This window comes from Kryptolebias marmoratus, linkage group LG5 (assembly GCF_001649575.2).
Source record: "Kryptolebias marmoratus isolate JLee-2015 linkage group LG5, ASM164957v2, whole genome shotgun sequence".
NCBI lineage: Eukaryota > Metazoa > Chordata > Actinopteri > Cyprinodontiformes > Rivulidae > Kryptolebias > Kryptolebias marmoratus.
Genome location: NC_051434.1, coordinates 7,888,795 through 8,020,265, shown reverse-complemented (window position 1 = coordinate 8,020,265; position 131,471 = coordinate 7,888,795). Strand labels below are relative to the sequence as shown.

Sequence of the window (131,471 nt, the reverse complement as noted above, 5' to 3'; positions counted from 1 at the left end):
AGTCCAAAGAAGTATCAGGCAAGGAGCAGGCAAAAGTCGGTGGTCAAAAAACAGGCAAGGGTCGAGATCAGGCATGAACGCTGGACATTTACTCGCTGTGAGGCTTTCAATAATCTGGCGAAGAGTACTGGGAGCTGTGGGTAGTTATGGGGACCAGAACAGGTGAAACAGATGACTGTGATTACTTGGGCATGATAATATGGGCGTGGCTTGAACTGTGGATGAATGGAAAGTTAAGTGGCTGTGGCAAGAGGCGTGGCAGGAACAGATGGAGCTGTGACACTACATGGGAAAGTCTTGCATATTTCAGCGAGACAGTGTTAAACCACAAACTGCATCCGTTACTACAACATGGGTTTGTTGTAAAGGAGTCCAGGTGCTGAACTGACCTGCCTGCAGTGCAGACCTCTCACCGACTGAAAACTTTTGTTGCATCATGAAACAAAAACATCTGTCAAAGAAGGCCCAGGTCTGTTGAACAGCTACAATCCTCCATCAGACCAGAATGGGACAACATTTTCCTCCAAAACCTCCAGCAGCTGCTCTCCTCAGGTCCTAGATGTTTACAGACTGTTGCTGAAAGAAGGGGGGATGCTGCATGGTGGTAAACTTGGCCTTGTCTCATCTTTTATTGCTATCTGTTGCTGCATTATAATTCTAAAATACCTTATTTTTTCCTAATAGTTGCACAGTCGTTTTTCAGTTTAAACATTTATCTCTACTATATTACATTTTGAATAAAATCTAGGTTCATGAAATTTGTAAATCATTGCATTCTGTTTTACACAACGTCCCAACTTTGTTGGAATCGGGGTTATAACTATTCTGGGACCAAATTGGATTAATAGGAAGCCAAATTAATGTGTGACAATATGTGACTTTGTGTGAATCTTGTTGTGCAAACACAAGCAGACAAGATGGTGGAAAAAAATAAACAAATATAGACTGAGAAGGAGAGATTTTTGAAGGAACAGCAAAAGGAAAACGCAAAAAAGAAAAAAAGAAAACCCTGCAGGGGGAGAAGAGAAAAGACATCTCTCTCTTCTATCCCAGTCTGCAAGTAATTGGTCCAGGATTAGAAGAGATTATAAATAAAAAGCACGCAAAATTATACAAAGCCCACCACAGATCTGGTTTCCATAGCAATAGTGTGCTGTGCAACAGTGCAAAAGCAACAGGGACAAAAACATAAAACCAGTTGCTGTCTTCATCACCAGATTGTGACAGCACCAAACCGAGTGTGTACATTTGGAGGAACAATAAAGCTCATTAAAGCCAAACAGGTAGAAAACTGGCGGCTTCAAGACTGTAGAGTTAAAATGATAGTTCAGGTTCAGATCTTTTGAATAGTGTTTGAGTGGAAAGGTTATGAAGAATTAATGTCTTACCTGTTGCAGATAGCTCTTTGAAAAGTCTCACCTCAGAGAAATAAAGTGACATATAAAAGAAAATGCAAAAATAAATTTTTAAAAAGCTGGTAATGCATGCTTATCAAGATCCAATGTTTTGCTGTCTGAAATAAATAAGTATAAACACTGAATGCCTGGCAGTGTTTTTTAGATGAATTGCTGCCATAAAAATCAGGCTTAATTGGTTTGCCTTAATCACTAAAACAGTCAGCAGTGGAAGAACCCTGATTTTTTTTTTTTTTTTTGCAACTGAGTGCACACAGCAGCAGACAGAAATATGTCAACGTGACCCTGTTCAAACTCAAGAAAAAAGTCATGAAACACTCTGAAGGCAGCAGACACACTGAACAAGAACAACTTTGTTCACCTTCAGTTATGCGTTGAGACGTCTTCTTGTTTAATTAAAATAAATAAATAAATACATCGGCTGTTAATTAAAAACAGGGTTCCACTTTTCAATGCAGCTGATGTTCTGTCCAATCAAGGACAAAGACATGGGTTGACTAAAGGCTTCCGTTCCTAAGCATTAACGTATTTTTCTGAGAACTGTGAAAGTTTGATTTTCTGTCAATCCTCCAGGTTGATCAGACCGTCGTCACTTTTCTCGACTCCTCATTATTCTCTACAGAAGACGCTGAACACCAGCCTTTCCTTTAAAGAACAGATAAACATTTTTCCTCCAAATCAACGAGAATCTTTTGTTAATTGGTTGGGAAATTACACTGTTACGTTTTATCCCGTTCATTTCTAATCAGCTTACTATAAACTATTTTATGATTTCAGGCTTTACTTTATACTGTAGCTGCTGACCACTAATTGGCCCAGTGAGCAATGTTTTAATGAGTTATTATCCATAGCCGATCAGAAAACACACTTCTGTGGTCAGTTTTACTTTGTTCAGATGATCAACATTTAGTGGTGTAACACTGCACCAGCAAAGGCAGCAGCAAGGAAATTATAACAGTGCCCAGTAGGTATCAGTGCAAATCTGGTGATTTTGTGCTTTCAAATCATAAATAATTTGCTTCAAAATGGGTCAGTAACTATGTAATATCAATAAAAGTGACAGCATTGTTTATTTTAAATTGTCTTTGAGGAAAAAAATGTATTCAATGCATTTGATAAAAGTCAATGACATTTGCAGTAAATTTGTGGTAAAGTGGAAAATAATGGTCACAAGAATAAAATGCAGCTTCCAGAGAGGAAAAAAACAACATGAAACACAAATAAATGCAAGTTGGTTAGAAATAAAACAAATGTTTGGACATATTTAAAATAAAAAACCTTGTAGTTCTTAAAGGAATGCAAACTGCCTGCTGCCTCTTAGACCAGAGTTTATACCAAGATAATCTTATCATGAAAAACAAAGTTTTTAGCTTTTTAGGTCAAATTTTGAATGCTATGTGGAATTGCAAGTAATATCTAAATAAGTGTTCCCAAAAACTTATTTTGTTTAGGTGTCTATTTTAGTTGTGCACTTTCTGTTTTGTTCTATAAATCTTGGATTTTATGTATTTCCTACAGTTCTTGAGCTGCAGGTTTTACATTCAGTCACAATACTTTATATAACCCTTTTTGTTGTTGTTTATTTGTAGTTTTTGTTGTACTGTGATTACATAACCAAAGGACTGCTGATTCAACCCAACGCAGATCATTTTATTCTCACACACACACACATCAACACACACACACACACACATCTGGTCTTTATTCCCCTTCGCTCAGCCAGATGTTCATACTAACATCTGAATGTAAAATCAAGTGAGAGAAATGTTTTTAATTATGCAGCCACCTGGACAGGGTTGCTGTAAGCACTCACACATACACACACACACATATTTGCATACAACCATTCCATTTTTGCCAGTTAATTTATAAAAGAAACTTGTAAACTTTTATAGCTTCAAATGAGCACAATGTTTTCACAATAAATGTTATCACTCCAACTAATTTTGTGATTTGTGAGAATGAAGGGTGCTTCATTCACACACATTGTTATCAGGAAACAGATGTTGTCCTTCTTTTAATTATAGACCAAAAATTAAAACATTGTACCTGCTTTTTGAAACGACAGGCACACACACACACACACACACACACACACACACAGTGTTGTAATCACTGAATTATTCTGTAATCGCCTGTAGGTGAATATTACAGGTTGTTTAAAAAAGTTGTTCAATCTCAGATTTGCCTCGCAGCAGATTCTGATTTCAGGTTTTACAGAGACCCTCTAAAATCTGCAGCTTTACAGCAGATCTATCTGTTTGAACTTTATCCAAGTAAACTTCAGTTTCTTGTCATTTTAGTATGGCAATGAAGAGATGTTAAAATTTCAAATTCCAGCTAAGAAAATCTGAAAATAAAAGAAAGGTGCAAAGGAATGCATGTTTCATTTTGAGAAATGAGATGTAGCTGTTTCAGTCGAACCCTGAAAATAACTTTATGCCCAATATCATGTGAGCTCACATTCAGAGTATGGCAACGATTACTTTCTAAAAGTTCCTTAAAAATCTCTTAAATAGTTCAATATATTTTGCTAACAAACAGATGCTAATTTTCTGAAAAAATTTACAGATTCTACCTTATCACTGGTATTTGATCGCCATAATGTAAATTTCTTTTGTACTTAAAATTGAAAAAGGCTCATTGTTTGTCATTTAAACCTCATGTATTAACCTACAAATTAGCGTGTAACAAGATTCTTCTCCTCACTACTGAAACAGCTTTGTAGTCAGCTCAAACAGCAAAATAACTTCACAGCATCACAACATAATCAATAAGGACTGGTAGGAATCTGAGAGGTTAGCTGCGCAAAGATGAGAGAAAATTAAAAAGAAAGAGTCAAATAATGGTAAAGAAAAACAAAATATAACAAGAAAGCTTATGGTTTCAGAGAATAGCAGCGAGTTTTGTGTCGATACATACTGCAGAGCGTGAAGAAGGAAGCTGTGAGCTGGAAATCTGTTATTGCTGCAAGATTTGCTCTAAAAGTTCGACAGGTTCTCATATCTCTGTCCATCAGCGGGGTGAGGGAGTCAGCACATTTCCACTAAGACAAAATGAATCTGTGTGAACTCTGCTGGACACCTGGAGAGAAAAAAACAAGAAACAACACAGACTGACGGCGAACTCTTTTTGTAAAAGGTCCAGCTTTTCTTCAAGAAATGCATATCGCCGGCCGCCGCCTTTCATGGCGGAGGTTTAAACGAAGATCTTCTCATGATGAGTTTTGGCCGGTTTGGCTTAAACCTTGAAAATGACATTTAGCACAATCTAATACCACAGATCTGTTTGAGCTCAGAGTATGTGTTGGACTCCCAGCTTCTGCTACAACAAATGTTAGCTCAATATTTCTAATTTTGACTAAATTACAGCTATTTATTTTTGTGCTTGCCAAGTTTGATTGACTGTGGCAACCATCTTGAATTAGGTTGACACCAAAAGTTTCTTGGTTGGAGACAAATATCCAGTAATTATTTCCAGAAAGTTTCAATAAAAAGCGCTTCATGAGCGATTTTGCTAATGGACATGCAAAAACACACACACACACACACACACACACACACACACTCAGACAGATAATAATTAATTAAAGAAATAACATTTTGCTCTTTGCATATATCTGTAAATTATAAGTATATCTGTTTAATTGAACATAAATGATTGAAAAAATCTTTTATATTACCATGAAATAAAAAGAATTATATAGAAATCATTGTGTCTGTTTTCAATTATCATAATTAAGAACTTTATTCAAACAGGATGGTTTGGATTCAAGGTTTTGTGTGAAGAAAGTACACACAAAAGCATATTTTTATGAATGAATGAATGTAAACATGCTTGAATCAAAATTTTTGGAGACGTGAACATTTGCGCAAAGTGCTTTTAATTTGAGTATTTTATTGTGGTGTTCAAATGGAGACAAAAACTGATGCAATAAAATCAAATTAAAGATTTGTCTGACAATAACTGTTCCTGAGATTAAACTGACAGAACCCCCTGACAATAAAGTTTTAAATCTATCCGAAACAAATTTTCCCATGCCGTGTCGTTCTGTAAAAACTGCCTAGAGAGCAGCTTTTCTATTATGAAATTTTCCCCCTGTAAAATGACTCAACCTCCCACCGCTGGCAGCGCTCACACAGTTTTTATGTCAATAAACATTAAATCAGGACTGAAACCTTCCTTCAGGTGTTCTGAGTTTTATATTTCCACATTTTTACTTCCTGCTCTGTCTTACTGCTGCTCGTTGTAACTTCAGAAGTTGGATGATGGTGTGAAATCGTGATTCGGAAACATCTGATTTGATAAAAAAACATTAAATTTGAGTTCATGTTGGAGTTTTTCTTGTCTAACTGACTAATTTATGCTCTTTTCTGAACATGGTCAGCTGTGCTTTTTGATAATAAGACTTTTGTATCAACATTTGTCACATAAGAACTTTGAAAAATACGTCACCTGGATGGGAGCATATGCTGTTCTAAAACCTGTATATACTTTTCTGCGCTGACGCCACTCAAACCTGAGCAAGCGGTGGAGGTGTTTTTACTTGATGCTTACATTGGTGCAGTATTCTCCGAAAAGACAGGTGGCAGTACACTGCATAATCAGTGGAATTGTAGTAAAAAAAGAGAACAAACGGTTGAAATAACACCAACAAATGGTTGTGCACAGTACCAGAAAAAGACAATTACAGTGGGAAGTATTTGATTTTCATATGTGGCTTTTTCTTTGTATGATAGAGCTTTAACCAGCATTTGAAGATGGTTCAGAGAACTGTGTTTACAGACAATGATTTGTGGAAGTGTTCCTGACTCCATGCAAGGTTGTCCAGAACAGAATCAGACCTGATTTAATCCATCGACACTTGAGGGCTTCAAGAAAGTTTTCCCATTTTTCTGTAAAAAAACAATTCTGAAACCGTTTCATTATTTTTCTGCAGCCTGGTGAACCTCTGCCCATCTTTACGTCTGAGAGATTTAGCCTCTCTAAAATGCTCTTTTTATACCCAGTCCTCTTACCGACCTGTTGAAAATTAACCTAATTAGCTGCAAAATGCTGCTCCAGCTATTTCTTATTTGCACGACTTACATTTACGGCCTTTCTTGCCCCTGTCCCAGGTTTTTTGAGATGTGTTACTGCAACCAAAATCAAACCTTATTTGTTTTCTAAAAATAGTACAATTTTGTAGTTTAACATTTGATGTGTTTGCTGTGTTAATAAAATATGGATTATGAGATTTGTAAATAATTACAGCCAGTTTTTATTTAAGTTTTCCACATCATGCTTACTTTTTTGAAATTATGGTTGTAATATTAGCTCATAATAAACATTAGCAAAGTTTTCAAAGTTCTCATTTTGTTGTAAAAGCCACACTTTTGACGTAAATCCATACATCATATCTTTTCTTTTGTTTATTACCTTTTGTCTTCCACTGTCCCTTTCTTCGTCTGTTTCTTTGTTCTCCTCACACACTCTGTGTCTTCAGTCTGCCTCCATTTCTTTTTGTCTTTCTCTCATTTCCCAGTCGGCTGATTTAAATATTGGAAAACCAAACCTATCAGGCCATGACATGATTATTATTTTTAAGTCTTTCCTTTTCTCTCGTTTTCTCTCCATCTCTCAGTCTGTATTTCTCATTACTATTCTTCCTCTTCCTCCATCTCTTTATTGCACTCTTTCAGTCATTATTCTTTCCATCTGCAAGGTTGAAGAATTTCAACACCAACAAATTTAAGAAATCATTAACATTTGACCGGTGTGGGTGGGTGTGCAGCCCAGCCTCTCTCTCTAATAGTTTCTCTACATACTAAAAGCGTATTGGTATCACAATAAAAGCGCTGAAAACAATTGTTTCCCATTGTTTGGTGTAAAGCAGGGCCTAGACGTGATTCGGAGCCCTAATTATTTAGTTTTAATTTTTAAAACTCACAGTCTGGTGTTTAGATCAACCTGTAGCCTTGATGTTACTTCTGCTTTATTAAAAAGTTGGTTTAATGTGATTGTATATTAATTTTTAGCTCCAAAAACAGTAGGAATTTTCATTTGAACTGGGGATGAACTCATTTTCAATTGTTTTCTGTATTTAAAAGTTATTTATCTCCTCTGACTTTACTGCAATTTTCTTAAATGCCTTTGACAAGAAATAAAATTGTCAGGACCGGTGGAGACGATGGCGAACCCAGAACGCAGACTCATAATTAGAAGGACAAAAAACTAATTTATTAAACTAAAGAAACAAAATGAAAACAAACAGCTGACGAGGCAGCAACTTAAAAGAACAAAAAATCAAACAACGGTGGGCAGAACAACAAGGAGACAAGGTACGGAGCATGGCAGCTAACGGCAAACAAAAAACAATGAACCAGCGACTAGTGGAAGAAATGACCGGGTANATCAGGTAAGTGGAGACAGGTGACAAGATTAACAGGCTTTGACAGGTGTGAGTGGGCGTGACAGGAATGCAGAGGGAGAAATAGACTGAGGAGGAATGAGGAAGTGAAAAAACACGAGAACAGAAACTAAAACACAAACCAATAAACTAAAACAGAAGTAAAACAAAACACAGGAAAAAACCCAAATCACCACAAAAATGCGTTTTTTGATCATTTTTGGCCGTCTGCAATTGTGGAGTTGTTGCCGCATGAGATCCACCTACACTGAGAAAGTAAGTGAGGACATTCACTTATATGCACGGATCCCTTAGGATAACGGTTTTCAACCTGTGCGGTCATTTCAGGACCCTGACAATTAGTTGGTGTAACTACCCTTTAATTAGATGTAGGAATAAATTGTGCCCTCATTAAGAACACAATTAACTCAATCAATGAACAAGAAAGAACATGAAAATACCAATTAAAGTTCACCTAAAGGGTTACATGTGAGTGATCTTCTGAGAATTTAAGACTCTAAAATTAAAAAATATCTAGAAGACAGGGAGAAACAAATTATCAGTGATGGTATAAACACCTCAATATGTTCATGTGTTTATGTAATTTGTGTCTTTGACTTTTAGATTTTCTCTTGTTTTACTCTTAATTTCATTGTTCCTTCAGATGTAAACACCCCAGCAAATGTTATCTGCAACAAACTTTTTAGATTAATGCCTGAAACATGCCGTCGTAAACATCATCAGGGTTATCATAAATACTTCCTACTCTGTTTTGTTTTTATCTTATTTTATTTATTTTTTGAGCAGATTGTTTCAGCTGTACAGTTTCAGCAGGATTCATCCGTATTCACATATTAACCTTTCAAAAGTAATTTGCACAGCCAAGAATGCAGTTATGCAACCAGTGCACACAAAAACAAGATGGGATTTTTAAAAAACTGGTCGCCCCAAAGGTGGTCGTTGCAAACGTTCAGAGTTTAGTGAAAACTGAACCTACGGCCGTGCCCAGTGAAATACCACCTTAAGAGACAGATTGTTGTCCCCACACCAGCTGAGTGTTTCAGGTCAAATAGGCCTATTATGTATTAATGACAAGACTGCACTTCTAATGCATCAAAACCTGAAACTAAAACACGCCTAAGGTGAAGTACAAGGAGAGAGAATGTGGGAAGGTTCACAATATCAGAAAATATTCTTACCGTTTTCATTCTGTTGCCTCGTTGCACCCTCTGTTGTCACACCGCAGGAAGGGTGTACAGCGCTGCGGGGAATTGTCTCGGGAGATTACAATAGTTTGTGTGTGTGTGTGTGCGTGTGTGCGTGTGTGTGTTTATTTCCAGAACTCCAAAATGAAAAAAAGCTGTGTTTGACTCTTTTCACAACATGAGGTCTCACTTCAATCACATGCCCCCTTGTGTGTGTGTGTGTTTTAGTTGTGTGTGTGTGTCTCCAGTGATGTCTGTGTGCTCAGATTTGTCCACTTCTTTGTGTGTGTGTGTGTAATTACTTGCCACAATATGGATGGTTTTAACCAGGTTTGTGCCTGCATATTAGTTTGTGTGGGTGGCTGTGTGCTTGTTTTTGTAAGATATATGCATTCAAGTGTGTGCACGTGTCCGTGTGTGTGTGTGTGTGTGGGTGTTTGTGTTGTCCAGGGAACATGTAACTGGATTAAGCGTCATGCTTTTATTTCTGTAATAGAAACATCAGCCTCGGAGAGAAAGTAGGGCTGCCTGAGAAAGGGGACATGGGGCTGTAGTGTTACACTGAGAGGAAATTTGATTTAATACACAAAGTGAAGCATCTTTACAATCACTGAAACGTTGTCATGGTTTGGATCTTTGTGCTGGTTTTTGGTTCTTCTTTGTGTTATCTTTTTTTGTTTTTCATCTGTTTTATTACAAGTTTAACCAGTTTGGGCTGTAGAGTCGAGCCATTCCCTGTTCTCATTATGGTTTTACCATTCGATGCCCTCCTTGCTTTCCACCTTCTCGTGTACCACATGTATTCTGTTAGTAATCAGCACACCTGTGGTTACTTATTGATCAGCTTCCCTGAGGATAAACGCCTTAGTCTTTCCCGCTGGTCTTTATCAGATCCTCCTGTTGACTCCAGTTAACTTTGGTTTGTTCTGTTCCTGCCATGTCTTGTTATCCTGCCCGTGGTTTCTGACTTTTGAGTTTGTTTGATTTGTTGACTCTTCCACCTGCTTTCCTACGTCCAACAAACGCACCACTAGTGTCAGACATTTCTCTACAAGGACATAAAAGACCAGAAACAGTGCTTTTCTTGAAATTTTATGCTCTCCTAATGTTGTTTTTTTTGTTAATATATATCTTTTGATTTGGTTGGGAAACACTTGACTTTTACTGTTTTGATTTCTTTAGGTTTAAATATTGTAAAACAGCATTTTTAAGAGGTTGACACACAAGTTGATGAACACCTTCACCGCACATTTTTGGTCACTGTTTTCTTTTTTATGTTACTTGACTTTTTGCAGGAAAACATTTCAAACTGAACAGATGAGAAAATTTAATCAACATACATTGAATTTAATGGAAAGTGTTTTATGATCCGCCTGTGATTGAGAATTTTGATATTTCTTCATTCCTAAAAACGGTCATAATTATAAAGTTAGAGCTAGTAATATACAGTATATATTGTTGCTTTGATGATGAATTTAACGTCTGTGTGTGTCAGCCCCTAAAAGTAAAAAAAAAAAAAAGTATTTTATACTGCCTCATAAACACTGAGACACTGTGCTGCCTCATGAGGTGATGTAAAACCAGCTGTTTTCTTAAGAGACACTGTTGAACTTGACTAATGGATGTTGAGAACATCTACAGGTTTATCTGACAGACAGCATGACCTGAATTGACGACAACACGCCGTTATGAAAGCAGGTCACTGGACAATCAGTGTTTTGTCTCTGAGAGGTGTGTGTGTGTAAATCAGGAGCAGATGTCCGGGGTCCCACACCACAAGCACGCTTGTCTTCCCGTGTGTGTTGCTGTCCATCCATGACTTTAAAGCAATGTGCAGCCAATCAATTCAATATCTGTGCCTGAAGTGATCTGTGAGACTGACAGCGAGTGACTCCTGAAGTGATTTCTGCTCTTCTTTCAGACTTAAAGCAACAGCATAAATCATTTTCACAAATAATAAATCTGTTGGTTAGATTTTGTAAAGGATTATTGGACAAGAAATTGTTTTTTTGTTCTTTCCTCACTGCAATTTGAATGAAACAAATTTTCACAAGAGGCAACATTTCAGAAAATACAAAAATATTACGAAAAAGAAAGCAAAGTCAGTAAATACTTCATGCAATAGAAAAATACAAACAGCCGAAAAATACACAAAAATATTTCACAATGCTGAATGAAATCAGAAAATGCACTGAAACATTTAAAGGAGCTCTATTCTGCTTTGTAACTTGTTTTTGTTTTATGAAACTTTGTTGTGTTGAATGATTTGCAGTATTTTGCACCACAGTCATTACATGTTGACCTTTTCTCCAGCAGAAAAGAAGTATGCATTGTGTAGAGTGTCAGAGAAAGTAAGTAAAATAAATTTCCTGCATGAAATCAACACATTTTTGAATCAACTGTGACTTAGAGACATACTAAAATGTCAGTTTTGCTAAACAATCAATCAGACAAAATGGTACAACTACTGACAAGTAACTGAGGAACATGGCTATATTTTGTTAGATTTAGAAGAAAGAAAATTGCATCTTTAATGTTATATTGACTTTTACCTTAGACTTAAACATCTGTGCAGGCTAATATGTTCACTTTCTGATGATCTGTGTGAGAAGCTGTGTGAGACCCCACTCCACAGGCTGAAATGGTATTTTAAAGTATTTGTTTCTTGTAAATACTGTTTGATTTTATGTTTTATTGTTTGGCTTATTCTTGGTTTTCTTTCTTAGTTGTAATGTACTAGTCTTAAAGTTAGTTTCTGTCTTAATTTGGTGTTTTCTCTGCCTGATTGTCATATCCTCCGCTCTGCTCCTGTAATTATCTTCATTGTTTCCACCAGTGTCTCGTCAGCTCCAGTGTATATTTATGGTCTGTGTTTTCATGTCTTCACTGTTCGTTCTGTTTATTTGCGTCCCTGTCATGTTATATGAAGCATGTTTTTTTTTTAAAGTTTGTTGCTGTTAGGATGCTCAATAGCTTATCTTTCTCGTGCACTCATTAGTCTTTTTCTTGCCATTTCAGTCCTGCAGTCGAGTCTTCATCCAATCACCACTTCACAACATAAACGCTCTAACCTTAACATCTTTCCAAGACCTTCCAGTACACCGTTTGACCAGAACCTGCACAGGTTCTGGAGGGAAAGACCTTTTCATGATTAGGAAAGATGGCCATAATGTTATGGCTGAACAGTACTGAATTATATATGAAAACAAATGCTTTTTAAAAAAAATTATAGACCCTATTTTTTTTCCCAAAAAAACTTTTCCTACAAAATATAATATTCCTACTTTTAAAGGCATCTTCAGACAGTTTGGTGATGTTACACAGAGCAGCAGCGCCATCTTGTGGTCGAAAAATAAACATGTTTTCATGATTAAAGTCTTTTTTGTGTGTGTGTCAGTTTTAGATTCATGTTCTGACAGGCTGTTTTTGGCAGAAACATGTTTATATTTATCACCCGCCACTAAAAGGCGAAGGCAGACGATAGTATTTTTGTCCTGTCTGTGTGTTCATGTGTCTGTTAGCAAAATAACTCATAAACCACAATTCAAGATGGCTGCCAACTCACAGTTTTACAGATATTGACTTAAATATTAGAGTAGTAGTAGTGGAGTCTGATCCCTGACACATATTCTGAGCTCTAATAGATTGTGTTTAAAATGTTACCAGTAAGCATTGTCTGTTAGCGAAATATCTCATGGAACACTGGATGGATTTTAATCAACTCTTCAGGAATTAATCACTGCATGGACCTCTACAGCTGGTTAACTTTTGGAGTCACCTCAACTCAAGATGACCGCCATAACCAACTGATCTTGGAAAATACAGAAAAGGCTGTACCTCAGCCAATTTTACAGATACTGAGTTAAAATTCAGTGTGGTAGTAGCAGGTAGTCATCCTCAACGTGCACACTGAGTGCTAACGCAGCCTGCAAGACCCCAGATTATCAGGCAGTGGCGGCAGGTGATATGCATTCTTTAAATCCCTTTAATTGCCAGTTTTAGATTCCTGATTTATTGTTTTAGTGACACAGTTATTTTGTCTAACTTATCAGGGGGGATGTTTATTTGTTTGTTTGTTCCTCATTAGATAAGATGCAAAGGATGAAACAAATTGCAGATAAAGGGATTTTATTGAGGTCATTTGTGGTGGAGTGATGCCATGCAGGAAAGAATAAACATAATTGTATATATACGTAATAAATCTTCTAGCACTGCACTCGTCTGTGAGGAAGGGAAGAAAATGAATGTCTAAAAACACTTCACCTCACTAATGGCTCATGCTGGTGTTACAGACTGTGTTTTGCTCGGTTCAGATCATAACTAAACATTGTTGAGGACAAAACACCTACAGCATATTAACTTGAGTTAGCACATTTTGGGATGTTTTAATTGCTGTACTTGCTTTGTTTACTATTGTGAGTCAGTTAATCACTGTTTTGCTGTTTATTCTTAGCCTTGAACAGATTGTTCAGTTTTTCTCTGATTTAAAAACAAGAAAAATGTGTCTTCTAGGATGAAAACATAAAAGTCAAGTCAAACATAATCGAAGAAATACATTCCTGAACAGTAGCAGGTATCAGCAGTTTATAGGTTCCCCTTCATTTGCTTGAATATGTAAAATATGAACTAGCCTTTTGTTATTTGTAGCTTCTAGCTAGCCTTTAGCTGCCATTTTGATACTTTTAACTGTTAGTTCGCCTTTGCTGCTTTTTTATATTATCAACTTTTTTAAAGTTTTTTTTTTTACATACAACTTTTAGCTAAAGTTCTGCTCTTTTTAGTTAGCCTTGTGCTACTTTTAGCTTTCAGCTAATATTTTGTTGCTTTTAGCTAACCTTTTGCTGCTAGCTTTTAGCTAGTGCTTTGCTACTTTTAGACTCATGCTACTTTTAGCTTACACTTTGTTACTTTTAGCTTTTAGCTAGTGTTTTGCTGCTTTTGGATTTTAGCTAAATCTCTGCTTCCTTTAGCTTTACCAACTACAAGTTTTTGCTTCTTCAGCAACTTTCAGCTGTCTTTCAGCCCTCAGCGTTCACACCACAGATAATTTCTTTAGCTTCTCTTTTTAATTGTTGGAAAATATCAGAAAATTTTCTGCTCATCTAAATATCAAAAATAAAGCTTTTCTCTCATTAATATTTTTGTCAGCCAGTAAATAAACTCGTGTTGAAGATTTTGAAGCTGTTTTGTTAAGTTGATCAGTTGCTATGGAAACATCTTCGTCTGCCCCGTTGGCTGCAGGTGTTTTAATTACCAGGTACTGCAAAGCGCGAGCCACGTCTCAGCCAATCACAACCCAGAGTCCAGATCCGGTGATTCTGACTGATTATATCTCCGAGCCGAGCTTTAAACGCCTCAAAGTGTCTGCGAGAATAACCCGGGACCGTCTCTGCCCTTTTCTCCCGTTTAACCTCTTTCTGTCAGATAAACTGTTAGTTGTTTGTTTTTTCAAATATGTTCTCCTCCGTGCTGCTCCTCCTGTTGCTGTCCTCCAGCCTGGGTCGGCTCGGTTCCGCCGGGGCGTCGTCCCCCGCCGTGGAGGAGGTGTACAGCGCCGTGGTGAGCGTCGTGTCCCCAGGGCAGCTCCGTCTGACCCAGGAGTCCCTCGGCTCCCTCTTTAATACCCTGCAGAACCGTGTGCAGTGTGGCGAAGTGCCGTGTGAAAAGGTGAGTTTTATTAGGTTACCTGTGCAGCCAGGTAACAGGTGAGACAGCCAGGTGCCGAGCGGCGGGCGAGGTCCAGCACCTATTAACTAACTATTCCTGTTCACTTTAACTGGAAAGAATTCAAAGTTTTAGTTTATTTATTTAAAATAAAACCATTTTTATGCATATTAAATGTATAAAAATGGCTGAATGAAAAGACACAAGTAAAAGTTACAAGTTGCGTGTTTTTAATATTTAATTTGGTCTTCACTAAGTTTTAATTAGAGGGAAATGCAAATTAAGATGATTTTAAAAATCCCTTTTTTTAGTTTATTTATAGTTTATTTATTTATATTGTTCATTTAACTAAATCTATGAGTAAAAATTAGAAATCTGAGCTGCTTTGTTGTAAGAATAGGAAAGTATTTAGCAGCAAACCGTCCCATTTAGAAGAACCTCATGAATTTACCATGTTTCTGACATGTGGAATATCGCAAGATCACATGAATGTTGTTCTAAATTTTCCAAAATTGCACAGTAAATGTGCTATTTTGTAAATAATGTAAATGATTGAAAACATGAGATTTCCACATGTGATCGACATGTTTTTCCGCATAAGGCTTTTAATGAAGTAGAAAACATTTCCTAGGATAAAAACATAAGGAATGACTTTAGGGAATAACTGTTGTTGTTTATTAATATGTGAAGGCTTTTAAAATCCCAAACTATCTGGAGTTTATCACTTCACAGTGAGAGCGATTATTCTTCAATGGAAACCATTTAATCTTGTAATCAGGACTGAACATCCTAAGTTCAACCCGAGTTCAGATTGTGCAAACCTCTGAGAACAAATAAAACTCGTTTTGAGAGGCACCAGGCGAAGTAACGTGGCTTGAGTTTGAAAAGCTGCATCTGAAGAAAGGATGCATGCAGGAACTTCTGGAGCAATGTTTGCCTGAGAAGCGACGTTTTGAACTGAACACTGCACATCGGCACAAACTCTTCAAACGTACTGCAGTGCTCAGTGTGTGCAGTTCTACTGATGAGTCCATTTATTTATTTAATCATTGTGTGCGACCTGATTCTTTCAGCCTCTCGCAGGCTGGCTGTATTCTTTACAAGCACAAGTTGGTTTGGTTTGGGCGGTAATTTAATCCTGATTCATACTCGGATGTCAGTAGTTATTTACTATTTTGGGTAGTTAAATAAGGAAAATTACTCCTAAATGTGATAACAAAAGGCTGTTTATCCTCTACTGGTCAGAGCGCTAGAATGAAAGCACAGCAGTGGAGGGATAATGATTTGGGCTTGTGTTGCGATCTCTAAGTCAACCTCTGTAAGGCGACCTCTTCAAGTCCATTTCTTTCTATAGGAAATTTAAAAACAACCCCAGTTTACCAAAATGTTGTATAAAATATAAGATCTATAGTTGCTAAATTAGGAATAAATTTTAGTGTCAAATGTGAGGTCACTGCTGAGGCTCTTAATCTGATTTCAAGAGAGTTGGCAAATCCCCGTGAAATAAAATAACACTTAAAGTGTATTTATACAGTGACGCACAGGACTGGAAAGGTGATACAGATGATGATTAGTTCTACAAGCTGTTAGATTATAGGGCAGAGCTGTTTTTCTTGATACCTAAAACCTTAGAAGTGAGAGAGTTTGCTTACTTTTCTGAATTTCTCTGCCGTCATTTCTCCTTAAAGCTCGGGTTAAATACTGAATAATCTGTTGATTATTTCTTCTTATATTTTTCCAGCTTGTGTCCTGTTAGTTTTAGTCACTAGATCCTAAATTGCCATTGATGGACAGTGTAAAATTAGGGGGAAAAAACCCATTATTAATAAGAAAAGCATGTAATGTATGTGATGAACCAGGCTGCGCAAAGTGTAAACCAGAACTATGTAAAGTTTACATACATGTGAGGCCAAAACCTATGTAATAAAATCACTTAAGTAGGTTTTTGTTTGAACTTATAGGAAGGTTAGATTTTTAGGTTTTTAAAGAGATTAAATGACCTTTTCCTAACTTCACTCATAATATATGTTCACACTGATATCAGTCTTTATTAGCTGTGGCGTAACCGGCAGCTCAGAATATACCACTTTATCAGTAAGTGAGAGCAAAGTCCTTGAGTTTCTTGGGTGCTGGCTGTAAAATGTATGAGCTCACACCGTGTGACTGAGGAATATCTGCTATAAGGGGCTGATAGGAGGCGGAAATGGACAAAGACCCATATTTGATTGAGTAAATTGTATGTAAATTTGGTAAATAAAAGCTGAAATCAAATAGTCAGGACAAAGATCTGTGATTTCAATCACTCACAGTTTATATTAGTGTTATAATAGTGAAAATGTTATAGGCTCAAAAAGTCTTTAATAGATGTCAGGTGTTATTTTGTGATGTTTGCCCCTGTGAGTCTGCAGCTACAGCTTTTTTAAATGTTAATTTAAATCAGACTAAAATGTACAAAAAGGCAAATACTTTGCAAACATCATGTAATCGAGTATCAGGCTTGCACTGATTGCTTTATACGTCCTTCCTCACTTTATCTTCTTCACAACACAGCTGAGCTGGATAAAATGGAAACTTTGCCATGCTCTATGGACAAAACGTCCAAAGAACATTGAATTTAGCTTTCGTAGAGACTTTAAACTCCTGGGAACATCATCTCAGATAAAAAGAAAAACTAAAATTAAGATAAAGATTGGCAGGCATGTCTTCAAAATAAATTTAAATAAACTCAATTGAATTTGGAGTGGAGGCAAACATACAGAAACTTCTAAAATTGTTTATATGAATATAAACATATGAATTTAAAAGCAGTTCTCTATCTATTTATTCGTTGAAACAAACTTTAATATAAACCCTGTCCTGCTTCTTTTACCTTCCTGTCAGGGTCAGGATAGATGCTTGTCAGCATTTTGAGGTGATTTTCTACATTTATATTGCATCCTACTTTCTGTGGTCCTTATCTGAAACTGCACCAATTTAAATACAATAAATATGCTTTTATTCATGAGATTATAGATTAGATTATGAGTTTTTTTTAGTTTTTGCTATCATAACAAGAAAGTGATAGTGAATGACAATTGTGCTGAGCTGATGTGAAAAAAATAAAACATAGACTTGAATGAATTATTTAATTTGTGTCACTCGGCGCCTCTGCAGGAGTCAGGTTAATCCTGTTAATTAATATAGTTTCTGCTTCTTATAACTGATCTGTCACCTCTCTGTCTGTTTGAATGTTTTCCTCATGGATGCGCAGTGTGACCTGGCAGGGGCCGTTCCTCAGATCACCGGCAGGCCCTCGGTTTACGGGAAGGATGCAGACGAGAAGCTCAGAGGAAACCTAACAGTCAGTGTGTCGCAGCTCCCTGCCCTGGCTGCCGCCAGCCTCCTGTTCCTCTCCTCTCCCCTCCTGGCCTGCGTTGCAATACAAAATGAGATGTGGGCAGAGGAGAGCGAGCACTTATTACAAAAGTTCACGTCCTATGAGCACCACGAACACCACGAGGACCACGAGATCGAGCCGCACCACGAACACTCGCATGACTACATGGACAGTCATGGATTAGAAGGTGTGCTTCAAGAGCTGCAGCACCACTATGAGCCCTCAGACCACAAGGTAAGCTGTTAGTACAGAAAGTATTTATCGTATTAAAGCATTTATTGTCACCTGCCGACTGTAAGGTTTTTGCTTGTCTGTGTGCGTGTGTTAGTTTTAATGAAACTCAGGAGGTAATCACTGGATCATTAACTTTTAGGGTCAGCCTCATTCAAGATGGGCGCCACAGCTAATCAACCTTAGCCAACACAAAGAGTAACTCAGACGGATTTACAAATATTAAGCTAAAATCTAGTTTGATAGAAGCTGAGAGTCATCTTCAACACATAATTTGAGCACTAACAGGTCACACAAGAACTCATATCGTGTGAGATCAAGCGTTAGTCTTTTACAGGGTTTGACAAAAACAGCTGTAACTTGATCCCCTCTCATCTTAAAATTATCTTAGATTAAAACTCTGGCTTGAAAAGCAGAAGGTGACCTGCATTCTTTCAATTAATTCTAGGGCTATGTTCTACTATATGAATAAACCACAAAATCCTAAAAGTGCAACATCAGATTTAGGTGAGATAATTTGTTGCAGGTTTCTATCCACCTGAGGGCAATATGTTTGGCTTGAAAGCAGGGGTTCACAAAGTTTAGGTTGGGTCATAAAACACCAGATGATCTCCAAAAATCTAATTAACTAGAATGTCATATTTTTGCCATAATTGTTACAAGAGTCTAAACGCAGCACTTATAAATGCATAAAAAAAACTGTAAATGTTGTTCAAGTTGTTTGTGTTGTCAGTTAGTCTAATTGGGTTATTTGGAAACTTCGTTCACGTCAAACAACAGTCAGAGTTGCAGCTTTCTGCCACGGTATTTTGCAAATTAGATGCTGACAAGGATGAAAAGTGGGGAAAAAAGCTCTGGTAATGAGGGAATTAAATTATGCAGGGAATTGTTTTGCTGGGAAATTAACATTTTTAGTGTTGAAGCATTCAGTTTATATAATTCATTATCTTTTAGCTTAGTTTATCATTTTTGTGTATGTTTTTCTAAGTATTGAATGCAGTTAGCATTGGGCTAAACATTTTCTTTCTTTTTTTTTTGTCTTTTTTATATATGCTTTGTGTTTTTAAGCCCATGAAGTTGCTGTTTGGTCTACTAAAGCCAAACATACTGCCAATTCAAATATTTAAAAAAAGCATCTTGTGGAAAATATAAAACAAGTTCGATAACTTGAGATAATTAGGAAGTAAGCTTGATCTTCAAATATTTAATAAGTCAGCAGTAAGTAATTTTTCCCAGACCCAGTATTACATTTATTTTTGAACATTTCAGTACTTTTTTGACTATCAAACTGAAACTTCTGCTTAAAGGCAACAATCAGAAAATCTGTAAATTCCTTTTTTCCTTCACCCTCATTTCCTTCCATGTGTCGAGCAGAACTGTGTGACGGCCAGCAGCATCATGATGGAGATCAACGCATCATCGGCAGACCAGAGACAGGAAGTGGGCGCGGTTTTGGGCTGGGTCTTGTATCACGCCTTAGAAGGACACTGCTTCAGGAGTCAGTTCCTGCCCGAGGAGAGCTTCTTCCTGGACTACATCATGCACCAACTGGGCTCAGAAAATTTCACTGTTCAGGGTAAATAACAACAGAAAGACCTCAGAGTTCTGATTCTGCAAACCACCTAAAACTGAAACTAATGCTCGCTCACACTTTGTATACAAACGTTTGACTATGAAGGAGGATTTCTGTATTCAGAAAGCTACTTTCAAGTCTTGCAGCTGATTTTCTCAGTTGTAGTGTGCATTTATGTTCTGCAGATTTGGAGGTTTTGATGAAGAGGTTGGACCTTGGACCACTTGAAGAACAAAAGCACAAACATCACCACCACGACCATGCTGGTCACTATTTGAAGAAGAGGAGCACCTATGAACATCAGGAGGGACGTGAAAATAACACTGGGGAACAGGTATGAAATTAAAATAAAAAAATTTAATTTGTAAATACGTCCATATGTTCAATCACTGTACTTTTTGTTGTATTTGTTTTTCTCTAATCGTACGAAGAAAAGAATACCTGATAAAGTTTTTGTAAGATTTGTTTTTCCTCCTCTTCTCACAGAGCTGCTTCTCAGCTAAAGATCTGGTTCAGATCTTTGGTCTGTCTGGCGGGGGCTCTGCCTCCACTGTGATGGGTCGGTCTGAAATGGCCCGGCTCAGTACCGCCCTCGTCCAGCAGATCCTGAGCAGAGCCTGCACAAACAGCACCGAATCAGTGATCCCGGATAAGCTCTCCAGGACCGACAGTAAGTCTGTTGAGTTATTTTTTTGTTTGTTTGTTTGTGTTGTTTTAAACCTGACCTCCTCCACCTTCTTTTCCTTCCACAGGATACCTCTATGCGACCCTCGCCAACGTGATCATAACCCTGTCATCCATGTGTGGCATCGTGGTGCTGCTGTGTACCTCATGCACCAGCGTTTTCCAGTTGTGTGTCCAGTTTTGCATTAGCATGGCTGTAGGTTCACTGACCGGAGACGCCCTGCTGCACTTGATACCGATGGTGAGTGATGTCATCAAGTAAAAGGTTGCAGTAAACCTGAAGGATAGTTGTCAGTTATGCAAACTTACTTTTTGTTGACGTTACCAGACTATTTTCTTCTCTCTCTCTCTCTCTCTCTATCTATCTATCTATCTATCTATCTATCTATCTATCTATCTATCTATCTATCTATCTATCTATCTATCTATATATATATATATATATATATATATATATATATATATATATATATATATATATATATATATATATATATATATGATAGCATATGCAATACTTGCACTTGTGGAAAATTTTATTTTTTATAATATATGCCTCGAGAACATTGGTTTACCGCTTTTCTTCCTGTTTTTTCTCTAGTTTCTGGGTTTACATGTGCACTCAGATGGTGATACCAGCCACCAACATTCAGGACAAAACCAACAGGAAGAAACTCCAATGTACACATACAAAATGTTGGCTGTAGTTGGTGCGATCTACGCCTTTTACCTGATGGAAGTCATCTTCTCTATGATCACACAAGGAAACGATCATCATCATCATCATCATCATCATGGGGTAAGATAAAACACCAAAGCAAAACGTTCAAATTTTCTGCTTTGATTGTGAATCTCTTTACAGTTTCGGTCATGTTCAACACACTGCCATCAGTCTGCCATTTAGTCTGTATTTATGAATTATTTTGCCATCTTTGTAGGATGAATCCAAGCCTCACCACTGCGACCATGTTGGCGTTTTAGAGATGTATCAACAGGAGAAGAAAGAGAAAGACAAGTCAAAGTCTGCATCAAAAGCAGAACTGGTGAGACATTAACAGCCGCCACTGAAGGCAAAAGAGCGCTAATGCTTTTGTTGTTTCTGTGTGTGCATTTGTCTGTCGTGTTAGCAAAATATCTGATTAAGCACTGGACAGATTTGAATGAAAGTCTTAGAAAATAACCATTGGATCTTCATCTACAACTGATTAACTTTTAGAGTCAACCCAATTCAAGATGGCTGCTACAGCTAATCGACCCTACCCAACACATAATTAGCTAAAACGCAAATTTTATTCCTTCGAGGAATGTTAGACCTTTGATTTATTGAAAGTACAGAATATAAATTGATAAAGATAAAGAGATTTTAATTCACCTGCAAACAAAAACAACCACTCTGTATGTGACCATTGGCAAAATGTTTGTAAATTCATCAAAAATGTTTATTTTGTAGCAAAGAAATCTCACAGATATGACACAGAAGTACAGTATTTAATTTAATGACTAAAAAATTATTTGTGAAAAAAAATACTTTAAAATAATAAATAGAATTGGTCCACTGAATGTCATGAGGATATCAATGAAAATGAGTTTCATGTGCAAAACGTTTTAATATTTTTAAGACTTGTTTCTGACTTTTTATGCATTTACATTTAGTGGTTCCTGTTTGTTTTTTGTTTATTTTTATGAGGGTTGATTTTATTGCAATTAATATTTGAACTTGTTTGCTCTTGTGGCAAATCAACTTCCCTCAGTAAATCAATAAAGACTAATAAAGTATCTCATTATTCTATTTCAGGTCGACGATGAAGACAAAGAGCAGCCAGAGGTCAAAAGGCGCACAAGAGGTGAGAACCAATTCCCAACAAAAAGCACAAGCATGATGTCATCACAATGGGATAATTACTGCGGCTACTTCAGCACAAACTATAATTTTGTGTCTCGCTGCGTTTACAGAACAACGTCTGCTTCCGTACATGATAACTATTGGAGACGGGATCCACAATTTTGCAGACGGATTAGCAATGGGTGCTGCTTTCTCCTTGTCGTGGAAGTCTGGTCTGGCCACATCAGTGGCTATTCTCTGCCACGAACTACCTCATGAGCTCGGTAACTATCACACGCAGCATTGGCTTTCATGCGGTTTAAGATGAACACTCAATAACATAAATATTATTTCTCTGTAGGGGATTTTGCCATTTTGCTCCATAGCGGCTTGTCTGTCCGCAAGGCGTTGCTTTTAAATGTGGCAAGTGCCTTGACCTCATTTATTGGCCTGTATATTGCTCTGTCTGTAGCTACAGACCTTGCAACCCAGCAGTGGATTGCTGCTGTAGCTGCAGGACTCTTTTTGTATGTGGGGCTGGCTGATATGGTGAGTATTGTAGTGAACCAGACAATGTATTTGTCATTAATACAGCTGAAATAACAACTATCTTTCCTTGTTGTCCTTTTAGCTGCCCACATTGACCCATGGCAGCAGCAAGAATAAGTGGATGAACTTTATCCTGCAGAATGCTGGCATTCTGACCGGGTGGACTGTCCTTCTGTTGCTGTCCCTTTTTGAAGAGAAAATCCACTTTTAACAGTTTTAATTTTAAGAGATCAAGCTGCCCAGGGAGTTCATTTTGTTTCTGGAAGCCAAACAGAAAACTGGGAGTTTTTGGATATTTCACTCATTGTGGTCACAAGGGGACTACAAGAACAGATGTAAACCAAATACAGCCAGATGCTCCAATTCACAATTAAGGCCCCGACCGCGCCACTCTAGATATTTTTAAATAGATTTATTTGTTTGAAAAAAACCAGAAGCAGAAATTCCAACAAGTAGGTTGCAATAAAGTCAATACTGACCCATCAAAAATGAAAAGCAGCCTAAACTAGAAGCACTTTGAAAGGGCAAACCTCCACCAAGGCCAAAGGGTCTCTCTTCTTAGATCACTACTGACTAAAGGGATCTTCATTATGTCAGTTCCAGCTCACTACCAAAATCTAATCACTTGTTCCTTGTACCATGTTTGGTGTTTCCTAAAGATTTCATGAAAATCTGTTCATAACGTTTTGTGTAATCTTCTGCACCAACAAACAAAAAATGCTAATGCAAACATAACCTCCTTGGCGGAAGTTAAACATCTTAAGTTTCTACCCCAAAAATTGTAGCTTGAGTTTCCTTCAACACTGTTGACCCATCTGCGATAAAGTTGAGACAGAAGTAGCCGGATGGTAGAAAAACGGGTAAAAATGGTGCCATTGTTGAGGTTTCTAACAAAAAGCACAAGTGGGTCAGTTCAAAGTAGGCCTCTGCATGATCTTTACCTTCATATCTCTGTTCTTCAAGCACAAATGAATACAGTGTTTTTTAAAACCCTTTGTTTCAAAAATGTGTTTTTAAAGATAAAAAATGCTGCTTACAGCTGATGGCTGTTTCTATTTACATGTGCAAACGGAGCAGAAAAGTTGTTTTTCTTTTTGCAAAATGTGAGGCCCTAACTACACTACTCTGCATATTTTAATATGAATATTTTTGTTTTATTTAAAAATATGTATTTACACCCAGGTAAGAATGCAGAACTTTGTTTGATCCAGAGAGTAGCTCGTGATTCTCCCAAAACAACTGCAGCTTATTTCTTACTGTCTGCTTTTCCTCTCAGTAAATAAGCTTTTTAGCACACAAAGATAATTATTACCAAAGGAGCCATAACAAGTCTTGCCAGATGTGTAAAAAAAACAGTAAAATGGCTCAGTTGTTGTGTTGCTTTCTGGAAAGCGATTATAAACATCCCAAAACTGGACGATGTTCTGTTCTTGCCTCTCTTCTCATTCGAGGAGCTTTCTTCAGTCGAACTGCAGAGCTCCAAGCTTTAAAACTGGACTGAGTTGCTCCATTTGTGCAAACTGAGAGGGGGATGAAGGACGAAGGAAGGCGTCTTTATAGTAAACCTGAAAAACCACTGAGCAGAGGAGGCGGTGTCAGATTCCAACCCTCCAGAACTCTCAGTGCAGTTTCACACCCGTCTGCCCCTTCATGCATGTGACCAAAACATCCTTCATGTGAACCAGACCAACATAGACTTCATGAACTGCAGGGGGGGGGAGAGAAGGGAGACTGATTTGCATGTGAGTTCAGTTTTTCGTAACTGTAGTGACTTTGTGCAGTTTTAAAGCATGGAGCGCCGCACTTCATCTCCAGCTGAACCGATGAAGCTCCTCAGATGAGAAGAGAAACAGGAAAAGAAGTCACCTTTTCTTTTCTTTTTAAACTTTTCAAATCACCATGTCCTTAATGACTAAGAACCTTTGCCAACAAGCAAGTCGTGCACAAAGTGGGCTGCAGTGTCACTGCCTCCCTAAAGTCTGCTGAGTTTAGTAAAGTTTGTGTGTTAATGTGGACAGGGCTACATCAGGGGTACTGTAGCAAAGACTGTCGTAGACCGTCAACCTGAAGAGTTTATGAATGTTTAAATTAACTTGAATGAATGTTAAATGATGTCTTTATAGAAACACATTGCTTTTGTTTGTCTTCACTGCTCAAATCACATTTTATGTATGTTTTACTGCACATTTTGAAGCACTGAATAATTGTATTTTACGTCTTATGACAAAAACAGTCATCAGAAATGCTGCTCCAGTCAGTGCCAATAGAGATTTAGGTCCAAATGATTCAACACTATAGTATGTTAAATGTGTTTTTAAAAAAGAAAGAGCTTTATCGAATCAAACTTGCACTATATCTTTTAACTTTGTCCGTAAAGAGCTCTGAATTGGTGCTATATAAAGAAACGAAATTGAACTGTTTATGAAATTAATGAGCACTTTATCCTGAACGACCTGCTGTAACTCTACATGAGCTGAATATAACGGCGCTGTGGGAGTGGACTGTATAGCCTGGATGAGGATTTTTCCCATTCCAATCATTCTAATTTGCTCAATTATTAACCAGTTTTCAAAGAGAAAAGTCATCCCAGGCACATGTTTATGATACTGAACTCTTGGTTAAACAAAAGGCAGGTTTTCATATTTTTATCAGTGTATATCAGAGAGAATATACCGTCTGATAAACCAGAACCAGATGACAGATTGTGTTCGTGTTATCAGGACAAACTGTAGCCTAGATCTGTCAGCTTTGAACATTACTTGTTCCTTTTGTTCATTTTGATAAAGATGTTTTTGTGTCATTCAATCTCTTTAACATGTAAGATAAACATAATCCAAGTGTACATTTGTTTTGGTATTTAAACACACAATTTTAAATGTTGCTCGCCTGCAGAAGCTTTCATTTTTGTGTCATCTGTACTCATAAATGAAACAAATTTGTTTTTAAATTTTGTTTCTATCATAATAAATCTGAGTTAAGTGATGAAAATGTTTGTCTTTTTTTCTTCTCTTTTTAAACAGCCCTGGCAGATATAAAAAACATGTCAGAAACTAGTTTTCAGAGCTCTGTCTATACATATTTGAAAATAAAGCTTTAATAGAAACAAAATAAATTGTAGTTCAGATTTTTTGAAGTTGGGTTTTGTGGAAAGTTGTGAACAGTTAATATCTTACCTGTTGTAAATAGCTTTTAACCTCAGCTTGGAGAAAGAAATCTCTATTTCTCAAAAAGCTACCTACAACAGGTAAGATATTAATTGTTCATAACCTTTTCACTAATCCCCACTGTTAAAAGTGCAATTATTCTGCCATTTAAAACCAGACATACAGTGCAAAGTTAGAGTTATGTCTCTTCTAATCTAATAGATTTACGACTTACATGAACATTTTCATGCGGGACAGAGTCTGGTGACAAATCATTGCAATCACAAGCAGGCAGACGTTTATCTCTCTGCGTAAGATTACACATTCATGGGAGGAGAGTGCGCAGAAGTGATGAGCGGGCTGTAACTCAGACAGAACAGTCCATTAAATCAGAACAATTGGGTTGTGTGCTGGACGCAAGACAAGATGAAAGCATACAGCTGCTGATGGAAGAAATTTAGCTGACAGATATCAAAACTCACATCTTTAATTGGGCCTCGAGAGCCAGTTGGCCTTCTGTACCAATAAAACAATAAAAGGAAAGCCTTCTAAAATTAGACCTTTGAGCTTCTCGTTCATTAAACTGAACCATTTGACTTTTTACAGAAGTGTTTATTAGAGAGCAGGTGGTTTTGCAGTGTGATATGGTGTGCGATAAACCAAGAGGAGCCGATAAAAAACAGCTGAATTCATGGTGCAGTTAAAGTGCAAACTGGTGTTATGTGACATACGTGCACTAAAACAAACGCAGTGTGGTAAAAAAAAAAAAAGCCATTTCCAGCAACAACCAGTCTAGTTTATGGCACAGAGAACTCTTGGACGTGACATTACATTTATGTGTTTAACTAAATGACTGTTTTTGGGCAGAGATAATGATGGTTGGTCTGCGGAAAACACTTAAACGGTTCGGTAATCACATGAGCAACATGTAGGGAAGATGTCAGTGTTTAATCATTATACTGATCGTAGCCCACATTCAGATGTCTTATCTGTGCTTCTGTGCACATTTTCCAGCTTCAAATTAAATTAGGTCATCCTCAGAGGAGGATGTTGCTTTGCACGTAGCATGAAAGAGCTTTAAATTGATCAAAAAAGAAGGTATTTTTATTCAACGTGATCTCTGGATCGTCAAAATTTTGTTATGGATGGTAAAAAAAATAAAATGCATAGAGAAAGAAAGAACAAGCGGTTACTTTCTGAGGGTCGCATTAAAATCAGTCAAGTGTTTAATGAGATATTTTGCTAACAAACAAACAGAGTTGGCTCCAGTAGTTAACACCAACATTTTAAGCAAAGATGTTGCTCAGTGTATAACCCTTGAAGTATGTGTTGTATGTGGCTCTCAGCTACTACCACACTAAACTTTAGCTCAATATCTGTAAAACTGGCTGAATTATAGCCGTTTTTGTGTTTCTGAAGGTCAGCTGGCTGTGGCGACCATCTTGAATTGGGTTGAAATCCAAAAGTCAGTTATCTGCAGATGTACATCCAGAGATTAATTTCTGAAAGTTTCAGTGAAATTCTTCCAGTGGTTCATGAGATATTTTGCTAACAGACAGATGAACGCTGCAAAATAAAACACATTTGACGTGTCTGCTCCCGTCCAAATAATTAACTTCACTTTTAGAGGCCCGCAGTCCCAGATCACTGACTTGTTGACTCGTTGTCTTATTAGATGCATGATGTTAAACTGAATTACTCTTTGTGAATAATTTTTAAACTAACCTGGGTTTCAGTCAGACAAAGATCAAACATCATTTAAAGCAGCTTTGGCTTCTGATTTATTACATTTTAGTGAAGGAAGTCTGGCATTTAAGAATACATGAACAATTCTTCACCTGTAAATCATACGATATTAATCCAATGTTTGTTTTCAGCGTTACAGCAAAGCCTGCTTTCAGTCTGGTTATAATAATATAATATGAAAATATTTATCCAGCTCTTTTGATAATTAACTTAAACCATTTCTTACCAGAACAACCCTCCCTGCGCCTTTTTGTTTTTTGTTTAAACAAATCTACAGTCTCAAGACAAATAAGATGTAATCATTGTGATGATTAATATACACAGCATACATGATAAGAGTGATTTATTTACTTATTTAAGATTCCATTGATGTTTTAATTTATCAAAATGTTTGTAATCCACAGGGTTCACTTGTACCTGCTAAGGCTACATTAAAAAAAAAAAAAAAACAAGTGATAGAAACTGAAAATCTCTAAAACAAATCCATAAAATGACTTTCTTTGTACAACTTAATACTGGTCAGTAAAAGTTAATATTTGTTTCTCAGTTTTCTGAGTCAACAGTTAAACTCAGATGAAGGCAGGTTCAGGACACTTTATGGCCAGTTTTTATTCTGGTTTTATTTCCGTGAATAAAGGTGCAGCTTTCCTCTGAGAGGCTCAAGTATTTGAGTTATTGCACATGTAGATAGTGTTTTTTTATCTACATTCTTTTTGAGAATAACTTCAAGTTAACACGTTTCATTTTTCTAACTAAATATTTTTAAACAAATGTCAACAAAAGACTAAACTAGAAAAATAAGTTTTTTTTATTGAAGTAAAAGTCAACACAATGAAACAAACACATAAAACAAAATAAATATGATGGGAAAACACGATAAAATAATCTAAAAATTAGAGAAATTAGAGTCTGTGTGCAGATCTGCTGAGGGGTTTTCAGGTTGGATGGGTCACTTGAAGTGAAGGATCTCCTGGGTGGCGATTCTGATGAGTTGGTTGAAGTCAAACTGGATGTATTTCCTCCAAAAACGTCGATCTTTGCCATAGATTTGAGCAGGATAACAAGGACTCCCTGCAACACAAACCTTTAATTAGCTCATAAATGCACGTTAGAGACACAGCTTAAACAGAAAGCTTTTTGTTTTGTTTTATTGAGTCTCTCAGTAAGAAAGTCACGAGTCAAGTATCCTGAAGTAATAAGAAAACCTGAATTTTCAAACTTAAAACATTTTCTATTGTAATAAAAACAGAATAATACTGACAAGGAGCTGCTGCCAGTGGAAATACTAAAATAGTTCAGATGAGCCAACTGATCAATGCGTCACTACAAAACTTTAGTTTAGAGATAAAAACAGATTTATTGGAGTTTAAATGGTGACCCAGGTTCTACACTCCAATGATGCCATCATGACATTCCCAACTATTCATTTATTTAAAATAAGAAAAAAAAAAAAAATCAAAGCATAATCTGAAAAATATATACTTTAAAAAATAGTGGCAATTCTTATAAACCCCATTTTGACATCAATTTACCCAAAACATGTTTAAATGTATGAAACTCTAAGAGAAATGTTATTAAAAAGTAATTTTCTAACATTCGGCCGATTTTATCTGTAAACTGAGAGAAAACCAAATCAGTGGTTCTCTGATGACCTCTTGTGGTTCACAGGTTCAGTTTTTGTTTTTCTTTTATTTTTTGTGCCGTTGGATAGTCCAGCAGCTGATATATAAAAACAGAAGGTGGCAAACTGGCAATCAGTAATCAAAGTAGACTGGATTCAGCGTTTTTACATCAACACTAAAGGGTCAACGTGATGCTTGAAAAGAGAAATCAGCAGCTGAAATAAAAAAGTGGAACCTATAACAGTTTAATATACTCAGAATGTGATAGGAGCACGCTCAGATAGGTGTGTGTGTGTGTGTCCTCACCAATCCCGTGAAAGACTCTAGCAACGGCTCGTCCAGAAAACCTCTCGTCACTTCGGCAGGAGAGAAAACTTCGGATGTCGGCTCTGATCTGATCCTCCCAGTCCAACAGCTGCACAACACAAAGGAGTAAGCCCCGATGTTCTCACGTAAAATAATAAATAAACCTCTAAAAAAAAAACCCGCAGGCTTAACCTTATATTTGTTGAGCTCCTCGAGGTCCAGAGGTTCCAGAGTGTGATCTCGGTCCCTCCTCTGGTCGAAGTACTCAGACAGAAGGTTTTTCAGCTGCAAACTGCGACTCTCGTCCAAATCATCCACACAGGAAGTCACACTTTTGAAGGCAACACTGGAGCACAAGACAATTGCACAAATGAGGAGCAAAGGCAGAAAATCTAAATGCATGAATGCAAGTAGTTAAAGGTTGAAACATAAATCCCTACACATTTAACCGAGATCGCGTCATTAGAGAACTGCCTTCATGTTTGTGCTTCAAATGTCTGGAACAGCTAACAAAGTTCAGAACGGAGTAAATGTTGAGGGACATTTACAGAATCATAATAATTTAAGCAAACCATAAAACACAGAATGAACTTCTGACCATCTGAGTAGGTGAAATACGTCTCCTCAGCTGCAGCCGTGCTTTCAGTGCGACCCGTTTATCTGGAGGAGTGTTTCCCGGTCCGACTGTACCTCTTAAAGGCCTTGAAACACGCCGTAAGCTGGAAGAGCTGCGTTCTCTCTTGCTCCTGCACTCGATCGTGGAGGAACTGACAAACTCTGTCCATCTCCTCGTCGCTCAGATCGCCATAGGAACGGAAGTGGAAGGAAGGGGAGGAGAATTCAACGTGGATGCCGCTTCTTCCGCCTCCTGAAACACAAGCAAGCAGCCGCTTCACTAAGTTCCCAGTGAGTGAAGAGACATAAAGCCCCAGAATTAAATTTAAACTGCGGGACGTCAACACAGCTTTGTCCAAGAGGTACTTACACTGCTAAAACTGTGCATTTCTCACACTATTACAACAAATATGTTAAGACATTTGACAATATTAATAGGAAACAAGGACGTGCAAAACCATGTTTACTGAAATTCCAGTTGACGCAATCAACAAACCTCTGTCGGTGCTCCACTGCAGCTGTCTGAGTCCTCTCTTTACAACAGGAAGCTGCCATCCCATCGTGTCCGCTACCTTGACAACGTCAAACTCCAGCTGATTAGAACTCAACACTCGCTCACCGGCCATCCTCCTCCAGACCAACGCCACAGCGACCGGAGGGCAGCTGTGGAGAAACAAGAAGAAGCGTTCCTCCAGAGCTCCTGTATGTTTCTGCAGATATTATGTATCAAAGGTTTTAATGCATTTCCTACATTTTAGTGATTTTCTGCAGCTGTCTGGGTCCTTCGTAGCATTTGACCGTACACACAGACAGCGTGGGGTGAAGAAGCTCAACAAACCGCTGTGGATGCAGCTCCAGATAGCAGAGCAGCGTTTCCACACCTGAAACACACACAGACATCAAACGAATCGTTATTTTACAGCTTTTATTTTATCTTTTTCGTTTTTTTTTTTCTTTTCTTTGTGGCAAATAGAAGCATGCTTTAAAAATACTTTGAATTCCACTTCCACGAATAATTCAGCCTATTAGTTGTTGAAACTTACCTTCCTCTGTGATGTCCAGAGCCTCGACAGTCTCCTGGATGGGAATCGCTTGTTCATGAGTGTGACACACTCGCTCTTTCGGCCAATCAGCTTCCTCCTCTTTACCCGCCGCAGCTGTTTTCGACTCATCCTCCTCTTTCTTTTCCTTTTCTTCATCAATAACCTCACGGAGGACTCGCTCGCCTGAGTTTTGATCCAGCATCTTGCAGGAAAAACAAGCTCATGTCATTTTTATTTAGCCTAATAACGCCTTTAACGATCAGCTGCAAAAAAAGAAAAAAAAAATGTTTTGCCCCGCTGCCTCATTTATAACAATCTTCCTCTTTAATCACCTGTAAAACAGTCGATTCCTTATTCTCTGTTTGTCCGGTGTCTTGCTGAGCGGGCTGGTGGACGTGTCTCTCCTGGTCACACACATCCATCACCTCCAGCAGCTCAGAGTCTTCCATGTCCTGCTCACACAGACACAGCCTTTCTCATTTTGCAGGAAGGCGTAACAGCATGTAGGCTGCAGACACAGACAGGAAGTGGCTTACCTCCCAGAGTTCTTGTTGTTTTTGGTGGATCTTTTTACATTTGCATGCAGGAAAAACTCTCTGGACCAGTTTTTTGACTGTATAGTAGTCGACGGTGTCTGCATAGATGTGGCGACGGAGCTCGTGGAGGTCACCACCCTTTAATCCCACACATACAATATAAATGACATCAAAAACAGATTCATCAAAAACATCAAATGACAGATTCAAGGGGTCCTGAAGGTGGACTTGTGGCATCTTCATATAGAAATATTTATGTTAAAATAAAAAAAAACTCAACTATATTTACTTTTCTGCAATTTCACATTATTAATACCAGATTACAAAATGTTTAAAAGACTATATAACTATATAACTCAAGTTTCCTATATGAACAGTTTAAGATTCACCTCAGGGTCCAGGAAGAGGTGGCAATGAGCCGGTTCTCCATCTCTCCCTGCTCTCCCAATTTCCTGAACATAACTCTCAAAGCTCTGAAAAAAAAAAAAAGGTAAAGGAAAATTGATAACCGACACATTTTGGTTATCTCGACACATTAAAATGTTTTCCAGAAAGCCTGAGTTCAAAAACATGGAGGAAAAGTAAAAATATTTCATCGTGAGATCTGCTGCTCCGGATGAATCCCTTCCTACCTTTGGCATGTTGTAGTGGATGATACCTCGGACGTCGGACTTATCCAGGCCCATACCAAACGCCACGGTGGCCACGACGATTCTGAGCTCCCCGCACATGAAGTTGTTTTGGACGCGGCGACGCTCGGCCCCCGACAGGCCAGCGTGGTACGCCTCCGCCTGCCATTTCAGGGGTTTACGAATCTTCTTCCGTGCTGAACATAAAAACAAAAACAAGATGTTGAAAAACCAGAGAAAACAAGACTGCTTTTCAGAAATATATGAGGGAAAAGTAAAAGGTCTAACCCAGTTCTTTTTTTCTTTGGTCAACTGAGTTGTTCTGCGTTTTGCTTTCGCTGCTTGTTTGGGTGTTTTCTTTCAGCAGCACCCCCTGCAGGCAGGTCCTGAGCAGTGCAGCCACACGAACAGTCTCCTCTCGTCTGGTGCAGTAAACAATGACAGAGTCCAAACAACCAAAACGATCCCCTTTCAGCAAGGAAACTAGAGCCTTGGGGAAAAAACAACAACATGAGAGACGAAAGAGAGAAGATAAAATAACTGCAAGATTTTAAGAAAGATGAACAGAAAGTCAGGGAGTGAAATGTTTGCATTGCAGGAACCCTTCATCAGACCTGATCCTTTTCCTTATGCGTGGACACAGACAGATTCAGGTTCGGAGGCACAGCTGCAGATCTCACAGCGATGCCGTCCTGATCACTGATGTCCAAATGATGAGCGATGTCCAGAGCAGTAGACAGAGTGGCTGTAGCTGTGAGTCCCAGCAAGCACCGCACCCCCAGGCGCTCCCGCAGGACCTACACACAAACACTGCATGAGGGGAGGGTTGGTTTTCTGAAAGAAATATTTTACGTTTTGCTCTTTTCAGTGAAAAAACATGACTCTGAACATGCAGGAGAAATCGTGAGGCAATGTTTCCCAGCAGGGGGTAAAAGATCACAGGAGCTGCATGAGGGGTTTTTATTCCAAAGATGTCAAAGTTAGGCATGAATATGAACAAAGCAAAAACTAATTGGTTTATTCTTATTCTTGTTTTCATACACTTTTACACTGATCACATCATAGATATAAATACTATGTTGCATGTTGCAAATAAACCCAAATCCAACAAACTGAATTTAGACAGACTTGTTCTAAAAAATAAACTAAGCAAGCAGATTAAACAAAAGCAGGAAAAATAGGAAGAATCAAATAACCTTATTTAATAAATATGTAATTTTTTTTACACTTCCATGTTGTTTTAGGATTAAATAAAACATCTTTTTCTGCAAAAAGACATTGTCTGTAATGAGATTTATCAACATTTGAATCTTTTAATGCCACTCTCCTCACCTTTTGAACCCCACGATTACACTGCTTATACTTTAGTTTCATTTAAAGCTCTGTGCCCTCGTGTCGGTCTGATTGAAACAACAGCTGTACGAACATCCCTCACAGTGTGATTTTATCATCAGCCCACCTTACAAAGCCTTAGGTAGCAGGGTCTGAAGTTGTGTGACCACTCTGAAACGCAATGAGCCTCATCTATACAAGCGAAGGCCACCGGAGGGAGCTCCTGAGCCGAGGGCAGACATCCTGCGCCTGAACCTCCTCCACCAACCAAAGCCTCTGGAGAGAGGAGCAACACACACACCTGGCCGGACTTCACCTAGAAAAACAGAGGAGGAAGAGCGTAAAATCTGCTTTAAATGTATTCTAATCGTGTTTTATCTCACATCTGAGCAAATTCCTGCGTGCGTGCGTGTTTACCTTTTCTATCACGGCTTCTCTCTGTTTCATCGTCATGTTTGAGTGGATGCAGGCAGCTTTTAGCTTGGTGGGAATACCTGACAGCTACACATGCAAGGTATTCAAAAGTGCATCGTTATTCTGAGAATATTGTTTTTATGCACCTCAAAGGATCAGGATGTTTACCTGGTCGTCCATTAGAGAAACTAGAGGTGAAATGACCAAAGTGATGCATTTTGATCGCTGAGCGTAAAGGTAAGCTGGCAGCTGATAGCACAACGATTTACCCATTCCAGTAGATAACACCACCAGGGTGGAGAGGCCTAAAGATGAAGATGGGAGGATGCATTCAAAGCTTGTAGATATACAGGTGTGTGCAGAATGTGTTCAGAAACTCCAGATACCTGACAGGATCCTCATGATGGCCTTCTCCTGTCCCGGTCTGAACGACTGATATCCAAGGGCTCTTAAAGCTGAGCAGACCTCATCAGGTGTTTCTGGACAGAAACATGTAAACACACAGGTGAAAGGTTAATTTCATATCCACTTTTACTCACAGATAGGCTTAAACACGGTTTGCAGCGTTTACCCTGAACTCTCCCATCTTCTGTAAGATGATAAAGTGGTTGTACGGGAGGTGGAGGAGCAGGCCGCTCGTAGTCGGGACGAATCAGGTTCAGCAACACGTCATCTTCACAGCTGCTGTTCTCTTCCTTTTCCTGTCGCTCGTTACCGACACAGGGGGATGCCACTGCAACACGCACAACAAAAAAAAAGGTACAACAAATGTCTGCGGAAAAAACTGTAAGACCTCATCAAAAGAATACCTTTTATTATATAAAATCAACAGTGATTTATTTAATTTTATTTACCCAGTGGGTGCGGTCGCAGCGTTCCCGTTGCCCTGGCAACATCCTCCAGGGTGGGCAGTTCGAATGGCTCTTCTTCTGCAGACTGCTCCTCAGAAACAGGAGGCGGAGGGGCTGCGGAACAACGATAAGGGGGGAAAACAGAAATTATGCCAAACTGTGACATGTAGATTTTCTCTGTGGTGCTGATGTTTTCAGGCAATTTGACTTTTTGAGTGTTTGTTTTTATATATATTTGATCAGCCAGTTGTTGACACAATGTTGTCTATTTAGGGAATAATGAACAATTATCTGTGCCTGACTTTCTTCTTTATGACAGTCAGGTTAGTGCAGGACACGTGTTGGTTTTATTTAAAGCAAATCAGTCATTTTATGTGAGTGCTGCTGTGTCACCTGGTCCCCTGCAGTCCATAGCCCAGTGTCCCGTCCCTCCACATTTAAAGCAGGTGTCGCCCTGCCGACTGAGCCCCCCTCTGAAGCCCCCCCTTCGTCCTCTGCCAAAATGTCCACCACCTCCACCAAAACGCTCGCCTTTCAGCTGGAACTTCTGCATGTACAGCTGCAAGAAGCACACAAACAGGCGGATTCTGAGACAAAGCTGGAATTGTTAAATACGTATTTTCTCAACATGACTTGTGTGCCACTTTTACAAGAACATGAATGAATGAAAATGAAAAATGAACATGAATTTTGCGTGCACGCCATCACAGATACAGGCACCAATTCAGAAAAGGTACCTGTTTCCTTAAAGCCATCCCTCTTAGCGCGTATCCTTTGACATGAGATTTCTTTTTCAGGTTTATCTTCACAAAGTTACCCTCTGCACCTTTTACTCTGTTAAAATGGGAAAGTAATCCTTTAAAACAATGACTCTGAGCTCCACACAGTAATGTTTTGTGCCGCTCTGAGGTGCAGGGCTGTATTAAATCCTACCTGGCTCTGACAGGTTGTGTTTGACACGTTCTGTTTGTTCTGAACTCGTCCTCCATTTCTCCAAACAGATTCTCCTGGGGAACCTTATTGGAGATGACAGAATATTAAATAATCAACCTTTAATGCACAAAACCAGCACATACATATATATAAAGTAACAAAACATTATTCCATTCCCCACCTTTGTTGGAACCTTGGTTTCTTTCTCCTCATCCTCCTCTTCATGATCTTTTTCTTTTCTCTTGGCTCTCCTTTTCTTCTGTCCTCCTCCATCATTTGAGTTTACAGAGTTCTCCTCTTTCATTTTACGATTCCTTCTCTTCTTTTTCACTCCTTCCTCGACTGGACTGCTACCCTCCGTGTTGTCCCCCTCTCTCTGCCTCTTCCTGGATCTTTTCTTTGCACTTTGGGATTTGGGACGACTCTCACCGTCGCCTCCTGGTGCAGCAAGCTCTGCCTCTCCTCTTTCCATCTCCTCATCTTTGTTCCGTTTCCCTTTTCTTTCTCCCTCTCCTTTGCTTTTTCCAGTATGTTGTCGTGCAGATTTAGGAACATCATTAGCAAACCTTTCCTCTGTTTCAAAGTCTTTTAACTCTCTTCTTTCTCCGTCTTCATCTTTCTCGTCTTTTCCCGCCCGTCCAGCTTCTGTTTCTTGCTCTTTTTTCTCTCTTGTCTCCATTTTTATTTCCTGGTTGCCTCCTCCGGGCCTCTCCTCAGCTTCCATCTCTCCGAACACCTGACATCTTTCCAGCCACTTCCTGTCAACGAAGCTCAGCCTGTTAGCGAGAGAGGGACGTTTAACCAACCCCCCGCTGAAACTAGCTGAAGGACCAGGGTCAGGACTCCTGTGTGGACTTTCCAACATGTGAGAACCATCTTCTCTGTCTCCTGCGCTTTTAATTAACTTCTCTGTGCTTTCAAACTTATGTTGGGGAGACAAAGACAACAAGAGGGCAGAGGATGTGGTTGGAGGAGATGTTGTAGAGGTGGGTTTTAACTTGGAGCTAATGTCTTTACTATCACCGTCAGAATTAGTGTTGCTGCAGCTACTGACAGCATCAGGTACAGGTTCAAATGGTTTAAATTTCTCCTCAGGCTCTCCTGAACGGAGCAATTTGGAAGGCAGTAAACCCTGGCATGGCTTCATTCCTCTGGAAGAAAAACAACAACAAAGACGGCACAAACAAACCAATTCATTACTCTGTTCAAGGTTTTAAGTAGCTGTTTGATTCTAATCATAGCAGTAAACTGATAGAGACTAAAACAAATGGTATGAGTGCAAATACAAGATGCTTTGAGACACATAAGTGCTGTATTATTTTGTGTTATTAAGAATACAAGGTCACTAATGTTTGATAATGACTTATAAAACAGATTAATAACAAAACTACTGAAGTTATATGAACATTTAACATTTCAGTTTTCAGATATGGGGAAAATCACCACACCACTTTGGATTTTAATTCCTACAATCCACATTAAACCACTTACAACAGAATTATTATAAAATAAACAAGAGCATCTTGAGTATACATTATAACAAAAATAAAAGGTCCAGAAACTTGTGTGGTGTTTATATAACAACTACAATTAACCAACATAATTATTTATTGGAGAATCTTGCTGATAATATGCAGGTAACGTGACAGAATTAGTCTTTTTAGTTACCTTGGAGAGAAGAGGCCGAGGTCTCGATCAACAGCTGGGGTCTTTTCTGTCTCAGTGGATGAACTCGGGCTGCTTGGTGTCTGACAATCTGTCAAAGAATTGAGAGGAACTCGACCCGTTCGGTGTGGTTTCTTCAGTGAAGCCAGCCTCTCCTGCAGTCATAAAAGAAAACAGCAATAATGTTCTCTTTATCGGTTTGTTACCAATCTTTTCCCTCCTATTATAGTGACTGAACTCAGATGTTTTAAAAGTTATCCTCACCTTACTGAGTGCAACAAGGTTGCTTTTAAGTTTTAGCCCATAATATTGAGAAGAAGCCATCAGATTGTCTCGGTCCTGGGAAGTCAGCTTTGGAGCGGACACCGGCATCGCTTTACGATTCAAATGGGCGCCCCAACAATCCGACTCCTAAACCATCACAAAGGAAAAGGCAGAAAGTAAAGTGAACAAATTCACTTTCCAACGATGGACGGCAAAAGACTGTTTATATACGGCAGAGAATAACTCAAATGATAAAAGAGACTATATTAAAAATGATAAATATTAAATCTCAAGACCTTATAAGTTGAGCTGAGCTGAGTTGTGTTTTTAGTTTGATTGCTGGATGCATCAGTGCTGCTGTTCTCTTTCGCTTGTTTTAAGCTCTTGTACTCCTTATACAGATCTGAAAAGAATAAAATAAAACTTGTTTTAGTGTCAAAGTTCATTTTTGTGCTACAAGATGTGTAGGAGTTAAAAATCTAAGGTCTGTACTCACTTCTCGTCTCCTCTGGAGCTCGATCAATGTCCTCCTGCAAATGACAAAGCTTTGTTTACTTTTATGAGAAGGTAAAAAAAAAATTGACAGCTGCAATGTAAACATTTAAATCACCTTGTTGGGTTTCCTCTGGTGCTGTCTGACAAACCCCTGCTCCCAACCTTTCAGCAGAGTCTTAACCTCGTTGTAGCGATCCATAGTGACCACAGAAAGGGTCAATTAACTACTCCAATAATCAGATTAGGTCAAGGATTCACAATATGAAAAGACAAACCTGTTAAATTAATGCTAAAAACGCAACGTTACATTTTCCGAAGATAAACACTGAGAAACTGAGTGTTTCCGGATGTAATCTGTCTATTTAGCTTTACGTGTCTCTAATAAACACATCTCTAATTTGAACAAAAGAACAGCATCATTTTTCTAAGGTTTTACGACGTTCAAGAAGCAAAGCGGAAGTGCTGTTGATTTTCCCGCGCCCGTGTTGCCAGGTTTCTTCCTGTATCCCCGAATCTGAACTTTTAAATGGAAAATTGTTCGCGAATTGTTAAAAACAAAATAAAAATGATATTACTTATCAAATGTATAGATAGTTTGAAAAAAGAAATCGTTGTGAAATTTGTGATACAGTTCATTTTTCAAAACAAACCCGAGGTCTTTAAAAACATGTACTTCCGGGTCGGATTTAAAGGGACAGTTACATTTTAATTAGCGGCATAAATAGAAATTTTAAATAAAAATTGTGGGTGCGTGAAATGTGTTATTTTTCACACTTGACTGCATCATTTTTTAAATTATACGTTCATATTCTGGTTATGTATGAGTGTTGAGGTTGGTGAGACAGTTTTATGCATTTTGTAATTCAGGAAATCAACTGTAGATGGAGTCAAGATCCAATTTTTAGTGGCTGACCAGGATTATAAAGACTCTTGAAACATTACTGTCCATTTAGTTATTATAAAAACAGTTGTTCTTTAATTGGAAGTGAGTTTCACTAGCTAGTACTCTAATAAGTGTTATAGCCTTCAGCCTTTTTGAACTGGACTGAATCTCAAAGCTCTTTTTATTCAATTTTAATCAAATCTTTTCTATGTAAAAGTGGCTTCCAGTTATCAGAAACCTGCATATCCGTCACACATATTAAATATGGTTCTATATTGGTCTGGATGTACTGGAGTTTACATGCAGAATAAGCTGGCCAGAATGACTCAGAATAAAAAATTTGATCTCAGATCATATAGATCATCTTATTATCACTGACATCTTAAATACACCAGGAAGCTGCTTAACAGAGTCACTCATTTTATAAAGTTTTATTACTGTAAACTCCTTAAGCAGCGTGTTTTTTAGCTCTTTAGGCAACAATCAAACAGGACAACAGAGAATAACAAATGAAACCACTTTATTATAAGTAGTGTCTATAAAAGTCTTCCAGGAGGAATGATTACTGATTTGTTAATAAGGATGGAAATTTTTCATGATTTCAACGTCATCAGTTCATTCCAGCTGTGAAACCTCATGGAAGTACGCAGCCAGCATCTTGGTTCCTTGAATGTAGTTTGATCTGAAAAATGGAGATACAGAACCGGGTTTTGTGACTGAAATTCTCAACAAAATGATAAATGTACTTTAATTACCAACTAAGAGCAACGCGAAGATGATAAAAAAACATTTCTTATTTTGATTTTTACAGGGATGCGAAACTACAGAGTGAAAAACCTGTTAATCTTTTCATTCTGGGAGTGGGCGCCATCATCACAGGATCCTACAGGGAGCAGCATGACGTTCCGACCCGTGGCCTCCTGGAAGGTCAGGGTGACGGGGATGCTGCCGCCCTCACGAGTCAGGTCCGGCTCCACACCAAAGACTAGAAAACACCAAAGAGGAAAGAAACAGGACAACAATTAATAACAAAGAAAAAATAATACATTTTGCACAATTTAAAATTGTAATTTTATTCAATTATTAGATTTTTTTTTTCTCCCTGTATTTATCATCTGATTGTTGCTGATTGTTTTAGGATTACAGCTTAATTTTGCATAAAAGACCAAACAGCTGAACCTGATGCTGTAAGTAGTTTTTGCAAATACATATTTTTAAACAGATCCATTCAGCCTCAGTACCTGTCTTCATGGCCTTTCTACCAGCCATGTAGTGTGGGTGGTTGAAGTCGCACACCCAGGCTTTGGCTCCGTGGCCCATGTACACTTTCATTTTGTTGGGGGTTCCCAGCTCTGCGAAAGTCTTCTGCACATGATCAACCACCTTAAAAAGGAAAGCGAAACTATCAGCAAAAGCACCAACAAGTTTCTCTTTAAGCAAAATCTAAACAAGACTCTGCCTAAAACAAGTTTTTTGTTATGTTTGAACGGTTCAAAATGGTGTCAAAAAGAGATTGATTGTCTGTAACAAGTCAATGGAAATGTCAAATTCTGAGTTATTGTCAAAAATGTCAAACTTTTGGAAGCTTTGTTGTTACCATATGTAGATGCTTTTGATAAATAAGCACGAGGCAAAGTTTACCTGCTTCTCCACAATTTTGGGGTCCATGTCAGGGACGAGGCGGATGGAGAACTTGCCAATGACTTTGCGAGGTATAACAGTCTTAGCTCCTGCTTCAGAGAAGGCCCCTTCAATGCCGTGAAGAGAAAGAGACGGGTATCTCCAGCGGTGCATTAGGATTTGCTCCTTCAATATCATAAAAAAAAAATCCAGAATAAGGCAACACATTTCACCTCCGGGTAAAGGAAGTTTCACAAATCTCTTCCTTGCCTTGGTATCGTGCAGCAGCTTCCCAGCTCCGACATCTTTGCAGTACTCATCCAAGTCAAAATCAATCTTCTCATACAGCTTTTTCTCCTCATCTGTCAGAGGAGCCACGTCGTTGTACATCCCAGGAACTAAAATCTTGCCCTTTTTGTCAACCAGGCATCCTGTGAAGAAATAAACAACCTAAAGACTAAAATTCCAGACAGCGGACACATTTGAGATGAAAATATTTGATTATGTAAATGAACTTATGGCATAAAGATTGGTTTTACTTACCCATGAGTGCAATCAGATCAGTCATTGCTTCATGGACTGAGCCACCAAAAACACCTGAGTGCAGGTCTTTATCACAGCACTCAACCTTAAAGTAAAAAAAATACAAACAGAATTCAAACATGCTGCATTATTATGCATCATTATCACATTTTAGCCTATTATTAGGCTAAAATGTGAAGATGTCTGCGATAAGACTTCACCTCGATGAAGAAATAGCAGATTCCTCTGAGACCGTAGGTGATGCAGGGTTTGGTCTTGCCCAGCCAGTAGTTGTCAGAGATGCAGACATAATCCACATCTTTGAAAAACGAGTCTTTTCTTGCAAACACCAGGTCGTCCAGCCCTTCAGAGCCAGATTCCTCCATCCCCTCGAAGCAGAATTTGATGTTGATGGGAAGCTTCTGTAAGAAAAAGACAGACAAAGAATTAACAACATTTGGAAATACTGTAAACTCACTTTCTGGGGCTGAAGCAGCTTCATCAGCTGTTCTCATATGGAAAATAACTTCCTAAGTCTGTAAACGGCAGCTCTTTAATTAGGCTCCCATAGCCTGTAATAGTGAGTTTTATCAAAAGATGACTGAAATAACCTGCCTTGGTTTAATCATTAGGTGATGGCTGGATAAGCATGTAGCATTATTGCCAATTTTATTCCAAGACCTTTAAACTTTAGTCCAGAAAGCTCTAAAGTTATCAACAAGCAAAGAGCAGATGAGTGGTGCACTTTAACATTGAGATAACCCATTTCTCAGAATTTTAGAAACCAAGTTCACGTATTTTAGCAGCTCCTCCATTTCTGACTGTGTCACGTTATTGTCTCTGTAATATACAGAAAGTGTGCCTGACAAAAACAGGCTCCAACAAACACATCCAAACATGTAAAGACATGTTAGCCCCCATATCGAAAGCAATGCTATAGAGTAGGTATTCATCTACTCACAAAATTGATATGATTACTGGGAAAATTACTTTTGTTTTTGACTAAAAAAAACCCCAGAAACTAAAAATGGTGTGACAGAATCTGCAGCAATCAGCTTCCTCCAAACCACTTGAGAGGAAGGTCTTGGAAATTTGATTACACACCCACCACCTACAAGCAGCATAAACATGTAAAAAAAAAAAATCACTTTTGATTCAAACAAAACATTTACAAGATCTGTACCTGCTGGGTCTTTTCATAGGCCTCAATGCAGTTAAACCAGGCCAACACTGGACCTTTGTCATCAGTGGATCCTCTCCCATAGAGTTTACCTACAAAGAGACGAGCCAGTTTTACACACAGACCATCTTTAAATATATTAACAGGCTTTTGTGCATTTGATTGTCACTATTCCAAAAATGAAACCATGTTGTTGACAAGATCACTGTTACTCTTGTTGAAATGTTCTTTTCCCTCATTGGGTATTTCTAAGACAGGAAGCCGTTCACAGAGCAAACTCAGAGGCAGAACTGAGCTGAGCTGAGCAAACAGGAAAAAGACAGAAGGAAGCGGTTGATGAGTTATTTTCTGTCAGATGACTGTCTCCACACACCACACAATATCATTTAGGTGTCAGCACTGCTTGCTCCAAGAAAATAATTCAAATGTTGTTGATAACAGACCTACTTTAATAGACAGGTTCAGCAATGAAAAAGCATGTCCTTTGAAGATAACTGACTTGCACCGATGCATTAAGTCACATTAAGCATATTTTAACCTGAAGAGTTAATCTTGCTGCAGATAAAGTAATGCAAATAGACCTTGTATAACAACTGCCATCATGCAGTTCATTCAATTAAACGCTTCACATGAGCTGAATTCTTAAAAGTGGTTTGACCTGAGCTTTGCAGTTTGCAGATAAGAAATGCATCTCTGCCCTGGGAAACGGTGATTGGGGTGGACTTTGGAAATAAGGAGCAAACTATGATATGATGGCAAGCATAAGTCTGGTAAAAGCACAAAGGTCATCCAAGTACAAGGATAAGTTTACGCAACTATGAGGAAAACAGTAGCACCATTCCTTACAGACCATATGTTGCAAGTGTTACCATGACTTACCATGATATATTTGTTTGTAATCTAATATGACTTTGGTTTTTGCTAAAACTGTCATATGTTCTCATCATTAAGACTTGTGTCTTATATCCGTGAGATATGATATTATAAGTTTTAAAGTTCAACAAAGAGGTAGTGAAAGTATTACACAGATGACTGAACATCCTAAAACTCATCTTGTCAGGTTTTGTTTAACGTTTCCAAGCAGAGCTCCAGACTATTCATATGACTGCCAAAAGGAACCGGTTTCATTTTTAGCTGTTTAACTTTCCAGGTCAAGTTACTGATCATCGCCAAACCAGGGGGTAAAAGCTGCTCCCGCTCTTACCATCCTTCTCCACAAGCGTGAAAGGCTCTGTGTCCCAGCCATCCTCGATCTGAGCCGGTTGCACATCGAGGTGACCGTAAATACACACCGTCTTCTTGCTTGGGTCTGACCCCAGCTGCCCCAGAACGATGGGAGGGAGGGGGATCTCTTCTCCAGATGGGAGCTGCATGAATAAAATGTCATTTAAGAGAAGATTTGGATGATGTGGAGCTAAATAACTATGGAATGCAAGCTTATAAAAAGTGAAAACAAGAATAGCCAAACACCATTTTTACCTTTTGTTTACCGACGTCCACCAGTTCCACCGTCCCCCCCAGCCTCTCGATGTCTTTGGCTGCCATCTCCATCATCTTTTTGATCTCCCCACGTTTCTCTGGCCAGGCAGACACACTCTGGACACCGACCCATTCTGCAAGGCGCTGGGAAGTAAAAGAGTTAATCTATTCAAATATCTTTAACAAAAACAGTTATGCTCTTTTATTTTGCCACACCTAATATTTAGGCTAGGACTTAGGCTCCAACAAAGTTTAACTACAGCAACAGTTAACGTGCCACTAAAGCAGAAATCATTATGTCGACTGGTTTTGCATATATGACAAACATATTTTTACTTTCGCTCACTCAAACTGAACGACAGTAAGCACCATGTGATCAACTTACATGAGAGATTTCTGTAAAATAAACAACCATAAAAGTTGGACGCCCACATTAGTAAGACAACGAAACAGAAGTGAAGCCGAATTGTCTTTCAGAATGATCATACCTTCACGTAAAGGTCCTGGTTTTTGTCCACGTAGTTAAAAAGTGCTGGAAGATGAGCCATTTTTGCCAACGACAGGAGCTGAGGGGTTCAACAAGCAGAACGGTGTGAGTCTACCTCTAACCCAGTGCTGTCTTATGACAGTCCAAAAAAAAAAAAAGAGGGAGTAAAAGACCACACCTTCCTACAAACTTGCTGACTGCCGCTGTCTTTGTACAGCCTTAGTCATGGACACGTGGACAGAGTGCCAGACACGTATGTTTTAAAGCAATATGCTGAATCTATTATATTTTTGCAGAAATTATCTGTCCTTATGTGATGAGTGAAGATAAAGGTCATACAAAAAAGCTGCGTCATATAATTCCTGCTCTATCAGGGGTGTGAAACATTTATTAAAGAAAAAACAAGACATGTTTAATCATTTACTTAATTACAGAACTGGTGCTGCGGTTTATGCAGCTGAAGGAAACTTAAATGTGCAAGAAAAAAACGCCTTTATATTATCATTTATGTTTGTTTTATATGCTTTTTTGTACCTTTAAATTTGTACACAACACAGCTAAACAATCAAATCATCAAAAGAACGAACATTTAAAAAGGTAGTTAAAATAAATAAAATTTGTTTCCCTTGTATTTGGACCAAGCGGACCACCGTAGGGAAATTAATAAAGCGATGAAGTTCTGATTTTTGTTATCTGACAGACTTCACACAGGCCTGTTGCTTTTATACCGACAGAAGAGAAAGTAAAAAGTTCCAGAGCTGTGAAATTTACAGAATGCCCGTAAACGTAGCATAACTGGCTGGTTAGTCAGCAGACCGTGTAGTGAGCACAGCTGTCACGCGCAGAGCCGACTAGCATGGCAGATAGCACGTGAGCTTCAAACCAACCTGTTCAGGGTAAATGTCCTTTCCTTCGTGCGTCCTCGTCCAGCTGATGTCCACATACAACTCCTTGAACCTGACAGACACTTCCTGTTTGCAAACTCTGCCTCCGCGTGCGTGTGTACACGTCACGCTTTCAGGGCTGCTCAATGGGTTGTTGTCTAGTAGCTCGCGCAAAGCATTGTGGGTCATCTGCAGCTCCTTTGACGTCCATCTGGTCCACCTGACCTCTTTCCCAACTTGAAAAGTCACTGCCTCCGGTTATCTTATCTGAAATTTGATTTTTCGTGTAAAAAAGGAGCTTTATGAGATTTTATTTCACAAGTTATACGTTTATTAACATCATAATTGGACATTCAATTAAGTATTTAGTTTATTTGTTGAGTTTAATTTAATGTCATGATGCTTCAAGACGTTTTGAATTTCCATCTGGAATCATTAAAAGCATTACTATACATATCATACATCATATTACTCATTTCAAAATTCAAAGTTGCTTAAAAATTTGCATTTTTTCATGTTTGTTTTGAAACAAACACTTAATTGTAAAGTGTTTGAGACATGCTGCATATGTCCTTCAACTATAATATTTATAATCAAAGCAACCCAGTGGGTTGCAAAAACACCCATCCCTTGTGGCAATCTTTCTGTTCTGTTGCCTTACAACTTTGAATTAACTTATCTTGGTAAAAACAAATTTTACAAAATATAATTCAGATTAAAGCTGAACCTCAAAGCAATTTTATACACAATAATGAAATCACTTCTCAAACGTATGCACAAAAGTTGTATAAAAAGTTGCATTTATTTTTGCAGTTCAAAATTCTAATCCACTTGCTTATAGGACCTAGAAGGAAAAAAAAAATAGATTATTTTTTTAGAAAGTTATAAAATCTTTGCAAATATTAGACTCACATTTCCATCAAAACACCGCTCTTCACAAGGCTTTTCTGACGGAATACAAACTTCTGCAGAGCACATGAAGTAGATCTGTAGAACATAATCCCCATGTAGAGAGAGAGAAAAAAAAAAGCATTCTTCATTACAACACATCATTTAAGTCTTAATGTTCATTTACTTTAAACACAGATCAGAAATCACTCGAAATACAAAAAGAGCTCAAAAGATTCCTCTTAAATAATCTGATTATGTGTCACTAAGGCAGCGTCAGCAGTTTTAACAAAACAGAAACATTCTGACTCACTTCTTCGTCCAGGTACTTGTTTGTTTTTTGATCCATAAACTGGAAGGCTTCCACTTTAAACCGTCTCTGATGACGACTGGTAGGAAGGTCGCCGACTTTAAGGAGAGACACGGTTGGATCGTTGGGATTGGCGCACCTGCAAACACAAACGTTAAAGCTGAACCTGAATAGCAGGAAGCACTGATTCCCCCCCCCCCCCCCCCCCCCCCCATGTCCACGCTTACCCTTCATGAATGAGCACCAACGCATTCTTTGCAGTGCGAGGGTAAGCCAAGCAGTAGTTGACAAGAATCACTGCGTCTGGTTTATAAGACTTCAGATTCAATTCGAGATGCACGGGATGGCCAAGGAGCACCTGCAAGGGCTGATGGTACGTTGGGTAGTAACTTGAATACGTGTGATCTGTTGAGGATTACACAGAGAAAATTCAATCATTAAATAAAAAAGTAACATTTGAAGCAATTTATGCATGTCATCCAATTAAAATACAATTTAGCTTAAAAATAAAGCATAAACTCTTAACCTTTAGCAATCTTCAACTCTACTTCATACAAGCCACTGGAGATGATGGATGACGGTAAATCGGAGGTTGAGGTCTTGACCATGTAGCCCACACTGGCCACAGACGGATCAGCAACAGCACTTTCATGTTTGCTGTAGCGACACTCAATTATGAACCTAGAAGAGTTACAAGACAGAATTTAAATCTTCACCAGAACTAGAGCTCACCTTTGGGCCACAAAGATGGTTAATTCTACATAAAATTGTGCTTTTATAGTTGTGACGCCAACCTGACTGGATCAGTTCTCGAAATTATTCCATACTTGAGGTTGAGAGAATCGACAGCAGTGTGCACTTCCATCAGGTAGATCTTCATGCCACCAACCTCCTGCCCAGATTCAAAAATAAAATAAAATGCACTTGCCTGAGAGTGGACAGAAAACTGTAAAGCAATAACAATGACACTGACAAGTTAAAGCCAAGTTTACTCAGAACCAATGAGCACATCTTTGACAGAGGTAAGCCATGTTGTAGAAATAGGAATCCACAGAGTGGCGCTTCAGATTAAATTAAACTACAGAGTTTTCCTTTAAAATAACAGATGATTGCTTGAGGTGTGGTCAACAAATTAAAGCAAACTCGGACCCAACTCAAAGCATGTATAGGGGTTTCCGTCCATCCATCCATTTTTTTACCTGCTTCTCCTTTCCGGATCGTGGGGAGCTGGTGTCCATCTCCAGCAGTTATTGTGTGAGAGGTGGGGGACAGGCTGGACAGGTTGCAAGTCCATCACAGGGACACATGGAGACAAACAACCATTCATGCTCTCACTCACACCTAGGGACAATTTTAGATTTACCAATTAAGCCAACTGCAGAAACCTTTTCTATAACTATCACCCCTTTTGCCTCCTCTGCAGGAGCTCCGCCCCCACCTTGGAGTTTTTTTTATTTCCCCCCACTTGGTAGAAATCATCTGAAGAAACCACGAAAGCAGAATTGCAGCCCCAATAATTACCAAAGAATAAGCCTAAAATCTAAATCACCACTGAAGCTTAAAGGACAGATTCTAAGCTCATTACAGAAACAGCAAAAAGGGAACAACTTACGTAAGAATGAACTCCACAGTCTCCGAGTTTGATCTTAAAGATGGCAACCTCATTATTCACAATGACTGGTTTACAACGAGGACTCCCAGGAACAACGAGCTTTCTGGGGTCCACGGGGATGACGGCACAGTCATGGCGAATTGCAAAAACAAAATGTCGGTCTGCAGTGCACTCTACAGGGAGCAGGATAAAAACGTCACCGACGATGTGAAGTGTTCTTCCAGTAGAAGATTTCTCCCAAAACTAAAACCTCACCATCAAGCGGGTAGTAGCAGTTCTTTTTATACATATCCATACAGCATCCGTTCTTCTCACAGTCTGACAGCGATATTCCTGAGTGACCACAAGAAATCTGCTCCCCAGCATCGACAGCACAGTCTGAGAAAACAGAATCCCACGGATCAGTTCACAGTTAAAAACGGCCATAATTCAGGCATACAGGAGTTCAAGCTCACTGTGAGGCTTTGGCGGCCACAGCATTCCGTTTCTGTAATTCAGCTTCACGGGCACGGCTGTTGTCGTCGGTGGCACAGATGTTCTTCTAAACCACTTTCCGAGTGCGACAGCCGCTGGGTTTTTAGTTGTCGCCGGCGATGCGGTGCTTCTGTGAATGCACCTCAAGAGTCTGGGGTCGACTGCATTTGGAGGAGCGACGGCTGGTTTACTGCACTTTGTGCGTTTGTCAAATGTTGGAGGAAAGTGGCCAGAGGCAAATTTTCTATCGTCGACACAAAACGCACGAAACACTTGGGTCTGACCGGAGACGATGACGGACAACTGTAGACTGTAAACCTGTGGTTGTGTGTATAGAAAAATACATTCGTTAACCAGAATAAAGTCATCAGTGACATGTTTCATATAAAGACAACTACTTTTCAGTAACCTACATCTTCCACATTTCTCACATTGCACCCAGAGAAGTGAACAGCCAAGATGTTCTTGTTGCGGATCAAGTGATAACCACAATACTCCGGAGCATCCTCCACAGAAATGTTCGTATAGCCTGCAAAGAGGGGGGACAAATAAATCATAGAAATGTGGCTTATAGAAATTAAATATTCAAGAATTATCAAGAGTTTAAGTTCGTACCCAGAACTTTGATCCCACTTAATCGACCTGTAGGCAGAGTAATTTGGAAGCCATCTTCACTGCAAACCACCTTTATCCCTTCAGAATTTGTGCAGCCAACCCAGCTCCTCGGAGGGGCATCTACAAACTCCACATGAAACTCACTTTGTTTCACGTCAGGCTGATTGCTTACGTCGGTACTTTTCCCGTCTTCGTGGCCAGTGAAAGGGTCCAGCATTTCAATGGTAGCCAAACCCTCAACTTCATCAAGAGCCTCATCTTTGTCGTTGTCGTAGTCGTCGTCTGGAGGAGAGGGCTGGTTGTTAGCCAGTGTGATAAACAAGAGGCAAACACTCACACTCAGAATAGATGTGGACAGTCAAAGAACCTTCAGCTTCCTGAAGTGCCTCCTCGGGAGACGCAGAAACACCTGCAACGTCCAGAATTGCTTCCTCTGTTGGAGATGGTTCATTCACGGCAACGCTTTCTGATTCCTCGAGAATTTTCCCTTTGTGGTTGTTAAAGTCATAGCTGTCATCCTCATCTGCAAGAGAGTTGGTTGTTACCAGATAACATTTGGACCTGTAGTCACAACTCACCCAACTGCTTGACTAAAACTGCTCGGATCACCTGTCAAATCACTGATGTTGATGCCAAACTTCCCTGAGTTTTGTTTCTAAAGTTACGTTAGGTGCTTTTGTTTATCGTTTTAATTTTGCACTGTTTAATATCAAGCTACAGTAAATGTGGTATTTGTTAAAAAGAAAAACTACTGACACATTTTTACATCGATAGAGCAGCAGATTATCTGTCTCTCTAGTATCCTCCATTACATTCATGAACCTTCTCTATGGTTCCTCTTGTTTCCTCCTCTCTAACAGCTCCATACTCAACATCCTTGGTCCAATATATCCACCACCCCTCTGCACACATCCAAACTATCTCAGCCTCACCCGTCTCCACACCGTGTAACCTTAGCTGTCCCTGGGATTTAAATCATTTTCAATTCTGTCCAATTTTGGTCTTAACATCTTCACCTCTGCCTCCAGCTCCACTTCCTTCTGTATTTTTATTATTTAAAATAATAAATCATACATCATAGCAAGTCTTCCCACTCTTTTTCTGTCACAAATCAGGGGGGGGTTCCTGCTTGATCTCATTTGTCAACCTGTCCATCACTAATACAAACAACATTTACATTTCATTTGTGGCCATCTTGTTTTGACAGCTGGCTGCTTAAAAATAGGAGTAAACTTATTATACCAGAACTCAGTCCTGCAACAAACCAGCTAGTTGGCTTTTGTTGGCCAATTAATGCAGCTTTTCTTGTTTTAAACGCACTTCTTATAACTTTCCCTGGCAACACAAAGTTATTTTTGATGTTGTAATTTAAAGCACACCTGGACTCTCACCTGGAGTCATTTTATCATTGGTTTTACCTGCTGTAAAGCTGAATGGTTCACTCCACACACCAGTCTCGTAGAACTTGAGAAGCTCACTGTTGCTGATCCGTCCCCATCCCTGAACCGACACCAGCAGCATGGTGCCAGTCAGAACCAGCAGCAGGTCGACCCGCAGCCAAGCCATATGGATCCAAATGAGAGCCGTCCAGCTGCCGGACGAAGATTAAAGACGGAACTTCCGGTTGTGCTCCTGATTTCACGCTAATTGGTTGAACCTGGTAGCTGCTAATTTGGTTCAATAATGCTCCAAAAAAAAAATAAATAAAAAGCCAAAACCCCGCCTACGGTCGAGAAAATAAATTATAATTTTAGTTTTTAATTGCAAATTCTGAGCACTTTAACGTTTTTTGTAAAGAAATGTAATACTTAATGAGAATTAGCCACATAAATTAGATTAGCAAATTAGCCCAGGAAGTTAATTTAGTGGCAAAATAAAAAAATTGTGAGAAAAATATTTTATTTTAATTTAAAAGCTGTAAAAATATATATATATTTTTTACATTTTTTTTCAAATATATGTATTTATTACATTTAGCACAGTTTGCTTTTTTATAATTGTTAATTATAATTAATTTTTGTATTGATTTGATGTTACAAAAAAGTTGTAAAAGTAATTTTGCACACATCTGCAATAAAAACACTTTGTTACACAGAATTTTTATTGTTTGTTTTTTTTTTTCTTCTTTAAGGTATTGTGTTATTTTATGTTCCAATAAAGTTTTTTCATTCTAAAATAAAGTCAAAAACGCACTCATTTAATAAATCAATTAATCATTCTTTACATCAGCTGACCAAAAACACAGCACAGCAATGTATTCATGTGGCAAATCAAAATATCTTCCTTGCTTGATATTGGGTTCTATAGACAACTTAAAAAAATAAAAATAAAAAATAAAAAAAGCACACAGACACACAAAAGCCTGGATTCGTCTCAGAAGTCTCTGCAAAAAAAAATACATCACTTGTAGGCATTTGCCTTATGTTTAGGTAAAAAGTTGAAATTCTTCGGTACAGGACCAAGCAGCATTTCACTGAAAAAATAAAATAAAATACAGACGTTATCATAAAAGGCATTAATTTAATTTACTGAATTTCTTGTGAGACTTGATGGTTTTCAGCTCACCTGATCCTGATCCAGTCTCCAACATTCTGACTGGCCATCAGTGTCTCCAAGTAGTTCCTGCCCATGTAGTACGGAGGTCTCTCATTGATCCTCTGAGGAACTCGCTCCAACAGGCCCACAGGAATATATCTGAGAGGAGCAGACAAGGGAAGGAAAAAGCTCTCACACTCTCACCAAGTAGCTTTTATTGTTTAAAAAACTCCAAATTCATGCCTCAAACAAATATTAGTGGTTCAAAGAACACAATATTTTCCTGTCACAGACCTGCACATGAAGGAGAGCCACTCCAGCATGAATGTGCGGGTTTTCTCCACACCCTGAGCGTCAGAGCCCCAGTGCTCCAGGCCGAAGTTGGTGAAATCCTTCAGGATATCCAGCCGCTCGCTGGACGAGATGTCCCAGTGTCTGCTCTCCTTTATCTCGGTGAAGATCCAAGGCTTGATGAGAGCGCCTCTGGAGAGAGCAAAACACAACATCAAACTTAAAGGCCTGATTTTGTTTTTTGCCCTACAGTAAAATTCAGCGAATGTTTTAAAATTACACCTCAATGATTTTATATAAGCCAAATGAGAATAATGGGACCCTTTGAACTTAATCCACTGGTAATAAATAGTAGACTCAAAAATGCCCTTGGAGGGCTCTTATGATGTCTGTGTAAGAATTTCAAAACATTTTAATGATTTGTTGCACTTTTAATGTTGAATTAATAAAGAAAAAGTAGAAGTTACACATGTAATGCAGATGAATGGGTACAGTGACTTTTAGGTGGAAAAAACATGAATCAAAGTCCACACACATCCTGCAGCAAAGAATATTTAATAATTGACATTACTTTAATCCAACTCTGATCTTCATCAGCTATAATAAAATTAATGTTTTCAGTGTGTGTAAACATTTCCAACCTTGCAATCATGATGCCAGAAACGCCGGTCTCTCTCGCTTTTATGGCGTCTTCGTAAGACAGAATGTCTCCATTACCTGGGCCAACAAAAACAAGCCACTTTACTTCACCACATCTACAGAAACTCCAAAACTGCAGTTATGTTTGCTTTCTGTTTTGTTTTACATATATAGGTGCTTAGGTCTACAAATCTACATGCCAAACAAAGGGACGGGGCTCGCCAGCTTGGCGCACGTGTCGATATAATCCCAGTCAGCTAACTTTGTGTAGCGCTGCTCCCTGGATCTGCCGTGCAACTGGAAGGAAACAGCAGCATTATGACTCACATTTACAGTACGTCTATTAATATAACACACAAGGGAGGTGAGAAAAATCTTCATGCATGACTGAAAAATGTGCCTGTAAAAGCATTTTATGGATGAGTCACTGCACGGCTCCAGATCCGGACTAACATCTTTACTGAGCTTCTACATAATAAAAGTCTCACAGTGATCATGGAGACGCCCCAATCCTTCATCTCTGGGATGAGTTTGTGCGCTATGTTGGTCTTCTCCTGAACACCAGTTCGGATCTTGACCGTCAAAGGAACATCAAGGACCTTCAGGGGAAAATATACAACTTATTACTCAACCTTTATTTTTCCAAAGTATCCCAGTTCAGCTAAAACAATTTATTATTTTTAGTCGGACAGTTAGTTTTAAATCACTACTTGCTCGATTTCTTTCAAACAGATACAAACTTCTCAGTCAACACCATAAAGCAGCCTTCACACTGAAAGGTTTCTCCATTATATGAAAGTCATGCTTACGTAATTCATTCCTTTGACTATTTGTTCAAATTTTCTGGTCCTGGTCATCAAGCCACATCCTCCTCCCTGATGGTGGAAAACAAACAAAAAACAGCTGTCAACGCTTCGTTAAAGGCACCTTTACTAGTTCCTGTTGTTTGCTGGTGTCGGTCCATTGTGTTGTAATAAACATTAAATTACATTCGACAGCAACATTTATTGTACAATTAGTTCATCTTAAGTTGCTTTCTTTATGTACATATAAATGCAGCTTGTCAAATGAACTGTAAAAACAATTTTATTGTGTTTAATGTTACCCTCCCAAGTTCTTAAACTTCCAATTTGAGTTAAAAAACATGATGCAAATTTTGAGCTTTAAGGAAGATAAAACCGTAGCAACCAAGATCACTGAAAGAGGTAAAATTAGAATTAATGTAACTTTATATTAAGAAAAATGTACAGAACGCAGAAGGTTGGAAAAGATTTAGTACAAAGACAGAAAAACTGAGATGAGATTTGACCTTTTTGTAAACGAGGTCAATGGGGCACCCGGAGTTGATGTCCACAAAGTCAACATCGGTATAGTTGTTGATGAGCTCTGCACACCTCGTCATGGTGTCAGGAAAACAACCTTCAACCTGGAGGAACAATTCAGTCTCAAAATGGACTCCGGTCTCAGTCTCACACCAGAAACAAACAACAATCTCATCAGTGACTCTGAACAAGCGGATTAATAACTACAATCATCACCTGCACACCAAAAAGATCTTCGCTCTCGTGTCTTTTGAGAAGGGCCCACTCCGACTGATGCCCCTGCAGCAGATTTGTGCACATGGCCATCTCCCCACAGGTGATGTCGACTCCGAAGCGTTTACAGATGCGACGGAAAGGCAAGTTTCCACACTGAAGCGACAAAAAGGACACGTAACAAGATCTAAAGCACGTTTACAGCTCAGGGTTTAGTCACCTGCTATGTTATTGGTTCTACAGAGGAACTAAATAATAAATTACATCAAAACATGCTTTTTTATATAATAAATACTGATCCTCTGTTATTACTTACTGTTGTTAAAGGAGCAAGGTACAGCTTGTCTTGGAATTCCACCTGAAACACACAAAAAATACCTTTTATAAGTGAGAACACACAAACTGGCAGAGATTACATAATCAAGCTTTTTACATATATAACAGTATTAAATGGTTTCTGCTAATTAGTACTTTTTGATCCATATATGAGTAAAATAAAAGAGTTTTAGAGGAAAGAGTTTGGCTGATATGAACCTGCTTCTTTTCACCGGGGCGCAGTTTGATGATGTCTGCATCAGTAAGCGGACCTACAGTCTTCACAGGAGGTTTGTCAGGGCAGGTGTGCAGCTAGGCACAGAGAAAACACTTTAAAATACTTAAAGATACGCTGTTCAAACAAAAACATACATGTTTTACTGAGGCTAGACATGGATGAGTAGTTTTAAACAAAGTCGTACTTGTGTTTCAGTAGAAATAAGCTTGTTTTCTTCTTTTAGGTCTGCGGACACTTCAGCAGCACAAGCATCACCTGGGTAAATTGGACAATTACATTTCATCAAATAAAATCAGCCCAAAGTTTTCTTTAATGTGTGGACGTTTCTCTCAAAATATGATGGCGACAGAAAAAAAAAACTAACTTTAGAACCGTAACGAGAACATAAAAGCTGATACATGTCGTGATGAATTGTTGCAAGTTAGGGGTTGCTGATTTCTTTACACTCAGGTTTGTGCATTTGGCCACAAATCAGACTGAACACAGCAAAATTATTTTAGATTTTGGGTCAGAAAGTCGTGCGTCAGATTGCGCAGCGGAACTGAAATCTGCACACTGCCTGTCTTTTCTGCAGCCACTGGAATTCTGTTTCTGAAAGTTTGTACCTTTTAAAACTAATCTGCAACCTTAGGAAAAAAAAAAAAAAAAAAACAGGGTTTACTTGTTTAGCAAGCTGAATTCAAAACCAAGTGAGCAAAAACTGCATGTTAAAATCAATAAAAACCTTTTACATCTCAAACTATCCCTGGCTCAAAATTCACAGATCTACTGTTTCACAGCAACAAATGCTGCTTAAATCTGAGAAAAGCCTGAAGTGACATCTGAAGCTGCCCAGCTGCAGCTACACTCTTTCATATTGTTACCTAAACTGTTGACGGTTGAGTTTATTTGCAGGTAATACGGACACAGGTTTTTAATAAGGACTTTAACTGACAGTACTTTTAATAAAATCTAAATGATCAGATCCTTTTCTCTTACTATTCCCATGCTGTTTCTTTTTGTCTTTGTTTGAAAGCATTTTGAGGTACTCCTCTGACTTTTTGAAGGCGACTGAACGCTTCCTCAGACGGAACTGCAGGTCTTTACTCAAGCTGTTCTTCACCATAACCCTGCCCTCATACGCCTTCACCAGGTCTGCCTTCTGCATGGTTTTAAAGTCAGGTGTATTGTGCGCCTTAGAAAAGCGGCAGGTGGGTCCGTAGCCACACTTTCCAAATGTGTCGTAGACGTAACAATGCTCCCCGATGTCAGCAGGTTTAGAGGCCATGTATTCTGCAACGTCATGGAGAAAGTAGCATTTGTCTCCAAAGGTGCATTGTCTGTCCTGAATGGATGAAAAAGTTATAAAATTAAATCAGTTCACACCAATTATAAAGTATTGGAGGCAGCTTTTTTTGGATAATCAGAGGTTTATACCTGAAGGACAGACAAGCACAGTCGTTTTTCTTCATAGGTGGTGGGCTTTGTGTGGGGTCTTGACTTATTCTGTCCCCGAAATCTTTTTTTATCTGGTTTCTCTGCATTCTTCCCCTCTTCAGGATCCAACTTGAGTTTTTTAGGTTGGATTTCCTCCACAGATGTCTCTTCAGGTGTGGCATTATCATCACTTGTCTTCTCTCCTTCAGAGTCCTGCCACTCCGAGTCTATGAACCCATGAAACTTCTCCTTCTTGGTAAGAAATCTGAAAAATCAAGATGGACAATTGTGATCCTTTTGTAAGGAGGTAGAGTGTTTTCTTTTTTAGATGTTTTTAGTATAAACTGTATCAAAAAATGACTCAAAATCTATTAATGTAACAAATTTATGACTTTGAACATTTTGATGTCATCTCTGTGACTGAAAATCAATCCAATCTGTAACAAATAGTAATTTACTTACTCTGGTTTGATGGCAGCTTCGCCTTTCACAGCTACGTCTCTCCCTCTTTCTGTGGTTTCCGCCATCGCTGCTTCCATCACACCATCAGACTTTCTTCTAATCTTTATTCTAAAACATTTCAATAAATCTATTTTCACTCAAACTAAAAATTACAGTAGAAGAACATAGCATTTTACACACAGTAAAAACATTAAAATGTCAGTGTTTCCTGCCAATTACATGGTTGGTTTCACCATTTCTCACAAAAAAAAAGTATTTTTTTTTCTTTACTGCAATAACGTGACAACTTAAATGAAACATTGTTTTCATATAGAAAGCATACTTAAAGCTTATTGGATGTTCTGGTATAAAATAAACAGTTAACAAGTTAAACTAAAATGACAATTGGGCATTTGGTCAGTACAGTAGATCAAACTATCTTCATTTTTTTTTTCCAAAACAAATCATTTACCAAAAAAATACCAACTTCAAAGTCAGCTTCTCCCCAGTCAATATAAAGTTAAAAACTGCAGGAACAAAGCTACATTTTTCTTCGACAACTTTTACGTTTAAGTGCATTTTTGTCATTTATACATAAAAAGTACTTTTAAACGCTTCCTAGGCTACAGCATACCAGCAGAAGTCTTCTAAATTTGAGTTTGTATGCATGCAACTACAGTATTTTAATACATTCTAGCCTACTCAATATAAAAAATATCTATTTGTTAACTTACCCGTTTCTTTGTAAGCTGTCAAAATGTGCAGCTAACCTAACATGTTTTAAAGTTAACTTAAAAATGTCTAACCTGCTAACAAGCTAACAAGCAGCATAAAGCGCCTTTACCCGCTGGCTGGTTCCCTCATTTAACTTATTTATAGATAAGTAAAGTTTCATTAAAAGTCACAACTGCAGCAAATACAATAAACGTGAACAAAATGTAGTTTTACACCTTAGTTAGAACAGTCAGTCCAGTTAAACATCATGCGGCAGCGAATGTGCAACTGCCAAACTATCCCCACGTCGAACATCTGAGCAAAAGATTGGTTCCGCATGAGACGCATAAAAGAGGCGGATCACTACGTCTCTGTATTAACTTTATTCAAGGGTATACGAAAGCTCAAATATGTTTTAACAAGACTCTTATGTTTTCTCAACACACACAACATTGCCCTTTTGTACAATAAGAACACATACTGTATATTTATTGCTTCAAGACAAATAAATCATATTCAGAAATTTCACTTTTACATTAATAAACAAAACAACTGAAAGAGAGAAAGTCAAATTTAAAGTCTTTTTTGGAATGTCACTTTTATTTCAAAATTACATTGTCACATAACACCTGTAAACAGTTCATGAATATGTCATACATAAGACTTTTGACTAGGGACAGTTTAATTTATTTCTTATTTTTTGTTTGTTTGCAATGCCTACACATATTAGGAAGTTCAGCAGTGTTAAAATGTAAAATATTCATTTGCTTCAGTGCCTAAATTGTGTAAAAGTGATGTTTTAATTGTCTTATGTTGCAATTAACTGAATATTCAAGGGCTTTGACTATTGGTTGGACAAATTATCTAGAGTATTCTGCTTTGACTATAAAAAAAAAAGACAAAAAAAAAAAACCATTACCTGCTCTGCTGATAATTTTGAAATATTTAAAAACAAGACACTAAAAGATGGTAGTTTGTCAATACACAAAGAAATAAGGCACACAGAGACCGAAGCGTGAATATCTTACAGTCAAAATCAAGGAAAACATCATTTGGCTTTATCTTTTGTCACAGCAAATTTTTCAATCTTTGCATCAAACCGCTTTTGACTAGTGTCCAGGATGTGGATACCATTTTCTTCGAAGTCATATCCCACTGTCTGCAGCTGCTCCAGCCGCTTTGTAAGATTCTGTGTGCTGAGCTCCAAAACTCTAGGCTTTTCCAGTATCTGCTTTATCGTTATGCCTCCATTAAGGAGGCAGTCTACTTTGGTGTTCAGTGTTGTGTCCCCGGAGTAGAGAATCCTTGGGTATTTAATTATCAGTTTTTTAATTTCATCTTTCTGACAGCCAAGTGAAGACATCTTGTGCACAAGGTTGTGAAAAGTCTTCTTCACATACACGTTGGAGAGGTCCAGGAGGTTTGCTCCCTGGCCTCCAAGAAAATCCAGAAGTGCAGAATTGCTCAACTGAAGTGAGTCTCTCAGGAAATTTATGTTTGACTTCATTCTTCTATCACTTACAATGAGAATATATATGTTTCTACATATTATATTTTTAGCTAACTGCTCTGGATTGGTTCCACCAAGCTGTCCACAGATGTCTTTTAGAAACTCTACTTTCTGCACGTTTAGCGCCACACTGTTGGAGAATACCCGTGGTGCTTTGGTCATGAGCCGGAGAAAGATTTTGGAGCTCAATCTCAGAGAGATCAAAAAAGCTATATTCTTCTCCAGGTTTTCATTATCGCTGGAGCGGAAGAAAGATTCAGGTGAGCGATCCAGGATGTCCACGATTTCTGCATCTGTGCTGAAGACATGTCGCAAAAGCTGCCAGCGCTGCTCTAAGTTTTCTAAGGAGCGGGTGATGGAGCGAGGGTAACGGGACACAATGCTAGCAATGACTTCGCTGCTTGCACCTTTTTCTTGCAGAAACTGAGCAAGGACTTTCTCATTAGTGACGGTTTTCCGAAACACCCCAGGCTGGCGATTGCGTGCCTTCCTTACGTCCACTCCCATCAGATTTAGGTTCTCAAGCAGAGACTCGTTCTCTGGGTTCAGTGGCCGCTTTGGTTCATTAGTGGAACTGCAAAGCCTCCGTGAAAGGCAGCCTGATGTCAGCTGAAGTGAAACAAGCCTAAAACTCTGCTGCAACACGAGAGGTTGGCGGAAAGCAATGAGGACCCTCGCTGCAGGAACTGCTGCCATGTTTACTGAAGAGGGCCACAAATCTATATAAAGAAAAATTTGTGTTATTACATTCACTTGGTTATAAGTGGTGCACAATAATCTCCTCAATGAATTGTACTGAGGACATTTTTGACATTTCATTCACTATTCATCAGTGTTGCAGTGAAACTAATAGTAAAAATTTAAACAATACATTTACTACATTAAATAAAAGTCATGTGAACAAATGCCTAACATTATTTATTTTCTCTTCATACCCTCTCTTGCTCTCTCTTACTGGGAAGCTGCACAGAATTAGAACAGATCCCAGTTTTTGTCCTGCTCAGAGTATGGTGTCCCAAATTCAGTCCAGATTATTCCAATGACTCATTGGGATTGAAACATATAAAGGCTACTTTTCCTAGAACACAAGCTTATCGGAAACGCAACGCAATACAATATGTATTACATTTTTGCCTGACTTTCAATTAATTCAAGTGGTATATTAACAGAGACACTGTCTATAATATCCCTAATCTGTAATGCTGTAATGGTTTATTAAAAAAAATATTAAGTGAAATTACTAGATGCTTGTTTTTTCCTCTGGGACCAATAAGGTATCTAACTATCTATCTATGACATGTCTAAAGCTTGTTAAAGTACTAGAAATTTAAAATTCGTGGTTTAAAACACATGTAATGCAGTAAGGGTAGGAAATTACTTCCTAAAAACGATACACAACACCTACCCAGTAATAACATAAATATTCAAACTCACTTTTTACTCAATTATCTTTATTTTCACCTTGCTGTTTATTGTCATTGCAATGGTGGGTGGTGATAATTATCCCAACTTGAGTAAAGTTAAAAGAAAAAAGTAACTTAAAATAAGTAAAATTATCTAATATGAAAGTAAAACATCTGAAGCATTGTTGTGTACAGTACAAAAACACAAACCTATCGTGAGGTCATCTTATATTTAAAATTACTTAATTGGCATTTTAATATGTGATTTAAATATGTATGTAATAACTATGTTATCTAATTGTAAACATATAAAATTCACACAACCGTACTTTTTACCTTACCCGCTCTGAACCGGACACTTCCTCTGAACGTACACGGAACAGAAACGTGCACTTGCAGGAAATCTCGCGAGATTTACCTTTAACTAAAACGACATTTTGAAGCTACCGCCACCTAGCGTTTAGGAGGTTAAAACTGGTTACTCGATGTTTCATTTCAACCACCAGGTGGAAGCAAAAACCCAGAAAAGCACTATATATATATATATATATATATATATATATATATATATATATATATATATATATATATATATTAGGCCAAATGAACAAATGAATGCTTTAATCTCACATATTAATTTGTTTGATAGTTTTATTTAAAGTTTTTCCTCAAGTTTTACTTCTTATAGTCCCTCTTCATCTTTTTCCATAGCAAGGCCTACAATAATTTTTATCCTAACCTAATCATTTGGTGACATATTTTGAATTAAATCTGTCTTTAATATTATTTATGTACTTTGTGAGCATCAGTCTAATTTGTTGGCTGTTTGTTGAAAAGAAACATTTCTGATGAAGGACATGGCCTAGATCACTTGGAATATGTGTTTTTACATTACATTTTACACACTAAACAAGCACTTAAGCACTCAGAACCTGATGCAATTTCAAAAACGTGCAACTTTATTTTTAAAAAAAGCTTTTTGTTGCACAAGATTTCTGAGCATTGGATTTACATTTACAGGTATTAATAGTTTATTTATTGTCCATTTTAGCCAATGTTCTTGTACAAGAGAGCATTTACCATAAAAACCTATTGACCCGTTGCTGATGAGTCCCACCACTTATGAATATTTTAGCAGTGCAGTGATATAAAGCCTTATTATGCAGATTAGCTTTCACTTTGCTGCTTTGATACTGAAGTCACCAGTGTTTTAGTTTCAACCTCTAACATCATCTAACATCAGGCACTTCGACTGTGGTGTTGCAGTTCAAATGTAAATGTCCATTTATACTTATAGTTCTGGTTCATTTGTTTTACTCAGAATTTGTAGTTGAACAAGTAACCCTTATAAGTAAAATGAAGCTGCGACTATTTGGACTTATGGTTCTATTTACTCCAATTCATCCTGGTTTCTGATTCACTGTATTTTATAAACCGATTAGTTAGACTATTTATTATCCAAAAAATACAATATATATTGATTTGTAAGACAAAAAACAAAACTTACTTGTCCTTCCTCCCAGGTATCCTCTTATGTTATAGAGATTTTTATAAAATATTTATAATCTATTTTTCTTGTTTCCTCTGAAGCTCTTCAGACTTTTTGGTCAGTTTGTATCTTAGTTCTTGAATAAATGTCTACACTGTTGTGCTTTAAATTTTACATGGACCCCAGTCTTGGTCTACCGGTTGTGGTCTTCTCCGCAAAGTTGCTTGGGTAACTGGAGACACATATCCTCCCCGAGTAAATGAATAATTCAGAAACTGACGAAACTTTCAGACGCTCGCGTAGTTTCTTTTAGATGCTGTTGTGCGAGCAGTAGGTGTTCCCAGGTTGGTGAAAAATGTCCAAAAGACGAAGGGTGGAATTCAAGATCTGCCAGACCATAAGCTGCTCAGCGCCGGTCAGCCGAAGACGCAGAACATCTTCTCCTGCTGCTGCTGCTGCTGCAGGTACGTTTCAAAACAGGGATTTAAAAAGCAGAATAAATAGGTTCAATATGCAGTGGTAGTGTTATTCTGGGAGTAAAATTAAAGGCATAAATTTAGTGTTTTTATTTGGTTGTTTAAAACAAAATAAAGAAGTTAAATAATAAAAAAGACTAATATAATCGAGAAGTAAGGTATTTTTCTATTAAATTATGTTAAATATTTCTCAAACTGCTCAATATTTCTGATGAAGTGAAAAACAAAACATAAAAACACAATAAAGTACAAAGAACAAGTAGAGGACTCAAAATATTTTTTAAGTATTTCATGACTCGCCAAGTAGATTTGACCGATTTACTAAAGAAAAAAACACAATTAATAGGCTTATAAATAAATTACCCATTACACAATTAGTCCTCAAAAAAATCCTTGGAAAAAATCGGATTATTACTTCCACAAAATTTCAAATTAAACTCAAATTGAACACTTCTTTTAAAAGGATAGTAAATTAAAGTGATCTTAGCAGCTTTTACCTTTTTCTTTATCCCCTCCAGTCTTATATTCAGCCAAAAACGCTCAAATGTTTCCTCTTTAGTGAAGAATGTATCACGTTTAGCCTCAGCACAGTCCAGTCAAACAGCTCACTGCAAAAGGTGAAACTCTGGGCCTTTTATCAGCAGGAATCAGCTTTGAAATGAAAACATTTAGTATTAGAAAGAAAAATCAACTGGGACAGCTTAGGCAGCCTCTCCTCCCGTTACCATGGAAACTGGGCAACCTAAACAGACTGCAGGTTTTTTACAAGCAAATTTTACCAGATTATAGCTTTTATATGTTTATGATATTATTAAAGATCATCTAGGCAGCTCACATAACTGTACAACGATACCCTCAGTGATATTGTAATGTCTGTACTGTTCTTTATGTTTACTTTTTTCCATGCAACATTTATTATTATTCAGTAACAATTCACGTTAGAAATAGCTCTTTGTTATCTTTGAAAGAAAAACTACTTAAAAGCATTCTGTTTCTGTAAATCAGTGATCTTATTTTATTAGATTTGAAGTTGTAATTTTAGTAAACATAGGATTTTTAGCAGATTAATACAATGTTAGTTTGAATCTTGCCATTTTACCAAGCTCTATTGCAGAGAAAGAAAGAAAGCCTAAGATATGGTGGCTGAATTTCCATCTGAATTATGTGGCAGTGATGATGAAAGGCAACCAGAAAACAAAGAGGTAAAAGATAACAATTGAAACACAGGGAAATAGGGATATAAATAAGAAGTTGTGGCTGAACTCAAAGAAAGGTAACAAGTACAAATGTGTAGAGACCCAAAGACAACCATGTAAGGAATATTTCCTTTCTTTGAGAAAACAACGCCATTTGGTGTCTTTATGATTTTTTTTTTCTGATAAAAGATATTATAGATAAAATTGGATACATTACAACTCTTTATGTGTGTTTAAAGAAAAAAATATAGCCATGGTCTTTCCTCTGCTAAGCTGGTTTATGAAAGGATATATACTGAAGAAGATTGTAAGAAGATATTTGACAGATGTAAAAAGTAGAAATAGGATTTTGCATTGAAAATATAGTTACTACAAGAAGTTCTTTTCCCCCTGTAAATTTATATCCATGTTGCTAATCCAAAAGAAAATGCCAAAAAAAGTAGATGCACTGGAATACACTAACCATGTCTGAATTTATTATTATTTTTTAGTAAATTGGTTGCATGGTGTCCAAGGTACTAGTGGGTACATCAGGAACTAGCTAAAAAATATGAATATTAATATAAATTAAAAATCAATATAAATTAGCGTGCTCTTATAACTTACAGTCTACGTGAAAATAAAACTGGACAGTTTTATAATCTTTTATGACTGAAATAGGCAAGAAAAATCCCTAAATACACAATCAAAACAGCCGATTTCTTCGTTTTGAGAAAAAAAACGCGATATTTCCGATGGCAAGTGAAGCCGCCTCCAGTGAACTGCCAGTGGGCGTGGCTTTGAATGCACCTACTCGACGTCATCACAGTTGGGTCTCATGTTTACGTGGAAAACATGGCGGCGGACTACAATCAAGGAGATAGCCAGTGACTTCAAGCCGAGCCGTGCGAGACACATTTTAGCCTTTAGCTCTGAGGGTTTATTTTTTTTCTCGGGGAATATTTCGCATGAGGCAGTTTCCATCTTGTTTCAGCCACGGACACAGCGGGAATGGAGAACGAGGAGAGGCAAAAGAAGCTCGAGGCCGGCAAAGCTAAGGTATGATTAAATGTAACACTGCTCCCACTGCTTTAAAGTTGTACCCATTTGTTGTTGAGAACTTGTTTTTTTATTTGTTGTTCGTGTGGTTGTGTCTGTCAGCTGTTTTTAGGTCCCCCTCCCTCCTCTCTCTCAGCTGTCATGCGCCCTGCTCCTGACAGCTGAGGAGGGTTAGCATTGCTGCTAGCCCCTTTGTCATGCTGCATTTCTGATATTCCCCCACCCGTACCCAGCGTTTACATTTCCGAAACTGCAGAGTCGGAGTATTCAGGCACGAGTTGAGCCGTCACCTGGTTATTTCAGGCTCCTGAACGCCACCTGAAGTGACTGACAGGCTGGTGTAACAGGATTTACAGGGCATATCCTCACACCAGCTAGAAAAAGCACTGCTTCACTCGCCAAACTTGTGTTTCATGGGCTTTAACAACCAGAGCTACTGACAGACATGGCAGGATAGCTCATCTGCACAGCAGCTCATTTAATAAAAGAAGATACTATAACTTCTCACATTCCCTACACTGTCCAAGTAGTAAACAGCACACACCAGCTCCATATGCATTTGTGTTGTAGATTTCTGCAACCAAACATGATCTCCTGTTATCCCAGTTTGCAGAGACCGTATGAAAGACCATCTCCCTGGGTATGACTCTGGTATTTTGGCTAATAAAAGGCCTCTTGTTGCTACAGGCTTGTCTGACTGCTGTTTTCTTACACACCTCTATGTCACCATGTCCTCACATGCAGTAAATAAAATCCAGGGCATGGTTATTTTTGATAATAGTCAGATGAGACCTTGCAAGTTTAGACTGAATCTGAGCTGATAAATTTGAAGGCGGCGATTTCTCTAAACTAACAACGAAAATATTAGAGCAAGTTTTCCCAAATAAAATGAGTCTGCCCAGTCTTTTGTGTCAAAATTTGTAATTTATTTAGTTGGTAATGATGAAAAAAGTGACACATTGAGTGCAAGCAGTTCTGGTTTTCCTTATAAAAAATAAATAAAAATTCAGAAGCAAAAAGCGGTGACGCTGAATGAGGTGAGTCAAGTAAGCGACAGGGTTTTTGTTGATGCCAGACTGAAGAGTAAACTGTCAGTCATCTTTTGTGCAGCACCAGACGTGCTTTTTGAGTCACACCAGACAAAAAGCAAAGTGGAAACTGTGGGCTGATGTTGCCTGACTATTGTTTCAAGCCATGAGCAGCAGATGTATCGTAGCCTTTTATGTTTGCCTTCAAAATCGAGCATAATTGACAAGCGTGTTACAGTCAACAATGAATTCATTTTTTCGAGATGTTGCTTAGATCCCCCCCCTTCAGGAGCTTAATTTCTCTTTTGAAAAGCACCCAGAAGAAGCTCAAGACTGTAAAATTTTCCTTTTCTGTAGAGATTCAGTCAGCTGTGGCATCTTTTACATTCACCAGAGATTATCTGTGATTTGACACCTTAGTTTCATGAAACTTGCAGATAAGTCAACTCTAATCTTGTTTCCCTTCTACCTTTTCTCTTTTTTTTGTCTATAGCTTCAAAGTGGTCTGGCCAAACATCAGCAGCTAATGGTTCTTCTAAACAATAATTGTAACCGTAAACACAAAATAGCATTGCAGTAGGCTTTGTCGGGTTTCAAGTGGCCTAAAAGGTCGGTTTTCCTGTCAGGTGCTCTTGCAGGTTCTGAGGACAGGTGATCTTCTTAACTTGAATAGTTAATCACTCAGCTGAAGGAGCAGAGTATTCCTCTGTGTGATGAACAAACTGTAACAGATTACACGGTTCATTAATTGGCTTAATTGACTCTGAAGGCTTTTCCTTTCGGGCTGCAGTAGTTATCGCATGTTGCATTATCACAAAATAAACATTTGTCTTCTATCATTCAGTGCTGATTCAGAGAAAACTGATTGGATACGCTGATCTATCTGATGACTAACCTGGACACCAACAAAAACCGAAAGAGAAGCAATTAAAGTGATAATTTGGCGTTGCAGTTTCACGCCACAGAGAACACAACTAATGCATTCATATCATACCAGTCATCAAGCTGTGTGGATTTAATTGTATGAAACAATCTACCTGTTTGGGTTTGTTTGAGAAACTGGTTTGTATCGAATAACAAACGTGTTGCGTTGGAGTTGATTTCCTGGTTTTGTAAAACATAAATATTATACAACAGTTTCAGCAAACAGACGTAGATCTGAAGGACAAACCTGACAAAATTAGTACATGTCATTGTTGGTGTTTAATCAGCTGTTTTATAATAAAACAATACAGTTTTCACAGAAAATATGTTTAATTTGAAAGCCAAATATTGCACCTTTGTTAAACACATCTTAAACTTCTTTAAGTAAAAGCTAAAATGTTCAGCTTTAGTAGGAATGGAGTTGTTCTATATTCATATTTGCAATTTTTTATGTCAACAAAATTAAATCAGTTGAATGAATATTGTTCAGGAACTCCATAATCTTTTTAAAAATGTATTTACGTTTATTTGTTCCCATATTGAAACAAGACAAAGCCACTAAAACTCAATACATTTTACCTGCACTTCAGCTGGTTAAAATGCAGCACGCAGATGAATCTATTGACCTTAATTTCAAAGAATTTGTAAAATAATATTGAGGAATCATCGTGTTAAACAAAGTTAATGAAGCGTCAGTTTTTCTTCTTTCTCTCGTGGTGAAGGTGGTGTGGTGCTCTGCATTGATCTCTTTGGTTTGGCTCATTTGAAGATCATGTAAAAACATTTCTGTGTTGCTCTCAGCTGTTTCTGGGACAATGAGGAACTCTGTAGCCACAGATTTTCTGCAGGATAAAATGCCTCAGTTGTCTTTTCTTACTGAATCATCCAGCTTTAGATTCCCGCTCCATTTTGCTCTGCTGGTTGTGTTTTCTTGCGCAGATGATGTGTTGTATGTCTTTGTGGTGTGTTTAAGCCCAGTTATTTGGTTCTTAGTGTATGTTGTTGTGCAAGAACCATTAGAGTTTAGACTAACACATATTTCTTGTTGCGTGGAAGAATGTTTTGTGGATTTTATTTTTGGCTTGTTGCAATAAACGAACATGTTCTGTCATTAAAATGTTCACCACACTCTTCATGTGTCAGTTAGAGGAGTGGGGGTCCATCTGATTGCCAAATTTATGATATTTTTTTACATTTTTATTGATATTGTGCAAACTAAAATTGCAGTATCAATAGATTTTCATTCAATTGTGCAGCTCTAGAGCAGATCATTAAAAATTTTGTGAACTTAATAATTTTTTATTTAATAACTTGTCAACCTATGTTGTTTAGATGAATTTGTAAAACAGTCATTTGTGTTACTTTTATAATTGTTAATGTTCACTGACTGTTCTTACTCCCAGTACATCTTTGTAGAGACAGAGCAAACAATTACTCCAAAAATAGTCCCAGACCAGAGTAATGTCAGCATTTCTCTGCCGTACAGCCAGAAGGTAACATCACCTGCTGACCTGATGACAAATCGGGTAGCTTTTGTTGTTGTTGCGTTATTTTTACTGTTAACAGAAATGTGTGCGAAGCAGGAGATTGTAAGACAAAATGCTGCTGATGCTCTCATCTGCAGATGATGTGAGGATGTGGGGTTCCTTTTGCACTGCGAGAATCTGCTGTTGTCTTTAACGTTCAGTGTTTTTGTTTTAGCAGTGTATGCCACAAAAATAAGTTAACCCACAGGGCTCCATGAATTTAATTTAATGTTAATACATGATGTAAACATGAAACCTCTTTTTCTTGATTTATTTAGCCTGAAACCTTTTTTTTTGTTGTTGTTGCCTAAATTATTTAAAATATCATTAAAATTTAAAAGTTGTTGCTTGTTAGGTTGGCATGGAAACTAACAGCTGTAATTTTTTCCCAAATTAAATAAATCCAGAGAAATGCAATTGTTTGACTAATTCAACAAACTGAATCTGAAGCATTTTATCATCAGGTTTCATCATTTATGAAACAAGTATGAGCATCATTTTAGACAATCAATATGTCAATATATTCCACCTCATGCTAGACAGCTATAATCTGCATTCATTTAGAGGGTCACATCTTCCAAAAAGGATCAAACAGAGTCCATTTGATGAGCTCTTTTTTTCGATCAGCCACTTTTGGAGGCAGATATGCAAAAAGATGCACGTAAATGCCCGTGTAGATGCTATCAGACGGCAGATGGTAATACACCTACGTAGTTTCTGTTTACCCAGATGGTGATACAGCTACGCAGGCTTCACTCCTCCATATGCTCAGCCAATGGCCCACTCTGCCCTGCCAAAAAGGGCAGCTTGCGATGATAAGCAGCTCAGCGAAAGGCAAAACTCTGGGTGATTCCTCCTGGCAGGCCCGCTGCTGCTCGTGTGTTACTCTGATTGAGTCAGAATGAAAGGTTTGACTGTTTTGTCGTTGTGACTGGTGAAGCGCCTGTCCTATAAGATTGCCAGGAGCATTTTTTTTCTTGTGGTTTTAGGTAGATGAAGCTCCACTTGAAACACAGATAAGTGGGTATGTTTGGACAAGGGTCGGGTGATGTGAGGAGGTGCGGAGGCTCAGATGAAGAGCCCTTTGTGCTTTTAAGCTGTGAATAGTAGGTGGGAACATGACCACAGCACCTACTCTCAGCTTTGTCGTGACAACCTTTAATTTATTTATTTTTATTTTTTACAGTTGTACCATACTGCAAACTTTTTAGTGATTAAAGTCTATGTATAACTTGAGTTTGCCAGGTGGTGCGAATAACTGGCAACCTATTTAAGTGCAAAGTTACTCGTCTGTAAACTGTTTCACAAATTAAGCATTTTAGTTCTGGGGCCTTTTTCTTTAACTCTTTAAATTCAGCCCATCTGCACTCACCAGCCACTTTATTACGTGCACCTTTGTAGTATCAGGTTGGAGCCCTTTTTGCCTTGCTTAATTCTTTGTGGCATAGATTCAACAAGGTATTGAAAACATTTCTCAGAGATTTTGGTCGATATTGACATGACAGCATCTCACAGTTGCTGCAGATTTGTCATCTACATGTCCATTAGTCCAGTGGATTGAAACTCATCACACCAAGCAGTGATTTTTCAGTCTGTTATTGTCTAGTTTTGGTGAGTCTGTGTGAATCGTAGCCTCCCTTGTGCCTCTCTCATCCTCTAGTTCAAGAGTGTCAAACTCCAGGCCTCAAGGGACACTGTCCTCGAAGTTTTAGGTTTTTCTGCTCCAACACACCTGATTCAAATGGTTTAATTACCTCCTCACCAAATCATCAAGTTCTCCAGAAGCACGTCCACAAGTCAGTCATTTAAATCAGGTGTTTTTAAAGCAAGAACACATCTAAAACCTGCAGGAGAGCGGCCTCCATTTGACACGTGCTCTTGTTGGGTTCAGGATTTTATTTGGCAGCTTACATACTGGGAAGATATGGGAAGAAATGGCCCAAATATGCATCCCAAAAGCAAAATATTATGGTTTCTACAGAGATTGATGTTATTAGAAACCCTGTCTGGATGTAAATATGAAAGGGTAGATGAGAAACGCATTGTAAAGCATTTTGTTGAACGTGGATGAGGTTTAAGGTGTCATTAGTGACCGTTTTAGTCTGATTAGACACTTTCTACAGAAGGGCAGAAAAATCACGTTAGACGGCAGCAGTTCTTGTATCTTATAATAGTCTTAAAATCCTGTAAGACCTAAAAAGGTCTAAAAATCTAAATTAAATTAGCATAAGGTGGAATGTTTTTTCCGTATGATCTGTTGATGCAGTCAGTTTAATGGGCACCTGTTCCTGCCTTAGCTACCATTAACCATCTGCTCCCCGGAACAGACAAAAGCGGTATGGGTACACCTGTCTGCTAAGGTGTGCTTTCATCTGGGATGTCTGTCAGCTGGTGCAGGGTGCATTTTGCACACAGGAGATAGGGCATTAGTTTGGTATCCTTGGCAACAGCATATCTAAAAAAGGCCTGCAGCAGACGGTCCATGCAGCCACCTGTGGCCCCTGCTGTCAGCGCCGCTCAGGTGACTCTCCTGCTAATTTGCTGATGTTCAGGTATACGCCAGGTGAACTGACCTTACAGGCTGAGATATTAGTATGATGGTTTCCTTGATGATGATTAAGTAGAAGATGGCCTGTAAAAAATAAAGCCGGAGTGTAAAACTGTGAGAAAGTACAAATGAAATCAGTACAGTGCGGCTCTTTATATATCAGAGACGATGTGTACTTCAATCACTGGATCAGCTGGTTAGTTGCACTACACAAATATTATTTTTTCTTGAAAAGTAATAATTTCTGTTTAATTAGTTTAATAAATAAAGCTCTGATGGATAATATTAAAGCCTTACTTTTCTCACAAGTAAATACATCATTGTTCTTTTAAAAAATAGCACAATATTTCAGTATTGCACTGGAAAAAAAAGCAGCTTCTAGGGAAGCACATTGACAAAAGAGCATAATGTCAAAAATAACAACACTGTGCTGATGTGTCTAACGTGGTGCTGTCGGATGGATTAAAATGAGCCAAATGTGAAGCAAAAGCTGCTGATTTAACCAACCAAAGTAGAAGTTAGTTTTTCACAAATCCAAGTATGTTCAATTTAAAACAAATGGCAGGAGACAACCTAATGTTGCTGTTTATGCAGAATAATAAAGACAAGCAGTTTAAAATAATATTAAAAAAAGCACGATTGTCTGATTTAACAGTTAATAGACGTGCAGTAGTTCGAAAAGCAATCCCTTTAGTCAGGATTAGCAGCTGTCACAGTAAGAAGCATGTGTTGGGTCGTATGGCCACAGGGAGGGACAAATCATTCCAAACAGGCACAACGCCTGCTTGGGACATAAAATGTTTCGCTTGACTATCACCAAGCTGTGTCAGTTCAGAGTAAGTCTGTCAGTTTTTGTCTTCTTTGTTAAAGATTTTAAGCTGAATCTTGAATAAGGTTTAAAGTAGGTGGATCTTGACTTTCCAGTGATGCTAATGAGCTACATAAACAAAGTTAAAGGAATGACTGTGCCTGTAAAATCTTTTAAATGTTCTCCTTTATTTGCAGAAAGTGTAATTTATTTATTTTTGGGGGGCTGGGGCTGTAACACCACCTGTTAAACCTCTTCTCTCTCCAGCTTGCTGAGTACCGCCAGAGAAAAGCTTATGCGGACTCCCAGAAGAAACAGAAAAAGAAGAAGAAAAAGAAGTCGGCTGAGGACTCGGAGGGCGATTCGCAGGAAAGAGTGGAGGTCGCGCCGGATCAGTCTGTGGGAGGAGAGGAGGTCTCAGGTGGAGGACGAGATGAATCACAAGGAGGAAATGAGGAACCGCCCACCACGGAGTTCACCTTCACCAAGACGCTGAAGAGCGGAGAAACCGTCAGGCATGGCCAGACCTACAAGATAGAGGTAAATCTTGAGTTTGGGAGAGTTCAGAAGTTAATCAGTTGTAGATTTCCAACCTAATGAGAGTTTCATTAAGACCTGTCTAGGGGTTTGAGTTATTTTGCTAACAGGGGTGAAAGCCAACACAAGTGGTAAAGTTTATAAACAGATCTGATGCGATCAGTTTCAGGTTGACTCCTAGATCTGCACATAGGTGATTATTTCCTGAAAGTTTCATTAAAATCTGCCCAGTGGTTGATGAGATATTTTGCTAACAGACAAATGAGCATATGCACACAGAGCGGTAACAACATTATTGCCCTTTTGCCCTTTGAGGCAGGCAAAAACTGTTTAAAAACTTGTGAAGATTAGCTTCAGTCGTAATTCAGATGTGGTTTATATGCGCCTTGTCAAGTTTAGAATAATTTTTAGCACAGATTTTAAATATTGGAGATTGAAAAATTGTTATTCCCTAGAAAAAAACTATTGACATCTGAAATATTGGTCCTTTTAATGGACAAACATTTTAACATATTTTGGTATGTGCTTGAAATATTCTTGTTTTTCATGGAAGGAATCATAAAAACCATGCAAATTTAATTTCTACTAATCCTTTGATACTCTGCAAGACGTTCTTTTTTTCCCTTTCCCCCCCCCTGAAAAAAATATGTCATGAATAATAAAGCGTGCAGTCTAAATGCTTTGAAGCGTTACTGAAAAAACAAGTGAGTAATTTCCTCTGCATCAAGTTTTTAATGTCTAGTGACAGACAAATTGAAAAAAAACCACAAAACGTTACTGCAGCAACTCTGTTAATAAGGTTTTTATTGCTGTGCTATTGAAGCATTTCTTATTAATACAATCCAATTTAGAGTGAATTAATATCTGCTATAAGTTACTGATTTGATTGCCTGAGTATTAGAAATCAATAATTAGGTGTTTTAGGATCAAAAATAACACAGTATGGAGCTGAGAAAGAAAGCCCAGAGGGGCTGAATATGAGCACAACCAGGAAATGCTAGAAACAACTGCAAAAAACCCAATTTATCTTTATGGAAAATCTAAATTTATTACACAGACATAGCTGTTAGAAGCCCTGATGTCTGTTTTCCAAATAAAACAAGAGCACAATTATACAGGACATAGGCCTATTAATCTGCAATACATTTCTATAATTTATTATTTGTAGAAAAGCTGTCACCTGAGCATTTAGTCTGACCATTTCCAACAGAAAACTATTTCATCCACTTGCATTATTTTCGAAGAAATTCAGTGTCAAATATATTTTCTCTTTATTGTGATTATTATGCAGACCTGAGGGCTCTTGTACATTTTGTTCCATCGTCTCTGTCTCTTTTGCATGACCGTGTTCTGCCGCTCTTTTTTCCCTGAACCCACCACGTACCCGCAAAAACTACCTGGTTGCCATGGAGACAGACAATTGCTTTTAAACAGGTTTGGATGTGTCGGTCTGCGTGACCAATTCCTCCGGCCTTGCGAAGCATTTCAGAAGACTTAAAGGCTGGCTGAATGCATCATTACGCTCCCTGGTACACAATGTTTTATTTTTATTTTATCACCCTGAGAGGAACCAGCGTCCACTCTGTTACGAAACGCTGCGGGACAAACAGTGAATTACTGGAGCTGCTGTTTATCCCTAACAAATTAAACTTATTTGATTTTAGTTAGGGAACCGCAGAGACTGGTCTGTTGTAATTTAATTAAAGTTAAAATAAAAAATCCTTGTGTTTCTTCCATTCATCTTGCAACAATTTCTGTCCTTTTTCCAGATTTAACTGGTCACAAGGCCTCAGCCTGTGGTGATGCTGCTCACAGGGAGCAGGAGGGAAACACAACAGCATCAGTGTTTACAAAAATAAAAAAAAAAAGTCTAAATTATACCTCTTGAGCTGTTATCACACTTGCTCTGGAGTCCTGAAAGGCTTTAGGTTGGATCCAGAGGGCAAAAATGTCTTCAACACTTACTTCAGACAAAAGATTTCCATCCGTCCAAAGAATATGTCCAGAAAGTAGTGAGACATTGTCCAAATATAGTTTGTGTATCAGTAAGAGCACCGTCTTCATGCTGACCTGTGTTAGTTTGTAACCACTTGTTAAAAATGTGGGTAAATTTGAATGCATGTCATACGTATTTGACATCCATATTTGTCTCGTCCTTTATTATAAAAGTATAAAAATTTGGGTCATATGATCATTTTTTTGTGTTATGAATCATTTCTCATTTTTGTGTTGCAGCTAGAGAGCGAAGTGTCCACCACGGCTGAAGATTATTCCTCAGAGGTGAGTCAACACGTCTCAAAACATTTTACTGTAGAATCAGTGTGCCTATGTTTTTGGGCATTTATGACCATAAATAGACTTTGATTTTAATTTAAAAGCATAAATAGAAACGTATTTACTGACACACAACGACTGAGATTAACCTCCTTATTAGTAAAACATTAACTAGGGCTTTAGAAATTTCTCCATGTTAGATATTGTCCCATTTTCTTTTTTGCTTTTTAATACATAAAAATAACGTTTGTTGTTGGTGAGAGTCAATTTAAAATAAATCAAGATTGTGAAAATAAGTAAGCAGATGATTTAAATGGGAGCAGTGTAAGCGATATACAGTATATTTTTAATGTTTTTAATACGAGTAAATTATAATAATCGTCACACTGACTCATTTTTGATGCACAAAGCTGCTCAAAGAGATATTTTTCCATAGCATCTCCCCGTTCTTCGTGTTGGTTTTTACTCAGAACGTTGTGAATTAACAGGTAAATGGGTGCCATGATGAGATGACAGAGAGCCTAATGATGTCTCCAAAGGATTTTATCTGGGTACAGTAATCCAATCCAGCAGCTCTTCTGGCTCTGCTTTGCTAACAAACCTGCTGGCTGAAACCTTCTGCAGGATTTCCACTAACCACGTCTGCTTTAGGCTGTTCTCTGTGTGGAAAAGAAAACGACCGGCGCTAAAATGACCCGAAAGTTGAGGACAGAACAGGGCTTTTTGACATTGTAGAGGTGTAAATTATCTGTGAAAGCTGCAGAACGGAGGGAGGGAAGGGGATGATGGGAGAGCAGCGACTGCTTCGAGGAAAGAAAACAAAATGCTACAAAAACATCTGTTCTCCCAAGATTTAACTCGAACAGAAAACACTGCTGAGACTGAACTAAGAAACATCTTTGGGTCACAACAAGAACTAAATGAATGAATCTAAAATTAAATCAAAGATTATGTATGAGGCTAAAGATTGCTAGAACTGTTCCAAAGCTAAATCTTTTTCTGAGTAGTAATAAAAGGAATAATTTACAAACACAGCAAATTATCTGGCAAATGAAAGCTTGCTGTGATCATTTGATGCCTCTTTTAATTTATGCAGTGTTTTTACACAAAAACATCATTTATTTATCTGATAAACAACTTTCTCAGCTGTTTTTATTTTCTTAATTTGTTTGCAATGAGAGGAAAATGAAAGATTGTCATATTTATTCCTTTAAACAAAAAGCCTTTTGTTTCACGTAAAACAAACCATCAATACACTCAGCCTTTAATACTTTAAGATTTCTGCTTTGAATCTGCAGAGCACCATCAACAAAGCAGAGGTTGGTCCCCTTCTTATGTTGTTGAAAGCGACAGAAAAGGAATAAATTATTCTGTCATAAGAGTTGTTTCAAATTTATGCCACAAAAGAAACAAGCTTAAATTTTAAGCTTTCAACAACTGCTGGGGTGAGACTTTACATCCTCTGGGCATTGAGCATTATAAGGTCTGTTTTTAAGCTCTATTAATTGCTGAAAGATAGGGAAAAATAATAAATCAAAGTGTGTCTCTAATATTTTTTATCCAGTTTTGTTGTGAATGTGTCTTTTTAATTCCTAATATGTGAGCAGTTTGGTAAGCAACTGTCTGTGTCGTATTGTCGTAGTGTCGCTGTCCTTTTAATCATTTTCTGGCCAATAACTACCATCTCTCTTGCTTATGAGCCTTTGTCTTAAAGAATGTCAGCATATTTATTGCTTTCTCTTTCTTTGGGCTCCTCTAAGCAAAATGGCGTTTGCTCTTTGGTGATGAAGTTAGTTTTCGCAGCTTTTCTGAATCTTATAAAATTCGTGTTGGCTCTTGCTTGTATTCTCCTGCTCAGGAGGAGGTGGAGCCCCTGCAGCAGATCACAAAGGGACGTACAGCGCATGATATGGAGGAGGCGTTAGCAGCTCGGACCCAAACTGTGGAGGAGCTGAGTCAGGAGCTCGAGGAAGTCGGGTCTAACTTTGGCACAGAAACGGTGCAGCAGGTAAAGGCTTTATGACTTTAATATGTCATTCTTCAGGTGATTTTTAACGTCTTATTACACCTCTTGATTTATATACTGTATACTTTTTAAATTAATTAATACTGACTGAACTGGAAATGAGCAAAAAGACAAGTATTTCTCAAGTTTACTTTAAAAAATTTACAATAAAGTCTGACCCTTGAAAATTAAATATAAAGAAATTTAAGACTTTAGCACAATATTGTACTTAGTTACTTTATTGGACTTTGAAGTAATAGGTGTGTGATTGTTATGTATTTTTAACTTCATTTTTAATCTTACAGCCAAACTTTTTATGTCATTTCTTGTAATTTTTTCCTTTTTTACCTTGTATTAAATGTCTTAGAAAATTGCTCCTTTCTCACAGTTCTGTCTCAGCATGGATGCTTTAAGTGTTTATCGTAGAGGTAACTGCTTTGAAATTCATTTTGAATTCATAGCTGCAGGACTTTGAAGCGGCTCTGAAGCAGCGAGATGGCATCATCACCCAGCTCACATCCAACCTTCAGCAGGCTCGTGAGGAGAAAGACGAGATCATGAAAGAGTTCCTGGCGCTGACAGAACAAAGCCAGAAACTGCAAATTCAGTTCCAGCAGGTTTGAAATGTTTTTTATTCCAGTTCTAGTTATCTTGTCTCTTTCATTTGCATTTTTTTTTTTTGCCACATAAGTTGTTTTTTTTTAGCAATATAGGACATGCAGCATTGATCTAATATGAAAAAAAGACTGTAGCTCTTTTTTAATTCTATATTCACAGCTGCAGGCAGGCGAGACGCTAAGGAATACCAGCCACAGTAGCACTGCAGCTGATCTCCTGCAGGCGAGACAGCAGCTTGTTCAGTACCAGCAGCAGCTGGAGGAGATGAACGTTGAGGCTAGAAAGCACCAAGAGAAGAGCGGTGAACAGCTGGAGCACATCAGTCAGCTCCAACACAAGCTCACCGAGATGGAGATGGTGAGGAGTAGCCTTGTGTGTTCACAGCATATTACCAAATCTGTTCAAGTGGTTTGTCTTTGTGAATCTAAACCTAAATGTCTCTGTAGTCAGGGAGAAGATCAGAGGAGTTGTTCACACAAAGGATAAATGAAAAGGACTTGCTGATTGCTGAACGAGATAAAGTTATTTTGAGTCAAGAGCAGTCGCTGAGATCAGCCGAGGAGGCTTTTGCACAAACAATAAAAGATAACAATCAGTTAATTTCAGAACAAACTGCAATAATCAAAGAACATGAGTGGTCATTGACCCTGCTCAGAGAGGAACTCGCTCTTGCAGGAAGGACTTTAGATGACAGTATTATGCAACAGTCTGATGATAAAGACCTTATTCTAGCAGAGAAAGAGAGCGTCATTTCAGAACGTGACTCTTCCCTTGTCCAGTTAACAGACGAGCTGGAGACCTCAGAAAAACGCCTGCGTGAACTCCAGCAGCAAGTGGCTGCAAAGGAATCGGAGCTTGAAAAATGCCTGGATGAGCTGGAAAGCACGAAATCCGAATTAGTAAGTTGTAAAAGTGAAATGGAGAGCTGTAGATCACAGTTGGAGAAAGAACAAATGGAGTTAGAAAGCTGTAAGGGAGAACTTGCTGCCTCCAGACAGAAAGAGCGAATGTCGTCTAATGAAGTCATGCAACTTATGGGCACGGTAGAAGATCTGCAGAAACGTTGTTACCAGGGCAATGTGTCCGAGAGTGACACCATCCAGAAAATGCAGGAAGACACTGCAAGGAAACTGGAAGTTCTCAGGGCAGAGTTAGATGAGATGTATGGTCAGCAGATAGTCCAAATGAAACAAGAGGTGAATCTGCAGCACGCAGCAAGAGTGCAACAAATGACCGAGCAACACCAGGCTGAGATTGAGCTTCTAAAAGCAAAACAGATTTCAACTGGCAGAGCCGGAGAGGTGGAAGCTCTCACTGTTAGGATAAAGAAGCTACAGGACACTTTAGAGCAGTCTCAAGCAATGTACGATAAAGCCCAACACGAGTTAAATCAAGTCATCCAAGAGAAGTTGAAGCTGCAGGCCAAGGTGGAGGATCTCCTTCGAGACCTCAGTGCCGCTAAGGAAGAAGTGGAGCAGGTCTCTACTAGTTTGATCTCTCAGGATAGTAACCAGGATGAACTGCAGCGGCTCCAGGAGACCATTGGCACCCTGAGGAGTGAGCTGTCTGTGGCTCAGGAAGCTGCGCAAGAAGCAGAAACCAAACACGAGTCTGAAATAACCAACTACAAGATCAAGCTGGAAATGCTGGAGAGGGAGAAAGACGCAGTTCTGGACCGAATGGCAGAGTCTCAGGAGGCAGAACTGGAACGACTGAGGACCCAGCTTCTGTTTAGCCACGAGGAAGAACTGACAAATCTTAGGGAGGATCTGCAGAGGGAGAACTTTCTGAACACAGAGAACCTTCTCAACGAAGCTGCTGTTCGACACCAGAAGGCTTTGGATGAGCTGCGCATTAGCTATTCAGAGCAACTGGATTTGTTACAAATAGAGAAGGCAAGTTTTGCTACGGAGCGAGATGAACTTTTGCACCAAATTCTTGGGCTCAAAGAAGATCTGAAGCTGGCATTGCACAGCCCCAAAGCAGATGAGCTTGTGCGGCAGCTCCAAGAGCTCCAGGTTGAACTGGAGGAACTTCGAAAAGGAGCCCAAGAACAAGCTAAAATGCAGGAGGAAATTCAGTCGTTGATGAAAAAAACTGAAGTCCTGGAAAACCAGAAAAAAGAAAAAGAACACTACTGGGAGGAGAAATTGAAGGAGCACAAACTAGAAAAGGAGACTCTGATTGAGTCGAATAACACTTTGGGAAAAGAGTTGGAATCAAAAAATATGAGAATTGAGACACTGACAGCGGAGAACAATCAAATCCAGCAACAAGTGGCTGAGCTTCGTGAGGAAATTGAAAAGCAGCGGACGACTTTCTCTTTTGCAGAAAAGAATTTTGAGGTAAACTATCAAGAGCTGAAGGAAGAGTACACTTGTCTCATCGAGGCAAAGACACAGCTGGAGGAGAGGACACGGAGGGAAACACTTGAATTTGAGGCGAAAATTGCACATCTTCAATCACAGACCCGAGAGCTCGAGGAGGGAAGCAGAGATATCAAAATGGAGGAGGCGAAAATCGAAGACAAAGCTGTGACAGAAAAAGATGCTAAGGAGCTAATGGAGAAGCTTGATGTTACACTGAGTGAGAAGAAGAGCCTGGCTGAAAGGCTTTCCGAAGTTACAGGGCAGTTGAACTTTACAGAAAGCAAAGTGGGACAGCTGGAAGATGAGTTAGTACAAGTGAGACAAGAAAACTTGAAGGTCATCGCTGACAATGAAAGCCTCAGGAAGAAATTGGAAAAGAAGCAGGAGATTAAGAGGGAGCAAATAGGAGAGAAGGAAGCTCAGAAAGAAAGACAAACTGTTGAGCCAGTTTGTTCTTTAGAGGATCATCGCCTTCAGATTCAATCTCTGCAAAAGGAAATAAAGGCTCTTCAGTCCCTCTTACGTGCAGCTGAAGCAGAAAGAAACAGCATCCGTCAGACTCTGGAGCTCCACCGGCTCTCACAGACCCCGTCTCCAGCGGGGGTGCGCTCCTCGGGGGAGGGACCTGTTGAAGGACAATCCTCCCCGCACAAGTCGGCAGCCTCGGGGTCAAACAGACGCAAGAGACGGCAGAGGTCGAAGCAGGAGCGCAAAGCTGGCAGCGCTTTTCCAGACCACAGGGAAGAAAAGCAAAGGGAGGAGGAAGAGAGAGCTAAAAGTACTGCAGAGGAGGAGATGCTGCCTCAGATGCAGAGCCAGGTTATGTCATGTTCACCAGAGAGGGCCGGTAAGGAGGACTCCGCTGACGGGTACCAGGGAGACAGAGGCTACAGCAACAGAGCGGTAAGCACTCCCAAGTATCTGCTGCAGCACACAACAGCTCTGCTGCCTTTTATTTTTTCTCTCTCTCTCTTTTAAGTCTGAATAAATAACATTTTTTCAAGCCCTGTGCATGTCATAACATAAATGAAATCCCATGCAATACTTACAGAATTAATGTTTGGGTATTTAAGACTGTTTGCAGCTTTCCTAGAAATCCCTGGACTAAATTTACAACCAGATCAGACTGAGCTTTTTGAAGAAAATATGACTGAAGCATTTTAGCACCGACATGTTTTCTCTAGTGAGTAACGGTCCTGATTGTAAATTGCCTGAGAGTCTGCAGGCTTGCTTTGAAAGGTAGCATTTTGCAGGCAGAATCAGACTGCAGTGTTCAAAGATACATTTTTAAATTTCTGCAGACGTTCACAAGGGCTGTTGTGGAAATATTGATACAAAATGACAAACAGTATGCATGTAAAATTCATGTGTGAGGACTCGGTGTAATATTCAGCTAATATAAACATGAAAAGGAACACTCTGCTGTATTTGAAATTTCTCGCCCTCATACTGAATTGGTTTTCAAAGAGCTGAGAATAAAACTAAATCAATCTTCAGATAGCTTTGAATCGTTGCCATTGTGTTGAAATGTGTACATTCTAGTTTCTTTCCGTCCCGCAGGGAGTGAAGGGTTTGAGGTGAGAAGCCATTTTAACCCTTTGTGTGTGTCGCAAATACACAAGGCAAAAAAATTGTTTACATTGTTTGTTTTTTTTTTTCATTTCACATCTGCGCTTCATAATGCTTTTGGCACCTCCTGAGCTGGAAAGCTATACCTGCTGTAAGGTCTCGTTTTCAGGGCCATTTGGATTCTTAATGGCACTGAAAAGTTAGGTTTTTTACAATCTTATTACTTTTTTTAAATTGTGTTTTGTCTAAATTTACTCAGATGATTTTGAATATAACTAATAATCAGTATTTATGATCAGTTCTTTAAAGATAAAATGAAATTATAGTGGTACAGACAATATTCAGAATCACTTTATTAGTTTCTTCTCTGCTCCCTCTCAGGAAGTGATTCATAATGGTGCATTTGATTCATTTTGTTCATCATTGTCTTATTTTGTCTGCATTAGTACTGGGTCAACATTTGAGATGGGGTTTTTTTGTTGTTGTTGTTGTTGTACGAAAGTTGTTTTTGTTTTGTTTGCTTTTTTAGGTGAACAGACAGGGGATGGTCTGCCACACAGAGCGTGTCGTGTGTCAGAAAGCCGAAGAGGAGGAGGAGGAGACCCCTGAGCATGTAAATGTCACTTAACCTCACATCCTGCCTTTTGCTTTTAAGTTGCTTTGATACATCATTCAGTGGGGTGTAAAGGTTGCTAGATGGGAGCTCAAAGAGCCGCAAACTTTCTGATCCTTGAACTTTTTTGTGATGTTTAGTGAAATCAATCTCCCAGATTGGACTCTAATGGACTCTGAACTATTAGCATACTGTATCTAGTTTTAAGATTTGATAATTAAATTTGTTGAAACACCTCAGATGGTCGTTTAAGGCCGTGAATGAGGTTCTTTCAGATTTTTTTTTTATCTGAGAGTGAAAATGTAACTTTAGAGCTTCAGGTTCCACCATTTGGCTGACCCCAATTCAGCAGCATCCGAAGTGGCATCAGACGGCTCAGAGAAATTTGTAAATAGAAGTGCAATCAGAGCAGAGCAGCACTGTGGAGGAAATAAAGAGGGAACAGAGTGACACAAAGTTGGAGGCTTGACGTGGGCTCTTAAGATGAGGTGCAGCAGGAGATGATCCCTGATAGATCCCAAAGGCAGACTTTTTCTTACAGCTGCTGAACTATATTATAAGCTGAAAAAACACTAATAAATCTAAATATGTGTTTGAACCCTTTGGTTTAATGTCAACAAGACCAAAAACTTCAAAATTAAGTCTTTTTTTAATTCCAACAGCATTGAAGTATGACAGAAATAGTGTAATCTGGTGTTTTAAAAAAATCTACATTAGTTTAAGGACCTTGTATTTAAAAGATCAAATTTAATTTTGTGCTACCTTCAGAGTCCAACTCCAAACAAGCCGCACAATGAAGTCCAAACAGTCCAAATCAAAGAGCTGGAGATGTTCGGTTACAAAGTAAAATCTCTTTTAGAGAGCCATTTGATTTATCATTGAAAATGAAAAAAAATATGACATTCCAACAAACCTTCTAAGTAAGGATAAACCACAATGGACCAAGAAAACGGGCAACTCATCAGAGAGTTACCAAAAAGGCTTAAGGCTAAACCCAAAGGATGTGCAGAGCTTCACAACAGAATCAGACACACTGTGAGCCAAAATTTCAACCAGAATGGCCAATATAATCAGGACGAAAACAGAAAAGACATTGGAGAATCCTGTTTAAGTTGGCAGTCAAACTAAAAACAAACTATTTGATCACTGGGAGGAATCATAAACATGTAGCTTAAATCTATTAAATGCTGCTGATACACATCAATAAAATCAACAAGATCCAAGAAACTGATCAGGAGAATCCAAAGATTGATGGATCCTGTTAATTGAAGACAATGTCTTGTTTGTCTTCCTGAGAACTGATGCTCTCTAGTATATTGCAGAGGGGCATTACCAACAAAAAATATATGAAATACCCACAATTCAGCCAAAACACAAGGCGTTGTACTTCCTTTTTAATAGATGTTATATTTCTTTTAAATTTGTTCCCTTTTTTTAATCAAAGTGATTCAGTTTTTGGTGGATGTAGCAGCAGAGCATCACAACGCAGCTGCCATCGTTTTGTTCGACGGTGACCTTCTCTCCTCTGCCTGTTTCAAGTCTGAAAAGAGCCTCTCCGGCAGATGCAGTGCGGGCTGGAGTGATTGTATTGCAACAAAGCGTTTTAAATGCAGCCTAATTAAGATGTAGAGTGCACTCTAAAGCCTGTGATATCAAAGGTTGCAGATTCACAATTTCATGATTGTGCAAGCCTTAGAAATTAGTGCTAATGCGTCATGCATCATAAGAGAAGGAAGCCTCATGTTGCGCTTTTTGTTGTCTGTTACTGAAGTAATAATAGCGAAGCTCTCATCCTGAACACTTGGTTTGTGCTGCCACTCTGTTGGAGGACGAGGATTGATGGAATTATATTACTTAATCATGTATATCCTCTGATTAGTAAATGGATGCTGCATAATTGAATTTGTGGTCAGTTAAATGAGATATAATACATTTTACAGCTCTTTTGGTTTCGACAGTTTAGTATTTGTGCAATAGATCAAAAAATCATTGCCATTGCAATCTGTTTGACTGTTTTTGATTGTGCTAATGCACCTCTAAGTAGTATATATTAACTATATATATATATATATATATATATATTATGGGTGTAACGGTACAAGTATTCGTACTGAGATGGTTTAGTAGGTTTTGGATGGGTACAGTGAACTGACAACAAATGCGTCATTCACAGGTGGTCGCCGCTCCCAGAGTGGGCACACGCTTAATTTAACTGCTTTTTACTAACAGCCAAAAAAAAAAAATAAGCAGAGAAAGATGCAGTCTAAATGCTCTACATTAAAAAAATAAAATAAAATAACAAAAACCACGGCTGGTTCAGAAGCTCTGCGAGAGACTAGAGATCCAGGTATGGCAGGCAGTTCAATCATTTAAGTGATGCTTAGAAAAATACTGCAGTCAGTAGTATTTTTATTTAATATCCTTTAAGCACCATTTTCTCACACAAGTACTCAGGTGGCTGAGAAATATGATTGTTTTAAATTTTATTTATTTTTTATTTTCACATTGGGTGATGTTGTTCAGTTCTGTGTTTTCTAAGCTTTTTTTATTTTGCATGAACTTTAACTGAAAAAAACACTCCATGTTTGGTTGTTTGGTTGTTTTTTTGGAATATTTTCTTAAGCGATGCCTTTTTAGAGTTTATCAAACTTTGACACATGGCCTGTGGGTCACTCTTTACATATAAGGCTGAATAAAAAAAGACAGTAAAATATTTTATAATGAATAAACCAGTTGACAAATCCTGCATTGCTGTACATGACCTGCAACCTTACAGCATGTTTTTTTTTTTTGTTTTGTTCTTATCTTTGCTTCTGGAATAGTTATTGTCTGTTTTAAAAAAAACAAAACAACCGTACCGTTACATCCCTACTATATATGTATGAAGGGCATGTTCCAGTGTGGATTAATTTGTTTTATTGGGCTGATGCCTTTGTTTTTTGTTTGGATTAAGGATGAGTTCAGGCTACAGATGGAAGCTCAGCGCCTCAGCCTGACTCAGATCCATGCTGCTCAACTGGAGCTGCTTCAGGAGGAGACGGACGCCTGCACGCGCTCACTGGAGCTGAATCTGCAGCACCTGAGAGACCAAAGTGACCGGGGTAAAGCAGACATGTGGTTTGACGAACTTTAGTGGGTCTGTGGCTGTGATAAAACAGTGATCGTCATCAATTTCCACTTTTAACAGATGAACAAAAGATTTTCAAATACCAGAACGTGATGGAAGCTGTGTCAGAAGAATGCACTGAGATCATTCAGGTAATTTTTGACAAAAAATATTGTCAAACAAATTTTGCCACATTATCACTACTCGTAATCCTTTTGCCGTTTGTTCTGCTTTCAGTCTTTTCAGAAGATTTTTGGTGAAATGCTTTTGGAGCGTGTTGATGCAGCGAGTCCATCGCTCATTTCAGAGGAAAGACCAGCAACGAGTGAATCTGCCTCTGTTGTCCTGCAGGCCAGAGGTACACGTTATAAAGTCTTATCATGCAATATTAAACATATATTACACTAATAAAACATGTCTTTATTGAATGTGATGTTGTGGGGAAGTCTGAATCAAGTTTGGAACTTTATAATCATCTTGCTCTTTGTTTGCATTTTATATATTCTGGTTACATTTTTAAGAAATCTAATCTATTTTTTGCGTTTGTTCCCTTGTAGAGTTATACACAAATCTTCAGCAGGTGAGGGAGAGGATTGAACAGGAGCATCATCGACTTTCTCGTCTCCAGACTCTGCTGAGAGCTGATGGAAACGAGGTAAAACTGGGCAGATCTGTCAGCATTTATCTGTCTCTCAGCTCCACACTACATGTGAATACCAAGCATGGTTTAGTTTTTTTCCCACTTTTTTTATGGAAATGTTGCAAAAAGAAATATTTCTTTAAAAAACCAGCATTCTGCTTTGACACAGTATGCTTCAGAAAGGAATTCTAGTTGAAATGACTGTGTCCTTGAGGGGAAGGTTTTCTATTTGTGAAGTTTTATTGGCAGTGAAATGGAAAAGTTTTAGTTTGGTCTGCATATAAAACCATGTTTAAGGTAAATATTAAATACTGGGCAATTTCTTTATAAAAACATTGATAAAAAATAACATGCTGCATGCAAAGTAGACACTTTTCTTAAGAACAGCCGCAAAAACAACCAAATCTTTTGGATTCCTAGATAACTGAACTGCAGAAGGCGTATGATGAACTGAAGATCAGCAGCGAGAGGCAGATCTCTGACCTGCAGATGCAGCTTGACTCGATAGGTCTGTCCTCAAACAGAGGTAAGTCTTTCGTGAAGAGTTAAACTCATCAATGTCAGGTCAACAGATTCAAACAAGAAGGTGTGCGATGTCTGGAATGTGAGATTCTGCATTTTTGCAGTGAAAGCTTTCAAGTTTTTCAGTTGTGTCACAGTTTTTTTGTCATAACAAAGATATGTGCTGCAGACCTTGAGCTGCCATGTTGGTATTTTTTTTATTCTTTGTTAGAAAAGAAAAATCAAACTGTAGACTCAGTTGGTTTCAGCCACTCTCTCAATTAAGCTTTGCAGATTCGCAATTTGGTTTCCAGTTTTACGTTTCTACGTATTTATTATGATTACTTTTAATCCCCTCTTCTCATTTGTTTCCTACTACTAATAAATGCATTCCTTTGAAATACATAGTTTTTATAGAACAAGCAACAAGATTTTATTTTCTCCAGTTCTGCATGTTTGAGTTTCAGATTTTACGTTTGTGTCATTAGATGCGGAGGAGCAGGTTGGGGCCTCGGCGTCTCTTTCAGTGGACCTACAGAGGCTGAAGGCCGACGCTCAGGAGAAGCAGCTCCAGCTGGAGGAGAATCACCGACAGGAAATGGAGCATCTCAGAGCTCACTACCAGCAGCAGACTGCAGAGACAGAGGAGAGATACGCTACAGAGCTCTTCTTGCTGCAACAGCGACTGCAGGAGGCCACGGGAGAAGAGACTTACTACAGGTGATGATGTACACATTCATTGTTTCCAATCAGTCCTTGCAGATTTATTTATTTTTTTCTCAAAGATGAAGATTTAAAGATGCTTTCTGGATTTGTTTGCAAAGTGTACTAAAGTACTAGTTTACTGCTAATGTTCTAAAAACTGCTAGTTTTAAAAAATGGATTTGTTAGCTTTTATTGTTGAAACAATATAATGTGGTATTATTTTCTGGGAATAAGTCATAAAAATAGGATTTGTAGCTTTTGATAAGTGTAGCATTGTGCAGCTTGTTCTTTACCTAGGATAAATCTTATTTAAACTAATCAACACCACATAAAAAGCTCCTTTTATTAGCTGTGTCTGATTAACAGTAATGCATGTTGGGTGTTCAGTGTGGCTGACATGAATGATTGATTCTACTAAAGATAACTTCAGAGGCTGGTGTGCACTTCCTGTTCTCTGTTGCACATGGCAGCCACTCGACCCAGTTCAGCCGACATCAGATCCTAACTAATAAAATATTCACAAGTGCAGCTCAGGCCTTCTTTTTGCAAACTAACCTGTAAAACTACCTCCTCAGCCTCATTGAATAGGGTCCTAATCAAAGCTAGATCTGAAAATTCTACATTCAAAACAGGAAGGATGAAGAATTTTATTTTTATTTAATTTTTTTAACTTAATGGCAAAACTAATCAATATCTGTTTGCCTGAAGTGTTGTGAAATTCACAAGTTTATGTGCTTCTGCATGAAAAAGGGTCATGTATTTGTTTCGGTGCACTTTGGTATGGATTTTACAGATCTCGCAAACCTTTATGAAATGACAGAGCACCATCTTTCAAATGTATTTTTCCTCAGTTGATATTATTTAGGTGATGAAGACCATCACTACGGTCTAAAACCTCCCCGATGTTTGCCTTGATTAGGATCTGGAGACTGAGAAAGCCATTTATAGATGCAGATTATAACCATGACAACACAAGACACTAAACTGACTAACAGACCCACCAAATTCCCCTTCATAGGGGTAAATATTTCAGATTTTTGCTGGAAATTGCTGCCAGCAATTAGAAGTTCTGTCAATGTCAAGAACTTCACACACAATTAAAGGTTTTATAGAAGCTTTGCCAGTAACTATAAAGCAGTGATGTCCAATCCTGGTCCTGGAAAGCTGCTATCCTGCATATTTTAGTTGTTTCTCTGCTGTGACACACATGATTTGAATGGCTGAGTGATTAACAGGCTTCTGCAGAACATGAAGAGCAGGAAAACATTGCTATAATGAGTTACTTATATCTCTAAGAATCTGTGCAGGCTCCTTTTGTGTATTTGGTTTACAGCCTTAAAATGGTAGAGTTTGTCCTTGCTCCAGAGGGAACGGTCTTTTCTTATTGGTGAGAAAAGCTTGCTGCTGCCCTCCACTGTTTGATTTTTTTTTTTTAAATAAAACCAAGCAATGTTTTGTTTTCGAACTGTCTTTGAGAGAATAATCCCAAGTCATGTCAAACACTTTTACATAGTTTGTATTTAGACAAAAGTTATTCAGGTTATTATTTAACACCATGCAGAGATGGCAGGTATTACCACTTATTTGTCCTGATTTTCAAGAAATTAAATGGAAGATTATCTAAATATCAGGTTTATAGGTCATTTTTAAAATTTATTCATAATATTCTGACTTAAATTTTAAAGAAAACATGTTTTGGTTTTTATTTTTGATTATAGTTGTTTACAAAAACTGAACATATTGTTGAGTTGGAGTGAGACACACAAAGTAAGAGAACTGGAGATGATAAAATTATAATCATATTCTTTATATACTAGATTTAAATCAGTTAAGATGAGGGGAAACTGAAAAAACTTGAATGCAGTTTGATGCACCAATTAGCACATTTGCTGTTTTTACACCATCTTTTTATAGTATATTGGATTGTATCTATTCTTTAATTTCCAATATGTTGCAAAAGATTAGATAAATATCACAGAAATTAATTTTGACTTAACATTTAGTGGGATGCGAGCTTAACTACTTTATCTCAAAGTATGTATGAATGTATAAAATTGCTGTGTTATTATTAGTGTGGATTTATGGTTAAAAATATTTAGTAGTTAAGTTGCTTCCTGATTTTTACGGGTACATTTACCATGTTTTTAATTAAGCTAGCAATACTAATATTATGTTTTGTCTCTCAGCCTGTCCACTGCTCCCGAGTTCAGCTCTGAGGCGACGGAGGAACACAGAGAGCTACTAAAGGTTTGTCTCCTACATTTTAATCTTCCGAGTCGCATCCATCACATCCTGCTACAACACGAAACACGCATTAAGATGCTGTGACAGTGAGGGGGGGGGTGGAAGAGAGGAGGTGCAACCTTCAGGCTAAAATGTGCCCTAAATCTCCAAAGGCAGCATCACGAGTGGACTTATATCTAACAATTAAAAGGATTGGACATTACGTAACACTGTTCTAACCAAGCGGACGTATTCTTGTCCTGGTGGTTGGATGAAAGGATTCTGTCTTGAGTGAATGAACCGCTCTCCGTTTAAGCCATCTCTCACGGTCGTCTTTCCAACTTTTATCTTCTCTCAGTTTGTCAGTGAGTCACTCCATCCTGACAGCTCTTATTTTGAAGCTTTGATGTCTGCACGCAGAAATCGGGGCAAAAGAAGGTGGTAGGCAGTTCCTAAGATGCAGAGTAGGATTTTAAGATAACATTATGCTTTACTTCAGTGTTGAAATGTAATAAATGTCACTTTTTAAATTATTTTTAAGTGGTGGGAAGAGAAAAATGATTATGAAGGGGTGCATGGGCTCCAGTGACTCCAGTTTATTTGTTTAAGAATCTGCCTTAAAGAAGTTTTATTGTCCAGAAGTGGCATTATCCTGAAGATGAATTTTTCCTTCTACTCTCTTCTCAGGACCTGAGTGAGGAGGAGCTGTCAGAGGGGGTCGTGGAGTCGCACTCGTCTGCCAGGTCTCCTGCCCTGACAGCGCAGCTGCAGGCGCTGAGGAAAGCTCTGTATCACAAGTACGCCCAAGAAGTAGCTGCTCTCAAAGAGCAGCACAGCAGTGAGCTGAGGAGACTGAGAGAAGAAAACGAGCAGGAGAGGAGAAGGCGTGAGCATCGGGAAGACAGGGGAGAGAGAAAGCTGGATCTGAACGGTGTTATTGGTGCTGGGAGCTCCACTGAGAGCCTCGGGGGTGCTGGGCAGCTCCATGTGGAGGAGAAACATCAGCAGGAGAGAGTGGAGGAGGAAGTTGCTAAGGTAGCAGATGTGTATTTTAAGATTATATTCCATTGTTGTGACTAAACAGCAGCAGTTGAAGTTTGATTAACGAGACAGGATGCTTCAACATCTCAGATCTTGCATTATTCTTTATTTTGTTACCTTCTGGTCTGTAAAACTATACTATAAATTAACTTGAGCCTTCATTGTGTTTCATCCCACATCCTGTAGATTCCTAAAGAAAATATTTTGTTTTCTGACAGGCCATAGTTCAGATGTCCGTGGAGTTTGCACAGCAGACCGAGCTGGCTCGAATCAACAAACGTGCCCGGCAGACGAGCACCTCCATGCAGACCCAGCTGGATGTCAAGGAGGTCGAGGACGGGGGGTCGGAGCATCATGCTCCAGAGGCTTCCCCCTCAGCAGGCGCAGGGCTGGAGGAAGAGGAGAGACAAAGATTGGAACGGGAGCTGGAGGAGAGGAACGCTGAGATCAGGAAGTTAAAGGAGGAGCTGCAGAAAACTGAACCTAAACAGGTTAGTGTCACTTACTGAGCTGTTTTGTGTTGCTTTACGCTCAATTTACAACCACATGCAACACATTTCTTTATTTCAGCTGACGGCCTTTATTTCTGTTATCATTAATTTGTGTCTCAGTGCAGGTTTTACATCCGTTAAACTGGATTCTGTCTCATATTCTGGATGATTCAGCTAAGATTAGTATTGGGTTTTTTTCCTGCAAAATGGCACTAAAATTGGTGAAACGGTGCAAAATTCTTACTGTTCTGATTTTTGTTTTAGTGGTTAAAAAGCTTTACTGTGATGCAGAAAGAACGTTTGAATAATTAAACACAACCACATCGGCTTTAAAAGGAAAGTCTGGTGATGTGACAAATTTTATATATTTATGAATAATCACTTTTTTGTCTGTTTCCTAAAAATGATTTTTTAAAATTTTATACAGTTTTGCCATCCATCTACTAACACGTCATCACTTGTTACTTTTTTTAAAACACTTCCTGCTTTCAGCAGAGCCCAGAGCCCGTTTGGTTTTAACTTTTATTTATTGCATTTATTGCATGATTAGGTTTTATTTGCATGATGATGGTGGCTGGTTTTGTTCAGTGTTCCTTTTAAAATGAGCAACTAAAACATACTTCTAATGATAAAGATTTAGGTTCTCAAAGCACAGTAATGAGTTTCGATCATATTTATGTGAAATGAAATATATGTGAACACGTTTATATGAATGGCAAACAATCACAATATAAGTCAATATCTTTCCCGTTTTGACTCACTATTATGTTCATATTCACCTTTAAATCCTCTTTTTTTACTAATGCCTTGCTGTATAAGTCTTAGAATAATGCATAAGAAACCTATAAGATCAGTTACACAGTATGTGTAATCTGTGTGATCTGCTGCCTGAACAGTAAAGTGTCTCGTATCTGGATAAAAGCTGTATTGCAGCAGATTGTCCAACAGGTGGCGCCGCCGCCTCTGCCAGTCCTTTCCCCTCAGGTGCACCTGTTGCCATAGCAGCACAAAGATAGCAGTGTTTCTCTTGGCTCCAAGGGAGTTAAAGTGTGTGTTTGTGTGCTTGTGAAGAGGCAGTGTTCCTATGTGTGCGTTACTGTCCCTTATTTAAATTCGCTTTACCAGTGATCGCACATAATGCCGCTTGTTGAGTTTTCAGGACTCAGTTGACCGAGTTGAAACTTTGCAATGACGGGGCTGCTGTCTGTGTTCTCTCTGCTGCCTGTTCAGGCTTTAAAGAAGGGAGACGATGATGAAGGACGGGTCGATGAAGGGGACGGCGAACTTCATGCAAGACCAGCAGGAGGATTCAAAGTGTCATTAGAAGATGATGAAGAGTCTTCTGATAAAGATACTGAAAGGTACCTCTGCATCCGTGCTTTTTCTTTACAGTAAAATCAACTCTGTGCTAAAATTAATTTATCATTGTGTTCCATTCTAAATATTTCTTTTTGGTTTTTTTTTTTTTTTCAGAAGGCTGCTGCATAAAGCCAACAAGAAGCTTAGCCAGGCGCTTGTTGATGTCTTGAAGACGACTGCAGCTGCAGAGAAAACTTTAGGCCTCCACATGCAAAGTTTGCGTGACGCCTCCGCTGGAGTGCAGCTTCCTCTGTCCAGCGTGCAGAGCGAAAACACAGAGCCCAAAAAACGTTATTCCCCAGGCAAGTAAAATCAAGGTTTAGAAATACTATGTTGTTGACGTTGTGCTTGTTTGAAAAGCAGGTAAAAAGGTCAAAACATGAAATTAATAAACGTTTGTGTGCATGCATTGTTCAAGACTTGTGTGTTAGCCTGCACCATCACTGCGTTGTGTAGTTTAACGCAGCAGAGCTACAGTCAGTAAATCCAGTTTGACAGTTTGATTATTTCAGCTTCAATTCAGAGTAACAAAAATATTTGAAAAGTGACAAATCTGATTTAAACTCATTCTGCAATATTTTTATGCAAAACATCTATATAGAGTTGACTGTTAAATTTATTTATTTTGCTTGCAAAATGATCTTGTGTCACAAATGGCATGTGATTATAACTAAAATTTAATCAACTCTGTTATTACAAATACAGTCTTTGCACTATGTCTGCATAGTGTTCATTTAAATTTAAATTAAACTATCCTTGAAGTTCTTGTTCGTGGTCTGCAATGGGCAGCATATCAGTTTGGACATGCAGGCATGTTGCGCTGTCAACATAAAGAAATTCAACATTATCACATGCAAATATCGTCTTGGACAGATAATCATGCAAATTAGAGCACAAACAATACCTCGTGTTACAAAGCTGTCTAAATACTAAAACTAATAGGTGCTGTTATTAATCAGTACACACAGTTACTATAATTCACAATAACTGAGCAATCTGCTGTTAAAGATTAACTCATTTGGTATTAGTAGAGCCCATTTTTATGTTAAGATCTCTGCATTTGTACATACTTTACTTTGCAGTGAGTGCATGTTTTAAATCTGTAGTTTGTGACAGGTTGAACATTTACCCTAACACTTATTTAGCTTGAAACCAAACCTTGGTGTTTTTCATGTTGTTGCTCATGTTTCAAACTTCTAAACACACTATTCATGACCTGCAGTCACTTGTGGATAAAAAGCGTCTCATAGCAGATTTTATTACCTGCATACATGCAAATTAAAGTTGCTGCTTGCTGCCTGCATTTGTATGTGCAGGCGAGGTGACACTTTATCTAATCAGTGTTTTCATGTAAATAAATTTGAGGTAGAGTTCAACAACTTTCCTGTTAAACAACGCAAAACGGAAAATAAAGGACTGCTGCTGTCAGTATCAGTTTGAAGTAACTAAGTACTATTATCAGCAAAAATTACAGGATTTCCTAAGCAATCAGAATTGATGACACTCTGGTGTCTTTTAATGTTTAGGATGTTACAAATTCCTTAAAAGTTTATTTTTGATTCATTTAAATACTTCAAAAACATACACATACCTACAGTAATAATTATTTAAATTACTCACTGGTTTATTCTTCTGTTCTGATTATTGCCTCTAAATTAACATCTAAACAGATTAAAGACAAAAACAGAACAAGTTGTCTGTTATAAAAGGTAATACAGCACTTTATCCATGCTGCCTCCATCTTCCTCCATGACATCCTATGAAAATGAGAAAGTTACTTAAATGACTGAATGTAAATTGCATAACTTACTTATAACGTACTTATTTAAGCCAGATGCTCATTTTTTTTCTTATGCATTTAAGTTAATTTGTAAATTACATGAACTGTGTTGGTAACATTTTTTTGTCACACTGCCCAATACATATTTTAATGAGATAAATATTACCCTGTATTTTGTTGCAGTCCACATACTGCATAAATAAATAAATGTGACATATTCCTGCCACCTGTTGCTGCAGAAAGCTGCCAGAGCAGCGAAACTGGTGCCGACAACGTGAGCATCTGGTCTGGGGAGTTGGAGGCGGACGAGGGTCTGTCCCAGCAGATGATGGACAGCCTGCTCCTCGGTGCAGAGCCACAACTCAGGAATGAGGAATATTTTATGGGCATCAGCAGCCGACTTCAGGCAGCTTTGGAGAAGATGTTGATGACCATCACTGACACGACCAACCAGGTAGAAAACACAAACAAACAAACAAACATTTTTTTCCTGGCTAAGCATTGCTCGCCTTTACTTATCTAATTTCTAAGTCTTTTTATGTATTCTAAAGTAACACTCAAGTGGTTTAAGTGGAGACATTTGAATGTTTTGAAATTACAATCATAGCTCAGACGTCTGTGCAATTTAGATTGCTGCAAACCAGTGGAACGCATCAAAATTCAAGTGGCTGGTTGTGCCAAGCTTATAAAAAGTCTCAAAACACTTCCAGATGCAATTGCTCCAAACGCAAGAATATAAGTGTTTGAGTTTTATTTTTGTTTTTCAGACAATTGTAAACAGTTAAAGTCTTCTAACTGATCTGCCTGTCATGTTGAGCAAATAATACAAGCTTCATACAAACCACCTATTTTCATCTTGGGTTTTAGAAAGAATCTCAACAAAGCGTCTTGCTTGAATGTTCCTGTTTGTTTGTGCTTCAAAGTTTCCAGTAAAGGGAAAGCTCCAGTGACACATTTGGGTTTTGTCAAAACAATTAAATGAACTCTCAGCACGGTTAACCCCCTCTGTGTGGATTTCTGCGCTTGTTCGCGGAGACATAAAGGGGGATGAGATGGCAGAATGTGGTCGGCAAAAAAGAGTTTGCTTGTCTAGAATTCGCACACAAAAGAGCTGCCTCATTCCCAGTGGTTGCCTGTAGATACGAGCAGTATTTACATGGTGCTTTTGTCTGGCTGAGCAGCCTATCCTGGTCCGGTTTGCAGAGAGGAGCCCCACCCCCGCAGGGACGTCCATGTAGTCCTCCCACTGTGTCCTGTGTCAGTCCAGAGAGAGACAGGGCCAGTTAAACTAGGGCATTGAGCGTGTTACTGTAACTGGCTGCACAACTCATCCCCCCCCTCTGGCTGGAATTCGTGCTTTATTCACGCTGAAATGAGTTTTGTTTTGGTTAACTAAAAATAGCTTTAAAGAAAACGGATCCCAGGTTTCACTGTTTTTCAACATTATTTGCATCACGGTTGTTGATTCGTGTTAATAATTGAATCATTTGAACCTTGTTATAGTTCATGCTCGTAGTTTTAAAGGACTATCCTCCCGTTTTTGGCTGCATTTTATTTCACACTGTCTCAGAGCTGCTTGTAATTTACTGGATTTATCTTCTAAAACAGCCAATATATAAATAAGTGGAAGAAATACTTCAAAATTATGTTTTTATTTTGTAGCCTTAGTAAATATAATAATTAAAGGATGATTACAAGTAACAGATCTTTTCCAAGTCTGCATCATTGATGGCACGATAAACGTGTAATCTACAAAGCCTCTAATGGTTCCTTCAGTGATTTTCCTGTTGCTATTGATCTGGTGTACATTAATCTTGTCCGTTTGTTACTGAATCACCACGTCTTGAGCGGAGACTGATGTAACAAGCCTGATCAGGAATGTTAAGCATCTTCACTGAACCACAGCTGTAAATTATTTGCCCTCTGGTAGGTGTTTGTTCTCTCGTTGCTCTCTGCCATTATCAGCCAGTCAGATGTACGAATAGCTCATTTTAAGAAAGTATAATCGTAGACGCACCGGAGACTGATCTCTGGCGAAGACTGTCCTAATTGGGGTTTTTTTTGTTGCTACTAAAGGAGGAAATCTGGTTTGGCTGCTTTTTGTAGAACGGGCGTGTGTTCTTGGTGGTTATTTGTGTGTTTGGGGAGTGTGCTCAAACTGTTTGCAAATCTACCTGGTTGACTTGCCTTCAAGACTGAAGCCACACCTGCTTCCCTCCCACTTTTTTTTTTTTTTCCTGAGCAGTATCCTGGTAGGTGTGTTTAGTGTAGGAAGCAGGAAGAGCGTCTGCTTTTAGAAGCTCTAAACTACCTGAGGAGTGTTGGATTATATCTTTTGTTGGCGTATAAAGTAAGAAAAACAGCTATAGTAATATAATGGCTTGAGCGCAAGAACATTTGAGGAGAGGGAATGACATCAGCTCTAGAAGGAAGTAAGACGAGGAGCGTGAGTGAGTGACTTTCCATCTGAGCTGTCATTTCAGCGTCAAGCCGGTTGAGGCTTGGAGTAGACAATTAGTAGGGGCCCCAGGGAGGCTCGCCTGCAGGTTGGGGCTGCTACAGCGGGATAGTATTGTTAATGAATCTCCAGATAGAGAGAGAGAGAGAGAGCGAGAGAGAGAGAGAGAAGAGGAATAGTGGGGGTGTGAGCTTTCTGAGTGGCATAATATGGTTTCACTCTGAGCAAAGAAGGTCAGAGAACACGGAGCGTCTAAATACAGGACGCAGAGAGAAGAAATGTTGACGTTTACTTACCTTCCACGGTTGTCTTCAGGAGTCCCTTTTAGGCTGCAGGACCTGGATTTGACTTCAATCTGCTGCCAAGGATGACACTTTATAGTAGGACTTTAAAAACTCTTACCTTTCCTGGATGATTTTTTTTTTTTTGAATGCTCACCTGGAACTTGTTCTACCTCAGTTAGGCAGCATGTGAATGAGATGAATGTCACCTTCTTCAGTAGTTGTTTACTCGTCCTGTGTGTGTGGGCAAAACAAATAGAGACTGTTGCTTGGAGCTATCCACAACATATAACGCTGCTTCATCTGCTTCATTTCCCGCTGGACTTTATTCCCGTTTGAGGTTGCACAGCTCAGCCTGACGGATCATGGCAAACAGAAACCTCTCGTCGTGACTCCAGATAGGAAGCAAAGCCATGGATTCCTACCGCTCTTACTGGAACTCAAGCATGCAGAGCAGCACGTGGCTGGAGGGGGAGGATCAAGATGTGTATGAGGTGGAATCCCGCGTACCCCTTCCCCGACCCTTCCCACTGTCCAGCACCTTAAATGAGAAAAACGCTGTGGTGATTCAGACACAGATCTCTCACGTCAATCACAAGACTAATGGACACCTTCTAAAGGTCATATCTAAAATCTCCTTGCCCACTCCTCCGTATACAGTAAGTTAACACACATGTACTGTATTTAATTATACATAAAGAGGGGAGTTTAATCTTTAATCATCTTTTAATAGTTACAGTAGAGCACTTTTCCTGTTTCTTAATGTTTTATGGATTAACTTCTCTGCCTTTCTTTGGTTCATGCACATATGATGTTGGCTAAAATGTCTTTCCACGTAGGCACACAGCAGCTCTCCTGAATCATTATATGAAAGATCATATGACTTCTCCTCTGTACCAGGTTCGCATTTCCACCTCCCAGTTCCCATAATAATAAGACCTTTGCTCAGGGAGATATGAAAATCTATGGAAAATGAGTTGGTGTGCGCTGGCGGTTTATTGCGCTATCATGATTTCCGAGTATTTTTACAAGAAAATTATGCTCTCTTTCACCTGACAAGCAGATCTTAATACAGATATTCTAACTATATCTTGCTGGATGGGTGTTACTTCAGCACATGACCTCATTTCGTTCCATACAGGTTTACTTTTTGTCCCGTATCAGTCGTCATAAAGCCATTACGGTCTCACTCCTTAAACTGTGTTGCCAGACTCTTTGTAAATACTCTACAGTGCTGTTTAAAAACATTGAGTCGTCCCTCATTTCTTTATATTTTGCTTCCAAAGACTCGGACTTTCTTGTGATATTTTAATGTTATCTTGATTAAAAGTTCTTCGGGCTTTCTGGTGGGGTTTTTTTTTCTCCTTTTTAGATTTCTCCTAGGACTTCAAATGCTTTTTCCCACATTTTTAAATCCAGTTCTTGATCATTTGTAGAGGAATGTTTATTTTTGTTTGCATAATTGTTTGTGAAGCCACATAACTTTGACCTATGAATCAATAAGATATAAATAAGCTATTAAAGTCAAAGGATCAACAAACAGCTTGGCAAAAAAGCAATTTGAAATAGGATCTTTGGACACAATTTGATTCCTTGTCTCATGTTGATTTGATCAAAAAATACCAAAGATGGCACAGTTTATGACTTAAAATAGTATTTTACGACCAACGAGGTGATTCTCAGAGCTATTGGCTCAAAATTTGGGATACGATGGATGATCAGCTGGATGATGCATTTCTCAGTTCCTGTGTCGTGTCTTTGGTGGATTTCTTTTGTCCTGTTTTTAAAGACATGACTTTCAAATTCTGTTCATCTGTTGTAGACATTTGGTTCCTTTTCCGCCTGACGCTTTTGTCCTCCACTTTTCTTTTTTGTCTGTTTGTTGAAAATCATACTAAATATCTGTGCACCAGTTAAATGAGCCACTTTGAATATAAGTTGATAAATGTATTATCACAAAGCAAGATTGTCAGATTATTAAAAAACATTCCATTTTTAATTTTCTTTTCTCAACACAAGATAAGTTAGTGGAGCTATTGTTCACCAAACCACACTTGTCATTTTACGTCATATTTATGCGTCATAAAGCAGAAACCTCAAATTTCAATTCGTAGCTTTCCACCAGTTTCACTGCCTCTATCTGCTATTGTTTAATAACACTATCTGTTAATCTTGAAGTGCTTAACCTTTATTTTTCGTTTACTGACAGCATGCTGAAACTGCAGTCGAATTGCAGCAATTTAGGATGCTAAAACAACTTATTTAAACTATTTAAATCTGCCAGAAGAAAAGCAAGTTAAGGGTAATGTTAGCTGTCAACTAAACATTCATGATTGTGACAACTCCAAAGAGCCACTTCTCAGAGTCTGTAATTTTCATTTTGACCAACACCGTGTCTTCTCTGTCCCCTTTTAGCTTGAACATGCCCAGGTGACCCAGACTGAGCTGATGCGGGAGTCCTTCCGCCACAACCAGGAGATCGGCGAGCTGCTGCAGAGGCAGGAGGAGCTGCAGGAGAGGCTGTCCGAGGAGGCTCAGTCCCGGGAGCGGCTCGCTCTGGAACTGCACCGTGCTGAGGGTTAGGAAGAAAACTCTCTTGATTTGACTTGAATTCTGGTCATATATATTTTTTTCACAGAAGCTTCTTCATTAAAGGAACTGTACTTGGATAATGTGTCTGCATGAGCTGTACAGCAGTAGATTTGGTAAACACATGAGCACGTGTTTGGAGGTTGTAGGTGTTACAGGAAGTGAAGGCAGGAGTTGTTTTAAAGGGTAGGTTAAAAAGCATCTATGGTGAAAGTTTGATTGTGTCAGTGACAAATGAACAATGAGAGACTGATCATGCGACAGATGACTGAAATCTTTAAGTTGTTAATATGCTGGTGTGGATTCTCAGTCATCCAGCACCTACACCTCAAGGATAGGGGACTTTTTGAGGACCAAAATGTTCATATTTTGGACCGAGAAGACAGATGGTTTGAGAGGGGGGTGGAGGAAGAAATCTATGTCAAAAGAGAGAAACCAACATTAAACAGAGGAGGAGGTCTCAGATTTCAGCTTTCAGAAACGTATAATGGAGCATTAAGCCTGATCCCCAGTCAGTTTCACTCCAATCAGGACCTGCATTCATGTGACCAGAGTGGCCCATCTGTGAGTCAGGCTAACAAGGACCCTAATGGGCCTCTATTGTTAGGAGAGTGAGGGCAATCTGCATGTGAATCCACCTTAAAGAACATCTCAGCTTTAAAAGCTCAAACTCCACTCTGTTTTTATTTTAATTGAGAAAGCTCCTCTGATAAGAAGCGAAACATCTTCAACTACAAAACAGAAGTCTAGATGTTTTTGTTTTTAACCCTTTTTCGGATTTAAGTTGCTAAATATAAATAGGTCATTAATAAGTTACATTTGCTTCTTCTTAGCTCTTGTTGGTTGACGGTAAACTAACAGAGGCAGCTGGTCTGTGAGGGTCAACCGTGGTAACAAAACCCAGTTTAAACACTTTTTTTTTCAGTCTTCAAACACTTTGGAAGTTGCTCGGCGTAGTAATCGCTTTCTCACTGCTGGCTGTGTGGAAACACAGAGCAGCAGTGAGTTTGTGGACATTTCTAGTCTCACATTGTCTTTTACAATACCGAGATCCTGTTCCACTGTTTGTGTTCAGTAATCTTACAAAGGAGGTGCAAATATTTGCTGTCATAAAACAGCTTTATATTTTTATCGTATGTCAAAGATGGAAAGCTGTTGAACGGATGAAACACCACGTGTGGGGGGAAGCTGCAACTCTGTATAAAAATCCAAATATAAATTGTTGTCATATGGTTTTTGATGATGTGAAAACCATCTTGAAAGAATGCGTATCTCTCGCTGCCTTTAATATCAATTCTTGCTGTAGGTATTTTGATCTAACCTTGAAAATAATCTTGTGCAGAATTGCGAGATGTTTTGTGAATGACTCTCTGTGTCTGCCATTTTGAAATAGATTGACTTTAATCAGTTGTAGATGTTCATCCAACGATTCCTTTCTGCAGGTTTTATCAAAATTTGATCTGAGATATTTTGGTAATAGACAGACACAAACACACACAGGCAAAAGCATTATTGTCTGCCTTCGGAAGCAGGCAATAAAAACCCTGAAAAACCCAAAGAAAAGCTGCTTACCCTTCCATTACATCACGTTATTCTTGAGACAAAAATTTAGAAAAGACAGTTTGTCACCAAAGCTGTTGTTGTCATTCATTGGCATTATATTAAGGAGTGAATGCTACACCCTTTCTGTAAACCTGCGTCTTCACGACAAATGGAAAGAGCTTTGAATATCAGGTCATGTGATGTGCCTCTTCATTAACTCTTTGGGAGTGTTTGATCCTTGCCTAGCCTGTATCTCACGGACAAATACCGACGAGCTGAAAGAGAAACACGTCTGCCATTGTGCGGATGATCCAGGTAAAACTTCAGGGTGTGGCATTTTTTAAAACTGGTTTTAAATTAGAGCTCAGCCGTGAAAGAAGATCCACTTTACTGACCGATGGAGCACATTAAGTGTCGGTGTTTTCATAGACACAAACAGGCTTTACTTGTGTGTTTTTATGAGGATTTTGTTGGACTGTAGATATTGAAGACCGGTCTCGTCATGTGTTGTTGGTGGTTGTTTTTGTCTTTAATCATCTGACAGCTGAGTATCACAAAAGTACCTCCTTAGGCAAACATTACACACAGCTTTGCTTCATCTTGACTCTCCTTCTCATAATCAATCAATAAAACAACAATAAAATATGCTCTCTTGAGTGCTGCAATCAGTTTGTTGAAGTTGCAGAAACAGTAAATGAATGAATGAAGATTTTCTCAGCAGATTCCTGTTGTGTACTTGCTTCCTCCATCTAGGAATTGGATTGCAGAGTAGAAAATGATGCTTGCTGACCTGTAACAGAGCAGTACAGTAATGATAGAGCTTTTCATTGTGTTTACAGCTCAGTTTCATACTTCATGTCAAGCAAAATGGGTCAGCTATTTGCACTCCTTTTTTGTGTGTGTGCACGGAAACAATATATATATTTTCTTTGCTTGAATTTTGTATCCTGCAGTCATGTGTGACTGAAGCTGAACAAGAACACCAAAATGAATTATAAATGCTTCAGAATAAGAGCAGAAATTACACATAAAAGCTCTACGGAAAACACCACTTTGGGACAATATGTGTGTCACTATTTTTTTTAAAACTGTACTTTTCTCGCACCGACTGCATGTAGGTCTCATAGATGGCTACACGGGTGAACGGGCTGCACTGGAGGAGCAGCTACGCCACAAGGAGGAACTCCAGCAGAGCCTCGAGCAAGAGCTGCAGGTGAGCTGCAGGGAGGAGTAATTACTTCTGAAAAGCAAATGAGTTGTGACAACATTAAAGGTAGATTTTGCTCCTCACGCAATAAGCATTCTGGTGTGACAACATAACTCATGCAGCTGAATGTGGGAAAAATAAAGTCACAAGAAGGTCTGCTCTGCTGTCTTTTTAATATTACAAACTCAGGTTACAATTCTTAAAGATGAGGTTGGAAATAAGCTGTATTTTTGTGGTGAAATTCTTACAGCCACATAGATGAGTGACATGCTCATTTTTTAATAATGAATGTAGAGTATTTCACACATTGTGCCGCTCAAAATGCTCACAACTAATTCACATGATTAAAGCAACAACACCTCGCCAGTTTTGAAAAATATCCTTAAACCGTTGTTCTTCAGTTTTCATTAAAAGTCCTTTGGGTTATTAAAGCAGTGATGGCTTTTTGTGTGGTTTGTGTCAAAAACCACAAATTGATGCAACAAGTGGCAACGTGCATGCTAATCGCATATCCTGATTTTAATTTTCTACGCAGGTAACAGGTAGCCGGCTGCACGAGTTGGAGCAGGAAAGACTTCAGATGCTTGAGGAGCGCGAGCTGTTGTCACGGCAACAGGACGCCATGAGGGAGGATGCCGGACCACGTGAGCTTTGTACGTTTCGAGGAGGAAAGGGGAGGGAAATGGGATTTTTAAAGGATTTACTAAAGTGTTGGCTACTTTTCCTTGTTTTTTTTTCTTTATTGTCAACAACAAAAATCAAGAATCATGTTTCAGACGGATCATGTGAAGGTCAGGAGTTAGCCATTAAGAGTAAATTGTTTATTGATTGACACGTGAGAGGTTTATTTAGTGTGGAAAATTGATGCAGAGTCAGTTTGATGAGCACACACCAGTTGTTTTTCTGTTCTGTGTACAGTATGCTGACAACTTGCTCTTTCGATCTTCTGGGAATGGACCACAACCTCACAATGATTAGGTTTTTTTTATTATGTATTTTAGGCAGCAGAATCAACAAGAAATACCACAGTTAATTACAAAAAGTTTGTTCTTTGTTACAAAATTATGGCATCCTTAAAGTCATTGCTTGTATTTTCAAAGAAGTAACTTCAAACTTGTAACGGTTTCCACTAATTTTGAACTTTATTGCCCCCGTATATTGTCAAAAATGGTATTTCTTTTCTTTAATTCTTTCAGAAAAGGTGAGTATTCTGCATTGGACAATGTGAACGAGGGCTTGTTCATTCCCATTTTCCTTTCACATCCTCATTTTTACAGCTTTAGGTTTTTACTGTGGAACGAAAGAAAGGAAGAAAGAAAACAAACAGCATTTCTTTTTCCACTTTTCCTATTCTTCATCACAGACTTTTCCTGTTCATGGCAACAACAAAAAAAAACGAGCATGTTAAATTTCTGTGCTTTCTCATTTTCCTGTAGGCCTAGTTGAAGCTGCAATGGTTGCAGCACCTGAAGCAGGTGTGTCCCCACTTTGAGCATGGCTCAGTCATATCTGTATATGTTCTTCTTAAATTGTCTGGCTAAGTGGCAGTTGTATCTCTCTAACCCTAATCCAGCAACTCACCAACAAAGCTTGGAGCTTGCTTGCTATCGGCTCACAAACTCACTCAGAGCAATCACTAACCTTTCGTCGCAGCTTTTCGTTTTGACTGGTTTTTGTCTCGATTTGTCATTTTTAATGTCCTGGAGTCAATGTTGGCACTCATTTAGGCATGATGAGTCTTCAGGCATTGTTTTAACATTATTTCCTCCTGCTGCCAGCCATCTGTTTCAACGAGTTTGTGCTGCGTTTACGGCACTTTAGAGTGGAACGATTGGCTGTTCAGGAGGAATTCTCCCCTGCCTGTAAAAGCTTATTGGGCATGGTTAAATGTCTGAACTGTCCTGTGTCTGATTTGTCATTTTGCACTCTATCACCCTGTTAATTTTGCACTGGTCCTGCTGGGATTGATCCTGAGTTCAGCGGTGTGGGATAATCACTGGTGGCAGCAGAAAGGAGAGAAGATCGTGGGGTGATGGGGGGTAATGGTTGGAAATGGGGTTGGAGCGTTGACTGAGATGTTTGAAGAGTCTAATGTTGGCCATTTTTTCAGATAAGTTATAAGAATGATTCCATTTCATAAAGTTTGATATAAATCGTCATTTCAAAAAGCAAAAGTTGGATTAAATCTGACCACATGATGGCACCCAAACTTTAGACTCTTCAGTTCCATCTCAGCGTCTAAATTTCTTGCCAAAATCAAACTCGCATGACTCATTGACAAACTTGTCAGCTGATCTTACCCTCCTTCCTTCGTCGTGTCCTGTAGACCTGCTGGAGGAAACGGAGAAGCTGATGAAAGAGAAGGTGGACGTCCAGCGTCAGGCGGAGAAGGAGAACACGGACCTCCTGAAGCAGGTGAAGCTGCTGGAGGCGGAGCTGGAGGAGCAGGTCAACAGGGTGATTGAGCTGGAGCACGCTCAGAAGATGGAGAGCGGAGACCTCCAACAGCAGATCCAAGCGCTGGAGAAACAGCTGGAGAAGAACAGGAAGTTTCTCGATGTAAGCCACCAAGAAAAACACCTCAAATGTTGTCAGATCAGTCCGGACTGAAGGGTATCCATGTATGCTTTTATAGTAGAGTCGAATAATTTAATTAATTATTTAAAACTCTTTAAAGGTTTAACATACAATATTAGTCTCCGTAAAATCCATTTAGAAGAGTTTGTTTCATTTATTTTGTTCATTAAATCAGGATCTACAACCACCGGGTCAAGGACTGGTAATGGTCCGTGAATCATTTCACGGCTGCAAAGAAATAATAAAAACCTTTCTTAAAATTGTTTAAATTAATAGTTTCATATACAGTGGTCTGCAGGGTATTTTATTTTGAAAAGTGACCACTTATGTTTACACTTCTTTCCTGCGCTTGACTCGGTCGTGGTTAATTTTCATGCACTAGAAAACTTATTAAGCTGACCCTAGCAAAAAAAAACTTGTCTAATATTTTAATTTTGAATATCATCAAAACGTTTTCAACTTCATCAGACCACTAGAGTTTACTCAGTCAGAACACATTTGCTGTTTTTTTTTTTTTACAGGAAGGGTAGAAATAGGCAGCAACAAATGACTCTTAGAAAATGATTCCATTGAAACATTTTATTTATTCCTATTATTAAATAGTTAATTAATTATTATTATTAATTATTAATTAATCCTCAATTTCCTATCAATGTCTTTAGCCAGAAGGGGATCATAGGTAACCATCTAGACTAATGAAAATAAATGAAAACAAGAAATGTTGAAATAAATTGTGTAAACACTTACCAGAACCACAAACTTAATGTCAAAATGATAAAAATCTTATTAAATGACACGTTTTTATTGGGGAAGAAAGTCATTTTTGGGTCATCTAAAGCTGATGTCTTACTGATAGAAACCTGTAAGCACTGAAATGTGTCTGTTATGTATTCAAATCATTATAAAACATGTTTATAAAAGTTAAAGATAACAGCAGAGCAGTATTTCACTTTTAAAATAAAAAAACAGGGTCAAATCTACAATGTCATGCAAAATTTAGGACATTTTCACACTCCCAGCAAGAATTTCTATTATGTTTTAAAGTTAATTAAATACTTGATGAACTACAAATAGAGGATAAAAGGATTATGACACAAACACTTTTCATCACAAGATTAAACCAAGATAATTAAAGATTATTTTATATTGAGTGGTTCTTCATCTGGACATTTTTCACCTGTCAGGAGGTGAAAGTCAAACTATAATTGTGAAGTTTGTTTTCCTACATTGATGACATAATTCTGCAGCTCAATAATTTGTTGAAAAAACTATCTTTTAACCATCTTTTTATTTATATATCCTGTTTGGTTTTGGTGTCCAGGAGCAAGCTGTGGACCGAGAACACGAGAGGGACTTTTTTCAGCAGGAGATCCAGAAGCTGGAGCAGCAGCTGAAAAGCCCCCAGAAGCTTCAGATTGGATCTGAGCAAAGAAACCGAGAGGTGAAAAGAAACAAAGTTCTGTTTGGGGCCAGGAATGTGCTGATTTCTCTAAATATTACCTTGTTGTGGCTGCAAAACAAGCCTTGGAGTCTCGGAGCAAAACAATAGAAGAGGTAGAGTTACCGTGCTGTCCTGAAAACGATACTGAACCTTTTGTGACTTGTTGTTTAGAAACTATGTAACAGTTGGTTTTATTTTCATGATCATTAAAAACAAATTACAGTCAAATCTACTCATATCCACAGTTGTGTGCAGAAAGTCTTGAGCAAACTGTTATTTAGATTCTGTTTCCTAAAAGCCAGATGTTCCAAAAACAAAAAAAAGGTTTTAATGTGGTTTTGAGCAAGAGTTTGCCAACATTTTGAAGTTTTTCAAAAGTATTCCTCTGGGCACCGGCTGCTCTTTCACTAATTTTCAGTCCGGTTTTTACCCTTGACCTTATAAGAAGGATGTTTTTTGTTTGTCAAATCAGAGACTTTTGAGAAATTCAAGGTTATAAAGGCACCTAACACAGATGGTGACCCAGTGTTTTGTCTGCACAAAGATGTTTTATTGATACCAGAGAGAAATAATAAAAAAAGTCATTGAACACAAACATAGCACAAAAAAGTTTATTGCAGAAACACAAGTTTGGTAGAAACACAATCATCTTCTGAAAAAAGCTTTTCTACTATTCTTCCCTTTTTCCATTTGATTGGTTGATTAAAAATCATTTTACAAGATTTGTTTTAAGTTGCTCATGTTTACTTGTGTTATGTCTCCAGAGTGTTTTTGACCTGAATGATCTGCAAACAGCCCCTGAAGTAACCTGTGTGTTCCCCGAAGTTGGATACATGTTTTTGATTGCACTTTGATGGATTTGTTTTTTTCAGGCTCTCATGTTTCAAGCTTACAGTTTGCACTTCTGCTTTAAACATCCTGAAGTTACCCTCCTACCATGACTGTAATCTCCATAGACTCTTGTAGCATTTTCATCATTACTAAGTGTTTTTTTTTTCTCTGCTTCCCTTTTGTCTTTGAACTCTCCACCCTGTGATCCGTTATACTTCTTCCTTCTTTCTCCTATGGCTGTTGCAGGTGGATCGAGTAGCCTTTAAGGTACTGCTTCTAGCTCTATCTGCTCTCCCTCTGTGCATTTAGTGCATTTAGTGCATAGTGCTGTCCATTGCTTGTATTCCCATCTTTTTCCCCCCCATCTCTTGTTTTGTTTCTATCACTCTTCTCCATCCTCTTGTTTCTAAATCTGATGTCCCTGCATAAAATCCTAAAGGTAAACAGCTGGGGAGGACACCTGATTTAGAATAAAATAAAAAAGGAAGTGTTTAATAAATGAACTTCTTTAATGAAATCTTGCTTTTTTGTTTGCTATGCACTGAACCACTTTTTTTTGCTCAGTGAGCTAAAAGATAAAGATAAAAAGTACATTTGTCACTCAGATGCCATCTGTGGACTTCACAGCTTTGAACAATTGTGTCTATGCATAAATAAACAAGCTGCCAAAGATTTTTCTGAATATTAAGTGAGAAATTGGACAGAAAAAAATATTCACAATTGAATCAAGTTTAAAGCTTAAACCAAATAAAATTTTGTGCTGAAGCGGTTTCATGATGAGACCGTCTCGGGCTTCAGCCATAATATTTAAAGACATAAATGATGTGAGTTTGTTTGCGTCATCAGTTTATCTTAGATTTTGTTACAGTCTTGATTTTTTTTTTTATGGCTACAGTCCTTTTAAAAAACACATTATAAAAGTCAGCTTTATTGACAGAGCTCTGGTTTTTGTTTTCCTCATAGATTTAACCAAGCAGGAGAATTATCCACACTTGGTTTCTTTCTTTAAAAAAAACCCATTTCAAACCTTCCCACCTGTCAGCCTTTATCCCTGCTCTTTATTGATCTCCTTCACTCTCACAGGTGGAGCTCTCAGTTGTTCAGGTTTTCTGTCTTGATTTGTGTCACCCTGAGTGAAATCTCTGCACCTCTTTTCACACTCGACACCCCCACCGCCCCTTCTCAGGTGGATCAGCTGACTGCACCGCTAACTGCACATACACCAGCTACGCTGTTGCGAGTTTGCTCTGAGAGCGGATCTCATTAAACCATCTCCTTCCCCCTCCCCTCTCTTGTCATTTGTTTCTCCCTCCCTTCGTTACCAGGTGGAGCAGCTGACCTCCCAGCTGAAGGAGAAGGCAGATTGGTGCAGTGAGCTGCTGCTCAGCTCCGAGCAGCTGCGTCGTGAGTTGGGAGAGCGCGACGAGGAGATTGAAAAGCTGGAGAGCCGCATCCGCGAGCTGGAGCAGGCCCTGCTGGCCAGCGCTGAGTCTCTGGAGAAGGTGAGGAGGGGTAAGGGAGGGAGGTGAAGGTTGCGCTGGAGACTGAAGCAGAGATGGCAAGAGAGAAAGGGGAAGCTGAACAATAGCTGTGGAGTGTGGCAGTGTGTGTGTGTGTGTGTGTGAGCATGTAGATGAGGTGACAGCTAGAGGAGGAGGACTGGGAGGGAGAACAATGTGTAGGTGGGTCTTCTTCAGCCGCCCCGGCAGTCTGCTGTCGCTGAGTTATGGGTAGCTGTTGTTAAGGTTGCCCCCCAGTGTTTATTGAAGATCGGACTAAAGGAATTGTTGGAAACCCGGTTGTTTGAATGTAAAATGCATCAACTATTCAGCGGCGGAAGATTGATTAGAGTTGCATTACGCAGTTCAGACGGCGTGCATTTGTACACTGAGCGTGTGAAGATCAGTTTGACAGAAAGAAATGTTACGTTTTAAAAATCTGCTGAGCCACATAGTTTTTTTTTCATGCGTTTGTCGCAGGTTGAACCGAAAAATCAGCATGAATCCATCACTGAGCCAAAGCACTCTACCCTGGAGGCTCAGTTACAAACGGAGAGAGAAGCTCTGGAGAGGAAAGAGAAAGAGGTAATGGACTGCTCAGTTTGTGCCACAAAAGAGATAATCTTATATCAGCTTACAGTACGCAGTATCAGACTTCCTTTTTTTTATAAACAGATCCAGTTTGTTAAATGTCTTGCAGCAGAATGTTCTTGTTTTTTGAAAACTGCCCTTTTAAAAATGTGTTTTCCTAACATTATTGTTCTTCACACTGTTTGATCTTAATTATACAGACTTATGTTTCTTAAGAGTTGTCAAAAATAGATATTTTCACATTATCTGTCTGGAGAGGTTTGTCTGTGCACTTCTTTAAATCCTGGGAATAAAATATGCACCGAGCAAGAACGGTTAAAACGTTACAAATTCAAAGCCCAGTCGCTGTTCAGTCCTGATAAAAAAGACACCTGACACTTTCAGCAAACATTTGCATAGTGAAAGTTCCTAAAGCTAACAAGGTTAGACATTTTACGATAAAAATGTTGATGGCATGCACCCTGATGTGTCTGTGAGTTGCCTTTTTGTTGCACAACAGCCTCGTTTTCCATGTTTTGATCTGATTGGTTTTGTCTGAGGTCCTTGTTCCGTGCACAGTCTCATGATGTGCTTTGTAAGGTTCTGCTACTCTTTATTTGATGCGTCAGATCTGTAACCTGGAGGAGCAGCTGGAGCAGTTCAGGGAGGAGCTGGAGAACAAGAGCGAGGAGGTGCAGCAGCTTCACATGCAGCTGGAGATCCAGAGGAAGGAGATAAGCAGCCAGCAGCAGTATCTGGAAACGAGGGACAGCATGCTGCAGGTGAACACGCAGCTCGCAGTGCTTTTCTGTCAAACACAATATATATTCAAAAAATTATTTATTTATTTTTATGATTTTTGAATTTTAAAACTTTATATTTTTGTTTGGAAAGTGTTCAGATAAACTGTTATTCCCTGATAGCATTAAAACTGTTTCTATGTGAACAGTTCTAATGTTGTCAAATAATATAAGTGGGTTATCCTAATTTATTTATATTCCAAAACTGTCTCCAAATAATTTTAAAAAGAAAGTGTTTTCATGAGTATGTTTATAACTGTGTTATTTTATGTAGCATATGTTTTTTTTTGCATAAATATTTAGTTTAAACCTTTTTAAAGCTTCTTACTCCCATTATTTTGTTTTGCAAAGTTCCCTTTTGCTCCAGAGACACCCAACTTGTTCCCAGTCTGTTTAGTTGTGCTCCACGAAGCTGACACTAAGTGGATGATGTGCTTTTTAATAGCCATTACATTATAATCTCTGACTTTTGAAGGTGATGGAGGAGAAGGACAGGGAAATAGCACTTCTTAATGAACAGATCACTAAGCTTCAACACATGGAAACAGCCTCTGATAACAAGGTAACGCCACATGCGTGTACAAAATAGAGCTAAAGTCTATTTCGTACACGCATAGCTCCGTGGAGATGCTTCTGTGTGTGTCCTCTGGGTCCCATTTCATTGTAGTTGGCTCCATTTGGCTCCTTCTTTTTTTTTTTTGTTTTTTTGTGTGTCTCTGGTAAGTAGATTCATCGTCTTTTGTCTTGCGGTGATCATCTGTTTTTGTGAAGTGGCTCATTAAACCTCTGAGTTCTTTTTTGTGTGAACTTCTGACATTTTAAGTAAAAATAGCAAAAATGCTGCCAAAACAACTTTCCCAGCACAACGAGGACTCAGACTTTTAACCGCAGTGTGGGATATCCATGGTTTCATTAAATCCACAATTTTTTTAGGTATATTAATCTTTGTTTTTTATACTTTTTTAGGAGTTTGATGAGAGGGAGGAGATGATTAAAGACTTGGAGTCTCAGGTAGAGTGTCTGCGGAGCGAACAGGAGCGCTTAAAGAGAAATAAAGAAGAAGAGCTCGAGCAGCTGAATGATGTCATAGAGAAACTCCAGCAGGAACTTACCAATATCGAGCAAAAGCCGGCTGCAGAGGAAGAAGAGGATGCTAAAGGCGAGTTGGAGAGCTGTGCGTGGGGGCCAACCAAGGAGGAGTACAGTGAAATGAAGCAAAGGATGGACCGAGCCACCAAAGAGCTGGAGACACTGAGGACAGAGCACAGTAAGCTGTTGGACACATATCTGCGCTTGAAACAGAGCGCAGAAGCTTTAGCGGAAACAGAAAATCTGTACAGCTCAGAGGGGGAGCATGAAGACGCCCTCAGAGAGAAAACTGCAGCGCTCGTGGTTTTACAGGCGGAAGTACAAGCTTTAGAGCAGAGCGCCTCATCCAGAGTGGAGGAGTTAGGTCTCCGAATTCAGGAGCTTGAAGATTTGGTAGGAGAGAAAGACTCTGAGATGAACCGCTGTCGGCTTCTTGTGGAGCAAACTCAGAGCTGTGCAGACGAGCTTCAAAGAAAGGTTGATAATCTGGAGGAAAATCTGAGGGAGAAAGTAGCTGCAGCGTTGGTCAGCCAGGCTACACTGGAGGCCTTCCAGCAGCAATCTGAGGAAACAAAACAACAACAGGAGCTAGAGAGACTCCATGCCTCGCACGTCTTTGAGTTTGCCGACTTTGGTATCCCACAAATGGACTTCAGCGGGATGGATCAGGCGAAGCGGTCACCAACAGGGAAGGTGGTTCACCTGACACAGAAGCTCCGGGACCTGGAGGTTGGACTCAGTGGCGTGCAGAGAGACCAGGAGCTCCAGAAGCAGCTGCTCTCCAGCTCAGAGGAGGAGGTGCTCGAGTACGAGAGGAGGCTGGCCGTGCTCATGGACCTCCTCAGTCAGATGAAGGGCGGGCCGTGCCAGAGAACGTCCTCGTCTGTGGAGGAGGTGAGAACTGAACCAAAAAGGTTTTCATCCCTCCTTATACATCTAGCTGTTCTGTCATTTACTAATCATGTCGTACTGATAATTTGGAGTTTGCAGTCTTCAACTAGAATAGTGAAATTATTTAAGGATATTTTTAAAATATGATCTGAAACAAGGTTATCCATGCCTATCAGAGCTACAGAGGTGATGTTCAATTCTTTATATAATGTTAAAGCTAAATATACTAAATGTAGCTTTGTGCCACATTCAAATGCTAACTTCAACTTAATATTTAGGCTTTACTTATACATTTAATATGTTTAGTGTTGTCATGGTGAGAACTACATTAGATGATGAGTAATTCAGCTGTTTTTGCTAAAATGTAGATGGAGTGTGGACCGACATTTCAGAACTTTGTATCAACATATTTGTAAAACTACTCGAGTAAACTATTTCAAAATGCACCATTTAATATGGTTCAAGATAACCCCTTTTTATGTCTGACTTCATACGTTGCAATGAGTAGCTTTTATCGAAGGTTTTATTGACCAATTAGAGCCTCTAAAAAGAGCAGTAAATTAGTTTTAATATTAAGAAGTTCAGGAAAACTGAGGTTGCTCTAAAAGAAAAAGACTGACAGAAATGACTCCATCTGTTTGGGAAAACATTTGGATGAAAATATTGAAATTCTTATTATATTCTAAGATATTATTGTGAACAAATCTATCTTGTGACATGTTTGATACTAATAATAAAGTTTTATAGGCTTTGAAACTTTTTTTTCATTCTTATGATCAATTTTTTAATATATTCTCTAGTGACTGTCTCTCCAGCACTCAGATTTATGTTTAACCAGCAAAACCCCCAGTCTGTTCACTGTGATAATGTCCGTCTAATTTGACTTGCAGAGCTCTGATAACTTTCTTCTCTTTATCAGATCTCCTCTGCTGAGCAGCCAGCTGAGACGGAGCTTCTTCAGGAGTTGCAGGAGGTCAAAGGTGAAGCCATCTCCACCAAACAGCAGCTGGAAAGCTACAAGGAGAGCTGCAGCAGACTCGAGCAGCAGCTTCAGGTATGTGTTGAAGGATTTATCCGTGCACAGTGGTTACGAGTAAACCTTCTGTTTGGTCATAACCCTGATTGTTTCTTTCCAGGACAAAATTGTGACCGCGGAGAAACTTCAGGACCAACTTCAAATGGTGGGAATGCAAATTTGCTTCTCCACGTTTCACATTTTCTTAAGAAAAAGCATAAAATAAAGGGAAATAATGCCTCAACCTTTTTCGTTGCAGGTATCGTCACATGCTGAGGAAGAGACAAAGACGTCTGAGCTTGAAGGAAAATTGATGGATGCTCAGAACGAGGCAGCTTCCACCAAAGAGGAGTTGAACAGCTGCAAGGAAAGACTGGAGAAACTGGAGGAGCTGCTGCAGGTGAAGAGCCGGTTAAATATTCTGTTCCACATTCAGAGAATCCAAACAAACTCAGACTGAACAAAAACTATTGTTTACACATTTTTTTCATCAAAAACTTGCACAATTTTTTGAAAGTTACATTGTGTTTTAGGTTGATTTTCAGATCAGTTAATATTTAGCGTAGTTGTTTATATTCTCGTGTTGAGAGTCAGATAATCAGATCAGTAATGTTGCCTGAATGTTACATATTTGTCCAGAGCCGGCAGCTGATTAGTTTAAGTTCAAATAAAACAGCAAGAATTTCTCACCTGACTTCGACTTCAAGTAACAAAATCCACTTAAAAACAAGTTCAGAAATTCACTCACACCTAAACTAGAAAGAAAAATGCTGATCTTTTAACACTATTGTATTATAAAAACAAGGAAATGGTTTATGTTGTTTTTTAACTGAGTCGTAGTCGTTAGTGTGTAACCAATAAAATAAATAATAGATTCTAGAATAAGGACACACATACTGCAAGAAATATTTTGACAATTAAAATAATTTTAGAGTTGCTTTTTAGGTTGTCAGAATCTTTTTTATTTAGTTTACATTAGCATACAGCCTCTTGTTTTAAAATTTCAGATTTTTGATTAAAAAACCTAATTTTTTCTCTGTTATGACAACATTGTAAAAATTTACTTTATAGTTTTGTTGCTTGTAAATAAATCTAGTTTTGATCAAATCTACAGTTTTACTTTTTTTCAGTCTTCTTGTCTGTAAGGCGGTGAACTGGGCTAAAAATAACTTTTAAGGATTTTATTTGTACAGAACATTGAACATTTGTCAAACAATGTATGCTTTCTCTCTAGGAGCGAGAAATGACCATTGCTCACCTCAAAGGAGAACTTTTCCAAGTAAGTCAAAATTTTATTCTTAGGTATTGAAATAAGATTCACTGGATTATCATTTTATTTATGTATTATTTCCTGATGCCTGATTTTATATTTGATGTGTTGGTTAATTATCTTCAAGGTAAAAGCTGCAGAAGACATGGCTGACATGACAGAACTTGTCCAGGAGCTTGAGGAGGTCAAACGTGACGCTACTTCCACCAAAGAAGAACTCGCCAACTTCCGAGAGAGAAATGAGAAACTCCAGGAGGACCTCCAAGCTCGAGAAAGTTTGATTATTAAACTTGAAGAGGAGCTCCGGGAGGTGAGAAGAAGTGTGGATACCACCAAAGAAGAACTCACCAGCCACCAGGAGCGTAATGACAAACTCCAGGAGGACTTTCAAGCCCGGGAAAATTTGATTGTTAAACTTGAAGAGGAGCTCCAGGAGGTGAAAAGAAGTGTGGACACCACCAAAGAAGAACTCACCAGCTTCCGAGAGAGAAATGAGAAACTGCAGGAGGACCTCCAAGCCCGGGAAAGTTCAATGTTTAAACTTGAAGAGGAGCTCCAGGAGGTGAGAAGCAGTGTGGACACCGCCAGCAAAGAACCCGCCAGCTACCAGGAGCATAATGACAAACTGCAGGAGGAACTCCAAATACATGAAGGCTCGATTATTAAACTTAAAGAGGAGCTCCAGAAGGTGACAAGCAGTGTGGACACCTCCAAAGAAGAACTCGTCAGCTACAAGCAGCAAAATGAGAAACTTCTTGAGGACCTCCAAGCCCGGGAAAGTTCGATTTTTAAACTTGAAGAGGAGCTCCAGGAACTGAAAAGCAGTGTGGACACCACCAAAGAGGAACTCACCAGCTGCCAGGAGCGTAACGAGAAACTCCAGGAGGACCTCCAAGCCCGGGAAAGTTCGATTTTTAAACTTAAAGAGGAGCTCCAGGAGGTGAGAAGCAGTGTGGACACCACCAAAAAAGAACCCGCCAGCTACCAGGAGCTAAATGAGAAACTGCAGGAGGAACTCCAAATCCATGAAGGCTCGATTATTAAACTTAAAGAGGAGCTCCAGGAGATGAGAAACAGTGTGGACACCACCAAAGGAGAACTCGTCAGCTACAAGCAGCAAAATGAGAAACTTCTTGAGGAACTGCACTCCCGAGAACTCTCCATTTCAAAACTTAAAGAGGAGCTCCAAGTGGTGCAAACAGCCTTGGTGAAAGCGGCAGGATCTGGTCCTCCATCGCTCTCTCCATCTCCTTCTCCTTCCCCGTCTCCATCTCCTCAGCTTCCTTCCTCTGCCTCTTCCACTTCGACCTCACACCCCAAAAGAAAAGGAGCTAAACAGCCAACTGCTAAGGGAAGCAGTTCCAAAGATAAGCCATCCCTCTCTAAGAGAAACTCTGGCCCTTCCAGCCGTTCGAACAGCAGCTCGGGTCAGCAACACGTGGCTGTGACTGACTCGTTCACGCAGACCGAGCCTCACCAAGTGACCGATCTCAGTCCGGACGACAAGTCTGCCACCAAAGAAGAGATGGAGGAAGTGATCGGAGAGTTTCAGGAGAAGATTGCGCAGATGCAGGAGCTCCACGCAGCAGAAATCCTCGATATGGAGGCTCGGCACATTTCTGAGAGCGAGAACCTCCGCAGGGACACCCAGGCTCTGGAGGATGAATGTAAAGCTATGAAAGCTGTCATTGACAAGCTGTGCTCGACTGAGGTGAGGAGGAACACGTTCAGATGTGTTAATATTCTGTTGGAGTAAATTATCTTTAGCTGTTGTGTGAGAATGAGGTGTGGTGCTGGAAAACTTGGAGCGGAATAGTTTGTTTTAAATAAAAAGGTGGTATTCTGTTATTGTTTTGAACATTTTGTGTCACCCATAAAGCACACAAAGAGAACGATTTAAACTTTCTATCACCCTCTAGGCTCCTCCTTCAAAACAAGATCGTCCTACACTACAATTTAAAGATGGATACACCAGCGGTAACCACATCTTTATTCAACAAAACTCTCAGAAAGGCTGCCAACAAGTGTTTTCCTTAAATTTAAGCTGCTACGTTGATAATATGTTGGTGCTGAGAAGAAAGATTGCCTTTCTTCTGTAGCTGTAGAGCTCATCTACGCTTCAATTTGCTTAGTTCTTCGTGTAAATTTTAAAAGTTTACATTTACTTGAAAGCATTATTTTGTTTCAAGCCCGTGTGTTTGTCGTCGTGCAGACAGCAGCTCAGACTACAACCAGAGGACAGGATATGACGTGTCGAGCTTGCAGCAGGAGTTCAGAACGACTCCAGAGGGCGCCAGGAGAGAAGCAGATGATCCACTTCCTGACCGGATAAAGGTAGCCTTTTCAAATAGTTTCCACCTGAGTTTTCTTGAAGTTTTGAAAAGAACAATCAGATTCATCCTACTACTGTTTCTGTGTGGTGTTTGTTTAACCAGACGATGCTCCGTGAGGTGCACCAGGAAGGCATGCAGGTTCTTTCTTTGTCAGAGCTCCCCCTCTCCGAGCCGGGCAGCCAGTTCAACGTCGAAGGCTGGGTGAAGGAGAGAGACGCCCTCCTGGCGACTGTGGAGTCTCTTAAAGGCCTCATCACTCAGATGCAGACACACGGCGAAGCACAGGTACTGGAAGCTGAACTCATCGGAAAAGTCTGTATTTACAGTTTTCAAAAAGAATAAACAGCCTTTCTTGAGGTGCCCATTGTTTCTTTATATTTGCTTTAGAGAATTTAGACTTGTCATTTTTAAATTTGTCTTGAGCAACAATTTTTCCAGAATTTTTAAAGATAATCAAAGTTTATTACCAGACATGAGCTGGTTGTTTGCTTAAATTTGACTTTTTAATAGATGTAAGAAGATAAATGTGGGTAAATTGTGTTTGCCACATAGCAAGGAGTTTAAAAATACCATTTAAAAATTTGTTTTGCTAAGAAGGCTGGTTTGTGTAGTACAGTGACTAACTCCCAGATTGAGTTAATTATACCTGAATGATTCATAGGTCAGTGTTATTTGTCTTAACAAACAACAAAATTATCACATCTAAAAATAACAAGCTTGTACAAAGACTGGATTGAAAACGCATGAAAAGGCTGTCAGTTTAAAAAAAAAACAAAAAGCCTGATGGATTGTTGCTCAAGACTACTTCAATAATATTACAAGAAGGTTTGACTCGTTGGCAGAAAATGAAAGGTGGATCAATGCTTTTACTCAGTTTAATAAGTTGACATATTTGTCATGTTAATAATTTCCCTTTTGCCTTCATTTATTTATTTTAATAAGAAAAAAGTCACTAAAACTTTTTTGTCATAAAATAACAGAAATCATTTTGGCCTGTTTTTGTATCTCCATTTCTCTTTTGTTGCAGAAGTTGGACAGTGCGGACTGGCGTGCCGAGCTGCTGGATGCAGTCCAGCAGGTTTTTCTGAGGGAGAGGAGCGTGCTGAAGAACGCCCTCTACAGCCAGCTGGACCTGCTGGACACCAGCGATGCTGTCGTTCAACTCAATCAGCTGGAGCGAAGACTGGCAGAACAGGTCAGAAACAACAACTCAATTCTCCTAATTAAGACTGTCTTGTGATTTGAAAGGTCACAGTTGTGCTCAGGTGTACAAAGGCTTTTTTAAATGTACAATATCTGCACATTAGAGACATTTATCTTAAATATTCAAATAAAGTTAAATCTGAGATGGCAACCAATCCCTTTATGGCTGGACAGGAAAAGCTAAGAACATGGTGTTTTTTTTGTTGTGGTTGTTGTTTTTGGTGTCCCTGTGTCATTTGAAGCAGTGAGTAATTAAAAACATGTTGTTTGTTCCTGACTCAGGACGCCCACCACAGAGAGGCCACAGGTTTGCTTCACACAGCAGAAAGGTCAAGTCTCATCTCTGAAGTTCACCAACTCCGTGGTCAACTAGAACAACTTCATCAAAGTAAACCAGCTCAAAAGCATTTATGTTTGTTTTATTATGATCCATGTACTGTCTTTATTTAGCTACAAATGTACTTGTTTAGTTAAAAAAAAAACCTCTTAATTGTTTTGGCTCCAATCCTATCTTATTTAGATTAATCAAATTGGATCGTAATGATGTTTTTGTGTTTTGCTTGTTTAGGTGCCCAGCCTGGCCTCGCGGTGGCCGGTGAATGTAGCACAAAGGAGCAGAGGGAGAGAGCAGAGACCGATGGAGCAGCAGGGGCTGACAGGCTGCTCGTAGAGGAGCTGAAGGTCGAGCTTTCTCAGACCAAAGTGGAGCTGGAGACGACGCTCAAGGCCCAACACAAACACCTCAAGGAGCTGGATGCGCTCAGGTGAAACACGACACACATCCAAGACTCCAGCAAAAATTCAAAAAGCTATGACTTGGTTGTGAGCTATTTAAATAATAAAAATCAACTTGAATCACAGTCAACAAAACAATTTAAAGTATATTAATAACAAAACAACTATTAGCAAAGCATCTTTGTATACTTGGTTAATAATAGTCGAGGTAAAAGTAGGGTTGAGTCATGAAATAAAGAACATGATCTGATAAGGCAGAGCAAATTATAAACACAATCTAAGCCGTCTACAGATGTTTTAGAGACTCCACAGGTTTGTTCTTTAATTTGCCAGTGAGAAAACAATGAAGTCACGTGTTCTTAAACAGGGTTAAAAAATGTACTGAAAACAATATGCCTACATGTAAATAAAGAAGATTATAAATCTGAAATATAAACTCATATTTCAGTGGTTAACTCTGTATATTAATTAAATGTAGCTCATTAAAATGATCTCAATATGTCAACAGGGCAGACGTATCCCAGAAAGCTGCGGAGCTGGATGCACTGAATGACCAGCTGATGGAAGAGAGGAAGAGGAGCAGAGATCTTCAGTGGGCAGTGGAGAAGGAGAAGTGTCAAAGTGGGAGAATGGAGGACAGTAAACGAGAGGAGCTGGAGGTGAGGCAACAAAATCACCTATCATCTGTTTTGAGTCTCTGCTCTTAAATAAGCATTAGAAATGCTTAAAAAACTCGGTTTTTAAGAGGAAGTTTTAATTTTCCCACTAGGACCTGCAGCTGACTCTGGAGGAGCAGAAGGCTCATGTAGCCCAGCTGACCCAGACCCTGCAGCAGGAGCGGCAGGCCTCCTCTCAGCTCTCCCAGAAGGCCGAACAGGACAATCTGAGTCTGTGCAGACGTCTGCAGGAGCTCCAGGTCCAGCTGGAAACTGAGCGAGCCAAGGCCCTGGAGATGAGCTCTGCTTTGGGCAGAGAGAGGGAGCTGCGGACTGGCGTCTCCTCCGAAAGCGACCCCTCCAATGAGGAGGGGGCCCGTGAGGATAGGAGGGACCGTGAAGAAGAGGGAAGTCTGCTGGAAAGACTCCAGAGGGAACTGGATGACAAGCATTCACAGGTATGCTTGTATTTTCTGTACTTAATGTGAACAAAATTTAAGTTTAGAACTTTTGAGTTTGTACAAAACACATTATTTAACTACGGTTGTGCTTCTAAAAATTAAAGATAGAAATCTACTTTGGCTTTTTATAGTTTTTAGCTTCCATCCTAGTTTTTTTCTTCTTCACTTAGTGTAAGTTTAGGGTGAAGAAAGTTACTTATTTTCTGCATCATTTCTGTCTGATGTCAGTGAATGCTGCAGATTACTCCTTTAAATGGAGACACTGCAGGGGAACGGTCATTTTGTTCCTTTTTTAACAGTAACATAATCTTTTTACTAACATATTTGTACTCCGCCCCCATCTCTAGGTGGTGCATCTCCTCAGTCAGGTCGAAGCTCAGCGGCTCGAAGTGGTTCGAAAAGAAGAGGAGCTGACCCTGGCAAATCAGAAGTCCAGACGAGACGAAGAGGCACTGCTGGAGGCCCGGGCCCAGCTGGAAACGCTGAAAACACAGATGTCAGAGGTCCAAGAGCAGCTGGAGCAAGAACTGGAGAGGAGGAAGAGTCTGGAGGAGGAGAAGGAGAGACTGGAAGAGAGGCTGAACCAGTTAGGACAGGAGGAGGAGGAGAGTAGAGCTCCACAGGTCGGCAGCCAGAGTGTGAGTGACAGAGTATGATGTTACTTTTAATTAATCCCACCAACTTTATTAACGTCCTGTTTTTTTTTTATATATGTCAGCAGCAGGCTGTTTGGCACAGTGAGTCCACCGACCGCACCAAAGACTGGGTGCTCCAGCAGAAGAGTGGCAGTATTCAAACAGCCACAACGTCTCCTCATGTGGAAGTTTCTCCAACAACACACACCAGCGGGCCGCACCATGGTCCTTGGCGTACAGTCGATAAGATTGTGGGAAAACTGCACCTCATCTCTTCAAAAATTCACAGCATGACCAGCAAAACTACTGGCAGGTAATCAAAATCAGTCACCATCAGGATTACATTTGACACAGTTGAGATTTTTCCAGATGTTTTACATTCTGAGTGACGTCTTTGTACGTAGAGAGCATCTGACTTTCAGATTGTGCACAAAATTCTTCACCAAAAAGAGAATTTAAGACATCCCTGTAGTTGTTTTACAGACGTCACCTTATCGACAAAAAGCAAAATCATGACCATAAAATGTGGTTTAGGTTGTTGAAGTCATTTTAAAGAAGCTGTTTGTGTTTCCTTTTTAAATGGTTGCATTGAAATTTACTGATTTAATAATTTTGTGTGCTTTGAAGGCCGACTGCAGAGGTGGACAGTGAAGAGTTGTCGTGGATCCAGTCCAGTGTTGATGAGGTCATCACCATGCTACAGCAATCCCCAGGTTTACCCTCCATCCCAGAGGTCAGTTTTTATTCTTTTAGTTGTTATATTTAAAGTTTTCTCTGCATTTATTGTAACGCAAACTTTCCACAGCTCGAACTATGAGAATCCAAAGCACACGAGGGAAAGAAAATAAATAAACTCCAATCAGCTGTTCATCTGAATGTTTTCTAAACGGCATCTGCTGATCTCGGTTGCAACTGCTCATCTGTTTCTCTCAGAGTGTGTCGCTGCTGCCAGGAGGCTCCTCCAGCTCCTCCAACACCCTGACGGAGCGGCTGCTGAGGCAGAACGCCGAGCTGACGGGGTTTGTCAGCCGTCTGACCGAAGAGAAGAACGATCTGAGGAACCACACGCTGCGCTTGGAAGAAGAGCACCGCCGCTATCGGCAGGCTGGACTGGGATCAGGCGACAGCGTGAGTCCACGGCACAAAAAAACAAACTCCGTTATAGATTGAAACCATACAGCATTTGTTTTTGTTTAACTGGAAAAGCATTATGGCAGTGAGAAGAAACAGAAACTAGAGAAATAGTATTTTCTGTGACAATGTGGTGAGAATGCTGAATGGCTTTGCTGAAATTTGCTGAAGAAGCTAAAAAAGAAGAAAAAACCATAAGGCAATTGTGTAAATGAAGCTAAAATAACAAGTGATCCTTTATTTTCTTACTTATTTCTGCAGGCCAGCAGGAGAGGAGGGTCAAAGATGGACTCTGCAGCTTTGATAGTTTCTCAGGAGCGGGAGTCCTGGACTCGAGAGAAGGTCCGACTGGAGAAAGCTTTACATCTGGCTCAGTCCCAGGTGGCACGACTCAGGGGAGAAATCAGGTCCGAAACCCTGCGAGAGATAACCGGGCCTGAGGCTGACAATTCTGCACTGAAGGTCAGCGAAAATAAACAACCAATGAGCTGTTTTAATTCATCTTGATATAAAACCTGTTAAACTACCACCAAGAACATGTGAACGTGTTTGTGATGGAAACTCTTTGTCACCATCTCCAGAGGATGTACGGGAAGTACCTGAGGTCAGAAAGTTTCCGGAAAGCACTGATCTACCAGAAGAAGTATCTGCTGTTACTGCTGGGCGGTTTCCAGGAGTGTGAGGAGGCCACACTGTCGCTCCTGTCCAGGATGGGCGGCCGGCCTTCTCTCTCCAGCCTGGAGTCCTACAACCAGCGCCGCCGGGGATTAATGCGCTTCCGCTCTGCCGTCCGAGTCTCCATCGCCCTCTCCAGGTGAGCTGCCGGGGCTTCAAGCTCTCCGGCTTTCAAAGGAGGTGGCAGCGCTGATTTGAGTGTTTCTGTTTGCGCAGAATGCGTTTCCTCGTGAAGCGATGGCACAAGGCGACGGGGATGAGCTCCACTGGCTCCTGCAGCGTCAACAAGAACGGAGCAGGTCAGATGACGGGAAACAAAAGCAGTCCCGGTTTGACTTTTTTCAAGCCATCGGTTTGAAGGAACTCTTGTGTTTTTTTAATATTTTTCAGGTTCCGAGGTGAGGGATTCACCATTTCTTCACCCGAGCAGTGTGGAGATGTACAGGGAAAGAGGAGGCGGAGGAGGAGGAGTCTCCAGCAGCAGGGGGAGAAGTGGGCGTGAATCCCCTCGATCAGGCATCTCCTCCTCACAGCACAGGTACAACTTTCAGTCATTTTTTCCTCATAATGCTAATAATCAATATTTCTTTAACTAATGTGGTCAAGAAACCATTTGGATGTTTTTACACATTTTTTTAATCCATCAGTATGAATCCAATAATAATAATAATTTGATGATGAGAAAGGCAACTAAATCCTTGTATTTGTCATTCAATTATTTGAAAATATAGTCTTGTTGATGAGCAATTTGAAGTTAAATAGAAAAGCACAATGTTGTTAAATAACAACATACAGGAAACCGGTTCTGCAAATTTATACGGGCTTTACGCTTCCACCAAGTCTGTCCAGTCGTTATATGTATGTAGTCTAATGTTTTGTGCACAAGGATGATGATATGATGCCTTTATTTACTGTATGATTGAAAGAAAAATACAAATACTTTTGGCGTACAGCATTACTTCAGACTCGTCTTTTTAGAGACTGGACATACTGTCCACTCTGCCTGGCAAATTTCAATCACTCCAACTGCACGGCCATTTTAAACTGTATCCTCCAAACTTTTTAAACAGTCCTAACTCTCCTGCACTAGTCTCCTTTTGTTCAAGCTTTTAGTATCTCTTTTTTTCTTAAATCATGTATTTTTTGCCCATATATTCTGCCCTTTTTTACACCTAGTTTAGTTAAATGTCACCTGTTTGCTTCATAAAAACACTATTTCAACCCCGATGCACTTTTTATCTGGGTGGGCTAACAATAAACATTCTTGATTCTTGAAAAGTATCAATATTTTCACAGTTTTCACCTATTTGCTTAATTAGATTAAATGTATTGACGTTGAAACACAAAATGAAGAAGTTAATCTCATGTTCTTACGAGTCGTTTGAACCTGTTGGCAGGTTCCACGTGGCTGCAGACCACGGGCCTCTCACCTGTTCCCACCTGCAGAGCTATGACCCCGACCGAGCGCTCACCGACTACATCTCCAGACTGGAGGCTCTGCAGAGGAGGCTGGGCAGCGTCACATCAGGTAGAGCTCCAGCACCGCATCCACGTAATAACGTTGCATCTTTAACGACGTGTACCAAGCAGGGTTTTTATTTTCTCCCCAGGTGCTTCTTCATACGCTCAATTGCACTTTGGCTTGAGAAGATAGATGCTGACAAACGACTTTGGCTTGAAGTAACTCAGTTGCCTTTTCTTGTGCTGAGCGCTCCCGCTGTTTTCTATCATTCTACTGTGGACTGTATCTCTCCATGTGGACCAAAACACATTTTTTTATTAGTGTACGACACGTTGTATTCAGGCTTTTTGTCGCCAGCACTTGGAAAAAAACAAAACAAAAAAAACAAAACAAAACAGCTGTTTGTAATTTAATCTGCCTCTTTGTTGTGGATGATCTACAATCATGTATATTTGTCTAATGCTAATTTAAAGACTTTGTGATTAATTTATATGTTTGTGTTGAGTGGGTGGAGCGTTACGTTGAGGATGTTTGGGTTTACTGTTCAGGAGGCTGCTACTGGAACTTCTTCACTACACTGTGTTTTGTTAAGGCCGGACAGACTACAGAAGACATTTGTAGAGAACGTATTTTTGTAAAGCGTAGGAGCTTTGAATTTTTGGGGTATTTTGTCAAAAACTGAAATAAAGAGTACTACATTATTTCAAAGATATTTGTGATTTATTATCTTTACTTATTGGCCGTCGCTGCAAGGCGAAGGTGGGCTATAATCTTTTGTGTTTGTCTGTTCATGTATTTCTGATACCAAAATATCTCATGAACAATTGGGCGAATTTTACCAAAACCCTCTGTGTACATCTACAACTGATTAACTTTAAGTCCATCCTATTCAAGATGGCTCCTACAGCCAAGTGAATTTAAAAAGCACAAAAATGGCGACCACTCAGCCAGTTTTACAGATGTTGAGCTAAATTTCGGTGTGATTGTAGCTGAGGGTAATTTCCGACACATACTCCCCGTGTGAATCATTGCATGAGATCTTTACCTGAAAGTTCAGCAATTTTGATGAAACTCAGAAAATAAATCACTGGATGTACATCTAAAACGGATGGATACTGTTCTTTCTTAGGTCAGATGTGAAAACCCTTTTTATCCAGAAACAAAAGAAGACAGTCAAATTTAAACCTCGTGTTTTAAAACAGAACAACTTGAAACAAATGAAACATTTTACTGTTTATTACATATCATTTATTTTGAATTTGATCCTAGCTACAGCTCATTTCAAAGCTGTAATAAGGAGATTAAAAGACTTAAAGGTGCACAAGAACCATCCATCCTTTCAGTGGTCCTCACATGACAAAACATTTACACAGCTACAGTAGCTGGTCTTCTCAGTTCCCAAACAATAAAACTTTTTTTCTTAAAGAAAAACTGCAGCATAGTGGTAAACACAATAAGTACTTGGATCTTGTTTAATAAAACTTGTGTTTTGTTGACTATTATTTTGAGATTATTTGGAGGAAAATCAAAACTACAAATTCAAATAAGTGAACAGCCCTAGGAAAAATAAAACTTGTCTCCTTATCACAAGGCACTTTTTTCCCTTTAAAGAACTCTCATTATGAATACTAGCATTATCCTTGAAGCTGGAGTCACACAGTAATGTATTTTTCTCTGGACGTATCTAAATTATTGCATTATTCTGACATTCTAACCTTCAGACTTAATTAGGGATGTGTAAAAGCACAGGGTTGACATTAGTAACGAAGTGCATTCATCTGTAGTTTCCTCACATCAAGTTCCAGGATGTGAGAACTTCATTTTTTTACACTTTGGAAGTTCCCTCATGTCCTTGATTCCCACATCGTTCACCTTCTGTCTCTCACTGCTTCCTCCTCTTGTATCTGATGATGGGGTTGTGAGGGGTGTGGATCATTGTGGTGTAGTTGATTGTGGGGAAATACCCGTCCACGAGGTCGAACTCGTACATTCGCAGCAACGTGGACCAGATCGTTTTGATCTGGACGTAGGCGAAGTTCTCTCCAATGCAGCGATGACGCCCTGAAGATGGTGATGAGCCGTTAAAATCAGAAAAACCGTCCAACGAGTGATCGGCTCACAGGCACAATGATCTAAAAATACTCATCTTACCGGCTCCAAACGGTATGTAGGCAAACTTCTCTCCTGCAGCAGGGTTGTTGTTGAGGTATCGGTCAGGTTGGAAATCCATCCTCTCCACCCAGGTGTCACGCAGACGGTGGTTGACGGTTGGGGAGACGCAGACCTGATGACCCACAGGGATGGTGTAGCCCACAGCCGCCTGGGAGCACGGACACAAATGTTGACTGTTATGTTCTTTAGCTTGAGATAATTATTTTAATTTATTGAAAAGCAAAAGGTAATGTGATTAAAATAATCTGTATGGTAGGCCTTTAAATGCTAAATGAATGCTTGTCACCCTCCAGTTTGTGAAGAGCTTTGTGTTCAGGATTTAATGGATTTAATTGAATTAAACAAATGTGAAGGAAATAAAGACTGTTTGGTAATAATAGACATGTTCACAAGACGGGTAGAAGTTTCTCCAAGAGCAAACTCTGATGTTTTAACGGTAGTGTAGCATAAAGAAGAAACCCTATTCATGACCTCTGACCCAGTGTCATCTATCAGTAACTGTTCAGTAACGTTCATTCTGATATGAGTTAAAATTGATTATTTTGGGGCACATATACACATGGACATCTAATCAGCTATTCACAGATTGTTCACATGTATCCTAAAGCTTGTAAAGAAAACCACGACTATTTTTTTCTTTTTAGTTAGATCTTTTTTTTTATTATGAAACTTGCTGAAATATAAGAAATGATTATTAGTCAATATTTGTGTGAGGCTATTTAATATAAGAAATTGTTCAGATGTTTTAAACTTTTTCTCCTCTGTCTTACAGGAGAACTGTACTGACTTGTGACTGAAAGAATCTTTGGACAAAGTGAGAAAGAACCTTTCTGCTCACCACGAGGTCTGAATGTTCTAGCCAAGAGAACATTCAGCCCGCCAAGACTTTCACCCGTTTCTTATCAAACTAAGTTTGATGTTAGATTCTACATAATTCATTTGGAGAAAATCTTCTGAGAAACGAGATCAGGCGTCAGTTTTGTGTTTGGATTATGTTTTTGAAATGCTCATGTTTGTACAATTGCATTTTTATTTCATTTCATTTTTATTACTCAGCATTATCTCATTTATAATAATTTTGTTGTTCTGAATGTCTGACAGTCTGAGTACCACACTTTGCATTCTGCAAGTTTAGGAAAGCAAGAACTATCAGACTGTTCCTTCTTACAATGATTTAGAATTTACTTTATCTTCATTAAAGTGCTGTTAAGATCATTTTCATGTTTTGGTGTGTTTTCCTTTAAGGTTTTAAGTAAAAACAGGAAGGATGTGGTTAAAATGTCTGTATGATAGGCCTTTAAATTCTAAACGAATGCTATACCCACATCCATCAACTCTGTCATTATTATTTAAGTTTTTATTCTTATTTTTAAATTTATTTAACATGTAATAAGATCATGCTTAGGAAATGTAGATGATATATAACGTGAAAACTCACCTGAGGCGTTCGAGCCATCCTCATCATGGTCATTATTGGTGGGCGGAGCCTCAGGGTTTCCTTTAGGCAGCGCTCCAACAAGCTGAGATCCTTCAACTTCAAAATATAAATGGAGACAATTAGTTTAAAATAAAAAGTAAAAGATTCATAATTTATTTCACATTAAGTATTAAAAGGTTAAATATCTACACTTGCTTCCTGTTTTGTAAAACTTTAATATTTTAAAAGTTGCTTCATTTTGTAAAGAAATATTTAACTGTTTTCTTATCTTCTCTTATTTCTTTCTTGTTTCCTTCAAACTATTGCTGTTTTCTAGCTTGATTTCTGTTTTCCTTTAGTGTTGTTATTTTTGTGATTTAGTTTTTTTCTTCCTTTTTTGTGCTTTAACATTTTCTGTTTTTTTGGTGTCTTCTGAAATACTGCTACAGGGTTTGGTTAAATTGCTTTTCTGTATCATTTAGTGTTATTTTTGTTTCATTTCTTATGGTGTTTCATCTGATTTTGTTGCAATACCTGTTGATAAAAAGGTTTGGTTGTGTTCTCTTAACAAAATGTGATCCTCAGGAGTTCCTTTCACTGAAATATCTTTACCGGATTGGTTCATCGCACCTTCACAGCTCTAACCTGATCGTAGTCGAGCGGCGGCAGATGTTCTCCACACACCGCCTTCTGCTCAGCATAGCAGTGCTCCTGCAGAGCTTTGTCTCGGGCCAGGAAGAACCCCAACCAGGCGCTGGTGGTAGACGAGGTGTGCTGACCCGCCAGCAAGAGACCAATCAACATCCCCGCGACCTCATTATCGTTCATAGGTTGACCATCTCTGCAGAGACCAAAGTGTTATGACTCTGAAATGTATTTTCTTTTGTTATTAATTTTAATTATTTACATGTCAAATTATTACATTTGGTTTTCATTGATAAATCCTGATCAACTAACACCTTCTTACTTGTAGGTGGCATCAATGAGAGTCTGCAGGATGTCGTCTACTTTCTCTCCAGAGCTCCGGCGTTTTTCAATCACTTTGAAGAACATTTTCTTGATCTCTACGTGAGCTTTGTCTCGTTTCCTAAAACCAGACATCACTGAAAGAGTTGCATATAAAAACTCCATATTAAGCTGTTGTTGCACTCTCATATAGAGGTATAAAGCTTTCTCTGTGACTACTAACTTTGTGCACTCTCTGTTGTACGGCTCAACATTTGTCTGTGATGTCTTGCATTCTGGCTAAATCAAAATGAGTCTTTTGTTCATGCAGTTTTAGATTCAGTAACCTGTGTAAGAAATGTGGCAGACCTACCTGAAGCTGGGCAGGGGCAACCAGCTGGGTAGGAGCCAAGCGGCGTGGCTGAAGCCTCCGTCCAAGTCGGCGTAAAGCTGGGCCACTCGCTCATTCAGCATGCTGCGGATCTCCTGCCCATGAAGGCAGCTGCTGGCTGTTAGGATGATCAGCTCTGACAGAGCCTCAAACAGATCTGACAGCAGGAAAACGTTTAGATGGTAAGAAACAGTTATACAGTCTTAAACGCATATACACATTGTAGTTATATTGACTACAAAAACATCTTACTTCTCTCCCCGCTGTCTCCCCATCTCTGAAAATACTCGATGGTCTCTGCCTCAACTAACTTGACGTGCTGCTTAAAACGAACGCTGTTCAGGCCAGTTTTAAACATCTTCTTCTGCTCCAGAAAAACCTGCAGCAGAATAAAGGGGATGTGTGTTACGACAACTCATTTTACACCCATGAAAGTTTAATAGGAGGTGACCTGACGGTTCACAGAGACTCACGTGGTTCGGCACATCGTAGGCCACTCCTTTGCCGAACACTGGAGTGGTTAGTTTGGAATAGACGTCTTCTGCATTCAGCTCATCATTCTTGCTGCTGAACATCAGTGCTGCCGCTTCGCTGCCCAACAAGAAGGTGAAGGTTTTCCCCACCATGGTGAAACTGAACACAGGGCCATACTGCAGGAGAGCAGAGAAGAAGTCAAACAACACTGGAAAGGAGAGAAGAAAAAATATCATGCTCCAAATGTACCAAACTTTGTTTCAGCAGAACCGTCATTTTAAAAAGTTCAAACCCAAAGAAGCAGTGCTGTGAAAACAGTTTTTGCCTCCGGTAAAATTACTCCAAGAGCAAATTGTCGACTTATCCAGGACATCTAAAGCACCACAGGCCTCACCTTTGCCTCAGTTAAGGTCATGTTCATGATTCAACAATAATGTAAAGAAAAGACAGAGGGCAAAAATATCCTCCATGGTCCAAACCACTGCTGACCCAAAAGAACACAACTCATGGAGCCATGAGTTCTGCTTTCTACCAGAAATTCAGCCATCAGTTCGTTTTCTTAGGCTGTTGGGTTCTGCAGCAGGACAATCCCAAGCACACCAGCAAAATTCCTCCACAGCCAAGATAAATACTCATTGCAAATTATAGCAAACAATTAATTGCAGTTGTTGTTACCAAGGATTGCATAACCAGTTATTAGGTTTAGAGACAATTCCTTTTTGATATTAGAATATGTTTAATGATGTGCACTGCACCACATTACAAATAACTGAACTTATAACTCTTGTAATTTTGGAAATCAATTAACATCTTGAGCTTCAGAATATGTAACTGAATACTTACCTTTTCATACGCATTTTCAAGGAATTCAATGGGGCTTTTTCCAAATGCAATGGCATGTCCAAGGAAAGGGATGCTGGAGGGGATGTAAGGAGGATGTTTCTACGAAAACAAAGAAGATGACAACTAAATACGACTACAAACCGGTGATTTAGACAACACTTAATATTTCAAATGAAGGTAAATTACCAGGTTCTTGTCTGAGGAGGACTCTTTGAGCAGCCGTTTGGACACATAGCCAACTGTCAGAGTGATGAAGAAACCTGCCAGGACCACTGAGGTTAAACTGCCGTTTGTTTCACCGACAGTGTCTCCGAGCAGCTTGGTACTCATCTGGTAAAAGTCCATCACCCTCTCCCCTTTACAACCTTACCGCGGGTAGCTGGAGCTGAACGAAACAAAAAAATGACCGCAATTGCGTCTTATTACGGTCCACATCAGCGCTACTTCGATTAGAGTCGCTCTCTACCGGTCATTTTAAGGCCTGCCCCCGCCTGACCAATACTGACTTTTGATTGGCTATTCGGTACGTATCGGTTAAGCAGCGCCGACTGTGATTGGCTGCCGATACCTGAAGCGATGTCTTGCTATATGATGTCATGCTAACAAGGTGACCACTGTCAGTTGAATCAATTTTATTAACTTTTTGTTTACTGAACGAGTTTCATTATTAATTTCGCCTAAAATTCTATAAAAACAAAAATGCAAGTAAAAGTTCAGACTAATCCTGCCGAGCCACCAAAGGTAACAAAAAAAAAAGAAATCTTCTAATCACATTGAAAGTTTTCTCAGTCGCTTTCTTTGGTACATTTCTCAGGTCAGAATTGACATTTTCAAAATTACATGTTCAGTCTTCACATCATAATGTCACTTGTTCACATCTATTTTATTTGAACAAGTTGTAAATGCTTTGGTACGTCCATGTAAATGATTATGTATAATGCTCTGCTGTTTCCTACATCAATAATAGCTTATGTCATGTTGATCAAAATGTATTATATGAGTCTGTGTTCAATAGTCTCACCCCCCACAACATTAGTTCATCGCATAAGTCTTTACATGCAAAATGGTTGAACAAGTTGTCATAATATGTCAAGCACATTTCTATACATTTCCATTAGAGTTTTTTTTCTACATCTGTCCTGAATTGGTAAATTGCTCCCAGGTGAATATCTTTTTATGAAGGTAAATGTGTGAAAGCATTAGATCAACCGGCAATTATATATTGTTTATAGCCAGAGCACAACAAAATGTTACAATGTCTGACAAGGAATTGTACAGGGTTAACAGCCAGAGAGAAGACAAAGAAGAGGAAGGAGTGGTGAGGCTGCGTCATGGAAGATTTGGGAGGCAAAACAGAGGAAGAGGCAGAAGAGGCCGACATACAGTATGCACGTTCCTGATGAGATAAGAGCCACACTTGTAGACCATGTTCTCAGTCTTACAATGGCCGAGGCTGGTCGAAGGGTGCAGCCAAATGTTGGGAGAACAACTCTGTCCTCAATCTAACAATAGGACTGTACTGTAATACTGTGTACTTTCTGTAATGCTTCATACAATAGTACAGTATTCCACTTGCATTTTACAATATGCATTAAGCATATTTTATACAGTGACATTTTATCTTACTCAATTTTGTGTTTTGGATTACTATATTTTTTTCCACATAGGACTGCAAGACAAGTTCACAGGGGTGGCAGAGGGCCCCTTTTCACACCTGAACAGGAGGAGGCTACTTGCACCATGGTTGTAGAAAACAATGCCATAGAACTAGAAAAGAAGATGCAATATCTGCTGGATACATTTGATGTAACTATCTTGTTCAAAATGAAAACACATGTAATTCATGAAACTCATTTTTGTGTCTTCTGAATATAACAGATAAAGGAACTGGAAGCAGGTGAGCTACCACACAACCTCATCTACGTGGATGAGGCTGGCTTCAACCTAACGAAACACAGAACACATGGCCGAAATATCATCAGGCCCCAGAGCTAGAGTTGATGTGCCCGGCCAACGGGGCGGGCACATCAACTCTTTCCTTCTAGAAAACTAATCTTTAGATTTCTACTTGTGTTTTTGTTTTCTTTGTGCTGTCTTTTCCTTTCTGTATCGCAACGATATGGTCTGTCAACAAAATACAGCACAAATCATACAAGTACAATGATACAAGGACATGTCATTCTGATGGCACTGACATCTTCACGGACACAGCTACTTACATTTGAGAGATGAACTAAGGATTTTGAATAAGAGACTGGCCTTTTCAGGTAAACCATGGTGTTTTGCCATTTGTACGAAATGTTTTAAGAAATGCACTAACTATTTTGCAAATGTTGAGGATGATTAGAGAAATGCATTAAAGCAAAGAAAACCTGTAATCAACACTGAAATTTGAATCTAGCCAACATGAAGTTTAGAGCTCCCACGCCATCTTTTATTTAACGCCATATTTTTAACAGTTAAATAAAAAAACTGCAGAATTTAATCACAGAACCATAGTTTTTGGAATAAAAAGTAAACTA

At 38.9% G+C, this 131,471-nt stretch overlaps 8 protein-coding genes and 1 long non-coding RNA gene across 18 annotated transcripts; 2 read left to right on the top strand and 7 right to left on the bottom strand.

The window, feature by feature from the left end:
- The first annotated feature begins 14,341 nt into the window (after window positions 1-14,341).
- slc39a4 (solute carrier family 39 member 4) lies at window positions 14,342-25,880 on the top strand. Its single transcript, XM_017421057.3, has 12 exons — window positions 14,342-14,675; window positions 17,923-18,282; window positions 19,654-19,855; window positions 20,038-20,186; window positions 20,339-20,522; window positions 20,605-20,777; window positions 21,138-21,335; window positions 21,475-21,579; window positions 22,332-22,380; window positions 22,490-22,642; window positions 22,720-22,907; window positions 22,990-25,880. Exons 1-12 carry the CDS (start codon window positions 14,463-14,465, stop codon window positions 23,116-23,118), a joined length of 2,103 nt encoding a protein of 700 aa, XP_017276546.1. The 5' UTR covers window positions 14,342-14,462; the 3' UTR covers window positions 23,119-25,880.
- A 2,706-nt stretch (window positions 25,881-28,586) lies between these two features.
- Window positions 28,587-39,145, bottom strand: recql4 (RecQ helicase-like 4). The gene is made up of 28 exons (XM_017420464.3): window positions 38,617-39,145; window positions 38,503-38,536; window positions 38,303-38,409; window positions 38,007-38,153; window positions 37,746-37,897; window positions 36,259-37,228; window positions 36,078-36,160; window positions 35,882-35,978; window positions 35,538-35,703; window positions 35,148-35,258; window positions 34,865-35,026; window positions 34,680-34,772; window positions 34,462-34,598; window positions 34,297-34,380; window positions 34,007-34,195; window positions 33,162-33,344; window positions 32,836-33,037; window positions 32,551-32,744; window positions 32,308-32,391; window positions 31,919-32,056; window positions 31,715-31,834; window positions 31,383-31,584; window positions 31,091-31,220; window positions 30,836-31,002; window positions 30,415-30,592; window positions 29,917-30,070; window positions 29,725-29,833; window positions 28,587-28,867 (listed from the first exon to the last, which is right to left on the bottom strand). The coding sequence occupies exons 1-28, from the start codon at window positions 38,698-38,700 to the stop codon at window positions 28,746-28,748; spliced, it is 4,599 nt and encodes a 1,532-aa protein (XP_017275953.1). The 5' UTR covers window positions 38,701-39,145; the 3' UTR covers window positions 28,587-28,745.
- Window positions 39,146-39,887: 742 nt separating this feature from the next.
- Window positions 39,888-45,717, bottom strand: cndp2 (carnosine dipeptidase 2). Its single transcript, XM_017419607.3, has 12 exons — window positions 45,560-45,717; window positions 44,674-44,751; window positions 44,186-44,329; window positions 43,911-44,073; window positions 42,710-42,798; window positions 41,748-41,948; window positions 41,548-41,632; window positions 41,275-41,435; window positions 41,026-41,190; window positions 40,626-40,767; window positions 40,222-40,369; window positions 39,888-40,066 (listed from the first exon to the last, which is right to left on the bottom strand). The coding sequence occupies exons 2-12, from the start codon at window positions 44,731-44,733 to the stop codon at window positions 40,000-40,002; spliced, it is 1,425 nt and encodes a 474-aa protein (XP_017275096.1). The 5' UTR covers window positions 44,734-44,751; window positions 45,560-45,717; the 3' UTR covers window positions 39,888-39,999.
- Window positions 45,718-46,339: 622 nt separating this feature from the next.
- Window positions 46,340-51,056, bottom strand: LOC108239508 (zona pellucida sperm-binding protein 1). Of its 2 annotated transcripts, none has more exons than XM_017422258.3 (13): window positions 50,874-51,056; window positions 49,823-49,978; window positions 49,456-49,737; window positions 49,254-49,369; window positions 48,822-49,158; window positions 48,622-48,744; window positions 48,367-48,539; window positions 47,549-47,646; window positions 47,281-47,435; window positions 46,982-47,159; window positions 46,758-46,893; window positions 46,469-46,543; window positions 46,340-46,400 (listed from the first exon to the last, which is right to left on the bottom strand). In XM_017422258.3, the coding sequence occupies exons 1-13, from the start codon at window positions 51,019-51,021 to the stop codon at window positions 46,392-46,394; spliced, it is 1,986 nt and encodes a 661-aa protein (XP_017277747.2). In that variant the 5' UTR covers window positions 51,022-51,056; the 3' UTR covers window positions 46,340-46,391. The 2 variants fall into 2 exon arrangements, with proteins under 2 accessions (XP_017277747.2, XP_024863428.1); XM_025007660.2 differs by having other exon boundaries at window positions 47,582-47,646.
- Window positions 51,057-51,631: 575 nt separating this feature from the next.
- Window positions 51,632-57,905, bottom strand: dus3l (dihydrouridine synthase 3-like (S. cerevisiae)). 2 transcript variants are annotated; one of them, XM_017419998.3, is made up of 16 exons: window positions 57,816-57,905; window positions 56,887-56,994; window positions 56,425-56,689; window positions 55,987-56,332; window positions 55,193-55,263; window positions 54,990-55,082; window positions 54,772-54,813; window positions 54,459-54,611; window positions 54,230-54,346; window positions 53,730-53,795; window positions 53,409-53,519; window positions 53,121-53,217; window positions 52,923-52,998; window positions 52,285-52,473; window positions 52,021-52,149; window positions 51,632-51,928 (listed from the first exon to the last, which is right to left on the bottom strand). In XM_017419998.3, exons 2-16 carry the CDS (start codon window positions 56,961-56,963, stop codon window positions 51,856-51,858), a joined length of 1,905 nt encoding a protein of 634 aa, XP_017275487.1. In that variant the 5' UTR covers window positions 56,964-56,994; window positions 57,816-57,905; the 3' UTR covers window positions 51,632-51,855. The 2 variants fall into 2 exon arrangements, with proteins under 2 accessions (XP_017275487.1, XP_017275478.1); XM_017419989.3 differs by having other exon boundaries at window positions 57,600-57,884.
- A 246-nt stretch (window positions 57,906-58,151) lies between these two features.
- Window positions 58,152-60,869, bottom strand: LOC108239518 (transcription termination factor 1, mitochondrial). The gene is made up of 2 exons (XM_017422271.3): window positions 60,834-60,869; window positions 58,152-59,808 (listed from the first exon to the last, which is right to left on the bottom strand). Exon 2 carries the CDS (start codon window positions 59,783-59,785, stop codon window positions 58,628-58,630), a length of 1,158 nt encoding a protein of 385 aa, XP_017277760.1. The 5' UTR covers window positions 59,786-59,808; window positions 60,834-60,869; the 3' UTR covers window positions 58,152-58,627.
- Window positions 60,870-64,466: 3,597 nt separating this feature from the next.
- On the top strand, window positions 64,467-123,415 carry akap9 (A kinase (PRKA) anchor protein 9). Of its 7 annotated transcripts, none has more exons than XM_017423194.3 (55): window positions 64,467-64,691; window positions 71,793-72,065; window positions 74,298-74,342; window positions 74,825-74,887; window positions 76,195-76,344; window positions 76,803-76,958; window positions 77,119-77,316; window positions 77,406-80,231; window positions 81,427-81,510; window positions 84,464-84,611; window positions 84,698-84,768; window positions 84,854-84,974; window positions 85,174-85,271; window positions 85,677-85,782; window positions 86,246-86,477; window positions 88,649-88,709; window positions 89,373-89,720; window positions 89,945-90,217; window positions 91,448-91,578; window positions 91,691-91,878; window positions 93,596-93,810; window positions 98,511-98,673; window positions 101,345-101,439; window positions 101,969-102,086; window positions 102,870-102,908; window positions 103,760-103,992; window positions 105,332-105,451; window positions 107,608-107,784; window positions 108,262-108,366; window positions 108,981-109,133; window positions 109,627-109,713; window positions 110,118-111,134; window positions 112,051-112,185; window positions 112,268-112,312; window positions 112,406-112,546; window positions 113,381-113,425; window positions 113,544-115,127; window positions 115,336-115,393; window positions 115,629-115,750; window positions 115,852-116,034; window positions 116,777-116,944; window positions 117,235-117,340; window positions 117,521-117,716; window positions 118,196-118,346; window positions 118,457-118,801; window positions 119,152-119,427; window positions 119,526-119,752; window positions 120,067-120,172; window positions 120,373-120,567; window positions 120,832-121,032; window positions 121,152-121,384; window positions 121,462-121,544; window positions 121,636-121,783; window positions 122,643-122,773; window positions 122,856-123,415. In XM_017423194.3, the coding sequence occupies exons 1-55, from the start codon at window positions 64,644-64,646 to the stop codon at window positions 122,897-122,899; spliced, it is 13,065 nt and encodes a 4,354-aa protein (XP_017278683.1). In that variant the 5' UTR covers window positions 64,467-64,643; the 3' UTR covers window positions 122,900-123,415. The 7 variants fall into 7 exon arrangements, with proteins under 7 accessions (XP_017278683.1, XP_037831770.1, XP_037831769.1 ...); XM_037975842.1 differs by having other exon boundaries at window positions 119,523-119,752; XM_037975841.1 differs by having other exon boundaries at window positions 119,152-119,442.
- LOC112450755 lies at window positions 95,703-96,539 on the bottom strand. 2 transcript variants are annotated; one of them, XR_003039434.2, is made up of 2 exons: window positions 96,253-96,539; window positions 95,703-96,172 (listed from the first exon to the last, which is right to left on the bottom strand). It is a non-coding gene; the product is annotated as an uncharacterized LOC112450755 (long non-coding RNA). The 2 variants fall into 2 exon arrangements; XR_003039435.2 differs by having other exon boundaries at window positions 95,703-96,169.
- A 443-nt stretch (window positions 123,416-123,858) lies between the features above and the next one.
- LOC108238686 (lanosterol 14-alpha demethylase) lies at window positions 123,859-129,425 on the bottom strand. Its single transcript, XM_017420947.3, has 10 exons — window positions 129,136-129,425; window positions 128,950-129,048; window positions 128,106-128,282; window positions 127,885-128,011; window positions 127,615-127,789; window positions 127,264-127,383; window positions 126,942-127,137; window positions 126,318-126,413; window positions 124,859-125,027; window positions 123,859-124,768 (listed from the first exon to the last, which is right to left on the bottom strand). Exons 1-10 carry the CDS (start codon window positions 129,292-129,294, stop codon window positions 124,590-124,592), a joined length of 1,497 nt encoding a protein of 498 aa, XP_017276436.1. The 5' UTR covers window positions 129,295-129,425; the 3' UTR covers window positions 123,859-124,589.
- Window positions 129,426-131,471: the final 2,046 nt, after the last annotated feature.

Excerpts from the sequence above, each read along its gene's own strand:
- LOC108239518 (XM_017422271.3), bottom strand. The coding sequence starts at position 59,785 with ATGGCAGCAGTTCCTGCAGCGAGGGTCCTCATTGCTTTCCGCCAACCT.
- cndp2 (XM_017419607.3), bottom strand. The coding sequence starts at position 44,733 with ATGGCTCATCTTCCAGCACTTTTTAACTACGTGGACAAAAACCAGGAC. Across the intron at positions 44,074-44,185 it reads TGGACGTCGGTAAACAAAAG|CTCCCATCTGGAGAAGAGAT; the intron begins GTAAAAATGGTG and ends TTATTCATGCAG. Across the intron at positions 40,067-40,221 it reads CAGAATGAAAAGATTAACAG|ATCAAACTACATTCAAGGAA; the intron begins GTTTTTCACTCT and ends TCCATTTTTCAG.
- LOC108239508 (XM_017422258.3), bottom strand. The coding sequence starts at position 51,021 with ATGGCTTGGCTGCGGGTCGACCTGCTGCTGGTTCTGACTGGCACCATG. Across the intron at positions 49,370-49,455 it reads AAGTGGGATCAAAGTTCTGG|GCTATACGAACATTTCTGTG; the intron begins GTACGAACTTAA and ends CCCTCTTTGCAG. Across the intron at positions 46,894-46,981 it reads TTGGTGCTCATTCATGAAGG|GTGCGCCAATCCCAACGATC; the intron begins GTAAGCGTGGAC and ends TTGTGTTTGCAG.
- slc39a4 (XM_017421057.3), top strand. The coding sequence starts at position 14,463 with ATGTTCTCCTCCGTGCTGCTCCTCCTGTTGCTGTCCTCCAGCCTGGGT. Across the intron at positions 14,676-17,922 it reads GCGAAGTGCCGTGTGAAAAG|TGTGACCTGGCAGGGGCCGT; the intron begins GTGAGTTTTATT and ends ATGGATGCGCAG. Across the intron at positions 21,580-22,331 it reads CTGCATCAAAAGCAGAACTG|GTCGACGATGAAGACAAAGA; the intron begins GTGAGACATTAA and ends ATTCTATTTCAG.
- recql4 (XM_017420464.3), bottom strand. The coding sequence starts at position 38,700 with ATGGATCGCTACAACGAGGTTAAGACTCTGCTGAAAGGTTGGGAGCAG. Across the intron at positions 35,704-35,881 it reads GGATGGCTTTAAGGAAACAG|CTGTACATGCAGAAGTTCCA; the intron begins GTACCTTTTCTG and ends TGCTTCTTGCAG. Across the intron at positions 28,868-29,724 it reads TAGAGTCTTTCACGGGATTG|GGAGTCCTTGTTATCCTGCT; the intron begins GTGAGGACACAC and ends TTTGTGTTGCAG.
- akap9 (XM_017423147.3), top strand. The coding sequence starts at position 64,644 with ATGGAGAACGAGGAGAGGCAAAAGAAGCTCGAGGCCGGCAAAGCTAAG. Across the intron at positions 91,879-93,595 it reads CAAAAAACGTTATTCCCCAG|AAAGCTGCCAGAGCAGCGAA; the intron begins GCAAGTAAAATC and ends CTGTTGCTGCAG. Across the intron at positions 115,394-115,628 it reads TAAAGATGGATACACCAGCG|ACAGCAGCTCAGACTACAAC; the intron begins GTAACCACATCT and ends GTCGTCGTGCAG.
- LOC108238686 (XM_017420947.3), bottom strand. The coding sequence starts at position 129,294 with ATGGACTTTTACCAGATGAGTACCAAGCTGCTCGGAGACACTGTCGGT. Across the intron at positions 127,384-127,614 it reads TTGCCCCTGCCCAGCTTCAG|GAAACGAGACAAAGCTCACG; the intron begins GTAGGTCTGCCA and ends GTCTGGTTTTAG. Across the intron at positions 125,028-126,317 it reads GGATGGCTCGAACGCCTCAG|GCGGCTGTGGGCTACACCAT; the intron begins GTGAGTTTTCAC and ends CCGTGCTCCCAG.
- dus3l (XM_017419998.3), bottom strand. The coding sequence starts at position 56,963 with ATGGAAGCAGCGATGGCGGAAACCACAGAAAGAGGGAGAGACGTAGCT. Across the intron at positions 55,264-55,986 it reads AAAGAAACAGCATGGGAATA|GTGATGCTTGTGCTGCTGAA; the intron begins GTAAGAGAAAAG and ends CAATTTACCCAG. Across the intron at positions 52,999-53,120 it reads GAGCCCCGTCCCTTTGTTTG|GTAATGGAGACATTCTGTCT; the intron begins GCATGTAGATTT and ends TTGTTGGCCCAG.